Here is a 141,480-nt window from a genome sequence, read left to right as displayed (position 1 = left end):
GATATTTCGGACACAAAAGGACAAGGAAGTTCAAGGACACATGACAAAATAAAGACCCAACGTAAAAATGTGTAGTCTATAGAAATTTACTTTCCATCTAATGTTGTGCATAAGAACCAAAATCCTGAAAATCCTGAAAGTTCATCTATAAAAACCAGAGCAAGTTTAGACAAGAAACCTGGCATGCCTAGTTCAGGGGGCCCGCAATAGAAATATGTTTCTCGAGACACGAACCTAGATCGCACATGTGAAAACCTGCGAAGTTAACCACTTCACTACGGACCTGTACATTTGCTCGGTGTCAGGGGCACTGTCTTTAACCACTACACCACGGTATTACACGTTTCAGCATTGAGGATTGTGTTAAACTGACCAACGTTTCTTTTTAAGTTTACCACCATCATTGGCTTTTGCCAATGGCCGTTTTAACAACTTATTAGTGTAGATGTATTGATTGTATAAGTTAGTGAACTGTTATAAGCTGTTGTAACCAATGAAGCAGAATATTAATTGTTTGTAATATGAGCTAAAATGAAAGGTGCAAGTAGGAGAATAGGAAACCCTGTTTAAGCGGTTGCCGGGGAGAGAAAAATGGAGAAATTGCTAGCGAGACTGAAGATGCACTTTTCAATGCCAGAAATTGTCGCAACATAAACTGTTTTATTTCAGGCCTGCGAGGAGATATGAACTCGGTACCTATAGTTCACAAGTCCACTTCTCCAACCACTACGCTATTTAATAAAGGTCGGCCAGCCGGTCAGTCAGTCACATTTGCTCTTCTTGGCCGGCTCCGCTTATGCGGTCCGGCAATAATGAGAGCATGTTTTATAAAAACAAACATTCAATGTCACCTCCAGGGTTCTGTAAACCAAACCGTCGAAAATCAGTAGAAGTTACAGGCAACCGCAGCAACACTAGTGTTGAATCTGTCTAATAATCTAATAAAAAAGATGCATTGAGAATTCCGCAACATGGCTAGCACGTGAAAGTTCTTGCATTAGAGTGGAAAAGATTGGGCATTTTATACAAAAGTGCTTGTATTTTATTAGGTAAGTGAAAGCTACTCTTTATGGTGTCTGAACGCCAGTCAAAATACATAATTAACATAATACCTAATAGCAAATTCACACAAATGAAGTAAATAATGTAGGTCTCTTTCACAAATGAAGTAAATAATGTAGGTCTCTTTCACACATGATAGTAAATAATGTAGGTCTCTTTACCATCTCTGTCATGGTACTGCAGTGCATTCAGATTGTGTTTTGACCAAGCCTTATTCTAAAATCCATTTCTTATCTAATTACCACACCCCTTTTGGCCCTGTGACATAACTCTGATGGGAGAACCTTGTCCGTAGCACTTCGTCTGGCAGGTTTTTATGGCCAGATGGAAGACACTCCTCAGGAAGACTGACAACTACCGGTCACACACAGACAAATTATGATGCATTCTAATTTCCTTCCAGACCAAGTGGTGTAGTGTGTGCTGAGCTCTGTTAAACAAACGGGCCACCCACAACAAACCTAGACGAGTATTATTCTGTTTCCCGCAGATCACCTGAGCCTAATCCATCACGTCCAGGGTATTTCAGAACACGGGTTTAGTGAAAACCTTTAGTTGACTCAGAGTTGATAGAAGCTCTGGGTTCACGGTTTCAAAGAGCCAGTTCGGCCTTTCACTGAGTCAGTTGCTACGGCAACATTGCTAGTAGGTAATTCATACACCATTTGCAGTGTTTAAGGAGAAACAAAATGTGGGGGTGGGGGGGGGGCTGATGCCCGGCTTGATTGCAGGGGCTGATTTATCTGAATAATATTCTCAGCCCTCATATCGTTCATATGACACATTGTGGACATGCTCTTAGTTCGGAACAAATTCTTTGTGTTGCAGTTTTCGGTGATACTGAGCATATTTCGGTGATACTGACCCAAAAGACCCATCACAGAAGAATCCCACAGAATGGCAGGTATCAGTCTAAACAGTAGTTGATTTAGTATGAAGCTTTGAGACTTTGAGAAGCACTAATCAGTTAATATATATAAGGTTTCCAGGTGTGATTGGCTGCATATGTACTCATACTCCTACCACAGCTCCTTCAGTAAATGAAGGACATTATGTGAATGGGAAGTCTTTCTACAACATGAATGTGCAGGTAGGCCAACAAAGAAAGGAATCTTAGGAATCTTCACTTACTACTGAACGATGTTTAATGTAGCCACTGAAAGGTGTTTACTATGGTAGGGGAGTCTCAACAGTATCACAGTTGCTTGTAGTGAAATTATACTTTTCCGGTTTGAAGTATATTTTTATTTCATTTTCAGTTGCCTGTTGGGTTGCTCCTGCATAAATAGTTGACCTCACTTGGTCCAGACAAGCGAACCAGCAGTGAAAACTGCCCAAAAGTGACTAAACTTCTTGAGGAGACTCAAGAATTTTGACATGTTGGTAAAAAACTGCATTGCTGCCTGCTAGGCTGCTACTCCGCTGCTGATCACAAGGCCCTCCAGAGGGTGGTAGTGTGCAGAGCGCGTCATTGACTGCCATCTCCCCTCTGTGCAAGGCATCTACCTGCCTTAGGAAAGCACGGAACATCTTCAAAGACAACAGCCACCCTGGCGATGGTCTGTTCACACTGCTGCCATCTGGTAGACGCTACCGGAGCATCGGAGCACTTCCAGACTCACAGTTTTTTTCCCCTCAGGCCATAAGGCTCCTCAACCAGCAACACTGATCTATGATCATACTGATCACACATGAACATTCCAGATGCTCTGATGTCTTTCCATGTACATTACAATATTATTTTGTATGTACCATTCATAGGCATATTATATTTATAATAACGTCTGCCCATATTGTTCAATTCTCCCCCTCAGACTATCTTTAAATTTGCTGCTAGTTTACATTATTGTCAGGTTCTGTTTGGGTGAGCTTTTGGTTTTGAATGTAGCCTGTTATGTTTGTCTTTTGTTCTTATGCGCAGCCTGTCCTTTTGCCCCAGTGTTTCTGGTTGGTAATTTTGTGTTTAGTGTTTCCTGTTCCTGCTGTTTGTGCCTGTTGTTTCTTGGCAAAACTTATTAAACTACGTTCGCCCATGACAACCTCTGCGTGTGTGTCCTGCTTCCATGCCAAACTGACCATTATGTATATTATTGCTATATTTCTGCTTTATTTCTTTCTTAATGACTACCTAGATGTTGTGTGCCACAAGATCATTCAGAATGACGCTGTGTTATTCGGTGCCTTTGAGAAATGAACTTTGAACTTGATATCACACCAACACGCATTACAAATATTTAACGAGGGGAACAGTCGAGATAAAACCTCTCTCTTTTTTCCATTTAATACTCACACATTTACTCGGTCAGCAATTTTCTGCCACGCTAGCCTATGTTCTTTTGCTGCTGCTACTCTACTCTTACATTTTTCTATCTCCTCGTGCACATGCTTTACTCAGGGTTAAATTAACTCAGAGTTGACTGAACTAATTGTTACCACCTGTTCTGAAACCATTAACTCTAGAGTTTGACAGCTCAGTCATTCAACACAGAGTTGGGGTTTGAACTCAGTTTGTTGATCCTGCTTTCTGAAATACACCCACCATCAGAAACCCCACTGCATTGTCTGCAACAAGCACAAACATAAACCCAGATCGGCCCTTACCTTAATTAGTTATGGTTTAGTAGGAACATATTTGGTTTATCATTATATAACCTTTATGCTTTGTCATCCTCTGTTGAGGCCCAGTCCTTAATGAGAACAGGTTATTGTAGTATATTTGTCCTGTGGACTAATATTTAATTTTGTTACTATGCATACCCATAATCCTTGATCAAGTAATCCAATGGGGGTTGGCTGTAATGCATGTTTGTCATTTCTACTGGCTGAATGTGGTTCTTGAATTTGAGTGGACAGAGAGCATGGTGGGTGGAGCTACACTGAAACATACGTTACCATAACAATGACGACCAGGCAGTGCTGTTTATGGGAACACTGTCAGCGCACATGTTGGATCCAAAATGACACTGTAGCTATATAGCTTAATGAATGACTTTAAGTATACAGTGTGGACAACACTTGGGTACAAACAAAAGCAATTTGAAGTTATATTTTATTAGTATCATGTATAACAATAGTACTAAAACATGAACACAACTGCTGGCTGTACCTAACTCTGTGAATGTTACATTTTACCTTTTAGTGTGAGTAGAATGCTCCCGAGGAAGAGCTTATCCTCATCATCTGTCTGGGGCTGAAGTGAGGGTGTTGTGGAGGTTTTGGCTTATCTAGTATTGTAGGATCCTCATCTCAAATTCAGAAATGACAGAGGAGGGGCCGGGCTGGCAATGGGGGCTGGCTGACTGGCTGGCAGGCTAGCTGGAATTGCTACTCTCTGCATATTGCCAGTGGTCTCCCTGTATTAGAGGAATGGTGTAAAACAATTCATAACAGCCATGTGCTTCCGTGGTTAGCTGGAGGAGGAGCCAGGCCCAGTCCTATGGCTTTCCTTCTCCTTGTTTTTCTCTGTTTTTGGCATCCTGGAATAAGCCTGAGGCATCAGGGAACAAAAAATCCATTGATGGGATAACAGGGTCATTCAGTACATTCAGGTGTTCAGCTGATCTCATTTTATTGCCACATAATGTTGCGGAGCCTAGACCCGACCGACTGAAGCAACCCCAGATCATGACACTGCCTCCAGAGGCTTGTACAGTGGGCACCATGCATTATGGGTGCATTGCTTCATGCACTTCCCTTCTTACCCTGATGTGCCCATCGTTCTGGAACAGGGTCAATCTGGACTCATTAGACCACACAACCTTTTTCCATCACTCCAGAGACCAATCTTAACACACTGATTAATGCATTTTTTCTGATTACCTCACTAACAAGCGGTTTCCTTGTGGCCACACAGCTGTTTAGTTTAGAGTTCTCGTAGTATTGTGCATGTGAAAATGCTCTTACTTTCTCTATTAAACATGGCTGGGAGTTTGCAGTTTTATTACAATTCGACTTGTTTAAGTGATCTCTGATCACGCCCATTCAAGATTTTTCAAGGTTGACCATTCACCACTATCCTTCCAGGTTTTAATGATGCATTGGACAGTTCTTAACCCAATTACAGCAATCTCCTTTGTAGTTTTCTTAGCTTGATGCAGGGCAATAATCTCACCCTTCTGAAACACAGAAATATATTTTCCACGACCACGGAATGCATCCTCCAACGTGGTTGTTTAAGAAATGAGAAGCTACTCACTGCATCAGTTAAGTTTAAAATAATTGTGGCCAACTGAAACATTAATCACTGCAGTAATTATTCAATCATAGGCACTTCCAAGTATTTATTCATTTAAATCCATTGCCATATTTGGCCAGGCAGTGTACTTACCAGTAGTTAATATTCAACAGAATTTACTGTAAACAATTACTTGAGATGCTATTCTGTAATAGTGAATCCCTCACTAGTCCAGTGTCCGATAACCAATGTTTAGTGGCACAATGTTTCACAGCTTTGTGTTATTGTTCTTAAATAGTTTTTGTTTGAATGTTAAAAGCATATAATACATACAATCCATATAATATAATACAATCCTATGAAGAACCACAGCATATCATTTGGTGTGACATTCAACATTGTGTCCAAAAAAGGATTTGTTAGTAATATATCAAAAAAGCTCAATGGAACACATTTCAAATTATATCAGCAAGAGACACAAGCATTTTGTCAGATTTATAACAGGGTTTATCGGAATTGTGTTTCAATAAAATACATTGAAAGATTGAGAACAGATGTCTGACTTTGCAAGAGGATTATGTAATGATTTTTCATAACGAAATGCTGGACCTTAAGATATTAATGATAATTATGATATTGAGTTTCTTAAGAAAAGAATATCCCATTTCCATTTTAGATACAATAACTTTTATGTCACACCATATGACATCAACCAACCATAAATCAATATGTGACAAGAAAAAAGAAATAACTACTCTAAAATACCACAGAGTAGCTGCTATACAGCTTAAGTTACATGGTTATTAAAAATTAACTGGTATGTAATTATTAAAATATCTGACAATTACTCAGACATTGCTAGTTATAGCTAGTAATCTCCCAACATTATAACATACATGGCTAGTTTAAGTTTATAGAAGTCTCCCAACATTACTAAAAGTCATAAAGAATAATAAACTCTCAACATTATAAAAACACTGTTAGTAGTAGCTTCCCAACATTATCAAACGACCGGGCTTGTTATAGCTTATAGTAGCATCCCAACATGAGCAAAATGCACAGGAAGTAACAATAGCCTCCCATCATCATCACACATGGTTAGCAATAGTAGTCATCCAACTTCTAAAAACATACTTAAAATTATTCAACCCACCCAGACTTTTCCACATTTTGTGGAGTAAAAACATTAATTTGAAATGGATTTATTCAGGGGTTATTGCCACTGATCAACACAAAAGTCCATATCTGTCAATGAGATTAATTATATCTACAAATTGTTCTAAATTAACTACAAAAACAAATAAAAAAACTATTGATTGCCTGAGTATTCACCCCTTAAAGTCAATATTTGATAGAGGCACCTTTGGCAGCAATTACAGCAACAAGTTTTTTTGGAAAAAGTTCTACCTGCTTGACATTTTGACACAGCATTTTTTGCCCATTGGTCAAGCTTAATCAAGTTGCTGCTGGTGAACAGCAATTGTGAACTCATTCCACAAAATCTCAGTTAGATTGAGGTCTTAGCTTGGAATAGGCATCTCCAGGTCATTGACCCTGTTGTTTAAGCAACCCAAGTCCCATGTCTCTTGCAGACTTCAGGAGGTTTTCTTCCAGGATTTCTTTGTATTTGGCTACATCCATTTTGAGCTCTATTTTCACGTGTTTTCCATGCCCTGACTCAGAGAAACATCCCCATAGCATGATGCTGCCAACACTGTAGGGATGGTGTTCTCAATATGATGCATGTTAAGCCTGCCCCAAAAATAATTTTGGCACCATTAATTTTGGCACCATTTTTTAAAATGTAGTCTAGTCTTTGTCATTTTGACTAAAATATCAGAAGGTTTTTTACATTTATATCATTTTAAAAATAATAAAGTCTAGTTACTGTCAAAATGACAAAAACAACGAGCCACTTTAGTCAACTAAGTACCCTTATATTTTAGTCAAATGAAATGTATTGCCTCATTAAACTATAGGAAACATATCACTGCCTTCTTTGTACACAAACATACATAGTCTTGTTCTACTAACACACTGTTCTGCATTAACATTATTGTATGATTCTCAAATTGGTGGAAGAACACAATCTGCAGCAGATAAAGGGCAATTACTTTTTTGTACCGGGGGAGTAACCACAGTGAACCCAGTCAATCCTTTGCCGCCAGAGTAGGGAGCAGTCAGAGAGGTATCTTTGTTATGACCGGGGCTTGACACTTTTTTTCAACCAATAATAGCATTGCACCATTGAGATGAGAAAGAAAATCTGTTAATGTCCACTAATATCAGAAGAGGACTGGTCACCCCTCTGAGTCCTCTCAAGGTTTCTTCCGAAAATTCAGCCTTCTTAAGGAGTTTTTCCTAGCCACTGAAATTCAACACTACTGTTTGCTCCTTGGGGTTTAATGCCAGGTGTTTCTGTAAAAGCACTTTGTGACAACTGCTGTTGTAAAAAGGGCTTGATAAATCTATTTCATTGATTGATACCGTTGATTGGACAGAAAAACAAACACTGAAAAGCTCTCTTTCCAAAGTCTTTTTTCCAGCCAAAATGAAAAAAACTATCCTGTCTTAGCCTACAGTAGGAGGAATATGCAACTGTTTCAAGTCACTTAAAAACTATTGAAAGACCCAGTCATTAGCAGAAATGCACTAACAGCAGCCCACACCTGCCATGGACATGCTAGTTTCATGTAACTTCACTCTGAATCAGAAGACTGAAACTCTACAGGAGCGTGTGCCTTTTGGTTAAGGGTGTGCCAATTGTGGAAGCAGTTCCTGTGTGGAATGACACAGAGTGCCACCCCACACTCATTGCACTTCCAGGGAGTGTCCAAACCCCGGCCTGATGTCTTGCACAACTTGCATCGCAATCGTGCTCCTGAAACTCTCTGGCTTCTTTCTTCCACAACCTTGATGGGAACAGGCGTGTGTCCAGTATTCTTCGGTTTGGCCTTGGTGTCAAGAGACACCTCACAGAGCTGGGCAACAAGCTGCTCCATGAATTCCTTGTGGGTCATTGGCCTCATGTTGTTGGCCTTACACATCTCCTTGTGAATGATGTAGCTGTTAGTCGTAGCAATGTCCACAAAATGGTAGAAGAATGTGCGGTACCACTTTTTTGTTTTGCGGTGTGCTGAGAAGTATGTGATCAGCTGGTCTGATAAGTCAACCCCTCCCATGTACTTATTGTATTGTGAAATCGCTGTTGGAACTGGAATGGACTCAACAGACCATTTTCCATTAATCTTCTTTTTTCGTTTACTGGTCTCCCCTCCATAGACTTGATGAATGGTGGATCCCATTAACACGTCCCGGGCATCCTTCCACTTCACAAACAGTAAAGAACCCTCCCTGATCCATCGCAGAGTTCCCCTTGGGGACTTCTTGGTTAGGGCATTTTCTGTAGATTTTGGGAAACCCTGTCTGCCTTCACGCATGGTACCACACGCTCCCATTTTAATGTCAAACAAGTCCTTGAACAGTTTTGGGCTGGAGTAGTAATTGTCCAGGTACACATGGTAACCAGACCCAAGAAAGGATGGCTTAACAAGTGACATCACTGCATCATAACAAATTCCAAAACAAAAGGGGAATGTGTTCTTGCCTATATACACAGCATAATCCACTGTGTAACCATTGCTGGAATCAGCTAAAACAAACAACTTGAAGCCATATTTATTAGGCTTTGTCTTGATGTACTCAATCAACCCATTTTTTGCCTTTGAAGCCACCATGCGTTCATCTACAGCCACGTTTCTGTGTGGGTGGTATGATGCCATACAAGCAAGACGAATCTCATCCATTAATGGTTTTAGACGGAATAACTTGTCATATTCGGGGGTACCCTTCTTACGATCATTGATAACATCCTCATCAGGATCACTCATGTGAATGTTCCACGATATGATTCTGTATCTATCCCTCTTCATTACAGTTCCTGGAAACGGAATTGAGAAGATTGAATTTCTTTTCCAGTAATCGCTGATAGCTCTTGCCTTAATCTGCGCAATGAAAAGGACCAACCCAAGAAATTTGTAAAACTCCTTTGGAGTAATATCTGTCCAACTAAATTTCTTGCCCTTACAGATGTTTCTAGCTGCATGGCTGTTTGTATTTTCACAGAGGGTTCTGACAGTGGACTTGGAAAAAAAGGTTTTGAAAAGTTCTAACGGTGAGAAAACAGATGAAGGATCTACTTGTGATCCAGGGGGTCTTCTGGGGCAAAACCGCAAATATGTTGGACCCTCCTCATCAGGGTCGTCCTTGGTTTTCCAGGGCTGGGATGGCTCCTCTGACTCTGATGGGAAGGGAGGGGTTTTTCTGTGGGTTGAGAGCTGTGGTACTTTGGCCTTCTTAGAGGATGAGGCCAGCTTTCTTTTAAGTGGGGATTGGGTCTTTTTTGCCATTTTAGCTGGCAGACTACATTGTTGATTTGGATGTGAGGTTTTCTCATCTTCAGTTCCAACACTATAAAGACAAACAATAGTTATAATGATTCAGTTTCAAAGTAATTAAACTGAACAGAAATATAAATGCAACATGTGAGGTGTTCATTCCATATTTCTTGAGATTAAAGATCCCACAAAGGTTCCATACACAGATATTATTTGTCATATTTTGTGGACAAATTTGTTTCCCTCCCTGTTGGTGAGCATTTCTACATTGCCAAGGCAATCCCACCAGCTGAAAAATATAGCAGAGTTTGTTGCCTTTATATTTTTCTTTAGTGTAACACCAATTTGCTTGAACTACGGCTATGTATTGTCTATCTAACCTGCACTGATCCCATCTTGTTTAGTTTGTTTTATTCATGTTCTGAAATTTTCCTTAAAATAGTTTGTTGTATTTTTGCCCCCATCCTATGTATACTCTACACACATTAAAAAACATTGAATAGATTCTGCGTGGATTCAAATATAACCCACAAAACATTCATAATATATAAGTAGACATCTAACTAATTTCAATTAGAAATAAATGTAATCTACAAATGTATTATTCAAGTTTTCAAACCATGGTTCTTCTGGGGACTCAGATGTGTCCAAACTGTTGTCAGATTCACTGTTCTTCCTTTGATTGACTCTGGGTGGAGTGTCGCCAGCTGATTCATTCGAGTCCTCCACTTCCCAATCAAGACTATAAAGATAAATATGAACATGTCAACAATCATGTAATTCATTCAGTCAATACCAGCACACACATCCAGTGCGGTGATGTACAATCTGTTAAGTCATTATGGTCAAATTGACCCCTTATCTGCTTAGAAAATTCAGTCTCTCACTCCTGTCTTCTAACACTCCTGACGTGTTCAACAGTAAGAAACAGCCGTTCCCAGGCCAAATTGATCCGGTGCATGCTCAACCATCCAAAAGAAGTAAAAATTAATATAGAGAAAAATATATTTCTCTTTAGGTTTATTTGATCAATTTAATCAATATTTCGTGTAATCGCCCATTGGAGATCAATGTCTGTTTTTTTCTGTACATTGGCAAAAACTCAATATTCAACACATCTGTTTTATTTATTCTTATTGTATTTAGGCTTTTTCAGACTTTTTGCCTGTCATCTATTATCTCAAGTAATCATATACCATAATGCCAAATAACATTTGCGTTTAGTTCTTTCATCAAGAATCTCTTAAATCAATAAAATATTTTGTATTACAAGTGCCTCCACATTTTCAGGCCAGGCTTATTATACAGCTTTTATGTGCAGACTTTAATATACTAGATAGATCCATTCTGGCGAACAATGAAGAACAAAAATAACAGATGTGGCATTGTACGCTGATAAACATACCTTCTCAAACAAAAACTGCAATTTGAAACCTCTTTGCAAAACTGTGCATAATCCATTAATGTTTCATGCCTTTATTCAGAGGTGAATAATTACTAAATCTGTTTTGAAATCGCGTTTAATCCACATTTAACATCTCCCATATACAACGTTTATTAACGGAATGAACGCGTGTTCTTGTGAATCCCAAACAAGCCCCGCTGCCCAATACATTTTTATTTAAGTGTCCTCCTTAATCATTTGTTAATGTAGCTCTGAAGTGGCAGCGACGTGTTCACTCGGATTAAACAATCGTTTGTCTGGAAATAATGGAGGATGATTTGGGATCAACTTTGGTTGTCCAATAGAGAATGATTTCTGATCCAACTTTGGACAAGTTCCCAACAGGCGAGTTGATCCCAGCAAATACTTCAGGCCTGGCGTACGTACAGTTTTGTGATTTTTGTCCGTTGGCGAATCATAGAGGCAATAAAGTGAAGTGGCAAACATTACACTACGAACTGTTCTATCGCACCTGTCAGATATTGCTTATAATTTGTAATTGATAAATTATTTGCCATATTATTGTCACACAAGTCTTATTAAAATATTCTATTAATTATGCAATTAAGTAAGAACATATATAAAGGATGTGAAAATTGATACAACCCGTCTAGCAATGGCAGCTTTGGCTTTATTAGAAGACATTTTCAATGGACAAATCCGGAGAGAACAAGTTTTTAGGGACCACAGTGATTTTCTGGCCCACGATGATGACTGGCTTATCAGCCGTTTCAGATTTCCAAGGGCTATACTCTTGGAGCTCTGCGCTGAGTTGGGTCCGAATTTGGAAAGAGAGAGAGTGAGGAGCCACGCATTACCCGTTCCTTAACAGGTGCTTACTACACTTGGTTTCCTAGCAACCGGTTCTTTCCAAAGAGAACTGGCAGACCGCTCAGGAATAAGCCAGTCGTGTTTGAGCCGTGCAATGCCACCTGTATGGGACGGCATCATCCGCTTGTCTACCAGGTACATAACGTTCCCATACGATGCAGGTGACCAGCCAAACATCAAAGCGCAATTTGCAGCGATAGCCGGTTTTCCTAATGTAATCGGAGCGATCGACTGCACACATATTGCTATAAAGGCGCCATCTGAAGAAGAATTTGCATATGTGAATCGGAAACATTTTCATTCAATAAATGTGCAGATTATATGTGATGCACAAATGCGCCTAACAAATATTGTGGCAAGGTGGCCTGGGTCAACCCATGATTCATATATCCTTACAAACAGCATGGTTGGGATGAGACTCCAAGCTGGCAGGGTGCGCGATGGGTGGCTACTTGGTAAGTTATGCATTTAAATGTATGGTTCTATCTAAAAGTACATTTTTTGTGTCTGTAATTATTATTACTGCCCATCAGGAGACAGTGGTTATCCACTAAAGACGTGGCTGTTAACCCCCCTCACCAACCCACAAACTGACCGAGAGCGCAGATACAATGATGCCCATTCCCGCACTCGGTCAGTTGTGGAGCAGGCGATTGGGCAGCTGAAATGTCGGTGGCGCTGCCTTGACAGGACCGGGGGGATGCTGTTATACCGCCCTGACAAGGTTTTCCGCATCATACTGGCCTGTGGAGTGCTGCACAATGTCGCACACAGGCATGGCATACCCCTTGGTGAGGTGGGGGCACCGCCAGATGACCCTGACCCAGGACCAGTATATGTGCAGCACAATCAACAAGCCATTCAGGCCCGTCAACGTGTAATTGCGACAATATAAATGGTACTCAGACACAAAGTTCATTTTTTGACCAATTCTTTTAATGAATGGCTTATTTCTGTGAGTGCGTCAGGTGACTGTTCATTTCTTCAATGGTCCTAACAATTAGCTGTTGTGACTCCAGAACAGCATGCGTCAAGACACGGCCAGATGGACGGGCTTCAGCACTGGGGGGAACATTAGAGACACGGGAGACGCTGGACTGAATGGGCTCTGGCTGCTCAGGTGGTGCGGACTCTGAGTGCGTGCCAGTGGACGTTCCTGCGGTTCCTAAGTCCAAATAAATACAGGCACATCTTAACAGTCATTTGAGTCTGTTCCTTATTAATGGGTACACGCATTTGCAATAAAAGCAGTGGATACGTAAAATCTCTGGTGTACTTTTTGCTATATTGCATGCATTTTAAAATTAAATGGTGGCTGGCTATGTATATCAAAGTTAAGGAAATAAATCTGAATCACCTTGCTGGCAGTCCTGTAGTATATCTGAGTCTCCTACATCAGCGGATACGATTCCAGAGATTAACGTGTCTCCCACAATAGAGGCAACTCTCTGATCAAAGGGTGCAAGTTCATCGGTCCCTGTACCACCGCCTGTTCTGCCCACACTTTGTCGGTGCGCAGCAGTTCTCCGCTTAACTTCCACCTTTATGTCTGACCATTTCTTCTTCAGTTCATTTACGGTGCAACTCTCAGATCCCACCGCGTTGACGGCATCAGACAAACTCGCCCACTCTTTTTTCTCTCTTTTGTTATTAATTCCAGAGGACAGATTTCCAAATAAAATATTTTTTCTTGTTTCTACCTCTGATATTAGCACCTCTAAATCGTTTTCAGTGAAATTTGGTTTCTTGCTTGCTTTAGCCATGTTTTTGCAGGTTTCTTTTGACAAATTGGACTAATTACCATATTTAAATTAATTTAATTGAGGGAGGAGACAGGGTGTGGTGTGGTGCTCAAGCATGTGCGCTCAACTTCGCGTTAATTGGGATGTACAAAGAGAATGTATGTGGAATGCTGCGTACACAGAGATTCATACATCAGATTTTTTTGGTGCTTACGCACATTTATAGCTTTGTCCGTAGGCAATGTTTTAGTATGAATTCAACGCAAGACTTTGTACATGAGGCCCCTGGTGCTGCCATCTTTGCGTCCTTTGTTGCCACGTGCTACTAGAGAAAAGTAACGCAACGTAAAGCTACATAGGTTGCATTGAGGTAAATTAGGTAACTCGTTATTTATGAAAAAATTACTAGTAAGGGATTACTTAAATTAAGTAACTAAATGAGGGAACTGTAACGTTACCCCAACACTGCTGATGGGCCCCACACATCTGGTCTATATATCCTGTCTATACATCCTGTCCATACATCCTGCTAGTAAATATGTAGCCTATGTGACTGTTATGGGCCTCAGTGAATAGACCCATGGAAACTATGGAGAATTAACATATTTTTTCCCCATCACAGACAGGCCCCACTCTGCCAAGCTAGGAACTCCAAGCTGATTGGGTTAGGGTTAGTAATGGTGGCTATATGGACCAGCTCATGGGTTCTGGCATAAAATACATGTTAAACATTGTAAGATCAACATCTTTTACTCATGCAAATAGCCAAAGTTCTCGCCTGACTTTATGGTTTTATGATTTTGTTCAGTGATCAAAAGTGGACAGAATCCAACACCATCCTCTTCACTAAAGTGTGAAATAGCATATGAAATAGCGTATGCCTGCATAATTGGAAAGGGAAGACCATCCTTTCATCCTCTTAGGCCATACTGAGGTTTAGCATGTCCATTCAAAAGGTAATTTATGTTATACATATATAGTGTATATAATTGATGTACAGTTCACTTTAAAGAGGCAAGCTAAACACTAAAAGTTAAGTGTTAGCCCTCCTAGAAGCAGAGGATGGAGTCGTTGCTATCCCTTTTCATTGTATGCCTCAGAGGTAGGCTGTAGTATAAAACATTATTTATCCTGTCATTTCTAGAGGATTTTGCAGCACTGACACTATGAAATCTGCAGTAAATATATGTTGCACTTTGTAATAAGTGTGCTTTCTTTTCTTTTCAGTTCAAAAACACAAGAGAACATGCAGTATGAAAGATGGCTAGTAATTTATTATAGTAGTTCTGTATGCAATGCAGGTTCCTTATGGGACACAGGCCATATATCTATCTAAAGATGTTTGCAACCACATCATGTTCTTGTGCCACTAACTGATAGCAGCACAAGTGGCACCTTTGGAAAAGATGTAGAGTTCTCCAGGGGCTCTAAAACACCTTTTCAGTTCCCTGGAGGGCTCTACAACTTTGGTGTCACAGCACAGACTGACAGAGGCATTTTTCCTACCAGATGCATACAAGAAATTCCATATGTTTATCTACAGTAAAACAGTTTGGGTTGAAACAGATCCTATACCTTCGGTTACAATTGCAAAGAAGGGTCTAATATACACACCCAGGGTGCAGAGATAATGTTCAGAAATAGCTTACAACTCCAGTACATGCCAGGAAAATAACTGTTAGACACACTGTCCAGCGCTGTTGATACTACAGAACCAAACCATATGAGCATGACACCATACATGTAAACTTCATCAGTAGCCTCACTTGACCTGTCTCACGATTAATCGAATAACTCTAGTAACTTGATTGCAAAAAATTATGGTTTGGAATTTACTGCATTGAGGCTCCTATGAAAAAGGGGTGGTGTTTGCTATCCAGAAATACAGTGTTCCACAAATACTGATGTCACAGACACTGTGAGGTTCTGTTCTGTTCAGTTTTGCGTTTTGCTTTGGTTCTTGAATGTAGCCAGTTCTGTTTGTTCTGATTGTTTTTACCTGTTTGTAGTTAGTCTTCATTTTGCGCACCTATTTATTCAGTGGCCAGTATCAGTTCCTTTCGTGAGACATACTAAGCCTGTTACTATTGAAGAAGTTTCGCCCAGTAATTGTCTGATCATGTTGAAGCTTTGCCTTCTCTATGACTACAAGACTAAGCCTGCCTGGACTACGATTTACCTGCCTTGCCCTTTGGATTATCTATGCAGAACACATATCTAACAACGCTCTGCGTGCATTGTTTAACCATGTCACTAAACAACTGACTAAATTTAACTATGAAAATGTCCACTCTGTATAAGAAGACAGGTTATTTATAAACCGGTGTATGATATGCCGATACCTGGGGGTTCAACGCTACGTAGTGTGCAACACTAATTCAATTCATCGTAGCAAGCTGAGACCGTCAATTAAAAAAACTAAACATAATTCTGATACTAAGTTTACTTAGCCTAAAACTAAGTATATTGTATTGATTTTCAACACTATTAGCATACTGATGCATGAAAAGGGATTCCTACCTCCCTCGTATTATTTGTCCTATTTGAGGAGGAATTCGCTGCTGAAAAAATACCACTAACCAATAATTGTTAAAGGAAATGTTCGCTATTTTTGATCCTGGGGCCTTTTTTCGGATACATGTAGGCTACCGGTTACTTCTTAAGTTTGCCCCGATTGCACATCTAGAATGCCATTTAGAATTGCCATTTGTACTCGCAAACTATTATCCCACTTGTAACATACTAAATACATTTGTACATTTTCTGCCTTCCTCCATTGCCTTAATTGCACATTGCCTTAATTGCACAATTGCACATATTTAGTCATTTGTACTGCGTTTGAAGTTTCCATGCCAACCATTTGGTGGCAACACATTTTTTTGGGTTGTAGTCTGCCAATGAACCCCGAATATATAGAGGACAATGTCTCCATTCATCTGCAGTGTGAACAAAGAAACAATCACCAATTTCAAAATCAAACTCTGTTCCAAAATGGCCAAAGTATTAGGATTTATTCTGTCTTTGTCCAATAAACGTTGGTTATATCTACTTACGCGTCGTCATATGGAGACACCTTGTCCTCCTTTTCGAAGCTAAAGTCTTCGTCTGTAACGCAACTACCATCAGAGGACCCCTCCTCGTTGCTGTCGAGGTAGTCCATGATCTCTGTGTCGTTCGCTTTGGTGGAATCACTTAACTTGGAACTATTTGACTCAAGAGAGGTCCCGCGAGAATTTCAAATGCAAACGCAAGTTGGACCTCCCAAGAACCATCGGCTTACGCGGTGTGGATGTGGTCTGAACGCAGCACATTTCCTGAAGACTGTCAATATTATTTTTATTAGACTACTCAGTAGCTTTGATTAGCCCAAGGCAATCCACAAGGACATTGGTTCACATGACTTTGCTATAATCAATCGTACTCTGAATACAAATGTAGAAACTAATATCAGTACGCACTGTCCACCGTAGTGTCCAGAACACTTTTAATGTGGACAGGTTAGTCCGGTAGTCATTTTAGGGGTGGTACAATCGTTACAAGAAATACTAGTCAAATTTGTTCACCTGTTACAGAGAGCCTAAAGGCACAATGTGTCAATACATTATCTATGTCAATAAATCTAACCTAAAATAGAGTGATTGGGGTTTCAGTATAATTGGCCAAATCATGGTAGAACTAATAATTTCATGTCACCTTTTAGATGGAACATTCATTTTAAACATCTCATCTTACTCGGGATGGTGCATACCCCAATGTGTCACCAATTTCATATTCCATAAAACCCCATGTTCATCATCAGAAGTGGCTCATGGATTCAGAGACGTGGCTGATATAAAACAGGACCTGAACTGCATACCGGTCACTTACCACTCAGTTGTAACAGAGTGAGAATGTGCCCCTTTTACATGGTTAATTTCTATATTTTTGAGAGGATGAACTTGAGTGAAAGGATTATGGAGGCACCTGGTGGAATGTTTTTCTGCCACTTAGTCCACGGATGCTCTTGGTCGCATGGTTCCTGCAGAAGTGAGCCTGTGCTCAAGAAGCAGACATGGGCAAGCTGCCTTTTGAATTTCTCACACACTGATATGCTGTGTCTCTCCAGAATAAAAGCTACACAAAGAAGCAAGACAAGTTTTTCCCAGTTCCATATAGAATATATGCGTTAAAGTAGCATTACCTCCTCCTGTTACCCCATTTTAAAAATGTTCCCTTCAACTGGAGGTTGAGTACCCCTTTATTAATGGGTAATTCATGAAAAAAGTAAATCTCACATCTAAATGTAGTTAAAACACTGATGTTGATCACAATATTCCTTATGAAGATCTAATGCAGTTGATAGACATCTTTACACATTACATGTACATTTTCATGTTCTGTGGTTTTAAAGTACAAAATGTGTAACAACAGAAGCACAATGCGTCCTTTGAAATATTACCCGCAATACTGTAATCAAGGATCTAAATGCCTGTCCCAGGCATGGGAGTTAAACACAGGTGAAAATTCTGCTGCCTCCTTTGGGTTCGGTTGGTCATTCTGTCACGTTTCAAAGAGGGAGACGGAAGCATTTGCAGAGATTTGAGGCATTTCTTTTTAATAAACACAAAAGCAAAGAAAACAAACGGTGTGCCAGGCACTACGAAATACTCAGGAGTTCAGGAACACATAAAACATGACACACACAATGACCAACAAGGAGAAAATGGCTGAACTAAATACACAGACTAACGAGGAGAACAGAAACAGCTGGGGGCTAAACACATGTGAAAGGAAAATACTGATTAACTGAAACAAGAACAGGAAAGACCATACAAGGACAAGACAAGTTAAGGACAAACAGAAAACATCATTTAATAAAGGGCTATTTGGCTACTCTTGAGCACAATAGTTGCAGCACAGATTGCATAACATTGTTTCTTGAGACATGGATTCAGTGAGTAGGGGTGTGTTGCATCCTTGGACAAAACTAGTACCGTCACTGATTGGCACCTGCATTGGCTTTAACCCATAAAATGTAACCCATAAAAACTCATAAAATCTTTTGTTAACTGGAATCATTTCTTTGCCTTTTGAGCTGTTGGGATTGTTTTTATACGTTTGGAAAATTGCCCATGAGCTCCCACTGCATAATGGTGGGGATTTTACAAACCCGATTCCAAAAAGGTTGGGACACTGTACAAATTGGCCCTCATTTATCAAAAGTGCGTACACCAAATTTCCAGCGTACACCTGGCATACACCCCTTTGGCCCTCATTTATCATTCTTGCGTAGAAACAGGTGTATATGTTGGCGTAAGATTTTGCTTACACTCCTCTCACCACCTGATTTATGAAGCTGTGCGTACCTTTAAAATCCAGGTGTACGCAATACCTGCCCTTGATAAATGCCGCGGCTGAAAACGACCGTCATTAGAATAACACGCCCCTATACATAGGCGCCAATACCGTGGGTGCTCCGGGGCTCGAGCACCCACGGAAAATAGCGAGCACCCACGAAAATACCGAGCACGAGCACCCACGTGTGCCAGACCGCCAGTCCGCCAGTAGGCTACATTCATTTAAAATTAAACTTGCCGTTGGTGATATGTAAAGCGTCTGTCACACTGTGATTGGTTATGTCGATGTATCAAATCCAGGTTCTAATTTGGCCTTGGAAAACCAGTAAAATATTTTAAATGTTTAATAAAGGGGCAAAAAGTCATAAGCAAATTTTGGTGTTCAACTTTGCGTTTTAGCCTACAACAACCGTTCATTTTTCGTTTTTCAATTACGGTTAAAAAAAGAAAAACGAATGGACACAAAAGTAGCTGGATCGTTTGGACATATGCTAATACGAGTTCTTTATTAAATTCATAAAATAAACAATAATTAGCCTATAGGAATAATGGATTCTAACCTAAAAAAAAAACTATCAAACTATCAAAAACTACCACTATCAAAAACTCGTAGCAGAAATTAGGGAGAAACTCCCAGAAACTATATGTGTCGTTTTTTTTAATCGATATTTAGATAATAGCGCAAAACATTAATTTCCCACGAACTGATCGCGGTTAGGCCTACATGTCAGTTAAACTTTTCATGTCCAATCCTGTATTTGTGATAAGTGGTCAATTTTGAAAGATCTACTTTACGGCTTTATTAATAAGTAAATGAACAGGTGTGCGTAGTGCGTTTATATATGTATATATAGGTGTATATATAGGTGGGTATATATAGGTATATATAGGTGTGAGTATATATATATGGCGTGCGCCTATGAGCACCCACGGAGGAAAACATAAATCGGCGCCTATGCCCCTATATATTCAAGTCTCCACTTCCCCCACGCCCTCATTTTACGCCATGGACACACGGAAGACGGCAAAAAAGAGAAACTTCTCTGAAGTGGAGATTGAGACGATCACCAGGGAGGTAGAAAGAAATAAAATTGTTTCATTTGGCAGTTTAAAAAGCGGAATAAAAAATGATGATGTGAAGTGGAGTACAATTTATTCACATTAATAAATGCAAGACAATTTGTAATAGTCGTCTTATTATTTTATGATATTTATTATTAATGACGTTTATTGTTATTTAGAAGAAGAATGTCGTTATTATTATTATTTCTATTATTATTATTATTATTATTACATTTGGGAAAACTGGGACGACATGTCATCCGGACTAAAGAGGACAAGGACAACCCAAGTTGTTATCAGCGCTCAGTTCAGAAGCCTGCATCTCTGATGGTATGGGGTTGCATGAGTGTGTGTGGCATGGGCAGCCTACACATCTGGAAAGGCACCATCAATGCTGACAGTTATATCCAAGTTCTAGAACAACATATGCTCCCATTCAGACGTTGTCTTTTTCAGGGAAGACCTTGCATTTTCAAACATGACAATGCCAGAGCACATACTGCATCAATTACAATGTCATGGCTGCATAGAAGAAGGATGAAATGGCCAGCCTGCAGTCCAGATCTTTCACCCATAGAAAACATTTGGCGCATCATAAAGAGGAAGGTGCGACAAAGAAGACCTAAGATAGTTGAGCAACTAGAAGCCTGTATTAGATAAGAATGGAACAACATTCCTATTCATAAACATGAGCAACTTGTCTCCTCAGTCCCCAGACCTTGTTCCAACTTTTTTGGGATATGTTGATGCCATGAAATTTAAAATCAACTTATTTTCCCCTTAAAGTGATACATTTTCTCAGTTTAAACATTTGATATGTCATCTATGTTGTATTCTGTTTTTATTCACAATTGTACAGAGTCCCAACTGAGTTGCAAAAAATCTAGAGCTATTGGTAAGGATACAGTTGCTTTATTTTTAACAAAACATTAAATTTTTAACAGATATCAATCTGGTTTCATACCTGGGGATTCTTTTATTACAGTTTCTTGATGGTGAATTATATTATCTTGGATAAAAAACCCATCTGCATTGCCCTGTTTGTTGACCTGTTGAAGTCTTTTGATAAAGTTGATCTGTCTTGATTGGACCTGGATACATACACCTGCATATGGTTTCAAATTTACATTCAGGGATAAAACCCAGGCTATAGTAACTAATGGGATTGAATCTGAGTTTCCAAAAAGAAGTTGACCAGGGTTCAATTTTGAGCCCTTTATTGTTTACTCTATACATAAATGGTATCTGTAATAAAGTGAGAATTGATGATGTAGTTTAAATTCTATACTGATAACACCGTAATATATACTGGTGCCCCCACTCTTGTCCAAGCAGTTACACCCATGCAGTCTAATTTTATACTACTACAGAATGGTCTCAAGACTCAGATTGGTTCTAAATGGAAAAGCAACAAAGCATATGATATTTCCTAGGTCACAAAATCCTCTTTTAGATGATCCTATAACAATCCTAAAACAACAATACATTATTTTACTGAAAGCGTCTTCCTAAAATATCTTGGAATTCTGTGTGATGAATATCTGTCTTTTAATAAACACACAGTGAGTTGGTGAAGAAGCTGAAGCTCTGTCATCTCAACATAGAAATACATGTCCAAGTTACTGTCCTTACTAGATTATGGTGATGTGCTGTACATTCATGCCTCAGTGTCAGTTCTGAAACCTCTAGATACCATCTGTCATGCAGCCTGGGGTTTTATATCTGGTGAAATGTTTCACACATCATTGTCTTTATATACATCAGTTGGATATGATCCGTCAACTTCTAGAAGTGCCCGACATTGGTTGATATTTGTACATAAGACTGGCTGACAAAAAAGTCCTAACTGTCTTATCTAAAAAGCTCTCTCAATACTGGCTACTCCTAGAGAGCCACAAGTCCAAACCGAGTTGGCAAAACAGCTTTTAAATACTATGCCTCGCATTCTGGGAATTTCATGCAGACTAACATTAAGTTGCAGTTTTGGTACCTGTCAAATATTTTAAACATCTGATCAACTAACTTTTTATTGTATAATGAAAATGATATTGTTAAGTGTTTTTATTGCTTTGATACATGGCACGGTCGTAATAAAGACCCATGTCTCAGTTGATTTCTCTTTGAATAAGCATAAATAAATATAGTTCCACTGCAAAATCTGTGAATTCCTGAAAGTCTGTGGTCCGAGCCTTTACTAGAAAAAGTGGTCAGCATCAAAAAAACATTGTACCTTCTCCAAATTTCAGCCGTTCTATAAATACAACAGTGGTTATAACTCCCATAACTTCAGCTAGGCAGAGACAAGGCTAAGAATGTTGTGTGATACTGAATACATCTCCTGAAAAAATTAAGAGACCACTTTTTTGGAAAGGAAAAAAAAGATGCAGTGGTCTCTTAATTTTTTACGGAGATGTATGTTTTTCTGTCAGCTGTCCTCTCAAACATTGTTACTGGTAAAGTTGCCAATAGCTGCTCCTCATTCAGCTTGATGTTTAACTTCTCTACGCAGCTTCAGGCATGGATCCCTCCCTTCACCATTACATAACTGCTACTATATTTAGTATAAATTACATACTGTTGAATCAGTGTAATAAAAAATATTTACCATTAAAACCAGATGATTTAACATAGACTGGTAGATGGACCATTTAAATCAGGAAAGTTTTAATCAGGAAAGTTTAAATCAGGAACATCTCAGGCACTCTGAACAATTTTGTAGAAAAATTAATTAAAACATTAACTGCAGATGTTTTCTGGTCATTTATATTGGTGGTACAGTAAAAATCATACATGTGATGTGAATAGTGGATCTTGTCAGGGAAATTTCTTACACTGATGTGTTCTTACTGATTAAAGGACTGAGTCCCCATGTTTAGATAAGTAAAGGAATGTAGGTAGAGTGGGGTCTGGTGTTTGTCTCAGGGAGACATCCTTGAACATCATCCTTGACCGGCACTAGTGGATTAGTTACTCGTAAATTAGTTAATCTGTATAACACTTTTAGGGTCTATCCTTGGGTGTCCAGACATTGTGGCTCCTAAAAGGTTGAAAAGGTTTACCATGTGAATGTGTTTTATTGACACACATATTACCACACCCCTTTTTACTCTTCTTTAAATGATGATGCTTGTCCTGTTTTACTTTAGAGATTATTCATTGTTACTTTGTAACCTGTGTATTCTCTCCTTGCAAGAATAAACTGATTATTGTGCATTTGAGTTTTCCTCTGTCTTACCTACCATTTTCGTAAATAGTTTGGACTTTAGAAATTGCCATCACAATCTTCTACAGGAACATCCCGGATCTGCTACAGGAACATCACAGGTCTTCTACAGGAACATCCCGGATCTCCTACAGGAACATTCCGGATCTTCTACAGGAACATCACAAATCTTCTACAGGAACATCACGGATCTTCTACGTGTTACGCTGCTATATTATTGTGCTGGGGGACTAACTTTTCTCAGTTTCCTCCAGTTTTACATTTTAGGAGGAGATGAGGTCCTGGTCCACACCTGCGGATTACCTGGTTTGGGGGGCCCATTGCTGTCCCTGTCCTTGTCCACCTGGTCATACTTCTGACCTAGTCTAAAATCAAATAGACTCTGGATTTAGCCCAGAGAAATGTATTTATTATTCCAATTGGACTCTTAATATCTCACCCGGCACAACCAGAAGAGGACTGGTCACCCCTCTGAGCCTGGGTCCTCTCTAGGTTTCTTCCTAAAATTCGACCTTAGGGAGTTTTTCCTAGCCACTGAAATTCAACACTACTGTTGTTTGCTCCTTGGGGTTTAAGGCCGGGTGTCTCTGTAAAGCACTTTGTGACAACTGCTGTTGTAAAAAGGGCTTTATAAATAAATTTTATTGATTCTACAGGAACATCAAAAACAAAGAGTCCTGAGCAAAACAGAGTTCTCCAACCACAACAACATTATGGTGCTTGTCTACAAAACAGAAAGGGGAACTGTCAGGACCTACCAACCAGATGATGGACAACCCCTACGTCTCTTCTCCCTGCCTGTGTCCATTAAAAACACACGTTACAACGAGGTTTTGTTACATTGCAGGACTCTCAAACTGGAACATGGCCATGATTCAATGGACAGCATACTGCAAAGGGCTCTATTGGCATGGGAAACCTGTTTTTTACATAGCCAAAGCAAGTGGAAAATAATAAGTAACAAAAGTTAAAACAAAATGAAATTAACACGTTTCAACTGTCATTAGACAATACACTTTCAAAAAGATTTTTGAGTGTCTTATGTACAATGATGTAAAAAATGTATAAATAGTTAGAATGACAAGGTAGAAGATATAATGTAGAATAAATGGGATGGACGTAGTTTATTTATTATTGTGCTGCTGTTATGGGCCATTGCAGAATTTCGCCTAACAAATATTATTCTTTGTGGGTCTGTATGATCTGAGGCCAATATGTGTCTCTAATGTGGCCATACATTTGCAGGAGGTTCAAAAGTGAAGCTCTGTTTCCACCTGGCTTCTCTCTATAAGCTGTATGTGCACAGCCTCAAAATGATGTGGATACAGAGCTGCACTTTTTACCTCCTTAGAGACTTTTGACCACATTAGAAACACATATTTCTGTCTCTGTACGTATTACAACTGACAGGTTTGGGTTTTTTTTATTGTTATTTGCCATTATTTATAATTTATTACATAGGGCTATGATTTTGCATTCTCGAGGTGAAGTCATCTGTATGAGATGTGTAGTAAGGACACAAGCCACAAATGTACAACCCAATATATTTGAGGGAACCGTTTGGTCATTCTTAACAGTAAGTCTCCTCTGTAAAGTCCCTAAATCTTAATGGAAAAGCCATGGAGCACAGCTTGAACAGATGTAAAACATAATACAGTAAAACATCTTGAAATTCTACTTTAAAGTCTTTGGTCATAATAACTAAGGAAAAGTCAATGTTGTTATATATAAAATAAAAGTCCCTTTGTCTTTGTATTGCAGGAGTTGAGACCAGAGCTTAAATGGGTGGGATTAGTGCAAAAGCTAAGCTTCGCCCCTGGTTGAGACCGTCTGCTTTCCCAAGGAACAGAAGTGCTTGCAGACTAAGAAAAATCCAGTGACCTCGAGACGAAGATCATTAAGCAGTTTGTTGATGAGAGATACAGTGACCCCGAGACGAAGATCATTATCAGTTTGTTGATGAGAGATACAGTGACCTCGAGACAAAGATCATTTAGCAGTTTGTTGATGAGAGATACAGTGACCTCGAGACAAAGATCATTAAGCAGATTGTTGATGAGAGATACAGTGACCTCCAGACGAAGATCATTTAGCAGTTTGTTGATGAGAGATACAGTGACCTCGAGACAAAGATCATTATCAGTTTGTTGATGAGAGATACAGTGACCTCGAGACAAAGATCATTTAGCAGTTTGTTGATGAGAGATACAGTGACCTCGAGACGAAGATCATTTAGCAGTTTTTTGATGAGAGATACAGTGACCTCGAGACGAAGATCATTAAGCAGTTTGTTGATGAGAGATACAGTGACCTCGAGATTAAGATCATTAAGCAGTTTGTTGATGAGAGATACAGTGACCTCGAGACGAAGATCATTAAGCAGTTTGTTGATGAGAGATACAGTGACCTCGAGACGAAGATCATTAAGCAGTTTGTTGATGAGAGATACAGTGACCTTGAGACGAAGATCATTAAGCAGTTTGTTGATGGGAGATACAGTGACCTCCAGACAAAGATCATTAAGCAGTTTGTTGATTAGCTGGAGATTAAAGACATTGAGTGAAAGAAAAAAGATAGAAGACAGAAAAGGTGGATTTGTTACCAACCCTTCTACTCACAGTATTCAGACCCCTTCACTTCCTCCAAATTTAGTGTTATAGACATCATTTATAATTGATTAAAAAAAATTGGCTAGAACACAGCACCCCAAAAAATATTTTTTTATATGGCTTAACCCTAACCCAATACTGAAATATCTCATGTACATATGTATTCAGACCCTGTAGTCAGTATTTTGGAGAAATGCCTTTGGCAGTGAGTCTTCTTGGGTTTGCTTCTACCTGCTTTTACACAGCTAGATTTGTTTCTTCCATTTTCCTTGTAGATCATCTTATCTATCAGACTGAATGGGCAGCATCTGTGAACTGCAATATTCAAGTCTCCCTACAGATGTTCAATGGGGTTCAGGTCCGGGCTTTGGTTGGTCAAAACAAAGACATTCACAGATTTCTCCGGAAGCCACTCTAGCATTGTTTTGGCTGTGTACTTTGGGTCGTTGTTATTCTAAAAGATGATAACTGGCCCCTCTGAGCTCCTGTGTGCTCTAGATCAGGTCTCTCTTCTATAGTGTTGAAGTCTAACACTTCCCCGAGTTGGTTTGTTGGAAAGGAGAATAAAAAACCAGGAGTCAGGTCAATTATCATACCGCACACTCCGTTTATTACAAAAGCTTTTGGAGACAAGTGTCGCCGCACAATGTCTAAGGATCAACAGTCAAAACATCATTTTTATACTTCTACTACGCCCAAAAAGATAGAGGCGTTAAATTCACAAATCAAGTGTGCTATTGGTCCAGTTCCAGTTCTATTCCTTATAAGGATAAACGCAAACATCTTCTTATCTCCTCCTGGTTTCTGTCTGGCCTGTCAGACTATGTGTGTGTGTCTCTGACCTGTGACCTGTTTCTCAAAAGACAGACATACTAAATCTTTCTCTCCCCGGCAACCGCTTAAACAGGGTTTCCTATTCTCCTACTTGCTCCTTCAGTTTCAGCTCATATTACAAACATTTAATATTTTGTTTCATTGGTTACAACAGCTTATAACAATTCACTAACTTATACAATCAATACATCTACATTGGTTACAACAGCTTACAACAGTTCACTAACTCATACAATCACTACATCTACAATAGACAGGTGTGTAGCATTCTAAATGTCCAACCAATGGAATATGCCACAGGTGGACTCCAATTAAGTTCTAGAGACTGTCAAGAATGAACATGCTTTGTCATTATGGGGTGTTTTTTACTGATTTTTACTGATGGTAAAAGTATACTTATAAACGCAATTATAAATTAGGTCTATAACACAACACTATGTGGAGAAAGTGAAGGAGTCTGAATGAAGGCACAATACATATTATTTTTGAATTAAAGCACAAAATGCAGTTGTTAAGGCTAGAACTGGTGAGACTGGCAACTCAAACGAAACAGTTAAAAACCCAGATGACGTGAGCATTACACACAGTTGAGAAACTAAGAACAATATATTAGACTAATGAAGACTGGCACAATAATTTGAGCAAGCGGGAAGGACCCTCCCGACTCAGTAGGAAGACAGGTGGTTGCCATCATTAAAGTTGCATTAACAAGTTATTTCCTGCACGTCGCAATCCTACTCGAAATAAATATTTGAACGGCTCCGTTAGATCCCACCCGCGACATTATAAAACATCTATTGTGCAACACGGTCCTTTGGTCATTTAGAAGTCATTGAATCTTTGGGGTATAAACGTGACCTAATTCGCATATCACGTACATCAGCTCATCGTCGTAATAAACCTTATATGACACGTTTTAATGACTCCTGCTATACAGGGCAACTTGTTAAAATAAGTAGTCTGCTAGTTAGATATTGGATGAAATGTCTAACCCAGGTCTAGAGTATGTCGTCACTTTGACGTGAGCTGTATCCTTTCTAGCCATCACCATTTCCCTCCTGGATTCTTATTTTTTCTCCCTTTTTGAGAGATCTCATTTTATACCCCTGCACACGGGATCACGGATTCCAACATGCCTTCTACACCGGAGGTAAGTTGTTGTATTTTGTTGTTAGTAGTACAAGCGTATGCATGTCCTCAAAGATCCCTTCACAGTAGCATATGAAGGCTAGCTACTTAGTCAATCGTACACATGTTTGCAACCATACCTAGCCAACTAGTGCTAACTACTTGGCTGGCTAATAACTAGCCTAGCCTAGCAGCATACTCGTGAAGAGAAAGACCAACTGAACAAAACTAAACCTCGTTCAAACAGTATTCTTATCTGACTTAGCGAATAGTTATAATGCCGAACTCAAACGTTAGTACAATTTAGCAAGGTATTGTTTAGGCTGGCCCGCACTGTGCACCTCTTTGTCCTCGTCGAAATGTTGTTTATTGGTGGTTTTGAGTAAACAGGATGTCCATTACACTGTAAATAGCCTTTTAAATCTCTGTTGTTGAAGGTCTCTGGAGGTAATCCACTCCGAGAAACACAAGGTGAAACCTCATTTGTGTTAGTGGGTAAAATAAAAAGTAAATACGTTGGGTAACATATATTTTCAAACATCAATAAAAAAAAATCAATACCACCTTGTTTTAAAAATAAAATATAAAAAAATATGTAATTTCTAATTACCCTGTAGTTACGTAGTGCGTCGGGTCTGAAGATAGGTCCAATGATGGAGTGATGTGTTTTAAGTGACCTTTCTTTAAAACGTATTTCAGATGTGCATAGTCTACCAGATAAACAACTATTTGAGACCTTTACCAAGTAGGGCCTGGTGTGTGGTTGGAATGTGTGGTTTTGAGTGGATTAAACAAATTTCTTTTTTTTTAAAGAAGAAGAACAAAAAAAAACATATAACAAGTTAATACATTTGAAAGTAGTGAATATATTGGTTCATTAATAAATACTAGATGTTTAATTCTCTAATGGAAATGTGTTTGGTCCTACAGGACGTGTTTAAAGCCCCAGTGGATGACAGTCACACAGCGTGTCTCTGTCTCTGGAAGAACCAGCAGACTTCCAATCTGACTGCTGGGTCCAGGCCCTGCAGAAGGCACCTGCTGCCTGAGGGAGAGGAGGACCTCATAGGTGGGTGGTTCACACTGAAACCTGAATACGATGACATGAATAGCAGACAAGTATTGGTCACATGCTTTGACTATTTAAAAAAGTAGAAACATAATGTGCACTGACATGACTTTTGCACTGAAACGAAGAACAACTGTGTGATGATGAGGAAGAATAACTGGCGTAATCATTTAAGCCTGTTGTGTTGGAAAGAAAGTATTTTTAAATTGAAAGATTCAATTAATTGCAATTAGTAAAGGTAGTAATCCTGCATTCGCTAAACCTGAAAGACAAATATTTTGAATAAATATTCCTGGTGAAATGTCCAACATATATTTTTAGTGACAATATTCAAATTGCAGCACCCCCCTCCCTCTGAAAACAGTTCTTGGGGAAACACAACATCCACTGTATATCCCTCCCCCTCTGAAAACAGATCTAGGGGAAACACAACATCCACTGTATATCCCTCCCCCTCTGAAAACAGATCTAGGGGAAACACAACAACCACTGTATATCCCTCCCCCTCTGAAAACAGATCTAAGGGAAACACCATATCCACTGTATATTTACTCAATTTTGTGAGACATTAAAGTTGGTAGTTTGCAAGCAAGTATAATGGCCACAATCCAATAATTGTACTAACGGACCAACTGCTTGACCTCAGGCCCCTATAGGGATGTTGTAGGAGATTCCAGACAGCGTGGCTACTTAGATCAGAGTTTTTCTCTATTTTCAGTGGGTTTATTTTAATTCGGTGGTTTATCAATAACCTCTGCTCCTCCTCTCCAGAATCCCTGCAGTTCTCTATCTCTGAAGAGGAGGTTCCACCTGAGCAGCAGCAGGAGTGGAGCCCCAGTCTGGAGGAGGAGGACCCAGAACCCACACACATTAAAGAGGAACAGGAGGAACTCTGGACAAATCAGGAGGAAGAGCAACTTCCAGGGCCCTTTGATAGCAAGGACTCCATATTTTCTCCTCCGTGTGTGAAAAGTGAATGTGATCAGTGGGACCCACTTCACAAAGCCATACTAACTGAATTTCCTAGTCTCAGTCAGTCCAAAACATCTAAATTAAAGACATTTCATGTGTTTTTAAAAGAGCTTGTAGCACCAACTGCCGCTGTGAAGATTTTTGGGGCAGTTGAGAAAATGGTTTCGGAGTTCCAGGAGGAAAATGACCGGCTACGAAGACTCCTGCAGTTCACCCCGAAGATAGAATTATGTAGAATGGGTTTGTATTGAAATAGAATCATATCTATGTTTGTATTTTCTATGATTAACATTTAAACTTTTTAACATTTAAATAATTGAAATGTGTCATGGTTCATAAATCTCTGAGTCATTGGACAGCGGGGCTTGTGTTAGAATAAGAGCTCTTCAAAGGAATGCATTTCTCCCCTTCACTGCTGAATGGAGCTTTGTGAAATAATAACCAAAATCTCCTGGGAAAACAAATCTTATGTTCTCAGCAAAAGGATGAGGATTCTGTCATCAGCCAAATTCCTTAAAAACCAAATGTGTGAAGTCAGTCCTGTACAGTTTAGAAAAATTTAGAAATCTTTGCATGTTGGATATAAATTGGGAAGTATCCCTCTAGAGACAATAATAAACCAGCCACCATGCATCTCAGAATATTGTGCTAAAACGCTGGGGCTACGACAGGACTATAGCACGACCGCAATGAGCTCTGCTGTTACAGCAGCAGAGAAAATGTCCACTAAGTTCATCCCATTGTCCCTGAAAGTCTGCATGTCAGTTGACTTGGCTTTTCCACAACTGTATATTTTACATGTGACAGGGCATTCCTTTTGCCCATACATTTCCCGTATTTCACCAAGTCAGTGACAGATCGTGGCTGTTGGGGCTTACGCCTTCTGTGGGGGGGGATACAGTTGTGCTCAAAAGTTTGCATACCCTTGGAGAATTGGTAATATATGTACCATTTGTAAAAAAAAAACATGAGTGAGCAGGCAAAACACGTCTTATTTTTTATGGGATACACATTCAACTGTAGGTCATAACAGAATGGCACAATCATAAAACAAAACATGGCAACAAAGAAAAAAATTAACTGACCCCTGTTCAAAAGTCTGCATACCCTTAGTTCTTAATACTGTGTATTGCCCCCTTAGCATCAATTACAGTATTTTGTGATAGTTGTCTATGAGGCCCCGAATTTTTGCAGGTGGTATAGCTGCCCATTCGTCTTGGCAAAATGCCTCCAGGTCATGCAAAGTCTTTGGTCGTCTTGCATGAACCGCACGTTTAAAATCTCCCCAGAGTAGCTAAATATTAAAAACAGGAGACTGTGATGGCCACTCCAGAACCTTCAACATTTTCTGCTGTAACCTCTGGAGGGTCAACTTGGCCTTGTGTTTAGGGTCATTGTTGTGCTGGAAAGTCCCTGAGCGTCCCATGCACATCTTTCATGCAGAAGAATGCAAATTGTCTGCCAGTATTTTCTGATAACATGTTGCATTCGTCTTGCCACCAATTTTCACAAGATTCCCTGTGCTCACACACCCCAAAAACATCAGTGAGCAGCCACCATGCTTCACAGTGGGGATGGTATTCTGTTCACTATAGGCTTTGTTGACCCCTCTCCAAACATAGCACTTATGGTTGTGTCCATAAAGCTCTATTTTGGTGTCGTCACTCCAAATTAGTGTGCCAGAAGCTGTGAGGCGTGTCAAGGTGTTGTCGGGCATATTCTTTTTTGTGGCATTGGCGCAGTAAAGGCTTCTTTCTGGCAACTAAACCATGCAGCTCATTTTTGTTCAAGTATTGTGGTATTGTGCTCCTTGAAACAACCACACCGTCTTTTTCCAGAGCAGCCTGTATTTCTACTGGGGTTCCCTGTGGGGTTTTCTTTGTATCCTGAAAAATTCATCTGGCAGTTTTGGCTGAAATCTTTCTTGGTCCACCTGACCTTGGCTTGGTATCAAGAGATCCCTGAATTTTCCGCTTCTTAATAAGTGATTTAACAGTACTGACTGGCATTTGCAAGGCTTTGGATATCTTTTCATATCCTTTTCCATCTTTATTAAGTTCCATTACCTTGTTACACAGGTCTTTTGACAGTTATTTTCTGCTCCCCATGGCTCAGTATCTAGCCTGCTCAGTGCATCCACATGAGAGCTAAAAAACCCATTTACTTTTTATACACAGACACTAATTACTATTTAAAAAGCCACAGGTCAAATGTTATAACTGAGACATTTTATTGTTTCTTGAAAAGTATATGCCCACTTTGAATTTGATAACAGCAACAGGTTTCAAAAGTTGGGACGGAGACAACAAAAGACTGGAAAAGTTGTGTAATGCTAAGAACAAAACCTGATGGAACATCTCACAACTAATTAGGTTAATTGGCAACAGGTCAGTAACATGATTGGGTATAAAAAGAGCATCCCAGAGAGGATGAATCTTTCTGAAGTAAAGATGGAGAGGGATTCACCACTCTGTGAAAGACTGCACAGGCAAATAGTGCAACAATTTAAGATTAACGTTTTCCCCGTGTAAAATTTGCAAAGACTTTGGGATCTCATCCTCTACGGTACATACTATCATTAAAAAAAGGTACAAGGCCGAAAATCATTACTGGATGGCCGTGATCTTCTGGCCCTCAGGTGGCACTGCATTACAAACAGACATGATTCTGTAGTGGAAATCACTGCATTAAAAACAGACATGATTCTGTAGTGGAAATCACTGCATTAAAAACAGACATGATTCTGTAGTGGAAATCACTGCATGGGCTCAGGAACACTTTTAATCTATAACACATTTCTCTACAATCTGCTCCTCCTCTCCAGACTCCCTGCCCTTCTCTCTCTCCGAAGAGGAGGTTCCCTCTGAGCAGCAGCAGGAGAGGAGCCCCAGTCTGGGGGAGGACGATCCAGAACCCACACAGATTAAAGATGAACAGGAGGAACTCAGGACCAATCAGGAGGAAGAGCAGGATCGAGCAGTGGAGCCTGATATCATAGAATTCATAATCCCTCCTTCCTGTGTGAAAAGTGAATGTGATCAGGATGATCCACTCTGCTCTCTTCCCCAAGCCCAGACTGTGGAGAACAGAGAGAGGGAATGTAAACCAGGGGATCATAAAACGTATTATATGACCCACCTAAATTGTCTGGACTTTCCTTGTGAGCTTCCAAATAATGAAACCAATGCCTCCAGCCAGAGCGCAGTCATAAGCAGAGACCCAATGGAACTTGACCACCACCCACCATGCAGTCACAGACAGAACCTGAACAGGCATAAACTGGTTCTTACAGGAGATCAACTATTTAACTGTGGTGACTGTGGGAAGAACTTCAATCGCAGATATACCCTAAAGCGGCATAAACTGACTCACACAGGTGAGAAACAATTTAGCTGTGGTGTCTGTAGGAAAAGATTCAGTGAGAAGGGGACCTTAACAAAGCATGAACTTACTCACACAGTAGAGAAACCATTTAGCTGTGGTGACTGTGGGAAAAGCTTCAATGAGAAGGGGACCTTAACAAAGCATAAACTGACTCACACAAGAGAGAAATTATATAGTTGTGATGACTGTGGAAAAAGCTTCAGTGAGAAGGGGACATTAACAAAGCATAAACTGACTCACACAAGAGTGAAATTATATAGTTGTGGTGACTGCGGGAAAAGCTTTAGTCAAAAGGGGACCCTAACACAGTATGAACTGACTGACACAGGAGAGAAACACTTTAGCTGTGGTGACTGTGGGAAAAGCTTCAGTAAACGACGGAATCTAAAGCAGCATAAACTGACTCACACAGGAGAGAAACCATTTAGTTGTACTGACTGTGGCAAAAGCTTCAGTCAGAGGGGGACCCTAACAAAGCATAAACTGACTCACACAGGAGAGAAAACATTTAGCTGTGGTGACTGCGGCAAAAGCTTTATGTACAGACATCACCTAAAGCAGCATGAACTAACACACACAGGAGAGAAACCATTTCGCTGTGCTGACTGTGGCAAAAGCTATATGTACAGACAACACCTAAAGCAGCATAAACTGACTCACAAAGGAGAGATCCAGAGAAACAATTTTGCTGTGAATGGGAGAAATCGTCTTGAACTCGTTTGAGGAGTACCCTGAAGACTGAGTGCTGAGGAGTACCCTGGAGTCAACACTAGAGGGTGCTCATAGATTGGCTTTACAGATGGACAATCAGAGAGACAGAACAGGACCATCAGCCAATTGAATATAATACCCAGATTTTGGCCCTGATATATTGTTTTTCTCTGAAGGAGAGGAACTGGATGGACATTGGGTTGATATATTATAAAACCTACGTCCAGCTTGCTCTGTTACTGCTGCTCTCTGATTACCAGTCACAGGAAACCTGTTGTTAGGGGAAGTTTAAAGTTCACCTTTGGGGTGATGTACAATAAGATGTCTACATTACAGCACCTTCACAGCAGACATAGTTGTTTATTAAATGTACATAGGCCATTCGGCTTGATAATAGTTTGTTAATTTACCTGGGCCAAGACTGCCACAGTGGCAGAAGTGTTACACACAGACCTGCAATGTTGCTTTCATTCTTAATGAACTCCACATTATTCCCTTGTAACCATATTCCACTCTGTGGATTCATCAGTGTTACTTTCTGTATTACTTTAATTCATTCTAGTAATGGGTCATACATGTATGTTCCCCGGAAGAATATCTATGTGAATAAATGTCATCGTGCTCTATAAATCCACTTTCTGACTATTACATGAACTCTTCTCCCTAAATGTTTTACTTATGCTGACCTAAAGCTGGAATGACTCATTGTTTCCGTCAGCTAGTGGAATTACCCAGTATTAAAGAGTGGTGATGAGCTATGGAGCATAAGATTGCAACTAGGTTTGTTTATTTAATGGGGAGCAGTGAGCCAGTGGCGCCATATCAGGAGCTAGAAGTGGGCGGGACCTATTTATAAATTATATTTCCTTTTTTATCTTAATGAATGATAGTGAAATACAAACCATAAACGAAAACAAGCAAAGATTACAATTTCATCGTAATACAGACCAATACGATATTAAGCAATAAAAGAAACATATCATTATGAATTAAGAAGGATAAATAAAACTACTTATTTCAAATCAGTATTCCAATGAAAAATAGTCTCAAAGTGAGAAAATAGGAATACATTATATTCCTATTACAATTATTACAATTTGTTTTTTTTCTTCATGCCAAGATGGAAAGAATCATGATCTATTTCTTACAGTTATATCTCTGTTATTCGACAATAGAGATCTGTGGGGAGAAAAGTTGTGCAAGAAACATAATTTCCAGGATAACAAAGCTTGTTGGTGAAACCTTAAAAGCTTATTGGGCAGTCTGTAAGACAGCCAATCACATTTCAGCAGAAAATTGCGACTTCCAGCACCCTTAAAAATGCACAGGGCGCATGGCATCATCAGAGACCCTTCACATCCAGGCCACAACCTGTTGGCCCTCCTTCCATCAGGTAGGTGGGACAGGTCTCTTCGTTCCCGCACCAGCAGGCTCAGGAATAGTTTCTTTCCATCCACTGTAACCCTGCTGAACTCTGTGACCCATCACTAACCTCCCCCCCGCCTCTCAGTGACATTGTTGCACTACTTCCTTTGTACTACTGGACTCTGACACTGCCTTGCAAAGTCTGATAAGTAGTTTTCAGTTGTCACAGGTATGTATCTACCTCGGGAATCTCATTGCTGTTATCCCTGCATTTCAGTTGAACATGCCACCTTGCACCTTAAATTTGCCTTCATTGCACATTTAGAATTGCCATTGTAGTTGCATTTTTACAGTTGTTACACATACATCTACCTCAGGGACCTCGTTGCTGCTCTCTCTGCATCCCGGTTGCACATGCTACCTTACTCCTTCAATTTGCCTCGATTGCACATCTACAATGCCATTTAGAATTTGCCATTTGTACTCACGCAACTACTATCCCAGTTGTAACATACACTATACTGAATACTTGTATATTTTCTGTAATCCTCTATTTGCCTTAATTGCACATTTAGTATTGCCATTTGTATTGGATTTGCCTTCATTGCACATCTATACATTCCACTGGTAATAAACATATACTTAATACTTCTGTTTGAACTTCTGGTAAGATTTTATTTAAGCCTTGTTTAAGTCTATTAGCATAAATAAACAAAATCAATTAATAATCAATATTTAATAAAGGATGGGCCTCCAATTTTCAGTTTTCTGGCTTTGGACCATCAGGCCTTGTTTCAGTGGAAACAATTTCTAATTTTTCAGGCATTCTAGAAACATTAGAAGAATCAGTTCTTTCACTATTTCCCAAAAATATACATAAAACTCTAAGGATAATCCATCAGGAACCTGACGATTTTACCGTTATTCATCGATGTCCTGATGTCCATGAGCTTCGCTGATGTCTTGTATTGTTAATGGAGACTCACAATAAACTTTAAACTCTGTATCAATTAAAGGCATATAGCAATGCATGTTTTGTAAATATGATTTTTCAATCCACTTGATTATGGTATAACACAGACCCCTTTTCCCGGCTCTAAATAATGATGCTCCAGCTCTAAATAATGAAACTCCAGCTCTAAATAATGATTCTCCATCTCTAAATAATGATGCCCCAGCTTTAAATAAGGATGCCCCAGCTTTAAATAAGGATGCCCCACCTCTAAATAATGATGCCCCAGCTTTAAATAAGGATGCCCCACCTCTAAATAATGATGCCCCAGCTCTAAATAATGAGTCTAACAGTGGGGTTTGTAAATCAGCTTCAACGGATTCAGAGAGAGAATATTTAACACATTGGATTTTTCTCTGAGGTTCCTCAGTTGTTTAATTCCTTTCTCGTTTGATTGCTATACATCTAATATTGAATTTAAATAACTCCCATGTAATACCATGCCCAGAGCCATATGGGAGGAGAGGATGTTTTGCTAAAGAAATCTGTTTTGTTCAAATGAAAGCATGTTGAACTCTGTGACCCATCATTAAACACACCCACCCATTGTACTACTGGACTCTGTCACTGCCTTAAATCTGATAAGGTCAGTAACTGATACGTTTTCAGTTGTATGCGTGTCACTGCTGCTATTCTTGCATTTCATTTGCAAATGCCGACTTGCACCTTAAACTTGCCCTCATTGCATATTTAGAACTGCCACTGTACTTGCATTTTTATTACACACATGTCTACCTCGGGAACCTCATTGCTGCTGTATCTGCATTTCAGTTGCACTTGCTACCCTACTCCTTCAATTTGCCTCGATTGCAAATTCAGAATGCCATTGAGAATTACCACTTGTACCCTAATTAACAACTATTTATCCCACTTGTACATATATATATACTTAATACTTGCCCTCCTCTATTTGCCTCCACTGCACATTTAGAATTGCCATACGTAGTGCATTCACATTAATTGCACATCTGTACATTCCACTTGTAGATACATATACTTAATACTTGTTAATGTGATGTTATTTAACTTCCAAAACCATCTAATTGCATTAGATTTCTGGTTAGTTTGCAAGGCCTTGGAGATCAGCAACTATTCTGAAAAAGGAGCAGATGACGGGCTGTCTAGAACATGCTGTAACAGAGAAAGGAAATTAGAAAAAGGTCTATTCTAGATTTCAGAGTCATTGTCTTAATATTCCAAGTATACACTTTGAGGTGTGGAATGAAATATCTCCATTTACCAAACACACGGAGGTCATTGCAGACAGAGGATATGTTGCTGTTCTGGAGGGTATGGTCATTTCTGGGGGGGAAATCTGTCAGCAGAATCATCTGGAGTCCCCAGACATTATAGGATTACTGAATTTACATATTATCTTTTTAATCTTCTCACAGAGTGAACCATAGAAGATCTTATTATTACAGTGTGAATTAAACCGGTATATGTTTCAACCAATAAAAATAGTATTGTCTAATTATTGTAATGAGTCTCCTCTCAGCGACGCCATCTTGCCCCCCTAGGAGCAGCGTGTAACAGCATGAAATCCAACCGAGCTTCGGACGTCATTAGTCACGTGTTGTTGTCACAGGCACGCACGATCTTGGGCACAGTTATGTCGAATCAACAACAAAAAGGATTGTCGAATCTGTATCTGGTTGAAAACTGAACGGTGTATCTGAGCTTCCGTTTCAGTCGATCGACCCATCACTAGCCACATATAACTAGCTCTTTGTTCAATCTGTTTCTGTGTTAGCTCTCAGTCGACCACAATGTCAGAACTAGTGTCGTTTCGTATGTTTTTGAATGAGGTCTTGACAGCGGCTGCTTTTGAGATTTTCGGGGCAGTGGAGAATATGTTAGTGGAATGCATGAAAGAAAATATTCCGCGAAGTTACATGAAACAACAAGAACTCGGTGAGTGCTGAAGACATCTTTAAACTTAATTAAATACAAGTATGCTTTATTAATGTATACTACAGAACTGTACTGTTCAAATATTTGGGGTCAGGTATAAATGTCACTGTTCACGAAAGAAAAGCTGTTTTTGTCCATTAAAATAACAAAAAATTGCTCAGAGATACAGTGTAGACATTGTTACTGTTGGAATTTACCGTGTAATGGAAGCAGTTGATTTTGAATTGAATAGCTACATAGGTGTACAGAGGCCCATTATCAGCAACCTTCAGTCCTGTGTTCCAATGGCACATAAGATTAGATTCACTTTATTGTCAATGAACAAGTAGAACTACAGTACAACGAAATGCATATAGCATCTAACCAGAAATGCAAATAGAAGAGGGCAGAACAATGAAACAATTAAATATAATGTTTGTTAATGTGTTTCACCAGTGGGATGTATAGATGTGCAGTGAAGGCAAGTACAAGTACAAAGAGCAATTCTAAATGTGCAATGAGGGCAAATTGATGGTGCAAGGTAGCATGTGCAACCGAAATGCAGGGATAGCAGCAATGAGGTTCCCGGGTTAGACATGTACACATAACAACTGAAAACGTCCTTATCAGAATTATCAGAACATTATTAGCATTGTAAGAGTCCAGTAGTACAAAGAGAGTAGTGCAACAAGGTCCCTGAGAGATTAGATTTATTTGCCGGGCCACGTTAGCGGAGCGGGCCATGGAGAGGGGGTGACTGACTGATTTCTCCTTGTTAAATAGCGTAGTGGGCTGCCTTGTGTGCGATCGGTGTTCGATCCTCGCCACAGATAGAACAAAGTATGCATTAGGATTTGTTCAAGATAGACAAACTTTGCTTGCTAGAAGCTGCCGTAGCTACGTTTATAGTAAGCCTAAAATTAAACTGTTTACTAGTGGATTTTTGAAGTATGCATTCATGCTTTTTAGGGTAATATAGACCACAGCCCCTTGCCCTGTAAAAGAGAAGGGGTTTCCAGGATCCTATAGTCTTTTCACTTGATGAAAAAGTCTGTTATCGTCAGCTGTATTTATAGTTATTGTATCAATGTCATTCAAGAATGTTGTTGTGCCATGAAATGAAATGGCTTTGGCAGTGTAAACTTAATCTTCAGTCTTGCTAGTAATTGCTAAATTCTTATGACTATTCCAAGTAGTAAGTTAGTAGATACTAGTAGGCCTATTTCTGGCTAATAAAAGCCATATAGTTCATAGATGCTATTTGTGGTGGAAGTAAACTTCATAAGAAATGTTAGTCAGTTTAAGACAATGATTAATGATGTCAAGCTAAGTATTAAAATTTGGCTTGATTTTAATGTGTGACAAAGTAATCTAATGTCGAGATAACATTTTTGGATTAGGTAGTATGTCCCAATTGGCCCCAATATTGGCATACTAGCTTACAAAACAGTATGTACTTCACCCTCATCCATGAAGTATGTACTTGTAGTATGCGATTTGAGATTCAGCCAATGCTTTCAATTTCCTTGTAGTTCACATTGCATATTGGTTAGCTATTCAATTGTTATTGTATGGATGACCATCTACAGTAATTTAACTTTAGTTCCGTTAATAAACATTCTGTTACCCATGTTATTTCAGCAAAATTGTAATGGCTGGGTTAAAAGTTGCATTTGGAGACTATACAGATGTGGAACATTCCCCACCTACAATATTTTTACTTCGTTTCAATTCCCTTCTCGGATGTTCCAATTTCTGTCTCTCAGAAATATTTATCCACTCTGTACTTTTCAGCCATTGCACAACAATCTATATCCACTCTGTTATACCATGAATCGCATATATTTAAAATAATAATTGTATTATGTGACCCTTTTTTATATTGTTATTGTTTTCTAAAGAAATGAACCAGCCATGGAGTGATTGGAGTCATTGTTTTCATTATAGTTATTGTATAGCTATTAGGTAGCCATCTACAGTAATCTTTGTACAAAAGTACACTTTAGTTCTGTTAATAACATTCATCACTTCTAGTAGCGGGCCGGCTGAACTAGGCTTGCCTGGTTCCTTTTCTGGTTTTTAGATTAGCGCAAGGTAGCATGTGCAACTGAAATGCAGGGATCGCAGCAATGAGGTTCCTGAGGTAGACGTATGTACAACTGAACACTTCCTTATCGGATTTCGCAAAGCAGCGTCAGAGTCCAGTAGTATAAAGGGAGTAGTGCAACAAGGTCCCTGATTGGTGGCACTATGTGGTGGGTGGGTGTGGTTAGTGATGGGTCACAGAGTTCAGCAGGGTTAGAGTAGCTGGAAAGAAACTGTTCCTGAGCCTGCTGGTGTTGGAACGAAGAGACCACATTGTTTGCTAATCCAAGTTTATCATTTTTAAAGGACCATAAGAAAACCCTTTTGAAATCATGTTAGCACAGCAGAAAACATTTGTGCTAAATAAAGAAGCAATGAAAGGTTAGATTCTTTAGATCTTTTAAAAATGCTGCTAGTTTACATAGTTATCTATATTATTGCCATACTTGCTATATCCGTAATATAAAAATATTCTTCCCATATTTTCCATATTCCCCATCCTACTCTTCTTGAAATTGCTGCTAGTGTACATTGTGTATTATTGCTATATATTTGCTTTATACATTGTTTAATTCTTACTACGTAGTAGTTGTGTGCCACAACACAAGAATGTCCTTGTGCAGGACGACGCTGTGTCATTCGGTGCCTTGGATAAATAAGCTTTTGAAGTTGATTAGATTAAACTTTATTGTTATTGATAAATGACATTAAAGTCATTGTGAGCTAACCATACCCACCCACCACTTAGTTCTCAAGGTTTTTCCTGGCTGAAAATTAAAGTGGCACCCAAACCCCCGCTACCACGCCATAATATCTGGCCACTTGAAAAAGAGAACTATTTTAGTGTGAAATCTGCCCTGTTGTCCATGTCCAGCTAATGTACACTACAATGTCCAATCTAATACAATAGCAACCAAAAGACAAGCAATACATCTATTCTTCACATAACATGTTACATATTTTATCTTTGGTATTTTATTTTTTACATATGTAGGTTTTTACCCACTCATGTTTTTTTGTTCTCCTCTGCCTGTCGATGACTAGTAGCCATTGTATTGGATTTAAGTGCATCCAGCCTGTAGTTTCTGCTTAGCGGTTTTCCTAAGCCACCTGAAAAATGTTGTCATTGAGCATCAAAACCATGTTTATTAGAAGATCTAGGAATCACGTAAAAATATGAAATTACTCATCAAGCTTTATAATTAATCACAGTCAATATTATTGTTGTCTATTTTCGTTGTTATATTATGTTCATGTTAGTTTGACTTGCATTAAAAACGCATCAGAGCTGTAGGCCTGTATATATTACAGCCTTGTAGCATTGTTTTACCTCCATCCTTGCCTTGATGCCACATCATTTATCCTCCTCTCTCCACTCCCTTCAGCTGTAAGCTACTTGGCTGTGCTGCTTCCGCTAATTCAGCGTCTTCACGTTCTTATATTGTTTGTGACTTAAATATGTTAATTGTATATTTTACATTATATAATATTGTTGGGGACAGTTGCCTAAATACCCTAATCTAATCATCTGTTCACCAGTCATTTTGTCTGTCTCAGGAACTCTTTTGAAAAAATGTGATTCTACTAGATGTCATCTGAAACGTTAATACATGTGATGTGAATTGGATGTAGTTTTGGTATTAAGTTTTGTTTTGACATGCTTGGGTGTATAAGAACTAGGTTCCACTGGTTTTTCTGATGTTACTCACCTCTGCGACGTCCGGACTGGTGTCGTCCTGAATGCAGGTTTGCCAGATCATTGACAGTAAACTGTGAAATCTGCGCAAATACAACCCTATCTGTAAAACGACCTGCCCAAGCGAATTGAAAATAGCCCAATTGTGGGGGAAACCTACCCATCTGGCATCACGGTCACATTCGCTGCAGTATATCGCTGGTAGGCTATTTAGCGAATGAGAGCAAAATTCTGTTTTACAATGCCGACACACAGAGGCAGTGCGAGATTTTGGGAAGGCAGCCGCATTTGAGTTTTATATGCATAAAAATCCCTGGTACTTCCTCTCAGGGACCAAGTTGCGCTACTCTGCTTTGCAAAGTGTGATAAGGATGTTTTCATTTGTTTCATGTACATGTCTACCTCGGGAACCTCTTTGCTGCTATCCCTGCATTTCAGTTGCACATGCTACCCTGCACCTTCAGTTTGCCTTAATTGCACATTTAGTGTTGCCATTTGTACTGGCATTTGCCTCATCGAACATCTATTCATCCCACTTGTAACATCCTACGGTGCCTTTTTGGCCGGGGTTGAGGTGTAGACGGTCCAGGAGAGGTCCTTGGAGATGTGGAAATGCCAGAATTTGAAGCTGGACCTCAGTGTCATCGATGGGAACTGGGGTGTGACTGCAGCCTTTAGATTCCCTGTAATCCACAATGAGCCCCTTGGTTTTCTTTGCGTTGAGGGCCCGGTTGTTGTCAGTGCACCATGCCACCAGGCAGTTGACCTCCTCCCTGTAGGCCGACTTGTGATTGTCACTGATCAGGCCTACCACCGTGGTGTCGTCTGCAAACTCGTCGCTGATGTTGGATAGGTGTACAGGAACTCATTTGTGGGTGTACAGGAGGGAGCTCAGAACGCAGCATTCCTCTGTAGACCTGTTTGTCCGGTAGGCAATCTTGTTGGGATCCATTGTTGGGTGGTGGCTGGACTTAAGGTGGGACAGAACCAATCTTTCAAGCAGCCTCGCATGCATTCAACCTGCTCAGTGCAGACGAAACATCCACAGGGGATAGTCTTCTGGGGGGAGGTCTTCTGGGGGGAGGTCTTCTGGGGGGAGGTCTTCTGGGGGGAGGTCTCCAACAGACCCTTGGTGATGTTAATCAGTGTCCTGGGTAACATTTGCTTCTCCAAAGATCTGGAACACCAGGTGTGAGCCATCAGCCCCACCCTCCTGAGCTCACCTGGAGAGATGTGAAACACTGAGCAATCTGGAATGTAACTAAATGCATTATATTGTGGACATCTGTAGTGTTTGGATTTTCCCTGTTCCCCATGAAGGGCAGAATAGGCTGATATTCTTTATTGTACTGGACGGGTTTTGGGTCAAACTTCACAAGAACATTATAGAAATGAGTATCCTTGTTACATGTCAGACGGCAACATTCGATAATTTTGCATTGATTAAATGGGACAGTTCCTGTCCTTTGTGTTCATTGTGTTCACCAAGGTAAATTAATGCTAATGACTATTTGGGGGAGTGTTTAAGATATGTCTGATTTTAGGATAAATAGCCATGTCTCCAAAAAGTTATTTGAGTTTGTCATCGTTAAAGAGACCTCCCGACACGTTGTGTTGTTGTCATATTCAGGAGTCTATCTTTAACAGAAGCTCCTAGCATACCTTTGTGCTATAGTGTCTTGAATACTTATGGTATAATTAGACTGTTAGACTAGTTGGGAGGACGTTAAACCGTGTTGGTATGTAACCATATTATGTATTGTAACTATTACTTGATTGGAATACATTTTTACTTTGGAATATAGATTACTACAGCATTCCTCGTTCATCTCCATGCTCAAGCTCGTCGGGCTACTGGTAATTACACACACATGAGAAAGACTAAGCGACCAGACTTGGAGTCCCTGAGTCCTGGAATTTTCTAAGCAGTTTGGTTAAGCCCAGGAACACATGACCTTAAAGTCATCTCTGAGCGGTTGGGCATATTTAACTTTCTGTTAGACTTCGGAACACATGCCATTTTACTGTATGGTTCGTGTTAAACGACCTACACCTTATGGGCACTTAAATTGAAGTGACCAGACTGATGGTCTCTAAGTTCTGGGTTGCTACACCGTCCCTTGTCTTCTGGACTTGACTGATGAGGAGCATTAGGATAACGTATGCCGTGAAACATATGATCTTTTAAATGTTTGGTTTGTGACAAAAGATTAGCTACCTTTTCTAAGAACTTCCAGCATATCATGGTCATTGAGGTTTGCGTAAGTTTACAAACAATATGGAGTCAGATTATTTGAACATTAATATTTGTATTCATCACTGAGGTTACGTTCCCTTGCACTCATTTCCCTAGCCGACCCCCGGTGACCTTGTGGTAACCCCTACAACCACTCTCCCTTTTACCCTGACTACAACGGCACATGCTGACAGTGAATTGTGAGTGTGGTGTGCCGGTGGAGCGTCAAGGATTTCTCCGCTCACTAAAGACAAATCTGGTTTCCTAAAATGAAAAGAGAGAGCGACAGTATGTTACCCAATTTATCGAAACGGAAGGTGGGTGTTGTCCGTGAGTGGTGGAAATTAACCTGCTAGTTTAGACCTTAGTGAAATATCCCTTAACATTAATTACTTAATATCTTCACAAAAAATTCGGAGAGTTTACATTTTGTTCCTCTCTTTGCCGACGTTTAATCAATGCAGGCAAACTTTTAGCAAATTAATATTAATACTAAATCAGTTGTCCCTGTCTGCCAGTCCCCGTACCCCTGAACCAGCCCTACTCCCTGTCTGCCAGTCCCCGTACCCCTGAACCAGCCCTACTCCCTGTCTGCCAGTCCCCGTACCCCTGAACCAGCCCTACTCCCTGTCTGCCAGTCCCCGTACCCCTGAACCAGCCCTACTCCCTGTCTGTCCGTCCCCGTACCCCTGAACCAGCCCTACTCCCTGTCTGTCCGTCCCCGTACCCCTGAAACAGCCCTACTCCCTGTCTGTCCGTCCCCGTACCCCCTACCGGCCCCTGTGGTGGTCTTTATTATAGAAACAAACATCTGTGTGGTGAAAAGTTTTCTAGAACAATTGTGACATACAGTCCTCAAAAAATTGACACCTTGGGTAAAAATGAAACAACAGATTTTTTTTTCACAGGCTTTATCAGCTTGATCTTATGCTCAAAATATTACAATGAAATTTCATGCTCAAAATATTACAAGTGAAAAAAAAAAATCTGTTCAAAATGTAAAAATATAAATGTTAATTACTTGCACCCTTAGATAATGATATAACAAAACAATAACTGATGTTTGTTCCAGTTCCAGTTGTACTTGTTGAAGTTAACCAGTATTTGGGAATTCTTAAGTGGTCATCCATGTCACTGGGGTATAAATATAAGGTGACACAGGCTGAACTCCCTTAGTTATCCATCAACATGAAAGTCCACACAGAAAACACAAAGGTCACTCTATAGACATTCAATCTCTATAAAAAAAATCTTTATTTTTTCAGTGGGTCTTAAAGCTGTGCTTTATAGATTTTCTCCTTTGTGTTCCTCCAGACTCGCTGCAGTTCCCCATCTCTGAAGAGGAGGTTCCCCCTGAGCAGCAGGACTGGACCCCAAGTCTGGGACAGTTCTCTGTCTCTGAAGGAGAGGACCCACTTCACAAAGCCCAACTAACTGAATACCCTGCTCTCAGTCCGCTGAATGCATCTAAATTACAGATGTTTAGTGGGTTATTAAATAATCTTTTAACCACGTCTGCTGCTCAGGAGATTTCTGGCTCAGTTGAGAAAATGTTAGTGAAGTACCGGGAGGAGAACGACCGGCTTGGGAGAATGCTGCGACTCACACCAGAGATAAAATTATGTAGAATAGGTTTGTATTTAAATACACTAATTACGGTCCTATTTAATAAGCTATTTAGCTTTTTTGGTGATCAATATTGTAAGATTCATGATTTTAATGGATACATTTAGCCCTGACTTTTCTACCTCCCCAATTAAAAATACTTTAGGAATTAAGATACACGTTTGGATTGCGTTCTTGCAGAGCAAGAAACCAATTGTAGATGTACCTTTTGACGGGTGTGTAATTGTCAATGTAACACGTCATTGCCCAAGGTATTTGGACTCATTGAACAGCCTTGCCAGTCTTCTGGCAAGGCTTTCCACTAGATGTTGGAACATTGCAGGGATTTGCTTCTATTCAGCCCCAAGCACATTCGGGAGGTCAGGTACTGATAGTTGAGTGATTTGGCCTGGCTTGTCATTGCTTCCAGAGGCAGTTTGGAACCCAGTAGTGGATGTTGCTGCTGAAAACTGGAGTGTTTTTCGCACTTTAGCACTCAGTGGTCTGGGCCTGTGAGCTAGGTTTATATACATTTAAGGAAGAGGTAGTAAATCCACAAAAAACTGCATCTGTGTGTTTCCTGTCAGTCACAGACTTGAGGAGCTGAGACAGGATGCTTTGGACAGGCATCATAATCTGGGTGAACATGCAATACAAATGTGACCACGATGCCCAAGAAGTTTTGTAACTTAAATTATAAATTATTGATGCGTTTTCAGATACACTGGAATTGATGTGTTGTCAGACATACTGGACCTCTGCTTGCAATGTGTTCAAAAGTGAATACCTGAATGACAGCAGATGTACAGGTGCTGGTCATAAAATTTGAATATCATCAAAAAGTTTATTTATTTCAGTAATTCCATTCAAAAAGTGAAACTTTTATATTATATTAATTCATTACACACAGACTGATATATTTCAAAGGTTTATTTATTTTAATTGTGATGATTATAACTGACAACTAATGAAAATCCCAAATTCAGTATCTCAGAAAATGTGAATATTACTTAAGACCAATACAAAAAAACTGGCCAACTGGAAAGTATGAACATGAAAAGTATGAAGAGTATGTACAGCACTCAATACTTAGTTGGGGCTCCTTTTGCCTGAATTACTGCAGCAATGCGGCGTGGTATGGAGTTGATCAGTCTGTGGCACTGCTCAGGTGTTATGAGAGCCCAGGTTGCTCTGATAGTGGCCTTAAGCTCTTCTGCATTGTTGGGTCGGGCATATCGCATCTTCCTCTTCACAATACCCCATAGATTTTCTATAGGGTTAAGGTCAGGCGGGTTTGCTGGCCAATTAAGAACAGGGATACCATGGTCCTAAAACCAGGTACTGGTAGCTTTGGCTCTGTGTGCAGGTGCCAAGTCCTGTTGGAAAATGAAATCTGCATCTCCATAAAGTTGGTCAGCAGCAGGAAGCATGAAGTGCTCTAAAACTTCCTGGTAGATGGCTGCGTTGACCTTGGACCTCAGAAAACACAGTGGACCAACACCAGCAGATGACATGGCACCCCAAACCATCACTGACTGTGGAAACTTTACACTGGACTTCAAGCAACGTGGATTCTGTGCCTCTCCACTCTTCCTCCAGACTCTGGGACCTTGATTTCCAAAGGAAATGCAAAATTTACTTTCATCAGCCAACATAACTTTGGACCATTCAGCAGCAGTCCAGTCCTTTTTGTCTTTAGCCCAGGCGAGATGCTTCTGACGCTGTGTCTTGTTCAAGAGTGGCTTGACACAAGGAATGCGACAGCTGAAACCCATGTCTTGCATACGTCTGTGCGTGGTGGTTCTTGAAGCACTGACTCCAGCTGCAGTCCACTCTTTGTGAATCTCCCCCAGATTTTTTAATGGGTTTTGTTTCACAATCCTCTCCAGGGTGCAGTTATCCCTATTGCTTGTACACTTTTCTACCACATCTCTTCCTTCCCTTCGCCTCTCTATTAATGTGCTTGGACACAGAGCTCTGTGAACAGCCAGCCTCTTTAGCAATGACCTTTTGTGTCAATGGTCATCTTTTGGACAGCTGTCAAGTCAGCAGTCTTCCCCATGATTGTGTTGCCTACAGAACTAGACTGAGAGACCTTTAAAGGCCTTTGCAGTTGTTTTGGGTTAAATAGCTGATTAGAGTGTGGCACCAGGTGTCTTCAATATTGAACCTTTTCACAATATTCAAATTTTCTGAGATACTGAATATTTGGGGTTTTCATTAGTTGTCAGTTATAATCATCAAAATTAAAAGAAATAAACACGTGAAATATATCAGTCTGTGTGGAATGAATGTATACATTATACAAGTTTCACTTTTTTTATTGGAATTACTGAAATCAACTTTTTGATGATATTTTATGACGAGCACATGTACATATGCACTCAGACGTTCATACATATAGATTTATTTAGTCTTTAACACATTTCTCTACACTCTGCTCTTTCTCTTCAGACTCCCTGCAGTTCTCTCTTTCCGTTTCTGAAGAGATGTCCCCTGAGCCAAAGGACTGTAGCCCCACTCTGAGGAAGGAGAACCCAGAGCCCACACAGATTAAAGGGGAACAGGAGGAACTTCGAATCAGTAAGGGAGAAGAGCATGATCAAGTCGTGGAGCCTAATATCATAGAATTCATATTCTCTCCCTCTGTGAAAAGGGAATGTGACCCTGTGACCAACCTGAAGAACCTAAACCAGCTTAAACCGTTTCACACAGGAGAGAAATCATTTAGCTGTGGCAACTGTGGGAAAACCTTCAGTCAGAAGGAGACCCTAACAAAGCAGAAACTGACTCACACAGGAGAGAAATCATTTAGCTGTGGCAACTGTGGGAAAACCTTCAGTCAGAAGGAGACCCTAACAAAGCAGAAACTGACTGACACAGGAGAGAAATCACATAGTTCTGGTGACTGCGGGAAAAGCTTTTTGCAGAAGGGGTCCATGACACAGTATAAACTGACTCATAAAGGAGAAAAACCATTTAGCTGTGGTGACTGTGGGAAAAGCTTCAGTCTAAAGTGGACACTAACACAGCATGAACTCACACACACAGGAGAGAAACCATTTAGCTGTACTGACTGTGGCAAACGCTTCAGGCAGAGGGGGACCCTAACAAAGCATAAACTGACTCACACAGGAGAAAAACCATTTTGCTGTGGTGACTGTGGCAAAAGCTTTATGTACAGACATCACCTGAAGCAGCATGAACTAACACACACAGGAGAGAAACCATTTAGCTGTGCTGACTGTGGCAAACGCTTCAGGCAGAGGGGGACCCTAACAAAGCATAAACTGTCTCACACAGGAGAAAAACAATTTTGTCCTGGTGACTGTGGCAAAAGCTTTATGTACAGACATCACCTAAAGCAGCATGAACTAACACACACAGGAGAGAAACCATTTAGCTGTGCTGACTGTGGCAAACGCTTCAGGCAGAGGGGGACCCTAACAAAGCATAAACTGATTCACACAGGAGAAAAAACTTTTTTTTGTGGTGACTGTGGCAAAAGCTTTATGTACAGACATCACCTGAAGCAGCATGAACTAACACACACAGGAGAGAAACCATTTAGCTGTGCTGACTGTGGCAAACGCTTCAGGCAGAGGGGGACCCTAACAAAGCATAAACTGTCTCACACAGGAGAAAAAACATTTTGCTGTGGTGACTGTGGCAAAGGCTTTATGTACAGACATCACCTAAAGCAGCATGAACTAACACACACAGGAGAAAAACCATTTAGCTGTACTGACTGTGGCAAAAGCTTCAGGCAGAGGGGGACCCTAACAAAGCATAAACTGACTCACACAGGAGAAAAAAACATTTTGCTGTGGTGACTGTGGCAAAAGCTTTATGTACAGACATCACCTAAAGAAGCATAAACTGACTGACACAAGACAGAAACCGAGAAACCATTTTGCTGTGAGTGGGAGAAATCGTCTTGAAGTCATTTGAGTACCCTGAAGACTGAGTAGTGAGAAGTATCCAGAAGTCATTGTAGAAGTTATTCATAAAATCATGTTGTAATTTCACATTAAAATATACATACAGTGGGGAGAACAAGTATTTGATACACTGCCGATTTTGCAGGTTTTCCTACTTACAAAGCATGTAGAAGTCTGGCCCACTCCTCCATACAGACCTTTTCCAGATCCTTCAGGTTTCGGGGCTGTCGCTGGGCAAAACGGGCTTTCAGCTCCCTCCACTGATTTTTCTATTGGGTTCAGGTCTGGAGACTGGCTAGGCCACTCTAGGACCTTGAGATGCTTCTTACGGAGCCACTCCTTGCTCTGGCTGTGTGTTTCAGGTCGTTGTCATGCTGGATGACCCAGCCACGACCCATCTTCAATGCTCTTACTGAGGGAAGGAGGTTGTTGGCCAAGATCTCGCGATACATGGCCCCATCCATCCTCCCCTCAATACGGTGCAGTTGTCCGGTCCCCTTTGCAGAAAAGCGTCCCCAAATAATGTTTCCACCACCATGCTTCACAGTTGGGATGGTGTTCTTGGGGTTGTACTCATCCTTCTTCTTCCTCCAAACACGGCGAGTGGAGTTTAGACCAGTTCCTGCCTTGTAGTTCTGGGCTGATCCCTCACCTTCCTCATGATCATTGATGCCCCACGAGGGGAGATCTTGCATGGAGCCCCAGACCGAGGGAGATTGACCGTCATCTTGAACGTCTTCCGTTGTCTAATAATTGGTGGTTATGAAGGTCAGTGCTACAGGGAGTTAGTAATAACAGTAAGGAGTGATCATTAGCACAGGGCATCAGTGAGCTCCAGGTCAGTCTGTGGTGCTGCTTGGCAGCGTCAGTTTCACCAATACGTAGCCTATTGTCCTGTAGCCCATCCCAGCCTTGTGCAGGTCTACAATTTTATCCCTGATGTCCTTACATAGCTCTCTGGTCTTGGCCATTGTGGAGCGGTTGGAGTCTGTTTGATTGAGTGTATAGACAGGTGTCTTTTTTACAGGTAACGAGTTCAAACAGGTGCAGTTAATACAGGTAATGAGTGGAGAACAGGAGGGCTTCTTAAAGAAAAACTAACAGGTCTGTGAGAGCCGGAATTCTTACTGGTTGGTAGGTGATCAAATACTTATGTCATGCAATAAAATGCAAATTAATAATAACAAAATCATACAATGTGATTTTCTGGATTTTTGTTTTTGATTCCGTCTCACAGTTGAAGTGTACCTATGATAAAAATTAAATTAAATTACAGACCTCTACATGCTTTGTAAGGAGGAAAACCTGAAAAATCGGAAGTGTATCAAATACTTGTTCTCCCCACTGTATGTGTATGTAATATATTTATCATGTAATCACATGTAAATCAATTGGGTTTAAATTGGTAAAACATTTAAGCAGCTCACTTGGGACTCATATTACTATTTTTGATGAACAACAAGGTACGCAGTTTGGGTTTCTGTGTGTGTAAAGATCAACAGATGTGCTCTGTCTTTCTCTTTACTGTACTCTTGAGTGAGCAACTATATATATATATATATATATATGTGTGTGTGTGTGGATGACAGAAGGATCTGTGGCTTGTCTTTGAAGCACTTGGGAGGATGAGAATCTCCGCAAGATTAATTATTTCACTGAGCTCAGAAAACAGTGAGTCGTTGATTCCAAGGTTTCCTTGATCTCGGAAATCACAGAATCTTTGACCTCAAAGAAAATTCTGTAATGAATTGAATAAATTACTTTGACACAAAATGTTAAATAAGAACGCTTCCATGGCTCAGTTATTTTCATGAAGCTTCTAGAACTTGCGCCACCAATGTTCAATGAAAGTAGCTTGTAGGGCGGATCCCAGAGGGTTGTGATGGTGGAAGACTGGGGAAGGATCCGCCCTGGAATTAGCATAATGGGAAGGCCTTATATCATTGGATAACCGTACTGTTTAAAAATGTGTGTTTAAGGTCTGGAAGTCGGTTGTTCTGCAGACCAACACATGGGTGGTTGCTCTTCAGATCAGAACTGCTTTATGATGTCAATAAAGTATACTACTGAATTCAAAAACTCTTGAGTTGTAGGGAATATTTCAACACTAGAGGGTGCTCATGTATTGGCTTTATAGGGGGACTATCAGAAAGACTGATAGAACAGGACCATTAGCCAATTGAATATAATAGCCAAATTTGGCCCTGATATATTGGATGGTCATTGGTTTAATTGCACCTCCAGTTTGCTCTGTCACTGCTGCTCTGTTTCTCTGGGCCAAGACTGATACAACTGATAAAGGCCACTGAGGCAGAAGAACTGTTATAAACAGATTGTAATGTTACTTTCATGCTTTAAGAACTCCCTTATTATACATTATGGTTCATAAATGTTGTGTTCTGTATTGTGGTCAGTAGTTGTCATAATGTGTTTGTTATATATGCACATGTAATGTTCCACTGGAAGAACATCTCTCTGTCTCGAGCCTGGTGACTGTGTCAGGCACTAACTGGGAAATGTGGGACATCTAAAATCCCAAACTCTGTACCTGCTGGGTTTTTATTGATACTAATGATAGATCAATCAGTATTTCCATTGTAGAATACTGTTCATCGCTTTCATGAGGGTACATGCATTTGTGAATAAACCGTTATTCTGAAAATTAACTTTCAGTCTCTTTCTACATCAGCTGATGGAAGATGGTGTGGGAGGAGTCAATAGTAAGGAGTGATCATTACCACAATGTTAACGGCACGAATTGACCAGATAGTGTGCACATTGGGGAGTGATCATTACCACAATGTTAACGGCACGAATTGACCAGATAGTGTGCACATTAGGGAGTGATCATTACCGCATATTAATAACAGTGAGGAGGGATCATTAACACAGTGATAACAGTGAGGCATTATCATTACTTCATAGTGAAAACAGTAATGACTGATCATTACCACATAGTGATAGTCAAAGTCAAAATATTTGTATTTATCTAATGCCCAGAATAACACAACAAAATGCTTATGACATGACATCTATGCAGTAAGAATTAAGAGATATATAAAGCAATTTTACTGTGTAACGGGGACTATGAACAATATAGGTAGGAGTATTGAATATTATCAATATAAAATAAGTGAATATGCCTATGAATGGTACATTAAAATATTATAATATACTTTGAATGTACATGGAAAGACATCAGAGCATCTGGAATGTTCATGTGTAATCAGAATGATCATAGATCAGTGTTACTGGTTGAGGAGCCTCATGGCCTGAGGAGAAAACAGTTTGTGAGTCTGGAAGTGTGTGCCCTGATGCTCTGGTAGCACTTACCAGAAGGCAGCAGTGTGAAGAGACCATCGCCAGGGTGGCTGTTGTCTTTGAAGATGTTCTGCGCTGTCCTAAGGCAGGTAGATGCCTTGCACAGAGATGGCAACCCATGATGCGCTCCGCAGACTTCACCACCCTCTGGAGGGCCTTGTGATCAGCAGCGGAGTAGCTGCCGTACCAGGCAGTAATGCAGCCTGAGAGGATGCTCTCCATGGTGCACCTGTAGAAGTTGGTGAGAGGTTTTACAGACATGCTAAATTTATTGAGTCTCCTCAGGAAGTAAAGTTGCTTTTGGGCAGTTTTCTCTGCTGAGTTTGCTTGCCTGACCAGGTGAGGTCATCTTTGATGAACACACCAAGGAACTTGAAGTTGGAGACTCTAATTCAGCTCCATCAATATGTATGGGGGCATGACCCCCCCCCCCCCCCGCCTCTTCCTGTAGTCCACGATCATCTTCTTAGTCTTGCAGATGTTGAGAGAGATGTTGTCCTGACACCATGTAGCCAGGTTCTTTACCTCTTCTCTGTGAGCGGTCTCATCTACCTGGGGGGCTCCGGTGTTCAGGGTCAGTGCTGAGGAGGTGATGTTGCCCATTCTCACCACCTGGGGCCTGCCCGTCAGGATGTCCAGGATCCAGTTGCAGAGGGAGGTGTTAAGTCCAAGGGTCCTGAACTTGGGAAGGAGCTTAGCAAGCACAATAGCGCTGTAGTCCACGAATAGCATCCACACGTATGTGTTGCCTTTTTCCAGGTGGGAGAGGGCGGTGTGTGTCGTCAGGGCGATGGCATCGTCCGTAGATTTATGAAGGTCAGTGCTACAGGGAGTTAGTAATAACAGTAAGGAGTGATCATTAGCACAGGGCATCAGTGAGCTCCAGGTCAGTCTGTGGTGCTGCTTGGCAGCGTCGGGTGCACCAATACGTAGCGTCCCAGAGGTTCTCAGTTGGGTTCAGGTCTAAGGGCCAGTGAGGGCCAGTCAATGGCTTAAGTGCCATCGTCATCCAGGAACTGCCTATACACTCTGGCCACATGAGGCAGATGCTATTTTCACAATAGCAGGGACCCAAAGCACATCACCGAGTATATTCTGTGCTCTGTGGAAATAAAGGACAAGGTTGTTGACGATGTGGCAGTTGTCTAAGCAGTTTAAATGGGGGGAGGAGTGGGACATGAGCATGAGCTCTGCTCTCTTTGGTTAGAACTAGCTGCCTGATTGGTGAATGTGGTGGAGGGGGAGAAGGGGAGTGTGGTAGAGGGGGAGAGGGGGAGTGTGGTAGAGGGGAGAGGGGGAGTGTGGTAGAGGGGAGAGTGGGAGTGTGATAGAGGGAGGCTGGGAGTTGTTTGGGACAAGAACAGCTTCTGGAAGCATTGGGTGATTTTAGTTAGAGGGTCAGGAGAGGGGGGTGTGGATACTCTGCCTATGAGTACTGTCCTTCATGCTTATCTTTAATGGTTGGCTCTTTGTTGTAACTTAATAAAGTGATGGTTCTCCAATTTTTGTCGTTGTCAGGCTTTGGATTCAATAAAATCAGGCCTTGTTTCATAGTGGAAACGATTTCTCTGTTTTTCAGGCATTCTAGAAACATTAGAATAGTCTGGAGGGCGGGTTGTCTCGGGGGAGTTCAGCTTTAATGGCTGGCTCTTGGTTTTCCCAGTCGAAGTGGGTGAGAACCTGTTTAACTTGTCGGTGATGGAGACGCTGGTGGCTGTGGGGGTAGGGGTCTTTGGCTGGTAGTCTGTGATGGCTTGGATGCCCTGACACATGCGTTGGGGTTCGGAGATGTTGAAGTGCTCCTCAATCTGCCGTTTATGCTGATTTTTAGCCATCTGGATGCCCCTTTTCAGGCTGGTTCTGAATGAACTGTAGCCGCATTGCTGGATCTGAATGCAGCATGTTCCTTCAGCAGCTGAACGCAGCGTCATGTTCCTTCAGCAGCTGAACGCAGCGTCATGTTCCTTCAGCAGCTGAACGCAGCGTCATGTTCCTTCAGCAGCTGAACGCAGCGTCATGTTCCTTCAGCAGCTGAACGCAGCGTCATGTTCCTTCAGCAGCTGAACGCAGCGTCATGTTCCTTCAGCAGCTGAACGCAGCGTCATGTTCCTTCAGCAGCTGAACGCAGCGTCATGTTCCTTCAGCAGCTGAACGCAGCGTCATGTTCCTTCAGCAGCTGAACGCAGCGTCATGTTCCTTCAGCAGCTGAACGCAGCGTCATGTTCCTTCAGCAGCTGAACGCAGCACCATGTTCCTTCAGCAGCTGAACGCAGCGTCATGTTCCTTCAGCAGCTGAACGCAGCACCATGTTCCTTCAGCAGCTGAACGCAGCGTCATGTTCCTTTAGCAGCTGAACGCAGCGTTATGTTCCTTTAGCAGCTGAACGCAGCGTCATGTTCCTTCAGCAGCTGAACGCAGCACCATGTTCCTTCAGCATCTGAACGCAGCGTCATGTTCCTTTAGCAGCTGAACGCAGCGTCATGTTCCTTCAGCAGCTGAACGCAGCACCATGTTCCTTCAGCATCTGAACGCAGCGTCATGTTCCTTTAGCATCTGAACGCAGCGTCATGTTCCTTTAGCATCTGAACGCAGCGTCATGTTCCTTTAGCAGCTGAACGCAGCGTCATGTTCCTTTAGCAGTTGTCTGACCTCTCTGTTCATCCACGGCTTCTGGTTGGGGAATGTCTTTATTAGTTTATGAGTGGTGACATTGTTGATGCAGTTGTTGATGTAATCCAGAACGGAGGAAGCATATCTTTCAATGTCCATATGGGAGTCAAGGGTGGATTGAGTGGCAAACAAACTCCAGTCTGTGTGTTGAATCTGACCCCTCTGGCCCCACTTTGACTGTCCTCATTGATATATGATGGGCTTTCATAAATCCTGTCTGTGTTTCATTAATAATTTTGTTAGGCCTTGTTTAAGTCATTTAGAATATATGAACACAATAAATTAATAATCTATATTTAATAATGTGATGGGTCTCCAATCTTCTGTTGATAAACTGTCTATGTCAGGCTTTGGATTCAATAAAATCAGGCCTTGTGGAAACGATTTCTCTGTTTTTCAGGCATTCTAGAAACATTAGAAGAATCAGTTCTTTCAATATTTCCCAAAATAATTTCCCCAAAAAACTCTAAGGATAATCCATCAGGAACCCAATGATTTACCTTTTTACATCGATGTCCTGATGTCCATGAGCTTCGTCGATGAACTTTATTGTTAATGGAGACTCACAATAAACGTAAAACTCTGCATCAATTTAAGGCATATAGCGATGCATGTTTTGTTAATATGATTTTTCAGGATCTTTACAGATCTCCTGGCAGACCGGGGTGGTGGTCCCTCTTTTTAAGAAGGGGGACCGGAGGGTGTGTTCCAACTATAGGGGGATCACACTTCTCAGCCTCCCCGGGAAAGTCTATGCCAGGGTTCTGGAGAGGAGAATACGGCCGATAGTAGAACCTCGGATTCAGGAGGAACAGTGTGGTTTTCGTCCAGGCCGTGGAACACTGGACCAGCTCTATACCCTCTACAGGGTGTTGGAGGGTTCATGGGAGTTTGCCCAACCAATCCACATGTGTTTTGTGGATTTGGAGAAGGCATTCGACTGTGTCCCTCGCGGCATCTTGTGGAGGGTGCTTGGGGAATATGGGGTCCTGGGTCCTTTGCTAAGGGCTGTCAGGTCCCTGTACAACCGAAGCAGGAGCTTGGTCCGCATTGCCTGCAGTAAGTCAGACTTGTTCCCAGTGCATGTTGGACTCCGGCAGGGCTGCCCTTTGTCACCGGTTCTGTTCGTAATTTTTATGGACAGAATTTCTAGGCGCAGCCAGGGGCCGGAGGGTGTCAGGTTTGGGGACCACACAATTTCGTCTCTGCTCTTTGCAGATGATGTTGTCGTGTTGGCCCCTTCTAAACAGGACCTTCAGCATGCACTGGGACAGTTTGCAGCCGAGTGTGAAGCGGTGGGGATGAAAATCAGTACCTCCAAATCCGAGGCCATGGTCCTCAGTCGGAAAAGGGTGGCTTGCCCACTTCAGGTTGGTGGAGAGTGCCTGCCTCAAGTGGAGGAGTTTAAGTATCAAGGGGTCTTGTTCACGAGTGAGGGAAGGATGGAACGGGAGATTGACAGACGGATCGGTGCAGCTTCTGCAGTAATGCAGTCGATGTATCGGTCTGTCGTGGTGAAGAAAGAGCTGAGCCGCAAGGCGAAGCTCTCGATTTACCAGTCACTCTACGTTCCTACTCTCACCTATGGTCATGAGCTTTGGGTCATGACCGAAAGGACAAGATCCCGGATACAGGCGGCCGAAATGAGCTTTCTCCGCAGGGTGGCCGGGCGATCCCTTAGAGATAGGGTGAGAAGCTTGGTCACCCGGGAGGAGCTCAGAGTAGAGCCGCTGCTCCTCCACATCGAGAGGGGTCAGCTGAGGTGGCTTGGGCATCTTTTTCGGAACGCCTCCTGTCCCACCGGGAGGAGACCCCGGGGAAGACCTAGGACACGCTGGAAGGACTATGTCTCCCGGCTGGCCTGGGAACGCCTCGGTGTTCCCCCAGTAGAGCTAGAGGAAGTGTCTGGGGAGAGGGAAGTCTGGGCATCCCTGCTTAGACTGCTGCCCCCGCGACCCGGCCCCGGATAAGCGGAAGAAGATGGTATGGTATGGTATAGGATCTTTACAAATGTTGTTATTAATTAATTAATTAATTAAGTGCAGACAGGAATTTTCTTTTATAGTTTATTTATCCAATTCAAAAAATAGCTGGAGTTACGGAGTTATGTATATTGTTGCTTAATTTTATTATAATTTTTTGTCTGGCTTATATATTCTTCTTACTGTAACTCTCACTACGTAGTTGTTGAGTGCGTTTCACAAGAATTTCATTGTGCGAATGATGCTGTGTTGTTTGGTGCATTTGACAAATACACCTTGAAACTGAAACTTGAAACTGAAACTAAATAATTATGTTCCAACTCTAAATGATGATGCCCCGGCTCTAAATAATGATACTCCAGCTTTAAATAATGATGTTCCAGCTCTAAATAATGATGCCCCTGCTCTAAATAATGATGCTCCAGCTCTAAATAATGATACTCCAGCTCTAAATAATGATGCTCCAGCTCTAAATAATGATACTCCAGCTCTAAATAATGATGCTCCAGCTCTAAATAATGATACTCCAGCTCTAAATAATGATGCTCCAGCTCTAAATAAAGCTCTGCCCTTGATGTCCAAAATATTAGAGAAAGTTGTAGTAAAGCAGTGGTGAAACACAATCTTATTTTTGAGAAATTCCAGTCAGGCTAGGATATGCCTACCTCCTGGGGAGTGTTCTTCACTTGGCTGGATGTTGTGAAAGTGTTTTTCTTTACCATGGAAAGGATCCTATGATCATCCACCACTGTTGTCTTCCATGGACGTCCAGGCCTTTATGTGTTGCCGAGCTCACCAGTGTGTTATTTTATTCTCAGAATGTACCAAACTGTTGATTTGGCCACTCCTAATGTTCCTGCTGATGGATTTTTTTTTTACAGTGTAAGGATGGCCTGTTTCACTTGCACTGAGAGCTCCTTTGACCGCATGATGTGGGTTCACAGCAACAGCTTCCAAATGTGGATGCCAGATCTGGACTCATCTCCAACCTTTGACCTGTTTAATTTATGAAAAATAACGAAGGAATAGCCCACACCTGTCCATGAAACAGCTTTTGAGTCAACAATTACTTTTGGTCCCTTGAAAAAGAGGACAGATTAAGCTACATATTAGCTACATATTAAAGAGCTGTAATTCCTAAACCCTTCCTCCAATTTGGATTTGAATACCCTCAATTTAAGGCTGAGAGACTGCACTTTTGGCCCATATTAAGCCCATGATTTAACTGTAACTTGAAATTACCACTCCTAATTTCTCTTAAATCAGCATCTGTATGGCAGCCATTCCATTCCAGTGTCTGTTAAATTCCTACACAGGCACACCTCATTTCACTAGATGAGGTACTGACTAGGTGATTACCTGAACCAAATCTAATTTAACAAGGAAAAGTATAGAAACCACTGCCGTGGTCATCACTACCCTCTTACAATAGTACCAGCTGGATGGCAAAAACAGTGCAAGTAGTACCTCAAAGGTAATTTTTATTTAAAAATAACTATTCAGCAAGACAAAAGAGTTGAAAATAAAAGCTTGAAGGGTTAAATTCTGGCTTTATTGACAGAGGGATACAGTGAGCATCTGTCCATTGACCGAGATGACGTCAACTCATTCAAATGTCACTCAACAACCGTAGGATGACATCAAGTGACCTACAAAAAGAATGGCAAACAGAAGCTAGGGTGAAGGATGGTTCGAAACAGGCTCCTAGGGGCAGGGCTGAAGTCATCAATGAGAAGCAAAGAAGAGCCAGGCTGAAGTTTGAAAAAGACGATAAGGATTGGACTGTAGAATGGACAAAGGTCATCATCTCTGATGAGTCAAATTTACAGCTTTGCCCAACACCTGGTTGTCTAATGGTTAGACCGAGACCTGGAGAGGCCTACAAGCCACAGTGTGAGGTGAAGGACGCATGAATCAAGCCAAGAGCAAGGTTATCCTGGAAGAACACCTGCTTCCTTCTGTTCTGACAATGTTCCCCCACTCTGAGAATTGGGTTTTCCAGCAGAACAATGCTCCATGCCACACAGCCGGGTCAATCAAGGTGTGGATGGAGGACCACCAGATCAAGACCCTGTCATGGCCAGCCCAATCTCCAGACCTGAACCCCATTGAAAACCTCTGGAATTTGATCAAGAGGAACATGGATGGTCACAAGCCATCAAACAAATCTGAGCTACTTGAATTTTTGTGCCAGGTGTGGCATAAAGTCACCCAACAGCAATGTGACAGACTGGTGGAGAGCATGCCAAGACGCATGAAAGCTGTGATACGAAATCTGGGTGATTCCACCAAATATTCATTTCTGAACTCTTCCTAAGTTAAGACATTAGTATTTAGTTGTTGAAAAATGAATATGAATTAGTTTTCTTTGCATTATTTCAAGTCTGAAAACAATGCATCTTTTTTAGGGTATTTTGACCAGTTGTTATTTTCTACAAATAAATACTCTAAATGATAATATTTTTATTTGGAATTTGGGAGCAATGTTGTCAGTAGTTTATAGAATAAAGCAAAACTGTTCATTTTACTCAAACATGTACCTATGAATAGTAAAACCAGAGAAACTGATTATTTTGCAGTGGTCTCTTAATTTTTTCCAGAGCTGTATTTTGGTAAATAGACAAAATAACAAAACTTGTCAGCGTTCAATTATTTCCGGACCTAACTGCATGCTTTGAGGTCTGGAATGAAATATCTCCATTTAACTATCACATTAATGCAAATTCATTACTTAAAAATCATACAATGTGATTTTCTGGATTTTTGTTTTAGTTTCCGTCACTCACTGTTGAAGAGCACCTATCATAGAAATGACAGACTTCTACATGTTTTGTAAGTGGGAAAACCCGCAAAATCGGCAGTGTATCAAATACTTGTTCTCCCCACTGTATGTTGCAAACAATATAAATAGTATATATATATATATATATATATATAATTGATATATATATGGCTTAAGAGGTGGGGATGAGTTATAAAATATATATTATAACTCATCCGTTTAAAATATATTAAGTCTTATAATTAGGGGGCGTGGCATATTGAGTGACAGGTGTGTGTCATTCGTGTTACTCCTAGCCGTTTCTCTCCTTTCTGCTAGTCCAGTCACTAACAAATAACGCCATAATTCAAGTTACATCCAAATAAACGACTCGTAACCATACAGTCTATGCTCATAACTGAACTTAGTGAAGATCTAATATCCAATCTGCAAGTCTCAAACTATTTTTTTATCGTCTCGACAAAATCTAGAGTTGCAAAATTGCCACATTTATATATTTCAAAAACGCTGAAGTATTTTAAGCATTTAAGTTTTGTTGTATAGTTTCAGGTTAACTTGTTTATAAAGTCTAAGCTGGTAACGTTATGGTGACTGGATACCAACCGACGGCTAGAAACCACTTGCAACCCGGTAGCATTCATTCTAGCTTCTTAGCGTTTGCTAACTTGGTAATGTCGCGCTAGGTGGGCCTTGTTTCAGCAACCAGGCACCTCAGCGGCACCCACCCCCACCTCTTAAGCCATTTTTCTGAGTTAGACCGAATGACGCGCTGCCAAGATGGCCAAGGCCATCTCCGCCAAAAATGAGCTTCAAAACGGGTCTTCAGACGTCACGGTTACTACGTCCATTTTTTTTTGGTCAGTTTGCAGAATTCAACTTTTGTTCTTTGGTAGCAGAAAGTATAGATCACTTATTTTATGGATGTACATGATACACAGATCCTCCTTTTGGAAAGATCTGCAACTCTTATTAAATGGACATTTTGGTTCGAATTTAGATCAATCAATCAACTGTATTTATAAAGCCATTTTTACACCGGGGACGCCATCAGGACCAACAGCCTTGCGGGCTTTCACTCTGCTCAGTGCAGATGATACTTCTGTGGTGGATAGTCTACATGGATAAAAATATAAACATTTAGAAAACATGGATAAAATGGATTCAAATATAAACTGCTTAAACTTTCATTAAGTTTACTAAATACTTTAATAAAGAAACTGATAAAACTCACAGGTGCAAAATGAAGGTATAACATCAGCAGTTTACAAAACATGCAGCCGGAAACTCCAAAGATTGTTGAAGGACAGTGGCTAGGAAAAACTCCCTAAGAGGGGCCGAAATTAGATTGGAACCAGGCTCTGAAGGGTGACCAGTCCTCTTCCATCGGTGCCAGGTGAACATTTTAAGAGTTCAAGTTGTAATAATTTGTAAATGCATTTGGGTTGTGTCCAGAGTCTATAAAACCTAATCCAGGTCAGAAGCATGTTGGACAAGGACAGGGACAATCGGGTGGAGGGGTGGGTGGCATCAGACTGGCAGCTGGAATGTTCAGGTATCGTCTGGCTTTTCTTTTTGGTGATTTTTCATTATACATTTTCATTATTTTTATTTGGCTTTATGTATGACATGCATATTGTGTTTATATCTTGTATATGGTTTATGTTAAATGGAAGCATTAAAAAATATCCAACGAAGCTTCGGACGTCATTAGTCACGTTTTGTTGTCACAGGCACGCACGATCTTGGGCACAGTTATGTCGAATCAACAACAAAAAGGATTGTCGAATCTGTATCTGGTGGAAAACTGAACGGTGCGTCTGAGCTTCCGTTTCAATCGATCGACCCATCACTAGCCACATATAACTAGCTCTTTGTTCAATCTGTTTCTGTGTTAGCTCTCAGTCGACCACAATGTCAGAACTAGTGTCGTTTCGTATGTTTTTGAATGAGGTCTTGACAGCGGCTGCTTTTGAGATTTTCGGGGCAGTGGAGAAAATGTTAGTGGAATGCATGAAAGAAAATATTCCGCGAAGTTACATGAAACAACATGAACTCGGTGAGTGCTGAAGACATCTTTACACTTAAAAAAAACAATGGATTAATATAATTAATCCCTAGTATACTTTATTAATATTCACTACCGGCCAAAAGTTTGGGGTCAGCTAGAAATTAGATTCAACTATGTCAACAAGTACAGTACAACGAAATACAGTTAGCATCGAACCAGAAGTGCAAATAGAAACAGCCTTTGATTTCAATTTATTTACTCCAGCCCTCAAACCTTGGTGATTTTGGTTTCCATTGACCGTTGTTATGTCATTTTGTTCTCCACGAATTACACAATGAACAGTTAAGATTTTAATTTTAATTCGTCGAGACCCGATGTTTGATTTAACTGTTCCAAGTGAGATGTATAGATATGCAATGAAGGCAAATGCAGTACAAATGGCAATTCCAAATGTGCAATGAATCAAATAGAGGAGGGCAGAATATTTACAAGTGATACAATTACATACAATGTATGTTACAAGTGGGCTGAATAGATGTGCAGTGAAGGCAAATGCCAGTACGAATGGCAATACTAAATGTGCAGTTAAGGCAAATTGAAGGTGCAAGGTAGCACGTGCAACTGAAAGTACAGCAATGAGGTTACATACACCAACTGAAAACGTCCTTATCAGACTTATCAGCACTTTATCAGCAATGTCAGAGTCCAGTAGTACACAGAGAGTAGTGCAACAATGTCCCTGAGAGGCAGTACTGAGAGGCGGGGGAGGGGGTGTATGGTTATTGTTGGGTCACAGAGTTCAGCAGGGTTACAGTAGATTGAAAGAAACTGTTCCTGAGCCTGCTGATGCGAGAACGGAGAGACGTGTACTGTCTGCCTGATGGTAGGAGGTCAAACAGTTTGTGGCCTGGATGTGAAGGGTCTCTGATGATACTGCACGCCCTGCACAGACACCGCTTGTGCTGGAGGTCTGCGATGGCTGGAAGCTGGGCATCAGTGATGTGCTGGAGGTCTGCGATGGCTGGAAGCTGGGCACCAGTGATGCACTGGAGGTCTGCGATGGCTGGAAGCTGGGCACCAGTGATGCACTGGAGGTCTGCGATGGCTGGAAGCTGGTCACCAGTGATGTGCTGGATGGTTTTCACCACCCATTGCAGGGCCTTCCAGTCGGCCATGCAGCATCTGCCAAACCACACTGTAGCAAAGTTAGTCAGAATGCTCTTGTTTGTGGAGCGGTAGAAGTTCACAAGGATCTGGGTGAACAGATGGACCTTCTCCAGCCTCCTCAGAAAGTAGAGGCGCCACTGTGCCTTTTTGACCGGGGTTGATGTGTTGAGGTCCTCGGAGATGTGAACACCCAGGAATTTGAAACTGGGCACACTTCATCTCAGTGCCATAAATGAGAACTGGGGCTTGACCATTCTACCTCTTTCATATAAACATAATAGACCTTTTCTTAATAGATTGGGTGCTGAATCTACAAGGTGTATATGTTCAGCTGACTAGGTAGATAAGTGTTTCCCAATCCTGGTCCTGGGAACCCCAAGGGTTGCATGTTTTAGTTTTTGCCCTACCACTTACTAATTTTGTTCTGATTAATCAAAATGTGCAATTATTTTGGTGAATTATGCACGCCGTGTCTGTGATAGTATGGGAGTGCATTGTTTGAGTCAACTGTCGAAGAGACCGCACAAAAATAGTGTACATGGGAGGAAGAAGCCCATGCTGAGGCTTTTTGACTGGAACAGAAGGTCAGAGGTGGAGTTATTGGGCACCAATGTCAAACACCATGTTTTGCATAAACAAAACACAGAATTACCTCCTACCAACCGTGAAGCATTGAGGCGGTGGCATTATGGTTATGTGCCCACCTCTGGGCCTGTCCATCAGGAAGTCAACCATGAATTCCATGTTGCGCCTGAGAATTCTAGAGAATGTGAGGCCATCTGTCAAAAAGCTGAACCTAACATAGATCTTGGAATAGGGCAATGAAAGAAAACTCACACGCAAAGATACAAAAGAATGTCTCAAAAAGAAGAAATGGAGGATTATGGAATGGCCCTGTCTAAGATCTCAAGCATATCGCAATTATCTGGGGGTATGTGAATTGGTCAAGAAAGCCTAGTCCACAGGATAAAGAATAAATCCTATACTAACACAGATGTCCAGGTAGCAGTCACCTCGCTTTGATCAAATAGCAGTGAAAGCTGAAATTCACTTTAACTTTGCAGCCTGTTCTACAGCCATGCTAAGCTCATGCATGACCAATACGGTAATATGCAAACTAGGGATCCAGAAAAAAAATTCATTAATTTGTTTCTTTCAAAAAAGATACATTTTACGTATCAGTAGGAGAACGTTATGTAGTTTGGGTGGGATACTTTTTGTTCTTTTGCTGTTGATAGATTTCTTGTCCAACTCACAAAAAAAAACATCTGTGTGGTTATAAAGTGGATTCACAACTGGACAAATTGACATCCCTGAAGTTTAATTGACTTGGTGTTATGCTGTTATGGTTCCGTGTTCCCTTATTTATTTTTTTGCTGTATATTCTGATTTATGATTTTACTTGTTAAAGTTCACAAGAGTCTTTGGGAACTCTTAGGTAGTCATCCATGACATTTTGTCTCACTGGGGTATAAATATGAGGTGACACAGGCTGAACTCCCTTAGTTATCCATCAACATGAAGGTCCAGAAATCACACAGAAAACACAAAGGTCACTGCATAGACATTCAATCTCTATAAATCATGTCTTCATTTTCAGTGGGTCTTAAAGCTGTGCTTTATAGATTTTCTCCTTTGTGTTCCTCCAGACTCGCTGCAGTTCCCCATCTCTGAAGAGGAGGTTCCCCCTGAGCAGCAGGACTGGACCCCAAGTCTGGGACAGTTCTCTGTCTCTGAAGGAGACGACCCACTTCACAAAGCCCAACTAACTGAATACCCTGCTCTCAGTCCGCTGAATGCATCTAAATTACAGATGTTTAGTAGGTTTTTAGATCATCTTTTAACCACGTCTGCTGCTCAGGAGATTTCTGGCTCAGTTGAGAAAATGTTAGTGAAGTACCGGGAGGAGAACGACCGGCTTGGGAGAATGCTGCGACTCACACCGGAGATAAAATTATGTAGAATAGGTTTGTATTTAAATACACTAATTACGGTCCTATTTAATAAGCTATTTAGCTTTTTTGGTGATCAATATTGTAAGATTCATGATTTTAATGGATACATTTAGCCCTGACTTTTCTACCTCCCCAATTAAAAATACTTTAGGAATTAAGATACACGTTTGGATTGCGTTCTTGCAGAGCAAGAAACCAATTGTAGATGTACCTTTTGACGGGTGTGTAATGGTCAATGTAACACGTCATTGCCCAAGGTATTTGGACTCATTGAACAGCCTTGCCAGTCTTCTGGCAAGGCTTTCCACTAGATGTTGGAACATTGCAGGGATTTGCTTCTATTCAGCCCCAAGCACATTCGGGAGGTGAGGTACTGATAGTTGAGTGATTTGGCCTGGCTTGGCATTGCTTCCAGAGGCAGTTTGGAACCCAGTAGTGGATGTTGCTGCTGAAAACTGGAGTGTTTTACGCACTTTAGCACTCAGTGGTCTGGGCCTGTGAGCTAGGTTTATATACATTCAAAAGCGAATACCTGAATGACAGCAGATGTACATCTGCACTCAGATGTTCATACATATAGTTTTATTTGGTCTTTAACACATTTCTCTACACTCTGCTCTTCCTCTTCAGACTCCCTGCAGTTCTCTCTTTCCGTTTCTGAAGAGGATGTTTCCCCTGAGCTGCAGGACTGTAGCCCCACTCTGAGGAAGGAGAACCCAGAGACCACACAGATTAAAGAGGAACAGGAGGAACACCGAATCAGTAAAGGAGAAGAGCATGATCAAGGCGTGGAGCCTAATATCATAGAATTCATATTCCCTCCCTCTGTGAAAAGGGAATGTGACCCTGTGACCAACCTGAAGAACCTAAACCAGCTTAAACCGTTTCACACAGGAGATAAATCATTTGGCTGTGGTGACTGTGAGAAAAGCTTCAGTCAGAAGGGGATCCTAACAAAGTATAAACCGACTCACACAGAAGAGAAATCACATAGTTCTGGTGATTGCGGGAAAAGCTTTTGTAATAAGGGAACCGTGAAACAGTATAAACTGACTCATAAAAGAGAAAAACCATTTAGCTGTGATGACTGTGGGAAAAGCTTCAGTCTAAAGTGGACACTAACACAACATAAAATGACTCACACAGGAGAGAAACCATTTATCTGTGCTGACTGTGGCAAACAATTCAGACAAAGGGGGACCCTAACAAAGCATAAACTGACTCACACGGGAGAAAAACCATTTTGCTGTGGTGACTGTGGTAAAAGCTTTATGTACAGACATCACCTAAAGCAGCATGAACAAACACACACAGGAGAGAAACCATTTTGCTGTGGTGACTGTGGCAAAAGCTTCATGTACAAACATCATCTAAAGAAGCATAAACTGACTCACACAGGTGAGAAATAGAAAAACCATTTTGTGAATGGGAGAAATTGTTTTGAACTCATTTGAGGAGTACCCTGAAGACTGAGTGCTGAGGAGTACCCTGAAATCAACACTAGAGGGTGCTCATGTATTGGCTCTATAGAGGGACTATCAGAAAGACTGATAGAACAGGACCATTAGCCAATTGAATATAATAGCCACATTTGGCCCTGATATATTGGTGGAACTGGATGGTCATTGGTTTAATTATGCACCTCCAGTTTGCTCTGTCACTGCTGCTCTGTTTCTCTGGGCCAAGACTGATACAACTGATAAAGGCCACTGAGGCAGAAGAACTGTTATAAACAGATTGTAATGTTGCTTTCATGCTTTAGGAACTCGCATATTGTACCTCTGTACATGTTATGGTTTATAAATGTTATGTTCTGTATTGTGGTCAACATATACAGAAGAACATCTCTCTGTCTCGAGCCTGGTGACTGTGTCAGGCACTAACTGGGAAATGTGGGACATCTAAAATCCCAAACTCTGTACCTGATGGGTTTTTATTGATACTAATGATAGATCAATCAGTATTTCCATTGTAGAATACTGTTCATCGCTGTCATGAGGGTACATGCATTTGTGAATAAACCGTTATTCTGAAAATTAACTTTCAGTCTCTTTCTACATCAACTGATGGAAGATGGTGTGGGAGGAGTCAATAGTAAGGAGCGATCATTACCACAATGTTAACGGCACGAATTGACCAGATAGTGTGCACATTAGGGAGTGATCATTACCGCATATTAATAACAGTGAGGAGGGATCATTTACACAGTGATAACAGTCAGGAGTGATTGTTACCACATACAGTTGTGCAAAAAAAATTCTTAGGGGATTCGCATTAACCTGTAGGTCATAACAGAATGGCACAATCATAAAACAAAACATGGCATCAAGTAAAAAATAAACTGACCCCTGTTCAAAAGTCTGCATACCCTTAGTTCTTAATACAGGTGCTGGTCAGAAAATTTTAATTATCATCAAAAAGTTGATTTATTTCAGTAATTCCATTCAAAAAGTGAAACTTGTATAATGTATACATTCATTCCACACAGACTGATATATTTCAAGTGTTTATTTCTTTTATTTTTGATGATTATAACTGACAACTAATGAAAACCCCAAATTCAGTATCTCAGAAAATCTGAGTATTGTGAAAAGGTTCAATATTGAAGACACCTGGTGCCACACTCTAATCAGCTAATTAACTCAAAACACCTGCAAAGGCCTTTAAAGGTCTCTCAGTCTAGTTCTGTAGGCTACAAAATCATGAGGAAGACTGCTGACTTGACAGCTGTCCAAAAGAAGACCATTGACACCTTGCACAAGGAGGGCAAGACACAAAAGGTAATAGCTAAAGAGGCTGGCTGTTCACAGAGCTCTGTGTCCAAGCACATTAATAGAGTGGCGAAGGGAAGGAAGAGATGTGGTAGAAAAGTGTAAAAACAATAGGGATAACCGCAACCTGGAGAGGATTCCATCCATCTTCTACCGCTTATCCGGGGCCGGGTCGCGGGGGCAGCAGTCTAAGCAGGGATGCCCAGACTTCCCTCTCCCCAGACACTTCCTCTAGCTCTTCCGGGGGGACACCGAGGCGTTCCCAGGCCAGCCGGGAGACATAGTCCCTCCAGCGTGTCCTAGGTCTTCCCCGGGGTCTCCTCCCGGTGGGATGGGACCGGAACACCTTCCCAGGAAGGCGTTCCGGAGGCATCCGAAAAAGATGCCCAAGCCACCTCAGCTGACCCCTCTCGATGTGGAGGAGCAACGGCTCTACTCTGAGCTCCTCCCGGGTGACCGAGCTTCTCACCCTATCTCTAAGGGATCGCCCAGCCACCCTGCGGAGAAAACTCATTTCGGCCGCCTGTATCCGGGATCTTGTCCTTTCGGTCATGACCCAAAGCTCATGACCATAGGTGAGAGTAGGAACGTAGATTGACTGGTAAATCGAGAGCTTCGCCTTGCGGCTCAGCTCTTTCTTCACCACGACAGACCGATACATCGACTGCATTACTGCAGAAGCTGCACCGATCCGTCTGTCAATCTCCCGTTCCATCCTTCCCTCACTCGTGAACAAGACCCCTAGATACTTAAACTCCTCCACTTGAGGCAGGCACTCTCCACCAACCTGAAGTGGGCAAGCCACCCTTTTCCGACTGAGGACCATGGCCTCGGATTTGGAGGTACTGATTTTCATCCCCACCGCTTCACACTCGGCTGCAAACCGTCCCAGTGCATGCTGAAGGTCCTGGTTAGAAGGGGCCAACACGACAACATCATCTGCAAAGAGCAGAGACGAAATCGTGTGGTCCCCAAACCTGACACCCTCCGGCCCCTGGCTGCGCCTAGAAATTCTGTCCATAAAAATTACAAACAGAACCGGTGACAAAGGGCAGCCCTGCCGGAGTCCAACATGCACTGGGAACAAGTCTGACTTACTGCCGGCAATGCGGACCAAGCTCCTGCTTCGGTTGTATAGGGACCTGACAGCCCTTAGCAAAGGACCCAGGACCCCATATTCCCCAAGCACCCTCCACAAGATGCCACGAGGGACACAGTCGAATGCCTTCTCCAAATCCACAAAACACATGTGGATTGGTTGGGCAAACTCCCATGAACCCTCCAACACCCCGTAGAGGGTATAGAGCTGGTCCAGTGTTCCACGGCCCGGACGAAAACCACACTGTTCCTCCTGAATCCGAGGTTCTACTATCGGCCGTATTCTTCTCTCCAGAACCCTGGCATAGACTTTCCCGGGGAGGCTGAGAAGTGTGATCCCCCTACAGTTGGAACACACCCTCCGGTCCCCCTTCTTAAAAAGAGGGACCACCACCCGGTCTGCCATCCCAGAGGCACTGTCCCCGACCGCCACGCAATGTTGCACAGGCGTGTCAACCAAGACAGCCCTACAACATCCAGAGACTTGAGGTACTCAGGGCGGATCTCATCCACCCCCGATGCCTTACCACTGAGGAGTTTCTTGACTACCTCAGTGACTTCAGCCCGGGTGATGGACGAGTCCACCTCTGAGCCCTCAGCCTCTGCTTCCTCAATGGAAGATGTGATGGCGGGATTGAGGAGATCCTTGAAGTACTCCTTCCACCGCCCGACGACTGTAAACAGCGTAGGTAGGGCACTGTTCCCTCTCATGAGGCGCCGGACGGTTTGCCAGAATCTCTTCGAGGCCAGCCAATAGTCCTTCTCCATGGCCTCACCGAACTCCTCCCAGGCCCGAGTTTTTGCCTCCACAACCACCCGGGCTGCAGTCGGCTTGGCCTGCCGGTACCCGTCAACTGCCTCAGGAGTCCCACAAGCCAACCAGGCCTGATAGGACTCCTTCTTCAGCTTGACGGCATCCCTTACTTCCGGTGTCCACCACCGGGTTCGGGGATTGCCGCCTCGACAGGCACCGGAGACCATACGGCCACAGCTCCGAGCGGCCGCTTCGACAATGGAGGTGGAGAACATGGTCCACTTGGACTCAATATCTCCAGCCTCCCTCGGGATCCAGTCGAAGCTCTGCCGGAGGTGGGAGTTAAAGATCTCTCTGACAGGAGACTCGGCCAGACGTTCCCAGCAGACCCTTACAGTACGCTTGGGTCTGCCGAGTCTGTCCAGCTTCCTCCCCCGCCATCGGATCCAACTCACCACCAGGTGGTGATCAGATGAAACGACAACAAAGTCGATCATCGACCTACGGCCTAGGGTGTCCTGGTGCCACGTGCACTGATGGACACCCTTATGCTTGAACATGGTGTTCGTTATGGACAAACTGCGACTAGCACAGAAGTCCAATAACTGAACACCGCTTGGGTTCAGATCAGGGGGGCCGTTCCTCCCAATCACGCCCCTCCAGGTGTCACGTGGGTGTTGAAGTCAACTCGTGGGTGTTGAAGTCACTCCAAGAAGGTCGGGTACTCTGCACTGCCGTTCGGCCCGTAGGCACAAACAACAGTGAAACGACCCTCTCGTTCACCGGGGTAAACTCCAACACATGGCGGCAAAGCTGGGGGGCTATAAAGCAAACACACATCAGCCCGCCGCCTCTCACCATGGGCAACTCCAGAGTGGTGAAGACTCCATCCTCTCTCAAGGAGTGTTGTTCCAGAGCCCAAGCCATGCGTAGAGGTGATCCCGACTATCTCTAGTTGGAACCTCTCACGCACAATGTCAGGCTCCTTCCCCGCCAACGAGGTGACGTTCCACGTCCCTAGAACTAGTTTCCGTGTCCAGAGATCGGGTTGTCGAGGCCCCCGCCTTCAACTGCCGCCCAATCCTCTACGCACCGACCCCTTATGGTCCCTCCTGCAGGTGGTGAGCCCACAGGAAGGCGGCCCCACGTCGCTCCTTCGGGCTGAGCCCAGCCAGACCCCGTGGGGAAAGGCCCGGCCACCAGGCGCTCGCATACAAGCCCCAACCCCGGACCTGGCTCCAGGGTGGGGCCCCGGCTGCGCCATACCGGGCGACATCACAGTCCTCAAAATGGTTTCCATCATTAAAGGGTTTTTGAACCGCTCTTAGTCTGACCCGTCGCCCAGGACATGTTTGCCTTGGGAGACCCTACCAGGGGCATATAGCCCCAGACAACATAGCTCCTAGGGTCACTCGGGTACTCAAACCCCTCCACCACGTTAAGGTGGCAGTTCATGGAGGAGATAAAATAAATGTATTTAGCTAAATCAATGCCAAAATGTCAGTTTTTGCCAGGGTATGCAAACTTATGAGCACAACTGTATAGATGTGCAATGAAGGCAAATGCAGTACAAATGACAATATTAAATGTGCAATTAAGGCAAATAGAGGAGGGCAGAACATGTAAGTATTAAGTATAGTGTATGGTATTCTAAATGGCATTCTAGATATCCAAATAAGGCAAATTGAAGAAGAAAGGTAGCATCTGCAACCGGGATGCAGAGATAGCAGCAATGAGGCCCCCGAGGTAGACTTGAGTATGAAACAACTGTAAAAATGACACGTACCTGTAGCAACAGAAAACAACTATTATCAGACTTTTGCAAGGCAGTGTCAGAGTCCAGTAGTACAAAGAAAACCCTCCCCACATACACACACAACCCTCAACAGGACAATATCTTGCAACTAACATATTTTCTTGAGTAAATTATTAATGCTCCATCGACTATATGTATGTTCTGTCCACTGTTCTTATTTGTTTTTACTTTCCTTATTGTTTTTGTATTAATTGTTGCACCAATGGCCAGAACAAATTCCTTGTTTGTTGTGAAACTTACTTGGCAATAAAACTCTGATTCTGATTCTAGTGGGACCTGTGCACACAGCCCAGCACCGTGCAGCTCGATTGGCATTCAACAGAGAACACCAGAATTGACAGGTCCGCCATTGGTGCCCCGTTCTCTTCACAGATGAGAGCAGGTTCACACTGAGCACATGCGACAAACATGAGAGTCTGGAGATGCTGTGATGAAAGTTGTGCTGCCTGCCACATCATCCAGCATGACCGGTTTGGCGGTGGGTCAGTGATGGTCTGGGGAGGCATATCCTTTGAGGTTTGCACAGACCTCCACGTGTGAGCCAAAGGTACCCTGACTGCTGTTAGGTCCCGGGATGAAATCCTCAGACCCATCGTCAAACCTTACGTTGATGCAATGGGCCCTGGGTTCCTCCTGATGCCGGAGAATGTGAATCCAGCCCTCGATTGGTTGGTGATTTTGTCTTCTATCGACTGTTGTTGTCATTTTGTGTTTGCAGGTTTTCGTACTTACAAAGCATGTAGAAGCATGTCATTTTTGTCATAGGTACTCTTCAACTGTGAGTGACGGAATCAAAAACTAAAATCCAGAAAATCACATTGTATGATTTTTAAGTAATACATTTTATTGCATGACATATGTATTTGATACATCAGAAAAGCAGAACTTAATATTTGGTACAGAAACCTTCATTTGCAATTACAGAGATCATACGTTTCCTGTAGTTCTTGACCAGGTTTGCACACACTGCAGCAGGGATTTTGGCCCACTCCTCCATACAGACTGCAGGGGGCTGTTGCTGGGCAAAACAGACTTTCAGCTCCCTCCAAAGAGTTTCTATTGGGTTCAGGTCTGGGGACTGGCTAGGCCACTCCAGGAACTTGAGATGCTTCTTACGGAGCCACTCCTTAGTTGCCCTGGCTGTGTGTTTCAGGTCGTTGTCATGCTGGAAGACCCAGCCACGACCCATCTTCAATGCTCTTACTGAGGGAAGGAGGTTGTTGGCCAAGATCTCGCGATACATGGCCCCATCCATCCTCCCCTCAATATGGTGCAGTCGTCCTGTCCCCTTTGCAGAAAAGCATCCCCAAAGAATGATGTTTCCACCTCCATGCTTCACAGTTGGGATCGTGTTCTTGGGGTTGTACTCATCCTTCTTCTTCCTCCAAACACGGCGAGTGGAGTTTAGACCAAAAAGCTACATTTTTGTCTCATCAGACCACATGACCTTCTCCCATTCCTCCCCTGGATCATCCAGATGGTCATTGGCAAACTTCAGACAAGCCTGGACATGCGCTGGCTTGAGCAGGGGGACCTTGCGTGCGCTGCAGGATTTTAATCCATGACAGCGTAGTGTGTTCCTAATGGTTTTCTTTGAGACTGCTTGCCTATTGTCCTGTAGCCCATCCCAGCCTTGTGCAGGTCTACAATTTTATCCCTGATGTCCTTACACAGCTCTCTGATCTTGGCCATTGTGGAGCGGTTGGAGTCTGTTTGATTGAGTGTATAGACAGGTGTCTTTTTTACAGGTAATGAGTTCAAACAGGTGCAGTTAATACAGGTAATGAATGGAGAACAGGCTTCTTAAAGAAAAACTAACAGGTCTGTGAGAGCCGGAATTCTTACTAGTTGGTAGGTGATCAAATACTTTTGTCATGCAATAAAATGCAAATTAATTATTTATTATTTATTCATACAATGTGATTTTCTGGATTTTTGTTTTACATTCCGTCTCTCACAGTTGAAGTGTACCTATGATAACAATTACAGACCTCTACATACTTTGTAAGTAGGAAAACCTGAAAAATCAGCAGTGTATCAAATACTTGTTCTCCCCATTGTATTTACTATATACAATGTATTTGTCAACCGCCATGTCAGTTGCTAGTATGACAGGTCTGTTCTTACTGCCATGTCAATAACACTGTCTCTGTTGTTTTTGAACCACCACTCATGAACAAACCCAAACAGCCTGAATTTATCTAAATCGTACAAATTCTGATGTGAACTTCATGTTGTTGTCTGCTGTTGGGTCCTGGCCGACACCCCGGGACCAACCACGGACCCATCAGCTACGAAAAGTGAAGATTAATGTTTCCTCGTCAGGGAAATGTCTTTCATCTGTGTAAAATGGGGGCTTGGTATTTCTAGTTTTTTATTTTTCTTACAAATGTATCCAAACAAAACCAATGTCAACCTGCAAAAATTCAGTTTGAAAAATTTAATATAAAAAAAAAAGACATTTTAATGTGCTATTTGTATTTCAGTAACATGAGAGCATTGGTCAGGGGTCTGAATACTTTTACAAGGCAATGTATCTAACAGTACATCTTCAAATACTGCCGAGGTATTATGTGTTCTTAAAAATTAATTACAAAGGTTTTGACAATGTAACTCAGTAATTGGAGAGCAGAGATTTAAAAATTAATATGCAACACTGAAAAATAAAAGAATACTTTCACCACAGCCAAATTATTTATCTCCTATCAGGGTGAGTTTATGTTGCTTCAGGGTCGTTTTTTTTATGAAGACTTTCAGACACCACAGGTAAATGGTGTGCTTTAGTGTGAGTCAGTTTATGCTTTGTTAGGGTCCCCTTTTGACTGAAGCTTTTCCCACAGTCACCACAGCTAAATGGTTTCTCCCCTGTGTGAGTCATTTTATGCTGCGTTAGTGTCCTCTTTAGACTGAAGCTTTTCCCACAGTCACCACAGCTAAATGGTTTCTCTCCTGTGTGAGTCAGTTTATGTCGTTCAAGATCCTGTCTGTGAATGAAGCATTTCCCACACTCTCCACAGCTAAACGGTTTCTCTCCAGTGTGAGTAATTTTATGTCGGTTTAGGTTCTGTTTGTGACCAAAACTTCTCCCACAGTCACCACAGCTAAATAATTTATCCCCAGTGTGAGTCAGTGTATGTCGCTTTCGTTGTGATCTGCGACGGAAGCTTTTCCCACATTCACCACAAACAAATGGCTTCTCTCCTGTGTGGATCTTCATGTGCCTGGACAGTCCTCCTCTATTGATTGTCTTTCCACAAACCGGGCAGGTGCAGAGTTTCTCCATGTGACACAGTCTGACATGGGACTTCAATTTACAGGTGGAGCTGTAGTGTGTTTTGCAGAAGCTACATTCAACTGGCCTGTTTTTAGGGAGACCCCCATGCCTCCGCAGGTCCACTTTCATAGGAACTGATTCACCACAGTCACGGCAGCAGTGAGCTTTCATAGGAACTGATTCACCACAGTCACGGCAGCAGTGAGCTTTCATAGGAACTGATTCACCACAGTCACGGCAGCAGTGAGCTTTCCTGCATGTGAAGCTGGGTTTGGAACAGTGTCTCTCTGAGCTGTGACTTGAGGCATTGGTTTGATTAGCTGGTGGGTCACGGGGAGAGTCAAGTACCTCTTGTTGGGTTACAGTGTTAAAAGGTGTAGATTCACTCTCTCTGTTTTCCACAGTCTGGGCTGGGGGAGGAGTCAAAGACCACAGTGGGTCTTCCTGATCACAGTCCCCTTTCACACCGGGTGGAGTGAATATGGAGTCCTTGGTATCAAAAGGCCATGGACGTTGCTCTTCCTCCTGATCACAGTCCCCTTTCACACCGGGGAGAGTGAATATGGAGTCCTTGGTATCAAAGGGCCCTGGAAGTTGCTCTTCTTCCTGATTTGTCCAGAGTTCTTCCTGTTCCTCTTTAATGTGTGTGGGTTCTGGGTCCTCCTCCCCCAGACTGGGGCTCCAATCCTGCTGCCGCTCAGGTGGAACCTTCTCTTCGGAGACAGAGAAGGGCAGGGAGTCTGATGAGGAGGAGCAGAGTGTAGAGAAATGTGTTAGATTCATTGGGTCTTTGTGGCGAATTCAGTCTGACATCAGATAGCTATGTATTTCCTGTCATTCACTCATGCCCTCATGGTACAATGGAAAACAGGTTAACATAACTAACTATAACATGCTGAAATATGTCACTTCCTGTCCATTACACACTGAACTATGACACTTTCTGTCTATAACATGCTTAACTATGTCACTTCCTGTCTATAAAATGCTTAACTTTGACACTTCCTGTCCATTACACACTGAACTATGACACTTCCTGTCTATAACACACTGAACTATGACACTTCCTGTTCAGAACACACTGAACTATGACACTTCCTGTCTATAACACTTCCTGTTCAGAACACACTGAACTATGACACTTCCAGTCCAGAACACACTGAACTATGACACTTCCTGTCCAGAACACACTGTACCCGTGCCTCAAGGCAGCACAGCTTCGACTGCCAAGACAATATGCACACATACTAGACCTGAACAACATACACACATGGACACACAGGAAACAAACAGATACAAACCCATTCTAGATAATTCTATCTCCGGGGTGAACTGCAGTAGAGTCCGCAGGCGCTCATTTTCCTCCTGGTACTCCGCTACCATTTTCTCAACTGCCCCAAAAATCTTCACAGTGGCCGACGTGGTTAAAAGCTTATTTAAAAACACATTAAATGTCTGTAATTTAGATGTTTTCAATCGAGTGGGACATTCAGTTAGTATGGCTTTGTGAAGTGGGTCCCACTGATCACATTCATTTTTCACACACGGAGGAGTAAATATGGAGTCCTTGCTATCAAAAGGCCCTGGAAGTTGCTCTTCCTCCTGATTTATCCAGAGTTCCTCCTGTTCCTCTTTAATGTGTGTGGGTTCTGGGTCCTCCTCCTCCAGACTGGGGCTCCAATCCAGCCGCCGCTCAGGTGGAACCTCCTCTTCAGAGACAGAGAACTGCAGGGAGTCTGGAGAGGAGGAGCAGAGTTTATTGATAAACCACAGACTTCAAACAGACCCACCTGAAATAAAGACATGGGTTGCAGGTTTCTAATTAGGCGAGAGCTAGAAGTGGGAGGGCCAAAAGGAGCTTCCGTGGTCACTGCTGTTGGTCCATTTCCTCTGAAGAAACAGCAGCAGAGAACTACTCACTGCCAAACCAACATGCCCACTCTCTCACACATTGTGACTTAAGAGGTGAATTATGTTCACTGAGCAGCTGTGTGGTCATTTTAACCCTTCTGTTCCTCGCTTAAAACCTTCCATTTCAACTTTTTTGGAAAGGAAAGAAAAAGGTGGTGGTCTGATGAACTGGCTCTAGCTGACACACGACGATGCATTCTAGTAGTCGGTCCTGATCTGGCGCGCCTGCCAAACAGGCTGTATCACAACTGCAGCAGGACGGCTGCAGAAAGCCTACAATTTAGCTGCCCTTGAAAACAAGCCTCCGGCACCCCGCGAGGATGGCAACGCTGTGACTGCTGCTGTCTGCTCTGCGGTCAGACAACTGGCCTAGTAAACCAGGACTCAGCCAACTGGCCCAGTGTACCAGGACTCAGCCAAATGTCCCAGTGAACCAGGACTCAGCCAACTGGTCCAGTGTACCAGGACTCAGCCAACTGACCCAGTTAAAACAGAACTCAGCCAACTGACCCAGTTAAAACAGAACTCAGCTAAATGGTCCAGTGTACAAGGACTCAGCCAACTGGTCCAGTGTACCAGGACTCAGCCAACTGGTCCAGTTAAAACAGAACTCAGCTAACTGGCCCAGTGAACCAGGACTCAGCCAAATGGCCCAGTGAACCAGGGCTCAGCCAACTGGTCCAGTGTACCAGGACTCAGCCAACTGGTCCAGTGTACCAGGACTCAGCCAACTGGTCCAGTTAAAACAGAAATCAGCCAAATGGCCCAGTGAACCAGGACTCAGCCAAATGGCCCAGTGAACCAAGACTCAGTCAACTGACCCAGTTAAAACAGAACTCAGCCAACTGGCCCAGTGAACCAGGACTCAGCCAAATGGCCCAGTGAACCAGGACTCAGCCAACTGGTCCAGTTAAAACAGAACTCCGCTAAATGGCCCAGTGTACCAGGAATCAGCCAACTGGCCCAGTTAAAACAGAATTCAGCCAACTGGCCCAGTGTACCAGGACTCAGTCAACTGACCCAGTTAAAACTGAACTCAGCCAACTGGCCCAGTGAACCAGGACTCAGCCAAATGGCCCAGTGTATCAGGACTCAGCCAACTGGTCCAGTGAACTAGGACTCAGCCAAATGGTCCAGTCAGGCATCTGACGGACTCTACTGGCGGAAGAGGCCAAAACCATGAACCATGCAGAGGAGGGCCCGCAGAGTGGCGAAAAGGAGAGGAGAAGATGTCCATGGAAGCCAATTCACCCTTACACAACCCGAGAGTGAACAAACGGTAGCCATTTCACTGGATAGGTTCTGCGATGGATCGTAGCCAGCGAACTAGAGTGAGTAAACCCACAGAGACGATCGCTAGCAAACAACACTGATAACACTCATGCCCGGCAGTTTCTAGCTGAGAGAATATCTCAGACAAAGTATTGAAATATCTGACAGGAGATGGGTTCTCATCCCACATGCTATAGACTGCGCATTTGTCTGACCAGTTGCGGAGCAAGATTGCATGAATAGGGAGTACATTGTAACGTGAACCCGGTTCAATGCACAGACAAGAGAAGCTGGGCGCAGCCTGCCATAGGAATCCAAGAAAATGAAACACCCAAGAACAGCAGAAAGATATTACCTGAAAACACGAAACAAAAAAGTGGCTCTTCAGGTTATTCCATCATTCACTTTTTACATAGGGGATTCTCAGAACCACTGCAAATAAGGTCTGTGTTTTGTTTGGTCTACCCTGGCTTGGTGTTTGATACTTGTGTAAGTTGACAGAATATGGTCTAAGTTGTCAAGATATTTGCATTAATTCACTCAACAAAAACATTGTACAGCATCTCCCAATCACCCGCGCAACTTCCTAGTAGGAAGAGCTGTGTGGAGAAATGCAGAATGGCTGGACGCAGATGCCTATGAGGAAAGCTTGTTGCAATCATCAACTTGAGATGAGGAAGGGCTGTAGATGCAATTGGCTATAACTGAATTGGGGAAAGGATAAAGATTGGGTTAAAAATTCTGGAAACGTGGATGGAAAAATGGCTACTTAAAAAAAAAAGGTAATTTTGGTTTTGTAGTCACGTGATGTGTTGTATAAAAGTCAAATCTTATGAGAACGTACATAGTGAACTAGTGTCTGCAGATGTCATGGTCACTGCTGAAGGTCCCCATCCACCTGTAATAATAACTTGTATTGCATATCCTAGACAAACATACATGTGCATCTCAAAACATTTGAATATTGTGAAAAGATTTCCATAATTCAAATCAAAAAGTGACACCTTCACATATTCTAGATTCATTACACATAAAGTGAAATAATTCAATCTTGATGATTGTGGCTTACAGCTCATGGAAATAAAAAATCCAGTACCCCAAAATATTAGAATAAAAATGTACAATACAAAATTGTTGACCTGAGAAGAGCTCTAATCAGCTAATTTTCTCCCTGAGCCTTCAGTACACACAACCAGAGTCATGGGGAAGACTGCTGACTTGACAGTTGTCCAGAAGACACTCATAAACACCCCCCACGAGGAGGGTGAGCCACAGAAGGTGAAAGGGCTGGCTGTTCACAGAGTGCTGTATCAAAGCATATTCATGGAAAGTTGACTGGAAGGGAAAAGTGTGGTAGGAAAAGGTGCACAAGCAACAGGGATGACCGCAGCCTTGAGAGGATTGTCAAGCAAAGCCAATTCAAGAACTTGGGGGAGCTTCACAAGGACTGGACTGATGCTAAAGTCAGTGCATCAAGAGCCACCACACACAGACATGTCCAGGAAATGGGCTACAAATGTTGCATTCCTAGAGTCAAACCTCTCCTGAACCAGACACAACATCAGAAACGTCTTAACTGGGCAAAGGTGAAAAAGAACTGGACCGCTGCTTAGTGGTCCAAAGTCCTCTCTTTAGATTAAAGTAAATGTTGCATTTCATTTGGAAATCAAGGTACCAGAGTCTGTCGGAAGAGTGAAGAGGCACATAATCCATGTTGCTTGAAGTCCCCTGTCAGTGGTCATAATGTTATCGCTGATCGCTGTATATCTGTATGAACATTGATTTGATTTTAATTTCTAACTGGCAGATGTAATTGTCGAGTTAATATTTTGAGAGTTCCATAAAGCCTTGGCACAAATGTTTCGATTTTCTCAGTGTTTCAGAAAGCATCATTCTGCCCATCACTACCTGATCCCCATAGAGAATCAGACAAGCTGAAGGCCCCTATCAAAGCAACCTGGGCTTCCATAACACCTCAGCAGGGCCACAAGCTGATTGCCTCCATGCCACGCAGCACTGACGGAGTAATTCGTGCAAAAGAAGCCCCAACCAAGTATTGAGCGCATAAATTAACATACTTAAGAAACCTTTGCAAGTGATTTTGAGTTAGCTGATGAGATTCCTTCTCAGGTCCACATTTCTGTATTAAGCCTATAATTGTTTTATTCTAATATTTTGAGAAACAGAATTTTTGATTTCCAAGAGTTGTAAGCCATAATCATCAAGATTGAAACAAAAGGCTTGAAATGTTTCACTTCATGTGTAATGAATCTAGATCATAGGTCTTCAACCCCCTCCTGGGGACCCCCCCTGCCATCTCACAATTTACTTTTAGTCCTGAATTAGCTCCTGATTCAGCAGGTAAGGGCTTGTTAATTAGTTGATTCAGGTGTGCTAGCTCTGGGTTACATCTGATAGATGGAATGGCACCCCCCCCCCCAAAAAAATTGATATGGTGTCAATTTTGGAATTGAATTACGGAAGGAAAATTTTGATGCACCTGTATACTTGGTACGTATTAAATGAATGACTTTTCAAGCGTTTCGGCCGAAGATCAAAACGAGCACAAAGGACGTGCTTTTTACAACCGTCCATATACAGAATCCCTAAAATGATTTAGATTTCATCAATAGGTGCTTTTTGAACTCATGTATCATTTGAAGAATTTAATATATAACTGAATATAACCACATTATGATAAAACAGATGGGTACCCAGTCAACAGTTTGTATGTCAATTGCTCTATAAGTAGCAATCAGTAGATCTCCATACGCACCGTTCCTACATTGATGCATCTGCGGGGTGACCCGCAGCTTTCTTTGTAGCTGATCATTGTCTTTAATGTACTCCGCTACCGTTTTCTCAACTGCCCCGAAAATCTCAAAAGCAACCGCGGATAAGCGCTTATTTAAAAACACACGAAACGATAGGAGTTCAGCCATTTCAGTTAATTATGAGTTGGATATGCAGCTAATATGTCCACAGATAGATCATGGTTCTAGTTATAAAGGGTTTGATTGATGATGTATTTGGGTTGGCTTCGTCAACTAGGAAAAAATGGTGATCACAAATAAAACAACGGATCCCTCTAAAAACACAACATTTCACGCGAGGGCGGAACCTAACTAAGTGCGCATGTTCCATTCTCGTCAGCGTAACGGTATTTTATATGGCAGCAACAGAGATACACCAATAACACATAGTTAAAGATGTAGATTTAATTTAGAAATCATACAAAACATTTTCATGTGAGTGATGTGGTATATCAAATGTATATCATTTTGCTACATATTTTTGGTAGCATATTACTTTTATATTCTATCAAAGCTGGCTAAATCTGGCTATAGCTATACATTTAACAACTTAACACCATCGCTACTTTTTTTATCCTCTGGTAAAAAAAAAAAACTCGTACATTAATAAATCACATTTATTTATAAAGCCCTTTTTACATCAGCAGTTGTCACAAAGTGCTTTTACAAAACACCTGGCCTTAAAAACCAAAGAATAAACAACAGTAGTAAACGAGGAGCAATGAGCTCGCCTCAGCGTGCACTATACCTAGGTATAAGCCATGCCCAACGAGATGCAAAACGGACGACATGCCGTGATTGCAGAAACCACAAAAGAACCGGAAAGAACCACACTTTCACTTCCGTATTGTCTTCTTTTCGTAACCGCAGAATAACCACTTAATCAAAACACAGCGACCCCCGGTGAATTTAGCATCACTAAACATACATGCTAGTCATTTATTAGACGCTTATTTCCTGGAAATCAACTAGTATTTATTCTTTACCTACTATTACTAGTCCAGTTGTTATGTAACCTCTTCAGGTTTAGTGGATAGGCTGTGGTTAGAAATGAACGAATTGCACGGTTGAAAGGATCCATTAATTTCCTTTTTTTCTCCAGAAACAACCATAATTTTGTAGCTGAAATTAAAATAATTCCCTAAAGATAATGGTGGAACAGGATCTTAAGTGTTTAAAGATTATTTCAATGAGTTAACTAATTAAAGTAAAAATGTATATACACTGAACAAAATTATAAATGCAACACACAACTCTCAGCCTTCCCATTCCTATTAGTGAACAAGTTAAGATTGATAACATCTCTAACCAGAATCTCAATTAACATACATATAGCTGCCAAACCTTTAGTTTCATTCTTACTGCATAGATGTCGTGTGCAATGTCACAAGAATTTCATTTTTCAGAATGACGCTGTGTTGTTTGGTGCATTTGATCAATAAACTCTCAACTTGAACCATCCTTCTTTCCCTGAGGGATGGGACGATGTTAGAATGCTCGCTTGTTTTTTCTTCCACTTCTCTACTGCTGCTTCTTGTCTATTGTATGTCTCCTTGCTGTTACAAACCTTAAATCTCAGGAGTAAAGCTATTTCTAATACCTGTAATGCAATTGTATCCAATATTTACATACTACACTGAACAAAACAGTAGTAAAACAAAACAGGTGTGGCATATCAAGATGCTGATTAGACAGCATGATTATTGCACAGGTGTGCCTTAGGCTGGCCACAATAAAAGGCCACTCTAAAATGTGCAGTTTCACTGTATTGGGGTGGTCGGAAAACCAGTCAGTATCTGGTGTGATCACCAGATACTAAGGCACACCTGTGCAATAATTATGGTGGCTAATCAGCATCTTGATATGCCACACCTGTGAGGTGGATGGATTATCTCTGCAAAGGAGAAGTTCTCACTAACACAGATTTAGACAGATTTGTGAACAATATTTAAGAGAAATAGGCCTTTTGTGTACATAGAGAAAGTCTTAGATCTTTGAGTTCAGCTCATGATAAATGGGGGCAAAAACAAAAGTGTTTATAATTTTGTTCAGTGTAGTATGTAAATATTGGATACAATTGCATTACAGGTATTAGAAATAGCTTTACTCCTGAGATTTATGGTTTGTAACAGCAAGGAGACATACAATAGACAAGGAGCAGCAGTAGAGAAGTGGAAGAAAAAACAAGCGAGCATTCTAACATCGTCCCATCCCTCAGGGAAAGAAGGATGGTTCAAGTTGAGAGTTTATTGATCAAATGCACCAAACAACACAGCGTCATTCTGAAAAATGAAATTCTTGTGACATGGCACACGACATCTATGCAGTAAGAATGAAACTAAAGGTTTGGCAGCTATATGTATGTTAATTGAGATTCTGGTTAGAGATATTATCAATCTTAACTTGTTCACTACTTAGGAATGGGAAGGCTGAGAGAACTTTTGCAACCTGTTGATGAAGCAGTTATTGGGTTGTGTCCCGGCAGAAAGCTGGTCTCTTCAACACTGGTAGATGTTTCAGCCTAATCTCTGCAAAGCCTGAAAACCAGCTTAGTCTCCTGTCTTCCTACATACATTTCTCATTGAACTATTCTAGGGAATGTAAAAACATTAAAGATGGAGAAGTCCAAGGGGTGAATACCTTTTATAGACAATGTATTAAGAACATAGTGGCAGATTTACTGCATATGATATTTCTGGCATTTTGTCCCTGACTTCACAATAGACAGTTATTTCAACACATGAGAACATTACATTTGAATAACAAGAAAGCGGATCTTACATATAAAACTTAAATTCTGTTCTCCCTGTCTCAAGCTGAATTAAGTCCCACATATCTAATGTATAACATGCATTTTATAAAGCCCTCTTTCATATCAGCAGATGTCTCAAACTGGTAATAGAGACCCGGCCCAATATCACAAGGAATAAACAATGACTCCTACTCTCACCTATGGTCATGAGCTTTGGGTCATGACCGAAAGGACAAGATCCCGGATACAGGCGGCCGAAATGAGTTTTCTCCGCAGGGTGGCTGGGCGATCCCTTAGAGATAGGGTGAGAAGCTCGGTCACCCGGGAGGAGCTCAGAGTAGAGCCGTTGCTCCTCCACATCGAGAGGGGTCAGCTGAGGTGGCTTGGGCATCTTTTTCGGATGCCTCCGGAACGCCTTCCTGGGAAGGTGTTCCGGTCCCATCCCACCGGGAGGAGACCCCGGGGAAGACCTAGGACACGCTGGAGGGACTATGTCTCCCGGCTGGCCTGGGAACGCCTCGGTGTCCCCCCGGAAGAGCTAGAGGAAGTGTCTGGGGAGAGGGAAGTCTGGGCATCCCTGCTTAGACTGCTGCCCCCGCGACCCGGCCCCGGATAAGCGGTAGAAGATGGATGGATGGAAAACCTTAGAGCACAGTGGCTAAGAAAAGCTCCCTGGTCGGGCTAGAAACCTAGAAAGAAGCTGGCCAGTCCTCTTCTGGCTGTGCCGACTGAAGACTACAAGAGTACATGACCTCTTAACCCCACGCTGCTCATAAATATATTCACAGACCACCAATAGGTAAATAAATAAATGTTAGAACATAAAAATCAAGCTTTGATTATAAGAATACAAATGGATAAACAACACACAAATGTAAATCCATCACAGCTCCTGAACATGAAACACCTTTTGTCTCTGACATTCCCTTTATACTCCAACTTGTGATGGCCAAACGCTTCATTAGCGTTATTTTAGCAGCAGGATATTATGCTTGCAGCACTCATATTTTTTATATCCCAATAAAAGCCATCACTGAAATGTATACAGCAATATAGTTAACAATATAGCCTGTAAAATATTAATAAACTGACAATATTGGAACAGACATGAAACAAAATGTACAGACTAGTTTGCTAACTATATTGCCTTATATATTTCAATGACGGCTTTTATTTTGAAAAAGAAAACCTGAGTTAGCGCTGCTAGCATAATATCCTGCTGCTAGAAGAATGGAAATGAAGCCTTGTATTGCCATCACTAACTCCAACATCACCTCATCTTCCTAAATGTTAGTTTCCACATTCATTATACCTCTTCTGACCAACTCCCCTCATCCTTGTGTGTGACTGTATTTTACTCCAGTAGCCCCTTACAGGTTCATACCCAGCTTTATATCTGACCCAATCCTTAACTCACAAAATTGGAACTTGCCCCAAAATCATGATGGTTGATCTTCTTCTTGGAATCTGGTGTGGGTTCTTGCATCAACTCTCCCCAGGTTGTCCCTAGTCATTACATGTCCCCAGATTGTCCACGAGACCCCTAATCATTACATGTCCCCAGATTGTCCATGAGACCCCTAATCATTACATTTCATCAGGTTGTCCATGAGCCCCTTAAGCTTATCAATTTGTTTATTGTTCTTATTCTCTCTCTCCTCTAAGAAGTTTTCCCATAGTCACCATAGCTGAAGGATTTCTCTCCTGTGTGGGTGCGCATATGCAATACTAGGTGCTCCTTGCGACTGAAGCATTTCTTACAGTCACCACAGCTAAATGCTTTCTCTCCTGTGTGAGTTAGCATATGTCGCTCCAAGTGATGCTTCTGACTGAAGCTTTTCCCACAGTTTTCACAAATAAATGGTTTCTCTCCTGTGTGAGTGAGTGTGTGTGACTTCAGGGTCCCCTTCTGACTAAAACATTTCCCACAGTCATCACAACTAAACGATTTCTCTCCTGTGTGAGTAAGTTTATGCTGATTTAGTGTCTGTCTGTTATTGAAGCTTTTCCCACAGTCAACACAGCTGAAAGACTTCTTTCCTGTGTGAGTCAGTTCATGCTGCTTCAGGGTCTGTCTGTGATAGAAGTTTTTCCCACAGTCACCACAACTAAATGGTTTCTCTCCTGTGTGTGTACGTATGTGCAAGGTTAGGTGCTCCTTGCGACTGAAGCATTTCCCACAGTCGCTACAGGTAAACGGTTTATCTCCTGTGTGAGTCAGTATGTGCTTTCCCAAAGAGCCTTTCCGACTGAAGCATTTCCCACAGTCACCACAACTAAATGGTTTCTCTCCTGTGTGAATCACAATGTGCCTATTTAGGGCCCCCTTCTGACTGAAGTGTTTCCCACAGTCATCGCAGCTAAAAGACTTCTCTTTGTGAGTCTCTTTATTCTGCTTTAAGATCTTTTTGTTTAGATTATCTGGGGGGTCGCAGGAAAGGTCCAGTAATTCTAGGTGGGTTACAGTGTGAAAAGTTTTGAGATCCCCTGGTTTAAATTCCCTCTCTCTGTTCTCCACAGTCTGGGCTTGGGGAAGAGAGTAGAGTGGATCATCCTGATCACATTCATTTTTCACATAGGAAGGAGGGATTATGAATTCTATGATATCAGGCTCCACCCCTCGATCCTGCTCTTCCTCCTGATTGGTCCTGAGTTCCTCCTGTTCATCTTTAATCTGTGTGGGTTCTGGGTTCTCCTGCCCTGGAATGGGACCCCACTCCTTTTCACAGGGCTGCTGCTCAGGGGGAACCTCCTCTTCAGAGTTGGGAGAAAGAAAATAGGAGCAGAGGTGAGAGCAATTTCCAATCAGATATATTGGCATGGATCTCTGTGACCTTCTTTTTCTTTCAGTTTCATCTACCATTTTAAACAACAGTAAAAAACAAAAATGTTAAAGCTGAGGTAGTTCCTAAATCCTGTATAGCTGAATCCTCTACTGCTTCATTTAAAGTGGGCAATATACCATATGCAAGACAACAGTTGAAGAGGTAAAAATTTTAAAGATGTTAAATTGTTTAAAATTGTGAAGCCTGAAAGTCAAAACAGTTGAGCTGAACTGTAGATATTATTAGATGTAGATACAAACCCATTCTAGATAATAGAGTCCGCAGGCGCTCATTTTCCTCCTGGTACTCCGCTACTGTTTTCTCAACTGCCCCAAAAATCTTCACAGCAGCAGACACTGTGAAAAAATCTTTTAAAAACACATGAAATGTCTGTAATTTAGACGTTTTGGACTGACTGAGAGTGGGATACTCAGTTAGTATGGCTTTGTGAAGTGGGTCCCACTGATCACATTCACTTTTCACACACGGAGGAGTAAATATGGAGTCCTTGCTGTCAAAGGGCCCTTGATCCTGCTCTTCCTCTTGACTGATCATGAGTTCCTCTGGTTCCTCTTTAATTTGTGTGGTTTCTGAGTCCTCCTGCTGCCGCTCAGGTGGAACCTCCTCTTCAGAGACGGAGAACGACACAGAGTCTGAAGAGAAGGAGCAGCGGTTACCTTATACACATATAGAACATAAAGAAATACATTTAAATAATTCCTGAAAAAATAGAGTTCAGAGTTAATTATTCAGTAGATAACATTAGAATAGAAATAAACATGAATTCAATAAAAAATAACAAGAATGTACAGTTTTCAAAAAGGACTGACACCTTAAAACTACGCAAATTGAATACGGCAAACACAGTGTAATACCCAAAAATATATCTGCATCTGATGAAAAGTAGTTAAAGGTCACCTCATGGAGGGACAGAAGGAAATCCGGTTAAGTGTTTGGTCAGCATCTGGTAGTCATCTAGCACCAAATTACACACACTGACAGAGAGCAGAACTGTATATCAGTAATATATATCTACACTATTTAAAGATTCTATAGAACATATCTGTGGATTCCAGAGAGTATGTACAGTAGAGTTATATAATTTCAATGACTTTTCATAATTTGTAATGACAGCATCAATCTTCTATTTGTGGACAGTGTTATTTTTAATCTGACTGACTTTTTTAAGCATTTTGAAAAGGCTACTTCTGCTTTTCCATATTGTTTGAATCGGACCATCTCTCTCTCTCTCTCTCTCTCTCTCTCATTCATCTTGTTCAGATCTACAGTGCCCTCCCAAATTATTGGCACTCTAGGTAAATATGATTTTGGTTATTGTTGCTAATTAGCTTGATCTTATACAAAAACATTACCTTTAATTGAGTGAATTTAAAAACAAAAATGTTCATAAGAAATAATAGTTTTATCAAAAAAATGCATGGCACAATTATTGTCAGCCCAAGAAAATCTTATGAACAAAATCAAATTGATGTTCAGTCCAGTTAAGAAATTATATTTCAAAGTTCACCTGAGTCTGAGGTGACACACAAGGTAAACTCCCTTAATCATCCATCAAAACGGGAAAGCCCAGAGAAACCACAAATGAAATGAGACAAAAGGTTCTTGATCTTGACAAATCAGTAATTGGCTATGAAAATATCGCTACATGCCTTAAAATATCCATCTCCATTATTAGTTAAATTATTAAAACCTTGTTAAGATCAATGGCAACATGGATTCCATTAAGTACCAGGACATTTTAGTCAAAAACCTGTCTACCGCTGCCAAGAGGCTAAACCTGGGTCGAGGTCGGATTTTTCAGCAGAACAGTGATCCAAAACATAGGCTACCTCCACATCCACACGAAAATGATTCACGGACCACAGAAACAAACTTTTGCAATGGCCATCGCAGCCACCTGACCAAAATCCCAATTAAAGCCTTACATTAACGGTCCTTTACTATTTACATTGACCATGCATTAGTCTGCCCACAGTGTTGGGTCATTTTAAAATTGGAAACGGTAAAGTAACTTTTCTTGCGTGAGGTCTGTAGCTTAATCGTTTGCAAGCTTTTTCGTTTTGATAGTCTGAATACTTTTTAATACACTCACGGTCTACATTACAGACTGTCCTTAAAAATGGCAATCATTGTAATCCTGAAAAGTAAATCCATTGCTACATCTAGCTATCAGCAGATCGTCATACGAACCAATTTTACACAACCGTATCTCCGGTGTTTTTTGCAGTATACTTCGCATCCGATCATTCTCTTCCTGGTACTCCAATACCGTTCTCTCGACTGTTACGAAGATATCAAGAGCAGCCTCTGTTAAGCGTTTATTTAAAAACACAAAAAACGATTGTAGTTTAGCCATTTTTTTTATACAGTAGCGTATTCAGCTAATTTTACTTTATTAACGAGGAAAAATAGCGATCAAAACAAGCTTTTCCAACGTCTACTTCCGCATTTTCTTACGTCCCCTTTCTTCTTCTGAGGCGAAAGACCTCCAAATAAAAGTCGAATGCTGCCACCTACTGAGCAGGATGTTAATAGTATTATTATTTTTTGCCTGAGCCGGCCAAGAGGAGCGAATGTCTCTAGATTGAGAGAGTGAGAGCCTCAGTAAACCTTAAATAGCGTAGTGGTTAGAGAAGCGGAGCTACGAACGGTTTTAGCCTCAAGAGGATATACTGACACCGGGCAAATATACAGCTCTGTGGTCGTGACACAGCCTTTCATGTGGGTGACCTGGGTTTGAATTTCAAGGTGGCAACATTTTCTATTGCGGGCCGGCTGAACTAGGCTTGCCTGGTATTTTACTCTTGTAGGGTACTCCATCTCCAGCAGAAGTGCGACAGTGACTTTCTTCGCTGATTGTGGTGAACAAAAAAAAGGTTTACTAACATGTGTCCATATAATGTTCCACTCCATGGCTTTGATACGATGTGAATCATACAGTTACACTAATACTACAAGTGTCCTTCTTACAGGATGTTTATTTTCCATTCAAGCATTCTACAGTACATTACTGCAATTGCCTGTTGAACAATCATGCTTGTCACTATAGTGGTTACATTAATGTACTGTAAGTCACCAACACAAATTTGCCAAAATGGAATTTGCGGAAAACTATGAAGCCTAAGAAAACCAGGAAAGAAACAAAGCATATTCACCTGGGTAAGAGAGTTAGAATACGCTACAGTAATGTAACAGCAATAACAGCATATTTTGCGTCTGCATCCCGTCTCCGACCAGGGACAGGCCAGAGATTTTCATCAACGTCTCAGGCTGTTTTCTTTAGCCAAACAGCGGGGGGAAATGTCCTGGAATGCCTGAGCCATCCCTAGCAGGACAGCAATGTCCCCACAAGCTTCCTCCATGGTTGAGAGGGTTGTTCTGTACGGAGGGATTTCTGTCCTAGACCTTCCACCGCCATGCTGAGAAGAACTCCTCTATCGGATTGAGGAACACATTCATGAACCAGTTCCAGACCAGAACAGCATGGAGGAACACATTCATGAACCAGTTCCAGACCAGAACAGCATGGAGGAACACATTCATGAACCAGTTCCAGACCAGAACCGCATGGAGGAACACATTCATGAACCAGTTCCAGACCAGAACAGCATGGAGGAACACATTCATGAACCAGTTCCAGACCAGAACCGCATGATAAAAGCGTACGTTGTCCCAAACAACAACATAACAAGGCTGAACTTCTCTTTGGGCATGTTGGAAAAGAGCTTCCCGTAGGCCATCCAGAAAAGTCAGAAGACGTTGAGTGTTAAAGGGGCCAACAGTAGCATGGTGGGGAAGGAGTCCATGGTTGCAGATGGCTGCACAAAGTGTAACATTTCCCCCATTTTGGCCGGGGACGTCCACGAAAACACGTTGGCCGGGGACGTCCACGAAAACACGTTGGCCAGGGACGTCCACGAACGCATGTTTGCCAGGGACGTCCACGAACGCACGTTAGCCAGGGACGTCCACGAACGCACGTTGGCCAGGGATGTCCACGAATGCATGTTGGCCAATAATGTTACTATTCACTTTGTGAAGTTGAATCTTGCCTCATCCACAAACTCATGCAAGGTGTCACTGGCATCAAGCTGGTGTATTGTACTGCCCCTCTTCCCTCAGGATTGCGAGCCCAAGTTTGGTTGTGGGAAATTGTGGGGTTGACATTTTTTGATAAAGTAATAAAGTGTTTTATTTTGCAGACATTTTAAATAATCTTTATTACACATGTGATTATAAGCATCTTGTTCTTGGCATAACACTTCCTTCAGGCAGGAATGAAATTAGATTAAAAGGCTGCTGCACTTCAGAAATGGTCCAGTAGTAAAACACATGCCTGAAAATACCATCTCCACTAAAAGGCCAATCATTTACATGTTTTAATCAGCAGAAGCTATGATGAGTAAGCTTGAGACAGGACCCAAACATATTTTGACCCCATGCACATTGAGGGGGATGGGGAGAGAGGGACAGGAGAGGTCTACACATTGACTTCAACCTTGACAGTACTTAACTCAATGCCTTGGATAAATACAACTGTCTGACCAAGTCACATTATACAACACTGCTGCCTAGGGGAGCAAATTGAATTATTGTCAAAGACACAAAGTCAGGTTGGAAATTGTGATTTGCAACCCTGTAAGACAGTCCAACACAGGACATTTACTGCCACTTGTTCTGCTCAGTAGATTCTATCAGTGCTATGGATCCTCACTGATGCATCAATGTTTAAGATGATGTCTTGTCAGGTTCCACGCTTCTCCAGGATGGACCGATGGGGTCATCATGGGGTCAAACCTCATATCCTTTAGCTGACGATTTGTTACAAACACACACACACACACACACACAACCACCCTGAACACATATACACACACACACACACACACACACACACACACACACACACACACACACACACACACACAACCTAAACACAGTCCTTTCAGTGAACTGTTGAGGGCAAGGCTTTAGCAATGCAGCCCTCCAGAGCAAGAGGCTGCTCATGTTTCCCCTTGACCCAGATACAGGGCTTGTTCTCTGGGTGTAGAGTTCCCCCTGCTGCCCACCCCTACCCTCCTCCACCCCTGGAGGATGTGTCTGGCTGTTGTGAAGGTGGAGGGTGTATCTGGCAGTTGGCTGGGTTGAGGGTGTGTCTGGCTGTTGTGAGGGTTGAAGGTGTGTCTGGCTGTTGTGAGGGTTGAAGGTGTGTCTGGCTGTTGGCTGGGTTGAGGGTGTGTCTGGCAGTTGTGAAGGTGGAGGGTGTGTCTGGCTGTTGGCTGGGTTGAGGGTGTGTCTGGCAGTTGTGAAGGTGGAGGGTGTGTCTGGCTGTTGTGAGGGTGGAGGGTGTGTCTGGCTGTTGGCTGGGTTGAGGGTGTGTCTGGCAGTTGTGAAGGTGGAGGGTGTGTCTGGCTGTTGTGAGGGTGGAGGGTGTGTCTGGCTGTTGGCTGGGTTGAGGGTGTGTCTGGCAGTTGTGAGGGTTGAGGGTGTGTCTGGCTGTTGTGAGGGTGGAGGGTGTGTCTGGCTGTTGTGAGGGTGTGTCTTCCTGTTGGCTGGGTGGAAGGTGTGTCTGCCTGTTGGCTGGGTGGAAGGTGTGTCTGGCTGTTGGCTGGGTGGAAGGTGTGTCTGCCTGTTGGCTGGGTGGAAGGTGTGTCTGCCTGTTGGCTGGGTGGAAGGTGTGTCTGCCTGTTGGCTGGGTGGAGGGTGTGTCTGGCTGTTGGCTGGGTGGAGGGTGTGTCTGGCTGTTGGCTGGGTGGAAGGTGTGTCTGCCTGTTGGCTAGGTGGAGGGTGTGTCTGGCTGTTGGCTGGGTGGAGGGTGTATCTGGCTTTTGGCTGGGTGGAGGGTGTATCTGGCTTTTGGCTGGGTGGAGGGTGTGTCTGGCTGTTGGCTGGGTGGAAGGTGTGTCTGGCTGTTGGCTGGGTGGAAGGTGTGTCTGCCTGTTGGCTGGGTGGAAGGTGTGTCTGCCTGTTGGCTGGGTGGAAGGTGTGTCTGCCTGTTGGCTGGGTGGAAGGTGTGTCTGCCTGTTGGCTGGGTGGAAGGTGTGTCTGCCTGTTGGCTGGGTGGAGGGTGTGTCTGGCTGTTGGCTGGGTGGAGGGTGTGTCTGGCTGTTGGCTGGGTGGAGGGTGTATCTGGCTTTTGGCTGGGTGGAGGGTGTGTCTGGCTGTTGGCTGGGTGGAGGGTGTGTCTGGCTGTTAGCTGGGTGAGCATGGCTCAGAGGTCACATGGCAGCTTGAGAGATAAGGGGAATCCTGGGAGATTTAAAGGATTAGGCACTGAGCATACCCACCATTTCCCGTGGAGATGGGAAAGGAACATGTGAGACTTTAACTTCACAGAAAGACAGGTCCATACTCTACCCTGCTGGCTGACTTTAACCATACAGACAGACAGGTCCATATTCTACCCTGCTGGCTGACTTTAACCATACAGACAGACAGGTCCATACTCTACACTGCTGGCTGACTTTAACCATACAGACAGACAGGTCCATACTCTACCCTGCTGGCTGACTTTAACCATACAGACAGACAGGTCCATACTCTACCCTGCTGGCTGACTTTAACCATACAGACAGAGAGACAGACAGGTCCATGCTCTTCCCTGCTGGCTTGTTAACCCAAACCAGACGGTGCCTGGAGAAGAATAGATTGTGATGTTATACTGAACCATCAACTGAACCCTCCATATGAAAGGGGAAAGAACAACCAATTCCAGGTGATTTTGAGTCCCTAAGGCCCCCAGATGGCAACGTGGACTGATCAGTGCCTGAGAGGACTCAGATCAGATATATCTCATAGATATTTTATGGGTAGTGGACAAACATATTTACCTGTCCACTCCCCTTCTCATAGATATTTTATGGGTAGTGGACAAACATATTTACCTGTCCACTCCCCTTCTCATAGATATTTTATGGGTAGTGGACAAACATATTTACCTGTCCACTCCCCTTCTCATAGATATTTTATGGGTAGTGGACAAACATATTTACCTGTCCACTCCCCTTCTCATAGATATTTTATGAGTGGACAAAACCATTTTCAATTAAACCAGTACTCACTTTCATACAAACACATACGCACAGACAGTTCATGTCCTTTGTAATACACGTTTCATCATGAAGACCCAGATCATGTCAAGCTAAGCCCAGGAAGTAGATGTTGATGTTTATAGGCAGTGACCTGGGTAAACAACAAACTGTAGTTTAGGCCGTCCATTGCATAAGGCAGGTTGTATAACTAACGTGTATTTTATAATTGTACTTGAAATCCAATTCCTCCGAGAGTTTTAAGGCAATATAGTCTTTATCAGCGTGATGGTCAGACAGACAGGAAAGCAACCTCAACGCCACATCCTTCTTATCTAACAACAATGTGACCACAGACTCACCTTGTAAACCACACACACACACATACACACACACACTAACACAAACACATACACCAACACAAGCACACATACACCTACACACACATACACCAACACACACACTAACACAAACACACATGCACCAACACAAACACACACACAATCACCAACACACACGCACACACACATATACCAACACAAACACATACACTAACACACACACACACACACATACACCAACACAAACACACATACACCAACACACACACATACTCCAACACACACACACATACACTAACACAAACATATACATACACCAACACAAACACACTCTCACACACACACATACAGCCCCTGCCCGTTCCTCGCTGAGCACGTTGTCTGTGCGCCAGGCCGGTGAATGAATCCTGGCGTCCGCTGTCTGCTGCAGCTGATAACAACCAGGGGATCCAGGGGGATTAGGAGCTTCTATAAAGGAGTGTGGTTACGGACCGACCCCCACCAGAGCCTGTAGCCTATCAGAACTACCAGTCACTACCAGATGCTACCAGAGTATATCAGAAACTACCAGATACTACCTGAGCCTACAAAACCATATCAAACCCTGACAGACTCCTCTGGATACCTCTGTTTGACATCAACAGAGTCTACAAGGACTAAACTGCACCAGATGCTACAAGAGCCTTCCACCATTACCCAGAGAGCCTTCTGAACTGAGATCTAGAGATGAAAGAGGAATGAAGCACTGACACAGAGAGGAGAGAAGAGCGTTTCCCATCGAGATGTTCGAGTTCATTTATATGGGAGAGTCACAGGACAACTAAATACCACCTTTTATTCTGTTTGTGTGTCTCTCTGTGTGTCTCTCTGTGTGTCTCTTTGTGTGTGTCTGTGTGTGTGTGTGTGTTGCATCCCAAAATGTGTGTGTTGATGTGGCTGCTGCTGTGTGTTTTGATGGGTGGAGGTATGTGTGGGTGTATGACTGAGAACTACACCCTGCACATAGAGAAGAGCGGCTGTAACCAGTGTGTCACTATCAACACCACCATCTGCAGCGGCTTCTGTCACACACAGGTTAGACACACACCTTCTGTCACACACAGGCTAGACACACACCTTCTGTCACACACAGGTTAGACACACACCTTCTGTCACACACAGGTTAGACACACACCTTCTGTCACACACAGGTTAGACATACACCTTCTGTCACACACAGGTTAGACACACACCTTCACACACCTTCTGTCACACACAAGTTAGACACACACCTTCACACACCTTCTGTCACACACAGGTTAGACACACACCTTCACACTCCTGAAACGTGGGTGAGATTTAAGCAACAGAAGCTAATCCATCTCCTCTCTCCCTTCACCCATTTTCCCTGAACTCTGACCTCCAACCCCAACCCTCTCTGTCAGGACACCAATGTGAAAGGGCGTGTGGGTCGGAGTTACCTGATCCAACGAGGCTGCATGCCCCACACCCTGGTGCATCGCGCCGCGCGGGTGCCGGGATGCCCGCTACACATCAGCCCGCTCCTCTACTTCCCCGAGGTCCACCGGTGCCACTGTACACGTTGTGATGGACACGCCCACCGCTGTGTCCACAAGGCCCAGGACACCCCTGCCCCCTGCCCCAGGACAAGCCCCTCCCCACCCAGGACCAGACCCCTCCCCACGCCCCTCCCCCTGTCTGGCCCAGGCCACACCAGCTCCCTGCCCCAGTATAAGCCCCACCCCACGCAGGACAGGACCACGCTGCCTGCCCCAGGACCAGCCCCTCCCACCCCTGTACTGGCCCACGTCCACAGGGCGGAAAACAAAGTGACTGGGAAACGTGACCACCTGAAGACCACTGACCACACAACTGATCACCTGTCTAACTGACTGTTAAAGTCAGTAGATGTAATATCACTGTGAATAATTGTAGGTGTACTATCATTGTGAATACTTGTAGATGTAAAATCATTATGAATAGTTGTAGATGTAATATCCTTGTGAATACTTGTAGGTGTACTATCATTGTGAATACTTGTAGATGAACAATTATTGTGAATACTTGTAGGTGTACTATCATTGTGAATAGTTGTAGGTGTACTATCACTGTGAATACTTGTAGGTGTACTATCATTGTGTATAGTTGTAGATAAACAGTCATTGTGAATACTTGTAGGTGTACTGTCGTTGTGAATACTTGTGAGTGTCCTATAATTGTGAATAGTTGTAGGTGTACTATCATTGTGAACAGTAGGTGTACTATCATTGTAAATACTTGTAGCTGTACTATCATTGTGAATACTTGTAGCTGTACTATCATTGTGAATACTTGTAGGTGTACTATCCTTGTGAATCCTTGTAGGTCTACTGTCATTGTGAATAGTTGTGAGTGTACTATCATTGTGAATAGTTATAGGTGTACTATCATTGTGAATACTTGTAGGTGTACTATCCTTGTGAATAGTTGTGAGTGTACTATCATTGTGAATACTTGTAGGTGTACTATCCTTGTGAATAGTTGTGAGTGTACTATCATTGTGAATACTTGTAGGTGTACTATCCTTGTGAATAGTTGTGAGTGTACTATCATTGTGAATACTTGTAGGTGTACTATTATCAAATGGATTTTCAGACACAGCCAACCTATATTCTCCTCCACCTGGGCCTTGGACCAAACAAACCATGAGTATTACTTCTGAGAAGCAGGAAACACAGATTAACAGGCTGTATAGGAATAATGTATAGGTCCATAGGAATAATCCAGCCTATGGGTCTCTGCATTCTCTTATTTTCTCTGTGATGCACATTAAACAATAAAAGAACAATAAAAGTCAGTGTTCTCCATCCTATAAAGTATTTAATTAAATTTTTAGGGAGGGGTCAGAGGTGTCAGAGTGGATTGGAGGTCCTGTGGTTTTCCTGATCTTGTAAACTCTATCTACAGGGTATGACATGATTAATTAGTTTAACATACTTTATAGTATTTGATGCAAAACTAATTCTAATCCAGTCGCATCATTTGAAAATCCCACCTCTGGAAAACTCCTGGTTTTGTCATACTGCAGCCACCTTTAACATGACCGATATATTTAAAAGATCGTCATTCAGACTTAGAAAACAACATAGAAAAAGAAACATAATTAAACATGACTGACAGTCTAGCATTCGCCTGCATGTTTGAATACAAAACACATTTTACCACGTTTCGCCGAAACAGTTAAATTTAGCATGAATAGTATGCTTGACTGTAGAGGCTGATTTTGATAGAAGCCCACAGTTCACACAGCCACTCCTATCTGCTCTATTTCTTAACTCAGCCATGAGGAAAAGTGTTTGTCCCCAAACAATGAAGGAGGTGAAGGTCACTCCAATGCCTAACAGGGCAAGGCAGCCTTTACTGGTTCCAACAGCCTATCAGTCAGCCTTCAAATGGCTCTCAGCTAGATGTAAAAAGGAAACGTTTGACCAGATACAATGTGATTTCTCCATGCCTGGATAGAAGAGCATTAAACACAAATAGGTACAATATTATAATGATAATAATGAGATAGTAGGAATTTTTCTATTAGATTTTCGTGGTCTTTTCATATTATTCACTTCACACCCTCTGTTATATCATGGATTTATTCATCTAACAGAAGGTTTTAGTTAATGACGGCTTCTCCAACATAAAACAAGTTCCACAAGTGAGCCAACTAGGGTAGTTTGAAAATAACGAACTACCAGCAGCATTAATCAAAACCAGCATGTACACATGCTGAAGTCTCAAAAAGATGAACCTCAGCGACCCCAGCTAGTGACTAAAACCTTAATCTGGGAACTATAGTCAGTAGTGGTTAAAAATAAACTAGTCCTGAACACCAAGGGCATGGTACTTAGAACAATTCGCTCCATAAATGTTATGCCTTAAACCTTGAAATTACTGGATTAAACATACAACAAATGTCTTATCTTATCTTGATTACTGCCCAGTCATATGACTGGGAGCCACAACAGCAGAGCCTGGAATAGTTCAGCTCGTCCAGAACAAGGCAGTGAGTCTGTAATCAAACCACCAATATCATGAACACACACACATCCAACCCATGGGTATTTACAGAAGAGAGATTAAACCAATTACTATTTGCTTTTGTGAGATAAATTAATGTGATAAAAATGTATAATCAGCTACTTAACAAAATAACATAAAGCTCAGACACGTTAACAATAAGACTTGGCTTATAACTGAAAAACAGAATATATAATAAATAGACTCTAATAAAGAGACTACAATAACCAGACTATAATAAACATACTACCGTAACCAGACTACAGTAAACAGACTATAGTAACCAGACTACAGTAACCAGGCAATAATAAACAGAGGATGCCATCTCCACAGCTTTACACTCTGCCCTGACCCACCTGGATAAAACCAACACCTATGTGAGAATGCGATTCATAGATTTTAGCTCAGCATTCAACAAGGTCATCCCCTCTAGGCTGGTCAACAAACTCCATGACCTGGGGATCAGCGCCCCTCTCTGCAACTGGGCTTTGGACTTCCTAACCAACAGACCCCAGTCTGTCAGGTTAGACAACTCCACCCTGATCCTGAACACTGGCGTTCCACAAAGCTGTGTGCTGAACCCTATCCTGAACTCCCTCTTCACCCACGACTGCGTTCCTGTACACAGTTCCAACACCATTGTCAAGTTTGCCAAAGACACCAGCAATTACAATAAGGTTGAATCTAATCTAATCAAAAGCAAACAGACTACTGAAATGTGACTAATAAACAGACTACAGTAACCAGACTACAGTAACCAGACTGCTTTAACCAGATCACAGGAACCAAACTATGGTAAACTGATTACAGTAACCAGTCTATAACTAACAGACTACGGTAACCAGACTACAGTAAACAGATTACAGTAACCAGACTATAATAAACAGACTTAGAAGAGGATTGGTTACACCAGAGCTGATGTAGGATTGCTTTTATGGTGGAGACTTATCAAGATATAATAATTCCGTTTTGTATTTTTATAAATAATAAATTTTAGGAATAGTAAAAAATGCAACTCAAAGTATGGCATGTGAATGTGGAAGTAAAATGTGGGGTGTAGATTTTCAACTGATTTTCAACAGACACATATAAATGTCTCCCTCAGTCATTCTCAGTAATCACTAGAACAAGTTGAAAACAAGATAGATATAACAAACAACAAAAGGAAACAAATCTGAAATACTAGGCACATAATTCATACAAGTTTTAAATGGATAAAGGCATTTAGAATATTACAAGTTACTGTATGTATGGTGTTGTCATTATGTGCTTTTCTCTTTTTGTGGTGCAGGAGTTGATGGGTGGGTGGAGGCTGGCTTCATATGGGGATGTGTAGTTCTGCGTGCCTGCCTCCAGCAGGTTCTGTGAGACAGTATATAAACCCGTCTGCGCCTGTCTCCCTCTGCTTTCCTCAGTCACCCTGTCCCAGCCACCCGGTCAGCACCCAGCTTCCCAACGCTCCAAGCCACACGCCATATCTTCAGGCTTCAAGACCAGCCATTCACCCTCCGCCCAGCAACAGACCTCTCCTTCAGGCTTCAGGACCAGCCAGCCAACCTTAATTTAGCCAGCCACCCTTACTCCAGGACCCGCCTCCACCAACTGTCTGTAGCCAACCAGCCTCTCCTCTTATCCAGCCAGACTAGCAGACCCATGGCACAACAGCAACAGATAAAGTATGTTGTCTCTTTCTGTTTCTCTCTCTGTCTCTCTCTTCTTTCTCACTCTTTCTGTATCTTCTCCCTCTTTTGCCTTTCTCCTTTTGCTCTGTATCACTCATGTCAACCTGAAATGTTCCATTGAGCAATATCAGTAGTTCAATTCTGTACAAGAATGGATCCTGAACATTGACTTAAGAATAGTGATGTTAATCACTCCGATTTCACCATTTTCTTGTACTGCAGCAGTGACTCTGCTTAAGGGATTAGGGCCTGGTTTCAATGGCGGACATTTCTGACAACTTCTGAAAAGGAAAACCAGTATTCCTGAGTGGGTCTGATGAAAGACAATTCCACTTTTTTTTACTTGATGGTTTGTCACTCTGAAAGTAGCATACAAACCAAGAGAAACTCATCAGGGTGTGTGAGCAATCCTTATTTCCTTTCAGTCTAATGGCCAAATTGCTTTATATTAACATCGATCCATAAGTGGAATTGAATTAACATGAGTTCTTTTTAAACATGCTCCAAATCTCTTCATTCTTTCATACATTTTAAGGTAGCAGTGGCAAGTTAGCTGACGATTGTAATTGTTTAAAGAAAATAAAACTATGGGTTAGTTTCTCTTGGTCCATTGACTGACATGCCAGAATGTCCAGGTTCAAGCAGATATGTAAGGTATGAAGTCACGGGTGGGGGATGGGGTTTATGAAGACTTACCCAGCAACGCAGGGTGTTTTGTGTCCAAAATATTTCTGGCTTCTCTCCATAGCAAAGACAAACCTTGTAACTACTCCAAAGCTGTGTTGTGTGTCATTTGTGGTGTTACAAAGCAATAGATACTAATCAAAATTGTTTTTTTAAGATACTGATAATTATAAGAAACAAGATTATACCAACTTCCTGCTTGTCGGTCCAATTGATCCAAAGAGAAGCATTGTATCGGCTTCATCAAGGTGAACTGACAGCCACAGACCATTCCATTCTCAATGAAACAACACGCAATATGGCTTTTATTTAATTATTTATTGATGTTCTTGTCAGTTTTTTTAATGTAACGACAAATTTGGGCAATTTCTATGCTTTACTGACAAATGAGAGAAAGTGGGAGAGATTGAGGAAGGAGTGTGCTGAAACAGGATCCGGCTTGAAACAAATCCGTGTTCTCTGGGGACATTGGATCACTGTAACAGCCTTGGCCTCTACAGAACAGTGTTTTGAGAAAGATAGTTCATGATAGTTCAACACTTGATAGCCGAACATGCCATTTATAGTTTAAATCAGAGAGCTCTCTCTAAATCCAAAGTATGCTAAATGCCCTGTGCATGGTTTATTGGCATCATAGCAGACAATACAAAAAAATATGCAGTGGATGAATTTGCTTTTGATAAAGACATCTCTCCCTGAATGAGACACGTGTGTCATGAGGAAGGAGAAACCTGTCAATGTTCTTTAGTGAAGTTAGTGAGCAACTCGTTATACATTTTTTTATATCTGCAGTCTGCTCTCCATCCTCACAGCTGTTACACAAATCACTTCTGTCAAAGCTGCAACTAAACCTACTATATGTGTGTCTGTGTGTGTGTGTGTGTGTGTGTCTGTGTGTGTGTGTCTGTGTGTGTGTGTGTGTCTGTGTGTGCATGTGTCTGCGTGTGTCTGTGTGTGTGTGTGTGTGTCTGTGTGTGTGTGTGTCTGGGTGTATGTGTGTGTCTGTGTGTGTGTGTCTGTGTGTGTGTGTGTGTGTGTGTCTGTGTGTGTGTGTGTGTCTGTGTGTGTGTGTGTCTGTGTGTGTGTGTGCAGCCTCCCAGCCAAGCTGATCAACGGGGGGGTAGCAGGTATTGTGGGTGTGACCTGTGTGTTCCCCATCGACCTCGCTAAGACACGCCTCCAGAACCAACGCAGTGGACAGCAGATCTACCGGAACATGTGAGTGATCATGGCTCAGGTTGCCAATAACAACAGAACCTCCAGGAACTCGACAGTGGACTGAGAAGCGGTCCAGGTTGAATGTGGGGGATAGCGGGGCCTATGTGTCTCTTGCACATTTAGAATTGCCATCATGCTTGCATTTCTACAGTTGTACACACACATCTACCTCACTGCTGCTATCTCTGCATTTCAGTGGCACCTGACTCCTTCAATTTCCCTGGACTGCACATCTAGAATGCCATTTAGAATTGCCATTTGTACCCCAACAACTATTACACACATTATACTTAATACTTCTTAATACTTCTGCTCTCCTCTATTTGCCTTCATTGCACATCTATACATTCCACTTGTAACATACATACAGCTCCAAAAACATTGGACAGGAAAGTTTTGAGTGAGGAACAGAATCGTTCAATTTGCAGTGGTCTCTTAATTTTAACCCTTCTGTTCCTCACTCAAAACCTTCCTTTTTGACTTTTCTGGAAAGGAAAAAAAAAGGTGCAGTGGTCTCTTACTTTTTTCTGGAGCTGTATATTTGCATTTTCTGCCCTCTTCTATTTGAACTTCTGGTTATATGCAGACTGCATTTCGTTGTACTGTACTTGTACTATTCAATGACAATAAAGTTGAATCTAATCTAATATGATTTGGGAGTGACAAAGGCATGGCTTAGCTTTCTATTTGTTTATTTGTAGGATGGACTGCCTCATTAAGACTGTCAGATCTGAAGGCTACTTCGGAATGTACAGAGGTAAGACTGAGATATAGCTGCATGTGTGTAGGGCCAGTATTGTGTGTTTGTGTAGGGCCAGTATTGTGTGTGTGTGTAAGGCCAGTTTTGTGTGTTTGTGTAGGGCCAGTATTGTGTGTGTGTGTAAGGCCAGTATTGTGTGTGTGTGTGTAAGGCCAGTATTGTGTGTTTGTGTAGGGCCAGTATTGGTGTGTGTGTGTGTGTAAGGCCAGTATTGTGTGTTTGTGTAGAGCCAGTATTGTGTGTGTGTGTGTGTGTAAGGCCAGTATTGTGTGTGTGTGTGTGTGTAAGGCCAGTATTCTGTGTTTGTGTAGAGCCAGTATTGTGTGTTTGTGTAGGGCCAGTATTGTGTGTGTGTGTGTGTGTGTAAGGCCAGTATTGTGTGTTTGTGTGTAGGGCCAGCATTGTGTGTGTGTGTGTAAGGCCAGTATTGTGTGTATGTGTGTGTGTTATCTAATACTGTGTTATTGTAGGAGCTGCAGTGAACCTTACTCTGGTGACTCCTGAGAAGGCCATCAAACTAGCAGCAAACGACTTCCTTCGACACCGACTTAGCAACGATGGGTTAGTGCATACACACACACACACGCACACACACACACACACACACACACACACGCACACACACACACACACACACACACGCACACACATGCACACACACACACACACACATACACACAGTCTTATTCAATTAATATATTTGTTTGTTAGAGCTGTTTGACTCCCCACTGTGTTGATGTTTTTCAGGGGCAAACTGACAGTGCTGAAGGAGATGATGGCCGGATGTGGAGCAGGGATGTGTCAGGTCGTCATCACCACTCCTATGGAGATGCTAAAGATCCAGTTGCAAGATGCAGGCAGGCTGGGTAAGGAAACTGGGTGCCATGTTGGCTCCAAACACACTGGATTCAAAGAAATCACAATTATTGGAAACAAATGTCTCTGCCTGGAGAAATGCATCAGGATGAAGTTGTCAATTGGCTAGAGCTTTTAATGGATCAAGGAAGGATCACATTTCCATACAGATCACCAGAAGATCTTAGTCAATCATCATAGAAAAAAAATAAAAAATAAATACTTAAAAATCAGGATAGTTTTAGTCTATGAATGACTGGTATAGATCAAATATCACCTGGTCTCTCACTGGTACAGGTCAAATATCACCTAGTCTATGACTGGTATAGGTAAAATGTCACCTAGTCTATGACTGGTAAGGTCATATGTCACCTAGTCTATGACTGGTAAGGTCATATGTCACCTAGTCTATAACTGGTAAGGTCATATGTCACCTAGTCTATGAATGGTAAGGGTCATATGTCACTTAGTCTATGGGTGGTATAGGTCAAATGTCACATAGTCTATGACTGGTACAGTTCATATGTCACCTAGTCTATAACTGGTAAGGTCATATGTCACCTAGTCTATGAATGGTAAGGGTCATATGTCACTTAGTCTATGGGTGGTATAGGTCAAATGTCACATAGTCTATGACTGGTACAGTTCATATGTCACCTAGTCTATGAATGGTACAGGTCATATGTCACTTAGTCTATTACTGTATAAGTCATGTTATCTTTGACTGATACAGGTCATATGTCACCTAGTCAATGTCTGGTATAGGTGAAATATCACCCAGTCTATGAGTGGTACAGATCCTATGTCACCTAGACAGTGTCATGTCAACTAGACAGTGACTGGTACAGACAGGTCAAATAGCAACATGTCTATGACTGGTACAAGTCAAATATCACCTTGTCTATAATTGGTACAGGTCAAATATCACCTTGTCTATAACTGGTACAGGTCAAATATCACCTTGTCTATAATTGGTACAGGTCAAATATCACCTTGTCTATGACTGGTACAAGTCACATATCACCTTGTCTATGACTGGTACAAGTCAAATATCACCTTGTCTATGACTGGTATAGGTCAAATATCACCGATGTCTTCCCTGGTTCCCTGTCATAACCCTCCTCTGTCTCTCCCAGTGGCCCAGCAGAGAGTGATGCCCTCCCTGGTTCCATGTCTACAGATGGGCAATACCATCGCTGTCCAGAGTAGATCCTACAATGCCCCTTCGCTGGTCCGGCCCTCGGCCATGCAGATCGCACGGGAGCTCCTGGCCACCAAGGGTGTGACGGGGCTGTACCGAGGTCTGGGAGCCACGCTCATGAGGTGAAGGAGCAGGGGTTGACGCGGTCAGGAGGAGAAGGAGCAGGGGGTTGACTCGGTCAGGAGGAGAGGGAGCAGGGGGTTGACACGGTCAGGAGGAGAGGGAGCAGGGGGTTGACACGGTCAGGAGGAGAAGGAGGAGGGGGTTGATACGGTCAGGAGGAGAAGGAGCAGGGGGTTGACACGGTCAGGAGGAGAAGGAGGAGGGGGTTGACACAGTCAGGAGGAGAAGGAGGAGGGGGTTGACACGGTCAGGAGGAGAAGGAGCAGGGGGTTGACACGGTCAGGAGGAGAAGGAGCAGGGGTTGACACGGTCAGGAGGAGAGGGAGCAGGGGTTGACACGGTCAGGAGGAGAGGGAGCAGGGGGTTGACACGGTCAGGAGGAGAAGGAGCAGGGGGTTGACACGGTCAGGTGGAGAAGGAGCAGGGGGTTGACACAGTCAGGAAAAGGGCTGGTGACAGTCTGGCTATTCAGGGAGAACAACTGGTTGTATGTGTCATTATTATGACTTTAGCTCCCCACTGAGAAGGGCTGAGGCTGCCTCCTCCCTCTGAGAACAGTGAAACATCAATGCAGGAGTTGGCCTTTAATGTCAGATGAGTGGAAGTTACACCAATGAAACCACAGTGAGAGGACACTGTGTTCACTTCCTGTTTCCTCTCAGGGACATCCCCTTCTCCGTAGTCTACTTCCCTCTCTTCGCACACCTCAACCAGCTGGGCCAGCGGTCGCTAGGAGACACCACCGTGCCTTTTTATTGGTCATTCCTGGCGGGCTGTGCCGCCGGCTCTACTGCTGCAGTGGCTGTCAACCCCTGCGACGGTGAGTTGGTCAACCTGTACATTAAGAGTCAAATGTGTCTCCCTCCCCTGTGATAATGAAATGGCTACATTATGTCTCTCACTCTCGTCATATTGTCTTTCTCACCAATTATAATGATATTGCACTATTCTGTCTTTCTCTCCAGTTATAATGATAATGCTCTGTCCTGTCTCTCTCTCCAGTTATAATGATAATGCTCTGTCTCTCTCTCCAGTCATAATGGTAATGCTGTCCTGTCTCTCACCAGTTATAATGATAATGCTCTGTCCCGTCTCTCTCAAGTCATAATAATAATGCTCTGTCCTGTCTCTCACCAGTTATAATGATAATGCTCTGTCCCGTCTCTCTCCAGTCATAATAATACTGCTTTGTCCTGTCTCTCTCCATTCATAATGATAATGCTTTGTCCTGTCTCTCTCCATTCATAATGATGATGCTTTGTCCTGTCTCTCTCCATTCATAATGATGATGATTTGTCCTGTCTCTCTCCATTCATAATGATGATGCTTTGTCCTGTCTCTCTCCATTCATAATGATGATGCTTTGTCCTGTCTCTCTCCATTCATAATGATGATGCTTTGTCCTGTCTCTCTTTAGTCATAATGATAATGCTCTGTCCTGTCTATCTCCAGTCATAATGATAATGCTCTGTCCTGTCTCTCTCTCCAGTGATCAAGACCAGACTCCAGTCTTTGAGTAAAGGAGCTAATGAGGAGACATACAGTGGAGTGGTGGACTGTATCAGGTAATAAGATGACGCTGCTATTTTGTGTATCAGTAATGAGGAATTATAGGTGTGATATTGTTTCTAGGACACAACATTTACTCATGGTATATTGGCCATGTACTAAAAAAAAGCAATTTTGCCAAAGTATTAACAATAGTAAGTAGTATTTTTTACCCATTTAACAGTTTTTATTCGAATAGCATTCGAGACTCCTACCCTTCAGTTTGTCCTGTATTACTTTATTCTGTACAATTTCTTACTGTAGTATACTGTACTATGCTACAGTATATTGTACTATTCTATACGGTAATATATTTCACTACAGTGTATTACATTTTACTATACTGCCCTATACTATACTATTCTGCACTGTACTATATTGTACCATACTACATTCTATTATACTGTACTATTCTGTATTATACTATGCTGTGCATTATACTATTATGTCCTATAGTATAGTATTTTATGTACTATAGTAGATTAACTTCTAATCTTGCCTCTCTCTCTCTCTCTCTCCATTCTCTCCTCCTCTCTCCTTCTTTCTCCTTCACTCTGACTCTCCCTCTCTCTCCCTGACAGTAAGATTCTGCGTAAGGAGGGTCCGGGGGCCTTCCTGAAGGGTGCTGGCTGTAGAGCCTTGGTCATTGCTCCACTGTTTGGTATAGCTCAAGTTATGTATCTGATTGGAGTGGGAGAGTTCGTACTGGGAAACACGACCTTCGACCTGTACTCTGCATAAAGGACAGCACCTGTTGCAGCTAGGATCAGAGCTCAACCACATGCTCACTGGTTTATTCATCGCAGGTGAACTGTTTGAGAGCACAGAGATGCTATGTTAATCATGGTGGTCAATGAGGCCATTTTGTTGTTTTTCTACCTGTTGCTCTTAGAGAGTTCATGGAGATCCAAGATGGATGCCGGCATGTGGTAGCATATGTAACTGGCTAACTTGAAAGGCTGTGAATGAAACTGCAGGGAGCAGTTGTCAGTGCGCCAGCATTCTGTCACATACAGTACTGTGCCGAAGTCCTAGACACCTGAAAGTCAAACTAATTCAGATAGTGTGTATGTGTAAAAAGGAATAATATTCATTATATTCATGTATTGGTATATGTTATATAGATATGTATTTTAATGAAAACACTTACTACCCAAACGAATGGCCTTAGAATGACTTTCATGTGACTAAGGCTTTTGCACAGTGCTGTAGGTATTCCCTCAATGAGGGTTTCTAATGTCCAGCAGTTCCCCCGAACTTTGCCTAATATAAAACCCTGGTCATTCCCTCAATCCAAACTTTAGCTCTAACCTCAACCAGGATCCTGTCTCCTCACCTTATTCCTTTCAACATCCTTCGGCCAAATTGCCACGACTCTGTGTCCCTTTGCCCCTGTCCACTTCGAGGTCAAACTCCCCCATATCTCATATCGCCAGCCCTACCATATCATTCCCTGTAAGTTGATAACACTAATCTAACTGTCTTGTTACACTGTGACACAAGCCAAGGATTTATGTATGTTACTAAACCGTGGAGGAGTGAATAAATTAGAACACGGTAATGGTAGACACACTGACCCTCACAGATATTGCCCAACACCCTTTGGACAATTTCAAATTAGTTTTGTCAGTGCCGGATCTCAATTACAATTCACCTTAGTTAAGCCAAAATATTTCCTGTGGTGTCTGAGGGTTCACGTTGGTTAGCGAGGGTCAGAAAACCTGAGCATGTGCGCCAAATGTAATTTTAGTTTAGTTTTACTGAACAAGGGATATACAAACATATCAGTCATAGTGCCACTGTGTGGTCAATATGAATGTTCTTGCATATGTTGTCTTGACAGTTTTGAAATCTGTTACAATATTGGTTTGACTGATTCCTATTCATGTATTTTTCCAGAACATGACCACATCAATGTTTATTGGTCAATTATGTTGTTATTACTAATCTAAAAATGTTTTTGCATTCAGGGAAATTTATCAATAGATGCCCCATATAGTTTTATTTTGCAGATCATCATCGGGTGCCAGAGGAGTAATGTAGTAAGCTTTTGTCACAATATAAAAAATACAGAAAATCTACTAGGGTGGCCATTTCTCTATGGCAAGACGCATTATTTACCAAGTATAGTGAAAATGGTGCCAGTGGGGTTCTCTGTATGCAGGAAACAATTCTCACCCACCCTCAGACTAGACTTTTAGCAACATGTGCATATCTAGCGATGTTAGCATTGTGTAGAATGTGTTACAGCGTAATCAATATTGGCATTTTAGCCATCAGACAATGTTTATCTAGGCAGAGTTAAAGAAATTTAAGTTGCTCTACTTGAACATTATATATGTTTTTTATTATGGTTTAAAATAATGTGTTTGTAAATACTGTGTTTACAAATATACATTATAATATATCCAAATTATAATGTATGTTTGTTTGTCTCTCAAAGTGATAGTAATTTTCAGTTCTCCGAACAGCAGCCCGTTAGGGCAACTGAATATTCATAGGTGTAATGAGGCGTTAGTTACTGTTTAAAAACAGCCACTATGTTGTAACAGAGACCCTCACTCACACAACCTGGGTTACATGGTCAATTATTACATGTAATCTGCTTATGAAAACTGTAACTGAAATCAGTTACACAAACAGCAAACCATTTTGTAATCAGATTAGAGATAGAGTTATTTTGAAAAAGTTGATGATTACTTAAAGGGGGAGGATTTGAATGGATCCTTCTTGTCTTTTCATAAGGCCTCTTAAAATGGATAGTTACTCAATTACTGAGTTTAGGTAATCCCAAAATTAAGTAACCGATTAAAGTACCTATGTAACAAGCTAGTAACTGTATATGGACATGTTAGCAGTGACTGGACTGGATGACATTTTAACAGTACCATACACAACCCTGCCTGTTCATACTTTTGGATAAAACAGGAGTCCAGCAGACTGCTAGCATAGATTAATAAAACCTGTATGGGATGAACACTCAACATTTCAAATGTATGCAGGTGTAAAAATAACAATATTTAGGCCTACAAAATCTAAAATCAATCAGAAGCATGCCTGTAGGTAGCCTAAATTCATTAGGGCAATATTATATTTTCAAAGCAAAGGTAGGCTGTATCGAATTAACTTAAATTAATTACAAAGCCTTTGCAGCAACAACGCCTAACTCATTTACCCTAGAGGCTATACACTGCATGTTTAATGAAATAAAAAAAGACTATAAAAGACTATAATCTACTGCCCTAATCATAGAAATGTATTGAAATATAATTGCCCACATTAACAATATAATGTATTGAAATATTACAGCCTATTTTAATAAATATAATGTGCCTATATTAATTAATATCAAAGCCTATGAGTACCCTCCAGTTCCACTATGCCTGCATGCTCCAGGACCAGGTGGGAGTCGATTCAGAAAGTAAACCACATTTGAATTTCACTGCATGCGACACTGTAAATGGATTTTAAAAAGTCGCTCAGGAAAATATGAATTTGTCCTTTTAAAACTACTTGTAACACAAATTATGTCTGTGATATAAAGTTTCTAATGACATGTGGATTACATTGATTAGTTTAGGAAAATTGGAGGGGACCTGAACAATAAAAAAAAAAACTCAGATTTGAAATGAAGTTTCAGTCACATTGAGTATCTTGGCCTATTTTGGCAGGGTCATTCTAATTATAATTTTAGCGTACTTCATGAAAAGACTGGAATTCAACTGAATGCTTTCCATTTTTAGAATGGGTTCCATGGGAATGACATGTCCTCTAGATTTAACAGGGAGGTCGATTTAACAGGGAGGTCGATTTAACAGGGAGGTCGATTTAACAGGGAGGTCGATTTAACAGGGAGGGTGATTTAACAGGGAGGGTTGATTTAACAGAGAGGTCGATTTAACAGGGAGGTCGATTTAACAGGGAGGATGATTTAACAGGGAGGGTGATTTAACAGGGAGGATGATTTAACAGGGAGGATGATTTAACAGGGAGGTCGATTTAACAGGGAGGATGATTTAACAGGGAGGATGATTTAACAGGGAGGTCGATTTAACAGGGAGGTCGATTTAACAGGGAGGTCGATTTAACAGGGAGGGTGATTTCACAGGGAGGATGATTTAACAGGGAGGTCGATTTAATAGGGAGGTCGATTTAACAGGGAGGTCGATTTAACAGGGAGGTTGATTTTACAGGGAGGTCGATTTAACAGGGAGGTCGATTTAACAGGGAGGTCGATTTAACAGGGAGGGTGATTTCACAGGGAGGATGATTTAACAGGGAGGTCGATTTAATAGGGAGGTCGATTTAACAGGGAGGTCGATTTAACAGGGAGGTTGATTTTACAGGGAGGTCGATTTTTACGTTTTATATATTCACAAACGTCTCTGTATGCAAGTCTTTATGTGCACAAGAAATGTAAAAACAAACCAAACATACACCTCAGCACAAAATAAAGACTAATGAAACAGAATCCTTGTTGGTGTTTGATGGATTTATGCATCAGTTCTGTATCGAACATTTTTGTTGTTCTGAATATCCATTCAGTTTAATTCTATGGATGTATGGAACATTTCTGTTGTTCTAAAGATCTTTTCAGTTTAGTTCTATGGATGTATGGAACATTTCTGTTGTTCTAAAGATCAGTTCAGTTTAGTTCTATGGATGTATGGAAAATTTCTGTTGTTCTAAAGATCAGTTCAGTTTAGTTCTATGGATGTATGGAACATTTTGGTTTATTTTTAAGGACCCGTCCTGTTTAGTTTCACAAATGTGCAGAACACTTCTGTTTAATTTTAAGGATCAGTTCTGCTTAGCTCTATGGATGTATGGACCAGGTTTCTGGTGTTTCAGACAGTTTAGGAAATGTGGCTGTCCTGTAGCCCAGTTGAATGTGCATCTGAGGCAGAGTTAAGCCAGAGCCCATGCATGCCACCCGTGTGCTGAGTGTCTTGGGTTGCCTGAGAAAGTGTGTGCACTGCAGACAGTGTGTAACCAGATCCCAGGCTGATCAGCCCCCCTGCCCTCCTGGGCAACATGCTGCATATCTACTGATCAGCCCCCCTGCCCTCCTGGGCAACATGCTGCATTTCTACTGGGGACAATCCTTGTATCAGCTGTTGGCCGGCCAGCACCTGTCTGCTGCTGTCAGGAAAGGAAGAGGACTTCCTGACATGAGAGCAATGAGAGGCACAATCAGAGAGCAGACTTGATCAGAGGCCTCATGTTGGAACTGGGTATAAAAACAGGATGACATTATGATCAGGGCGCTTCCTCTACATTCATAATCAGAAAACCAACATCACTATCACAGCTTCCTCTACATTCATAATCAGAAAACCAACCTCACTAGCTCAGCTTTGTCTGCTATAATAATCAGAAAACCAACCTCACTCTCAGTCACACCTACCTTCCTAATCAGGTATTTTAGGCCTTTGGTACTCCAGAACAATGTGTGATTTAATCATTTTAATTAGAGGATTTTTAGGAATCATAATTCAATCTATGATAATCAGGTAATCAGATTGGTAGAAAATGTACCTGTTTCATCCAGAATTAGAAAAGACTGCCTCAAAATGTAAATCTGCTAGACATTAAATAGCCAATCACAGCCTAAATCCTGAATCAGGACAACTGAATGGTGAGTGTGATAAAACACTTATGAAAGAAGGCAGACAGAATCAAACAGACAGAGAGTGGGGAAAAAAAATTAAATTACTTTATTAATCAAACAGAACAACAATCTTCCTGAGTGGCTTGGAATGCCATCTAAACTAAAATGACATCAGACGTTAAAATACAAAATAAATTAACACAATCACAGACCACTCCACTGTAACAGGTTTGTAAATGTAGAACAGGGATAGGGACTCCAGCTCCTGCTAACACAACTGATTACCAAAACAAGTGGGTCATTGTCCTCAGTTTGGAATATAATCAGCTGAACCAGTTGTTAGCAGTAGGGCTGGGGAAAACACCAAACCAAATCAGGCCACAAGGGCTGGAGCTACCAGTCGCTGGTTTAATGAAGATACCGTACAACATTGTCCTCCTTTACTGAGTTCAGTTACTGGTTGGGACGTCAGACCTACACAGCTGGCTGTCATAACAGTTGTATTCCAGAGCAACTACATCACAGATGCGTCCTAAATCTGGCAACCCATGGATATCGTGTTCAGTGTGTCATCCAGCCATAATATGATGGGACTCAACCACTGGGTGATTAAATGCATCACAGGCTGCTGGGATCCCAATGCGGGGATCAATTTCTGGCACCAAACACAGGTATTTAATAACAACGTCTGGATATAGTAATTTACCCAACAGCTGATCAAACATGTTACAGAAACCTGTCCATCCATGACATGGCACTCGAGCACAGGAACGTGTCCAACATCAATAGCCATGTCAATAGTGGTAGTTGATACGTGCAGGACCTCAAAACAACAGAATGTCTTCTGGAACTTTCAGTATGACTTCTGGAACTTTCAGTATGACTTCTGGAACTTTCAGTATGACTTCTGGAACTTTCAGTATGACTTCTGGAACTTTCAATATGACTTCTGGAACTTTCAGTATGACTTCTGGAACTTTCAATATGACTTCTGGAACTTTCCATTTTCAGAACCTTTCGGTATTATGTACAGGAAAGTAGATGCCAGAAGAGTAGGCATTCCTAAGAGCAGAAACTCTGCTTCTGGCCACTGATTGGTCGATAATGTTTTTTTTTGGATCAAAAAGATAAAAGGCACAGAACAAGCTTTAGGACAGCATTGTCATGACGACTACAGATCATTCACTGACTACATCCCAAACGACACCCTATTCAGTCTACAATGCATTACTTTCCACCACATATAGGGACTAGGGCTGTCATTTGGGATGATCCCGTGGTCTTTACTAACACACTCCCTGTACCCACTCTGGGCAGGGGTAGTGTACACTCTAGGGGATAGGGCACGATTAAAGAACTAACCCTGATGCCAACCTGCTGTTATATACCAAATACATACCACATTTACAATAAGGACACCGTCTAACTTTGGGAATAAATCAGAACCAATGGAAGCCAGAACCAATTTCAATCAGAAAAAAAAACTAAAAAATTAAATAAACATATGCATCTAGAACCAGTGGAACAAAAATAAATGAACCCACAACCAGTGGAACCAAAATAAATGAACCCACAACCAGTGGAACAAAAATAAATGAACCCACAACCAGTGGAAACAAAAAAAATGAACCCAGAACCAGTGGGCCAGTGGTGTATCTGGGATTGAACTCACAAGGCACAGGAGGGTATAAGTATGTGAAACTATTTATGTATGTATGTATGTATGTATGTATGTATGTATGCATGCATGCATGCATGTATGTATATATCTGTATCTGTCTGTCTGTGTGTTAGAATCAGCCAGTAGTCTTAGAATACGCCTAGCCCCTCTATGGGTAGACTATTGGTGTAAAACCTGTAATTATACAACATTTATTATTTTACACAATTGCTGATGTATCACACACATTCGTTGCATTTTCAACAGGCTGTTTGGCCTGTCTGTGGTCTCTGTGGTCCACCTGGTTGGGTGCGTGGAGGTGACATGAAAAGGAGGTGGAGGTTGGTGGAGCAGGATGTGAGCCTGCAAGTGGAGGTGGTGCAGAGATGGGGGAAGTCTCCCGGGCCAGGAGATGTGTTGGATTAGATTACTTCCCTGCTGTTTCGAATGGCACAACACAACACCATGCTGAAGACCATCCCTATGATCTACAGAGAGAGAAAGAATATGAGGTCTTTTTGTTCCTTCTGATGCATTGTCAGGGACAGTTACACCTCTATCACCTGTCTAAATTTTAACATTACCCTCTCTAGTGTCTGTCTGTTTTAACATTATCCTCTCTGGTGTCTGTTGACATTTTAATATTAGCCCCTTTGGTGTGGGTCTAACATCACCCCCTCTAGTGTGACTACATTCTATACTATACTGTAGTGTCTGTCTCCACATTTTAAATGTTATTTAAAGCAGACATCTCATTCAGAGTAGTTATACTAGGTGATCTACGCAACTTAAAATCCTAACATGACTAACCTCACATTAGACAACCGTCCTGTAGTTATCGGTCTTAAACAATGTAGCGCACACAAACCATATGACCCTGGACTAGAGATTCATTTACAGTACAGCTGTCTGTCTGGTCATCCGGTTGTCTGTGCGTCTGGTGGTCTGTCCTGTGGTCTGTCCGTCTGGTGGTCTGTCCGTCTGGTGGTCTGTCCGTCCGGTGGTCTGTGCGTCCGGTGGTCTGTGCGTCCGGTGGTCTGTCCGTCTGGTGGTCTGTGCTGTGGTCTGTCCGTCTGGTGGTCTATGCGTCTGGTGGTCTGTGCTGTGGTCTGTCCGTCTAGGGGTCTGTGCGTCTGGTGGTCTGTTCTGTGGTCTGTCCGTCTGGTGGTCTATGTGTCTGGTGGTCTGTCCGTCTGGTGGTCTGTGCGTCTGGTGGTCTGTTGTGTGGTCTGTCTGTCTGGTGGTCTATGTGTCTGGTGGTCTGTCCGTCCGGTGGTCTGTGCTCACCATGACTCCAGCGATACCGATCCCCACATAGCCTATGACGTAGAGCTTATTGTTGAAGAACTCCTCGATGCCGGTCTCACAGTTCTGCACACAGGAAGAGGAAAGTTGAAAAAGCCCAATCACAAGTTAGATGATGATGGCTACCTGGTAACTATCAGCAACCCCACCTTGGTATCAGCAGGGGACTCACTACAGGGTTTAGCAGAGGTTCCACAACAGTTCAGCTAGAGAGAGGAGCGGGGGGGCAGAGAGAGGGGCGGGGGGGGCAGAGAGAGACGCATTAAGGACACAACAAAGGTACAATTGTCTCCCTTTTGCATTTTTCATCTTTAATCGTCTTGTTTGTACGAATATTTATTTTCTCCACCATATTTCAATATTAGTGTACTTACAACGTTGTGGTAGGAGTTGTGTATCATGGTGCTGTTACTGTCGTCATTGTATGATTTGATGTAGTAGTTCTGAACATCTTTCACAATCTATGAGAAAACAAGCAGACAAGATGAAGACGGAAGTGATGGGTTATCATCTGCCAACAGAGGGCGCCACACACCTACAAGTCGATCTGCATTTAGAAGACTGGCAGATAGAGACAGGTGTGGATGTAACAGGCGCGATGCAGTGGAGCATTCTGGGTACCTTGTCTTTGTTGATGAAGCCAAACACACCAGCAGCAACCTCTGCTCCAAAGATGACCAGCAGGCAGGCAAAGAACTGGAACAAAAAGCAGCCTACAGTTGACTGTTCTCTGACTGAAATTACGTGGTTTGGGGGAAATGCGATAGACCAAGAATGGGGATAATAAAATTGTATTTTGTTTTAAAATGGTAAAGGTTTTCAAATAATTTTTCAGCTCCAAGGTTTGGTTTGGAATAAAGGTTATACACATGGATAGAATTACAATTAACCAACATCAGCTGGTGCTTTTAAACAGGAACAGAGTGACCTCGAGGTCAGCCCACTCACCGAGCCCAGAAGACATTGAGACTCCCTGACGGCCCCACAACAGCCGAAGAATCCCACCAGCATCACCAGACCGCCCGCCATAATCAGGATGTACACCCCTGGAGGACAGAGAGAGGATCACCATGTAAATATCACCAAAGACTGACTGGTAGCCCACAGTTTATCAAATAGACCTGGTTGTACTTGGCAGGACTGCCAGCAGGGGGCACTACTGTACCAAGTTACAGCAAATGAACGGAACGTAAGGACATACTATTTCCATGCATGGGTCTATAATGTTTCCTGTTACCATGGCCCTTAATATGTCAATAGGACAGTAATGCCCAACATGCTGCTAACTTACCCTCCCCTCTGATCTTCTGAATGGTCTAAACCCGTCCCCCTCGTTAAGCCCCTCGTTAAGAATGGTCTACAAGGGACTGAACACTAGTCTCCACTGTCTGCCTGTTACTGAGTAAAACCCTCACCACAGAACCAGATCACACGAGGTAACATTGCATAGTTAATTCCATGGTAACAGTGGGTATGACATACCATTAACCCACATGACTTTCTGGCTGGAAGAGATACAAGTTACCATATACGATCAGAGCAGTACGAGTTACCATGGATGATCAGAGCAGTACGAGTTACCATGGATGATCAGAGCAGTACGAGTTACCATGGATGATCAGAGCAGTACGAGTTACCATGGATGATCAGAGCAGTACGAGTTACCATATATGATCACAGAGATGGCTAAGAAATTCCATTGGTTGTTGCAGACAAACAGCTTTTTGTTTCTTTGAAACCCAGAGTTCAGTACAACAGCCCTGAACTAGAACACCTGATTAAAATATTCAAATAATGCCTGTATGATTGGTTGACCATTTGAATGAGGAACACCTGGACTAGGTTGAAGAATAGAAGTAAAAGACAAAGCACAAGACAGTTACACTCATTTTTTCTTTGTAATGTGACAGTGCATAATCGTTTCTTTCTTCTATTTATACCCACAGACCTGTTTCCTGCCATTCACACCCATCCACGAAGAATGAAGGCATCACTACATCCTCCACTGCCACTCACTGATTGTTAGGATCTTTATGCTGTAATTCACTCAGAGACATAAGTGCAAAGCCCAGCTAAAGCAGACACACAGAGCAACACTGCTATCAAAGTGAGGACTGGACATGTTGTATGCTTAAAATATAATAATCCTTACATCCTAGTCCTTAATCATAAACATAACAAAATGTCAATGTGATTTCTGTTTTTGGTTTTATTTAGAGTACTTTATTTTTATGTTATGTTTTATGATGTCTGTTTGTAATTCTGTTATAATGACTTGCTGCTGCCCATCTTGACCAGGACGCTCTTGAAAAAGCATTTCAGGGAGAAGGATCACATTTGCATGATGAGGTGCTGTCCACTGAGTTTAAAGGTGTTGTCTAGACTAGGGGTGTGGCAAAACCGGTATTGACCATAACCGTGCTCAAATTTTTTTTTTTATATTAATATCATGTTAAAAATACACATACAGTGGGGAGAACAAGAATTTGATAACCTGCCGATTTTGCAAGTTTTCACACTTACAAAGCATATAGAAGTCTGTAATTTTTATCATAGGTACTCTTCAAATGTGAGTGTTGGAATCTAAAACAAAAATCCAAAAACTCACATTGTAAGATTTTTAAGTAATTAATTGGCATTTTATTGCATGACATAAGTATTTGATACATCAGAAAAGCAGAACTTAATATTTGGTACAGAAACTTTGTTTGCAATTACAGAGATCATGCGTTTCCTGTAGTTCTTGACCAGGTTTGCATACACTGCAGCAGAGATTTTGGCCCACTCCTCCATACAAACCTTCTCCAGATCCTTCAGGTTTCGGGGCTGTCGCTGGGCAAAATGGACTTTCAGCTCCTTCCAAAGATTTTCTATTGGGTTCAGGTCTGGAGAATGGCTACGCCACTCCAGGACCTTGAGATACTTCTTACGGAGCCACTCCTAAGATGCCCTGGCTGTGTGTTTCGGGTCGTTGTCATGCTGGAAGACCCAGCAACGACCCATCTTCAATGCTCTTACTGAGGGAAGGAGGTTGTTAGCCAAGATCTCACGATACATGGCCCCATCCATCCTCCCCTCAATACGGGGCAGAAAAGCATCCCCAAAGAATGATGTTTCCACCTCCATGCTTCACGGTTGGGATGGTGTTCTTGGGGTTGTACTCATCCTTCTTCTTCCTCCAAACACAGTGAGTGGAGTTTAGACCAAAAAGCTAAATTTTTGTCTCATCAGACCACATGACCTTCTCCCATTCCTCCTCTGGATCATCCAGATGGTCATTGGCAAACTTCAGACGGGCCTGGACATGGGCTGGCTTGAGTAGGGGGACTTTGCGTGCGCTGCAGGATTTTAATCCATGACGGCGTAGTGTGTTACAAATGGTTTTCTTTGAGACTGTGGTCCCAGCTCTCTTGCGCCAACAGTTGTTGCCTTCTCACCAAGCTGCTTGCCTATTGTCTTGTAGCCCATCCCAGCCTTGTGCAGGTCTACAATTTTATCCCTGATGTCCTTACACAGCTCTATGGTCTTGGCCATTGTGGAGAGGTTGGAGTCTGTTTGATTGAGTGTGTGGACAGGCGTCTTTTATACAGGTAACAAGTTCAAACAGGGGCAGTTAATACAGGTAATGAGTGGAGAACAGGAGGGCTTCTTAAAGAAAAACTAACAGGTCTGTGAGAGCCGGAATTCTTACTGGTTGGTAGGTGATCAAATACTTATGTTATGCAATAAAATGCATATTCATTATTTAAAAATCGTACAATGTGATTTTCAGATTATTATTTTTTGATTCCGTCTCTCACAGTTGAAGTGTACCTATGATAAAAATTACAGACCTCTACATGCTTTGTAAGTAGGAAAACCTGCAAAATCGGCAGTGTATCAAATACTTGTTCTCCCCACTGTATGATAATATCACATTCCCTAGGCAAAACTGAAGTTCTATTTTTCCAAAAACTCCTCTTGATTGTTCGATACCTTATTCATGTCACATATAGACAAATGGTGTATGTGCTTAAAGGGGACTGGACCTATGCACTGGCATTTAAATCAACTTGTTAGCCCCACTAGAACCCCCAGGAGAGATCCGCAATGACACACCCTTTTAGTAGCCCATTCACATGGGAAAAAGGACGTTGTAATCTTCTAAAATCTCTTCTCGGTTTTTCCATGGCTTATTCGTGGCCAAACGATACATTTGCTTAAACTACGAGTCTGGACCTATACACCAGACATAAAAACTAGTGTTTGGAGTAAGGCCTTTTCGTAGCCTATTCACTAGGTGAAAATGTTTTATATTTTTCCAAAAACTCCTCTGGGTGTTTTTGGAATTCCAGTTTTGACACCTTACAGTCCCGCCTCTGTAGTTTGGCTGGTGAAGTCTTCTGCAGATGATAGTGTCTGACACATCCACGCCCACCTCCTGGAGAGTTTACCTCATCCAACAGACAGTTATAGTTTTTGTCTTCCTGCTGGTGACATTTTTTGGTCATCCACAGTAGAGGTCATCCTTGTTCTACCAGTTAATATTGCACTGCTGCGCCACCAGATCTTCCAAATGCCAAACTTTCAATTTCTTGCTGAAACGCACGAAAATCAACCAAATGAAAGAGCACGTTGAGTTACAATCTGAGGAATGGGAGAGAACGCAGGCAAATTCACCTTTTATGTACACAAACACTTCAAGGTATTGGAATCAGGGTTCTAGTTTTGGTATTACTTGGAACTGGATAGAAAAGAAATCAGTGGTATCATATGGCCCAACCCAACAGCCCAATCTGTCTCGGTTCTCCTCGACACCACTGTCTGAATGGGTATTTTAGGATTCCTGTTTGGGTTTAGGCTCAGCAGCTGGATAAATAGAATTTAAAAAAAAAAGAAAACCAATTGTTACTTCTCAAAAGGTCTTCACAAAAATGGCACTGTGTGTGTGTGTTATATATATATATATATATGTGTGTGTGTGTGTGTGTGTGTGTGTAGGCCGTGGTAGGAATATTCCTTCCCCCCCAGGACAGAGGAGGTGATTCACAGGCTGCTGTGATGGAAACATGTCAACAACCCCCGTCACTGAAACCTCACCAGACCGCAGGGTAGATGGGGGTTCATGGCTGGAAAGCCCATGTCTATTGGCCATGTCTGGAGCACTTTCAGCTTGATCTTAGATGGCTACTACTTGCTGATTTTTTTTAAACAGAGTATAGCCCAACATTAATGTTAGATAACAAGACCAACATTCAGTAGAGCTGAGGTTCGACAATGTTTTAGGAATGTGAAACATACTGGTCTTTCACTGGCTTTTTTAGGTTGTTTGGAAAAGAAACGCTTGCGATTGTCCTCGCTGCTCCTCCTAAACACTCCAGTAACTGGGATTATATATCCTTGGACCTCAGCCCACACCGTATCACAGGTTATCTGGCAGTCGCTGCCAAAGTAAACTGAAAAGTCATGCATATTATTACGTACAATAAGGAAACTATTCTCTGTTTTGTTTGCTCTCTGGCAGTTTTAAGCGGCCCTAAATGTGAGGCGTTCTGAAGAACAGCATCTGCTGAATGACCAACATCTCCAATGTAAATGACACCTCCTACCGCTTATTAAGGTTTGACATCACCACTGGCTGACGACATGTCTCTCCTTCATGCTCATTGGTCGACGTGGCACATGCCTTTTAGTCCCGTTGGCTAACTCCTACGTTTGGATTGGCCCGAGGCCTCTCTGTGAACTCACCGTAGAAGAAGGTCCCTGGCGCTCCATCTCCGTTCAGCATGGCAACAGTCACAGGGTCCAGCCGCAACCACAAACCAACAGCGAGCACCAACGAGCCAATTAACTAGAATCAGCCAACACAGACAGAGAGAGATTTTTAAAATATAAACTCAAGTTCATCAGAAATACCGCCCCCCCCCCCCCCCCCCCCCCCCCCCCCCACAAAAAAAAGAGATGACAAAGACTGACTGAGATGCCGGCCCTCAGATTCCATTGTCACAGGACTTCCTCTTTTACTAGCAGTAGTAGTGAGAGAGGAGATAAGACACTATCTAGCTAGTAGGGCGTTCCGACACTCTGTCTTAGCAACTAGATAGTTCTCTCATTAACAGCCCATCAACACACACAGAGACACAGTGCAGCCAGCTGAACACACTCATAACAATTACTGACTTCAGGCAGCTACAGTTGTGTGTGTGTGTGTGTACATATTACTATTCTACTGACAACCACAAGCCCTCACTAGTAACCTATGGCAAAGGGGCCCTAGATACTTCATTCAGTCGGTTATGGTTTAGTCTGGTATTCATCAGCACCAGTGTTAATATTTTGAGGAACAAAGGAACTAACTGGTCTGTTTAAAGACTTGAACCCTCTATAGAACTAATAGGTCTGACTGTCTAAAGACTTGAACCCTCTATAGAACAAATAGGTCTGACTGTCTAAAGACTTGAACCCTCTATAGAACAAATAGGTCTGACTGTCTAAAGACTTGAACCCTCTATAGAACTAATAGGTCTGACTGTCTAAAGACTTGAACCCTCTATAGAACTAATAGGTCTGACTGTCTAAAGACTTGAACCCTCTATAGAACTAATAGGTCTGACTGTCTAAAGACTTGAACCCTCTATAGAACTAATAGGTCTGACTGTCTAAAGACTTGAACCCTCTATAGAACTAATAGGTCTGACTGTCTAAAGACTTGAACCCTCTATAGAACTAATAGGTCTGACTGTCTAAAGACTTGAACCCTCTATAGAACTAATAGGTCTGACTGTCTAAAGACTTGAACCCTCTATAGAACTAATAGGTCTGACTGTCTAAAGACTTGAACCCTCTATAGAACTAATAGGTCTGACTGTCTAAAGACTTGAACCCTCTATAGAACTAACTGGTCTGACTGTCTAAAGACTTGAACCCTCTATAGAACTAATAGGTCTAACTGTCTAAAGACTTGAACCCTCTATAGAACTAACTGATTTGATTGTCTAAAAAGTTGAGCACACTGTGGTTGAAAGTTTAAAATGCAGAATATAGTTTCTACTTTCTTAAATCGCTAGGAATGAAAAATGTACCGAAGAGATTGGGTACAGACCAAAGTGCTGGTGTAGGCTTAAATCAGAGGGGAAGATGCTAAAAAATGCTAGAAATCACAAAATACACTACGGGCCGGTTTCACAGACACGGATTAAGCCTAGTCTAGGACTAAAACACGGATTAAGCCTAGTCTAGGACTAAAACACGGATTAAGCCTAGTCTAGGACTAAAACACGGATTAAGCCTAGTCTAGGACTAAAACACGGATTAAGCCTAGTCTAGGACTAAAACACGGATTAAGCCTAGTCTAGGACTAAAACACGAATTAAGCCTAGTCTAGGACTAAAACACGAATTAAGCCTAGTCTAGGACTAAAACACGGATTAAGCCTAGTCTAGGACTAAAACACTGATAAAGCCTAGTCTAGGACTAAAACACTGATAAAGCCTAGTCTAGGACTAAAACACTGATAAAGCCTAGTCTAGGACTAAAACACTGATAAAGCCTAGTCTAGGACTAAAACACTGATAAAGCCTAGTCTAGGACTAAAACACTGATTAAGCCTAGTCTAGGACTAAAAAATGAACTCCACTGAGCTTGTTTTTTAGTCCTACACTAGGTTTAATCTGTCTTTGAAACAGGCCCTTAGAGATGCATAACATTCTGCCCAGGTGATTACGCAGAGCTCACAGATCTGGTAAGACAAAAAATACTCTCTTCTGGGGGGAGTGACCCCTACAACTATATTTTAGTGACTTTAAAGAGCATCAGCAATTTAATTTTAGAATCTTCATCCATTTAATTTTAGCGTATTACTTAGCAAGAGCCAATGAACCTATTTATTCCGCTAGCACAGCTTCGGGTTGTTTACCCACAACTCAATAACAACCAGAATCATCCTCCTGCCTCCTATGTGACTTCATGTGTCACCAAAGCAAATGGACCAAGGTATTGTATCACACCACCGTTAACAACAGCCGGTGTCTGTGAGGAAGGTGCTCCACGTTACAGAGGAAGCTGATGCTTGAGAATTTACATGTTCACCTGTTCACATGATAAAACCAGTGCTAATCTCATTGCTACAGCTAATCTCAAAAAGTCTGGCATATTTATGTAAAACTATAGTAGGGTAAATATGCCTTAAACAGATTAAGACTATTCCACTTCAGGAGTCTAACACCGGTCTTATTGTTTTATGTAAATGTATAATTTGTACTTAAGTGAACCTCTCCTTTGCGGAGCACGACCGCTGTGGGATTTTTGTACCTGATACCCACTACGATTTTTGAGTGAAACTATTTACTGATACCAATTATATCTGCAGATTTTTTTATTATTATAGCTGAAATGAAAAATATTCATTTTTTTTGCATGGAATGTGCTTTAAACCCCCCTACAAATATACCAAGAATTTAATTTCTTAAATTAAAACAATTTATTAAATTAAATTCTTGTCATTCTTTATTCATTCTTTGTTACTCTGTAACAACTTCTTCCATGCAATGGAATGTACTGAATTATAAAAAGAACATTAAAGTAAAAAAAATAAAAAATGACACCAGCAAGGCAACAATATACGAAGTCTGTATTTTCCTTTATTGGTCTCAAATCTCAGTTTAGCTTTACAGTCATTAGTACAGCCACTTGAGTGTTGGCAGGATATTGTATAGGAAGCACAGCTTCTCAGGCTTGGAACCTGACAGCTCAAAAGGTTCTCTAGAATTACATCAGATCATGATTTGCTCAAACAAATCTAAGATAAGTATTAGAAGTAGAGTAACATGGGGCAAGACACCCACCCAATGTAACTCAAAATGTCACCATTCTTTTTTTCAACACTTCCTCTGCCACGAGTCCTAATCAACTACACATTTCCAATGTTTCATCACACATTTTGAAGTAATTTCATCAAAGCAATTCTGAAGTAAGTTGATCAAATTTTTTATCATTTAGAAGTTGTAGATGTAATCTGATTGTTTCAAATCATTTAAAAAATATATAAAGCTCCGGAAAAAAAATAAGAGACCACTGCACCTTTTTCTTTCCTTTCCAATAAAGTTGAAATGGAAAGTTTTGAGTGAGGAACAGAAGCGTTCAATTTGCAGTGGTCTCTTCATTTTAACCCTTCTATTCCTCACTCAAAACCTTCCTTTTCGACTTTTTTGGAAAGGAAAGAAAAAGCTGCAGTGGTCTATTACTATTTTCCAGAGCTGTATTTACATTTTTGTGGTTGATCATTTGTTTGTAGATGTAATTTAGATTGGCTAGCCTATTTAGCCAAGTAGCCACTTCACAAGCAGAAAGTATGAGGTAAAATAGCCTACCTATTCTCACATAACTAGATAGCCAACCCCCAGTCACCTACAGTGGATATAAAAAGTCTACAGACCCCTGTTGAAATGCCAGGTACTTGTGATGTAAAAGAATGAGACAAAGATAAATCATGTCAGAACTTCTTACACCTTTAATGTGACCTATAACGTGAACAATTCAATTGAAAAACAAATTGAGGGGGAAAAAGAAAAAAAGGTTGTGCACACCCTTAAACTAATACTTTGTTGAAGGACCTTTTGATTTTATTACAGCACTCAGTCTTTTTGGGTAGGAGTCTATTAGCATGGCACATCTTGACGTGGCAATATTTTCCCACTCTTCTTTGCAAAAGCGCTCCAAATCTGTCAGATTGTGAGGACATCTGTGCACAGCCCTCTTCAGATCACCCCACAGATGTTCAATTGGATCCAGGTGTGGGGTCTGGCTGAGCCATTCTAAAACGTTAATCTTCTTCCGGTGAAGCCATGCTTCTGTGGATTTGGATGTGTGCTTTGGGTCGTTGTCTTGCTGAAAGGTGAACTTCCTCATCATATTCAGCTTTCTAATGGACGCCTGAAGGTTTTGTGCCAAAATGGTATTTGGAACTGTTCATAATTCCCTCCACCCTGACGAAGGCCCGGTTCCAGCTGAAGAAAAACAGCCCCAAAGCATGATGCTGCCCTGCCTCACTGTGGGGATGGTGTTCTTTGGGTCATCTGCAGTGTTGTTTTTGCGCCAAACTTACCTTCTGGAATTATGGCCAAAAATTTCAACTTCGGTCTCATCAGCCCATAACACATTTTCCCACGTGCTTTTGGGAGACTTGATGTTTGTTTTTGCAAACTTCAGCCGGGCTTGGATGTCTTTCCACCCTACCCCATAGCCCATTCATATGAAGAATACGTGAGATTGTCATCACATGTAGCACACAGCCAGTACTTGCCAGAAATTCCTGCATTTCCTTTAATGTTGCTGTAGGCCTCTTGGAAGCCTCCCTGACCAGTTTTCTTCTCGCCTTTTGGAGGGATGTCCAGTTCTTGGTAATGTCTCTGTTGTGCCATATTTTCTCCACTTGATGATGACTCTCTTCACTGTGTTCCATGGTATATCTAATTCTTGGGAAATTATTTTGTACCCTTCTCTTGACTGATATATTTTAACAATGAGATCCCTCTGATGCTTTGGAAGCTATATGCTGACCATGGCTTTGGCTCGGAGATGCAACTAAAGAAATGTCAGGAAAATCCTACTGGAACAGCTGAACTTTATTTGTGATTAATCAGAGTCACTTTAAATGATGGCAGGTGTGTAATGACTTCTATTTCACATGAGTTTGAATGTGATTGGTTAATTCTGAACACAGCCACATCCCCAGTTATAAGAGGGTGTACACTTATGCAACCAGGTTATTGTAAGGTTTTTATTTTTCATTTATCCCCCCTTGTTCACATTATAGGTCACATTTAAAGTGGAAAACGTTCTGACATTATTTATCTTTGTTTCATTCTTTTACATCACAAAAACCTGGCATTTTAACAGGGGTGTGTAGTGTACTTTTTATATCCACTGTAGCTAGCAACCTCACTGGTAGAATGTCTGAAGTGAAATAAATGAAGGATTCAAGTGCCAAGGCCTAGGAAAAGAAAAGGTGAGTCAGCTAAAATCCTGACAGCTTCACCTCACAAGAGGTTCCTGGAGAAAAGGGCAGAAAAACTAAGAGAAAAGAAAAAAAAAAAGATAAGAGAAAGAAACCTATGAGACTGAAGAAAGTTGTGGCACCTTGGGGAAAAAAAGTGGTTCCAGATTCCAAAACACTAAACACGTTAAAAGAAGGGGATGTAGAATGCTTGTTTTGTAATGAGCTCTACTCTGTTAGCGGTACAGACTGGATACGATGCCAGCAGTGTCAGAGGTGTACTCACAAGCTAGGATCTGACCTGAGCACTTTTTTTCAATATATCATTGGAGAGTTGGCATTCATGTCGTCAATCGTGTTTACTTGGTACTAGTTTAACAACAGCTTAAAAACGCATTAGTAGGCTACACATCTGTTAGTACAATGGATGTGAGGAAATGAGAATATCTGTCCTTGTGTCCCGCGCCCCAGTCTCACTCCAAAAACCCATCAAATGTGAATGCTAGCCATGGCTCCCCTAACCCTGTTGTGTGAATCCACCTGCTAACACTTTTGCTTGTAGCCTGGTATGTTGTCATTATTTAAAGTTTTTGCAAATTTAAGCAAAGCATTAATGTTTCCACCAAAGCATATTCTCATAGTGAAATTAACAAACAACTGTACTCTGCATGAATTACCGATTATTTAATATTTGTATATAACATATCTAGCCATGACTACCTTATGCCACTGCCTATTCAAGTAGCCTTCCTCATGCATTTGGCTGAATTTGGGAATAATTTAGCTAACGTTAGCGCTGTGATGAAATTATAGTAGTATAGTCCAAGTGAACGCTGTGAAACACACTTCCCCAGTTTCACAGAGCTAACATCTGTTATATAGCTAACCATCATGCAAATAAGGAAACGCAAGTTTTACTGTACATCACAACATTAATTCAAAGGGGATGTTACAGTATACGTCTCCAAAAATATTTTTATGCCAGAGCTTGCAGGTTCTTTACTAAAAGGAAGTAGGTTACTTATCGTTGCAATTTCAGGAAAGATTTAACTACAGTACCTAGAGTATCATAGTTACCACTGTTTGGCCATAGCATCAGACGTGTAGCATCCATTCTTTGTCCAAACAACTAGGTAGCTAAACCATAAACACCTTTTAATGCCACTTTAAATTCATGTAAATGTCATATTGGGGGACTGTTTTACACTGTAAAGCTTCTATTTAAACTCATCTTAGAAGCAGTTTGTTTTCTTCCCTCCCACAGTTTTAAGGTTGTGGGTAATGTCCTTTTGTAGAGTGCAAGCTTACATCAACTGAAACACCGCCCCCGTCAGAACAAATAAAGAATAACTGAAACACCACAAACTACATCTGAATTGCAAACAAATATCTCAGTCAATATCAGTGAATAAATAGGCGATAGAGATATATCGGTAACTGTTGATGTCGGACGATAATTTTTTTTTTTTAAACTGTCAACCGATATCGTTTGGGCTCTATTCCTTTGTTTTATTTTGTAATCATTAGAATTACAATATGTGTTTAGAAACTGAAGCATTTTACCCCATGGGGTACGGAATCAATACAACTTTACAATGCAGCTTTGTTCCAGATGCCCTGTTAACCACTCCACACCTCCTCCCACTCCACATCCTCCTCCCACTCCACACCTCCATTGAAACAGAACCCTCTATAAAACAGCCAAACGTAGGCACCCTATCCACAAATGGTGACCAAGAGGAAGGATGAATGAACCTTTACATCTCCCTCAAAGCACACTGTATAGTTATTATTATTGATGTGTTTTTGTATAGCGTTATTACTGATTGTGTTCTGATTTTTTTTTTAAATTAAAATTACTGTTACTTTTTAACCTTTAACTGCACTGTCGGGAGTAGGAAAACCAAGCATTTCATTGCTGTAACTTGTTTTTGCAAATGACCAACTTTGAACTACCACATGTCTGTCCTAGTCTCTGTGCTGGGGTTCATTAGGCAGGATATCTCTGGACACAGTGGAAATACATGTCTGGGGCTTTGCTTTAGTGGGTGCTTTATTGACAGACTTTAATAGTGTAGTTAAATGGTATTCCATGAGAGGAATTTCCACGAGCAGTAAAACTGTTCTGTTGTCCATTTAGAGAAGAAGTGGGAGAGGGGGGTTCTAAGAGGGAGGAGTTTATGGGGGAGGGGCTTCCCCTCAGATGACTCTATAAGGTCATTAGAACAGTCTTTAGGTGCCCTGGGTTCTGAGTGCACAGTAGAAATACCCATGCCTTGTACACAGATGATGGCTGTGCGCAGACGAAGCTATGCTCAAACACGCACCATGTATACAGAGTTTGGCTGTTGGCTACACGAGGCCAGCGACCTCAGTCCAGAGGGTCTCTGTGTAGGGGTCAGGGATTCAGCCCACAGAGAACTCTCCATTTCCGACAGACTAAGTTAAGGACCCGTGTTTGTGTGTGGGACAGAGAGAGAGAAATGAGTGAGTCTGTGTGAGTGTTTTTTTTTTTATCTCCTAAAATGGCTTTTGCATTCTCTGCTGGTGAGAGACATGCAAGAACACGAGCGCATGTATTCAACAGCTTATGTTTGAGAGAGAGAGAGAGCTGTAGCCATTTGTTTGTGTTAGTAGAGTTATGGAGCTGCATAGAAATACAATGGATGGAAAGGCCAGTGCAACAGGACCAAACTGGCAGAGTTAGAGGGTTCAGGTCCACTCTAGTTACTCTATTTCTACGCAGGCATGCCCTTGATGTAGTGTTGTAGTAAAACGTTAATAATCTGCTTGTCTGCATGATATGGTCTACCACAGTCACCATGACAACACAGCAACATGTCTACTGTCAAAACTAGCTGGCTGACATCCTGTCCGGCTATTATAATGTTATTTTAATCCAGTGTCTCTGTACATTATAGACCGTTTTAGATTACCAGTTGCTTCGCCGTCTGGTCTTTCAATGCTCTCATCTAGTCAGTTCCACCAGACCCCTCCCCCACTCATTTTCATCTTTCTGTGTCATGGATGAGAGGAGAGCGCAGCCCTGTGATGAGGAGTGGAATGAGAGAAGACTGGTGTGCTTCATACAAAATGAGTAGTGATTAAATTGTGGGTGTGGGTGTTTGTTTGTTACTGGGGCCATATTCTAGTAAATGAAAACCTGCTGTGTGCTTGCGTGTTGCACTATCCTCTTTGTTTATCTAGGTCAGAATCAAAAAGGGAGACAGTGAGGTCACATACACTCTTTATTCCCTCCTCCCGTTGGTTCTTAGGGATGTGACGATTGAACTATTTTCCTGTAAGCTATTAGACTGCTGAACGCCTGCGCTGTCTGCTGATCTATTCATAGATCTTACGTGTTGTCACAGCACAGTTTTGAACGTTCCTTTTGGGGCTGATTATCAATGGAGAACTCTACTCAGTGCATCCTCAATGGGAGCTGATTTGGTCTAAAGTGCATTGCTATGGCTTGAAAACACAATACCACCTCTAAAGAAGGCAAATAATAAGTAGCTAAACCTTATTATCAATTTGAAATGCAATATAACGTAACCAAATAGTTAATTTTGAGGGCAGTCCATCAAATCTTTGCTATCTTAAGTTAGCATAGCAAGCTATTCTTGAAGGAATGTGCTAACTAATGACAACATTGCCATCTGTCAAATTACATCTGATAAATGATGATGATGATGATGGGATTGTTGTTTAGCCATGCAGTCATATTTCAACACCCCAATAGTGTAATTTAGACTTAACGGTAATTAGCCCCAGTTTAAAGTCATTAATCTGGTTTAACTTACAGTCATCAATATGACTGCGGCATCTATGGAATATTAGTGACCGTGGGAACAACTTGATCTTGCGCTTACACATACAAGCACTCAGAAATAAACACTGTAAATAAATATGTCAATCCTCTACGATCACAAGTGAAAATGTGTTGTTGTTATTATTCGTCTTTTTCACTCCACTAAGCCATGGCTAGGCTTCAACTAAGCTTTTGCTAATCCCTACTCCAAGATATGGCAAGAAAAAGCTATGCCTACACCCCACTCCATAAAGCTAACATAAGGCAAGGCTATGGCTAAAACCTACTCAACTAATCTACAACCAGGCTACGCTGAGGGTAAAATTCACTCCACTGAGCTAGTGTACAACAAGGCTAACACTGAGCAATGGCTAAAACCCAGTTCTAAGCAACAGCTAGTCAACACGAACAATAAGAAATGTACACTGAAGTAATTGTACATCACTTATCCGAAGTGACATACAGCAGTAAATGCATAATTTTCCTTATTCTATTTTTACTGGCAACATCTAAACCCACTGCACTTTTGGCTTTGTTGTGGCTAGGCTACAGCTTAAACCCATTCCACTATGCGAACCCCAAGCTAGAGTTAAACCCCACTCCATTATTTCCTGGATTCAATGTGAAAGCAGATTATAGACAATGCATCTTTTTAAAGGCATTTTCCGATTAAGGTTTCAATGCACGGATCACATGCAAATTTAATCTCTGCGAACATATATCCCTATACCCTGCTTTGGATATAATCAAGGCCTAAGCTAAGGCTAGGCTAAAGTTTAGTAAAAACCCACTAAATAAACTATACTTGGTTAAGCTAGTACGAAAACGCACTTTATTAAGCTATGCTAAGCTAAGGCTAACACCCACTCCAAACCACAATGCTAAACTAGGATAGGCTACAGATTACACCTACGGCACAAAATTTTGTTTAGGTTAAAGCTAACATATGACAGTCGCTATGCTATGCCATAACACACCTGTTTTAGTCCTCTATGACAGGCTACGTAGAAGCAGGGCCAGACAGATCTAGCTTATGCCATTGTCCTTCTGTCACAATGGCTCCATTCTCTTTGCTCACTGTCTGATCTACCAGACAGATGCTGGTTTGGAAAATTTCACACACACAAAGGAACTTCCCTACACACTAACACTGTGTTCGTTTTCTTGCAGACAAAGAGAGAGAAAAGGTTGTTCTGGAGAGGCTGAATCCAGAGCAGGAAAGAGAGACAGAGAGAGACTGAGAAGGAAAGAGAGGAGGCTGATTCCAGAGACAGGGTTTTCTTTAATCTCAATCTCAGGGTCATCCAGGATCAAGAGGGATTGAGATTATCATTATTAGGCTGCTATATGTCCTACTAAACATTTACGTTAACTCTCAGACTAGCATAGATCAGTCCACTAGAGTTTTCATTAAGGCCTTCTCACAATGTACATTGGATCGACTGAGGCAGATGAGCAAAAGTTTGGTAGACACAACCAGGTAAATCCCTAAAATATTTAAGTGGGGGAAAATCATTTCTAAAAATCAGTGGGGGAAAATAATACCAGAAACCCATGTTCCCTATCCCCTAATCCTATCCTTTATCATAAGCTTAACCTAACCCTAACTGTTGCCTAAACATAGCCAAGCCCTAAAGCTTGACTCAAAAGAAAACCTGAAGTGTTAGTTATACCATAAACAAAACCCCTAAGACAGAAATAGCATTTTTCTGGTTGGGACTGGCTGAAAACATTCTGGGGACCAAACTGTCAGGTTTAACTATTTTTGTGGGAACATCTGGTTAGACCTTGATTTTACACACACACACACACACACACACACACACACACACACACACACACACACACACACACACACACACACACACACACACACACACACACACACACACACACACACACACACACACACGTCTGGGTTCTGAACAAAATTACCCACTGTCTGTGAAGTGTCACTGGCACATGTTTTACGGGCCCAATGGTAATGGAGGCGTTGTTTAAACTGAAGCAGTTAAGGTGCTGAGCAGTGGTGCAGACTACAGCTGGGCTAGGCAAAGGAAAAAACATGTTTTCAACTAGGCTACTAAATAATTTATAACATTGTAAAAAAGAAAATACCACTGCATTTTAAACAAATAGCAGTGATCAATCTTTTTACATTTTTTATTATTTTCCACTGAAATAGTAAAACCTGAATTTTTTTTTTTGTCATTTTCCTAGGCGCGGTTTGACCTCACATTTATTGCGGCTCGTGGCTCATTCAGTAACCCGCGCGCCTTGGTTACAGCTTGTAACGTCCAAGGGACCCCATAAGTAGCCTACTTGTTATATGCAGCTGCATTGAGTTGTAAGAATATACAAACCCAGTAAAAAATAAACAGACTTTACACGAGTAGTTGTCATTTGAATGTCCGCTGTTCAGTACCTGATGTGTTTGTCAATGATTAACCCGTCTGACTTATATCACTGAGGCAGAGACAGCGAACTACAGCACCCCACCCCTCCCCACTTAAGTACCTCCTCTCCTTCCGAACAAAAACACACTTTGCCAATGAAACCAGGGGAAAGGGGCAGACTTTCCTTCAGTGGAAAATGTGATTTGAGTCCGGAGTGCCAAAACTCAATCTACTAACCTTTCCATGCCGACGCCACTGCAAATTAGGCTATTGACCACACAAGATGTATAAAAGGTAAAAACAGCTAAGGACGGGGGAGGTAAAGACTAAAATCAACCGTCAAAAACAACCGCTGTAATGCTATTCTGTGAGAAATGTTGCAAAAATTAACACCAGTCGAGAATTCCGCTGCTAAGGAAATCAGCATGGCGATGCAACATGCACTTGCTGTAGGCGGCATGAAGATAACAGCATTGCAGCCTCATAACAGACGGCTTAATTTAATCACTAAATCTCCATCTTCAAAACCTATAATGAAATTAACTGTATTGTGACTTACCCAGAAAATGAAGTTAAAGATGAAAAGGAGATATTTGACACATTTCATCCCTCCTTCTACTTTCCCCATTCTGGCTCCTAAATTCAACGATAAGTTACAAAACGAAAATCGGTATTTGTTGATCTACTTTCTCCTTGGAAATAGTACACCACGACGCTTGCTTTCAGGAACACCAAGCGATGTCATTAACGGCAGCCGACCAGAGCAAAACACCGGAGGATTCTGCTCACTATGTTTCCAGACCGCCCCTTTTCGCAGAGTCTAGGGGAGGGGGGTGGTTGGGCGAGAGATTTAAACTCGATCCAGAGACAGGGGGCAGCAGTCGGGGTGGTGGGCAGGCGGGGAGGGTGGTCCAGTTCTGCTCCCTGGTTTGATCAGAGGATGGTTTTTCTTGATCCCCCCCAGACGGTGCTGACACTTAAACCATTAAATAGTGCGGGGTCTTCAACAGATCGCCGGCGCATGCGGACCATAAGCTCGCCAACAATCCTCGCAAACGACTCTCTTTCAGCATTTTAGACATCGCTGTCTGCTAGTTATTGGAAATGAGCCCACCCCTGTTCAGAAAATATTTCCTTTAAAAAGCAAAACCTACTCGGCAAATTAATTTGCAGCTTGTAGGAGATCACTACAAATTAATCAAATACGTATTTTGATGAAAGCTAAATTAATCGGCAACATTTGCCATTTGGCTAAAAACATATTTACCGGCACTGCATTTCGTTTTATTCTGATGTGATTGAATCATTGAAATGGGCTTATAGTGCCTTTCTTCACTATAAATATATTGATAATTGTGAAATATCCTGAAACTGAGTTTGGGAGTAAAAAGGTTTGGTGGCAGAAACAGATTTCAAGTTTTAAGTTGGATGGAGAACTTTGCTGCACAGCCATGTTCAGGACTCTCCAGCTATCTGTTTGATTGGTTCAAGTCTCTAACACCACCATTTCCTTGTCCAGAAGCCAGTTTACCTTCTCTTGGCTTTTTGCTTAGAGTTGAGAACCTTCACCCAAGTCCTGAGTGGAGTTGGTTTTCATCAAGCATCTGCCTTCATCTTTCCCTTGATCTTGACTCTCCCAGAACCTGCTGCTGAGAAAACTCCCCACAGTGACCAACAATCTCAAATTTGGAAAAAGGTCAGATTGCCACTCTACTAATGTCAATTTCTCATGTTTCTTGGTCCAGTCAAGTCTCTTCTTATGCTACCATGAAGGCTTGATTCACACAGTCTCCTCTGAACAATTGATCTTGAAATGTGTCTGTTACTTGAACTCTGTGAAGCATTTATATGGGTTGCCATCAGAGGTGAACTTAATTGCAGATTTCTGACGATGGTAACTCTAATGAATCTCTAGTCTGCAGCAGACTCATCTGTTCAACATCGCCTACCCTTGGCCATGCCAAATCCCACAAACTCAATCTTCATTGTTTTCTCATAGTATTTATTTTGTTTCTGTTTGTTTTCTGTTCCATGTTACTATTGTAGAGCGTCTTTGGGTCCCTGAAAAGCGTATTATTATTATTATTATAGCAGGGGAAACTCTAATGAACCTCTGCAGCAGGGGGAACTCTAACCACTACTCGGCAGCAGGGGGAACTCTAATGAACCTCTACTCTGCAGCAGGGGAACTCTAATGAACCTCTACTCTGCAGCAGGGGAACTCTAATGAACCTCTACTCTGCAGCAGGGGAACTCTAATGAACCTCTACTCTGCAGCAGGGGAACTCTAATTAACCTCTACTCTGCAGCAGGGGAACTCTAATGAACCTCTACTCTGCAGCAGGGGAAACTCTAATGAACCTCTACTCTACAGCAGGGGGAACTCTAATGAACCTCTACTCTACAGCAGGTGAACTCTAATGAACCTCTACTCTGCAGCAGGGGGAACTCTAATGAACCTCTACTCTGCAGCAGGGGAACTCTAATGAACCTCTACTCTGCAGCAGGGGAACTCTAATGAACCTCTACTCTGCAGCAGGGGAACTCTAATGAACCTCTACTCTGCAGCAGGGGGAACTCTAATGAACCTCTACTCTTCAGAAGGGGAACTCTAATGAACCTCTAGTCTGCAGCAGGGGAACTCTAATGAACCTCTAGTCTGCAGCAGGGGAACTCTAATGAACCTCTAGTCTGCAGCAGGGGAACTCTGGGTCTTCCTTTCTTGTGGTGGTCCTCATGAGAGCTTGTTTCATGATAATACTTGATTGTTTTTGAGGCTGCACTCCATATTGACTGACTTTCATGTCTTAAGATAATGACGGACTGTCATTTTGTATTTCTTTTGCATTTCTCTTTGCATAAGTGTTATTTCATGGCTTTGATGTCTTCACTATTATTCTACAATGTGGAAAATATTTAAAATAGACACCCTTGAATGAAATGGTGTGTCCAAACCTTTGACTGTAAAGTACAGCTCTAGTGACCCATCCAGCTCTGTTGAACCCTCCAGCTCTAATGAACCCTCGGCCATTTTGGAGACTCTGTCTGTCACTTTCTCTGTCAATCAATTAAATTCAAATGATAATTTACATCTCTGTCTATTCATTTGTTCATCTGTGTTTCTGTCTGTAATTTTATTTGGGTCTACTGAGAGTAGAAGAACAGGAGTGGGGAGCTTAAGAGAGCAGAGGATGAGAGGAGAAAAGAGAGGTTAGAGGATGAGAGAAGAAAAGAGAGCTTAGGGGATGAGAGGAGAAAAGAGAAAAGAGAGGTTAGAGGATGAGAGGAGAAAAGAGAGGTTAGAGGATGAGAGAAGAAAAGGTAGCTTAGAGGATGAGAAGAGAAAAGAGAGGTTAGAGGAGAAAACAGAGGTTAGAGGATGAGAGAAGAAAAGAGAGCTTAGAGGATGAGAGGAGAAAAGAGAGGTTAGAGGATGAGAGGAGAAAAGAGAGGTTAGAGGATAAGAGAAGAAAAGAGAAAAGAGAGGTTAGAGGATGAGAGGAGAAAAGAGAAAAGAGAGGTTAGAGGATGAGAGGAGAAAAGAGAAAAGAGAGGTTAGAGGATAAGAGAAGAAAAGATAGGTTAGAGGATGAGAGGAGGAAAGAGGTTAGAGGATGAGAGGAGAAAAGGGGTTAGAGGATGAGAGGAGAGGTTAGAGGATGAGAGGAGAGAAGAGAGGTCAGAGGATGAGAGGAGAGAAGAATTTCACATAGACCTTCAAAGGGCCCATTGTGTGATAACAGAAATTGCAACTGATAATATTGCAACAAGCATGTTGTGCAATCAACATTATTGACTCTAATCATCGCATAATCATGTTTCCTGTGACCCTGTTCAACTGCATCATATCCAACAAACCTTCTGACTCATCTCCATCTGAAAAGTCCCACCTTGCAAACCAAACTGGTTTGGGAGACAAAGTAAGAGTGAAAACATATCGTTATCTATTAAAAGAGCAAGAAAAGTTTACCCCCACTCTCTAAATGACCTGATGCACACCTGAACTTCATTTTGATTGTGATTGGTGGTGATCTGACTGAGAGAGGGCGTGGTCACTTTAAGACAAGGTGAGATCACCTTTTTAAAAAGTGTTTTTAGAGGAGCATGAACATTTAAATAGGGGGAACATTTGACTTGAAGATGAAGATTGAGCTGGGAACGGCTGTGGTTATGGGTCAACAGCTCCATCCAGTGGCTGAATTAATTTAACACTTGTAGTAAAGGCTAAAGGCCACTAGAGGGGAGAGGTGGCTAGGGTTAGGGTTAGGCGTGGATTGAAGGCTGAACAGAGACATTGTTGAAACGGTTTTAGGTAAATCTACACCTAACACTTAGATCAGATGTGTGTGTTTGATGTAGATAACAGCGTAAGTGTCAGAGAATGTGCAGGCTGTACATTACTGGATGATTACAGCTCAGAACAGGTCATAAGTTGTGTCCTAATTACATTAATTGCATAGCCTATGATATTGTGCCAATACCTTTTTTCCATTTTATGGAGGAAAATGGTTTAACCCATGTTGTTTAACCCATATAGTTAAGATATGAAGATACAGTGTCTGCCAGAACTATTTGCAAAGATAACACGTTTTAGCAGTTTAGCAGATGTTCTTCTGCTAAATCCTGAGCGACTTACAATAAGTGGATACATTTTTACTGCTAGTTGAACAACCACAAAGCTTAGCAGTGAGAGTATTTTAATTTGCGAATTCGTTATTGGCAAAAGTCAGTTCAGGAAAGAACTGCACTTTGTCCACTCCTGTAATGTTTTTTTTGAGGTGGAAGAATACAGTAGTCCACTCAAGAAAACCTTGTTTCAGTGGTCAGAGAGATGTGTTCGTGTGGGTCTGGAGTCTTTGGATCTCTGTCCACTGTCAGTGTCTTTAAAAGGAGCTCCTACACACTACAAAGCTGTTAGCATTTGCCTTTGCATCTCTCCTGAAAACATTCTGCGATCATCAATCCCCCATTACAAATGGTTACACTGCACCTGCGATCATCAATCCCCCATTACAAATGGTTACACTGCACCTGCGATCATCAATCCCCCATTACAAATGGTTACACTGCACCTGCGATCATCAATCCCCCTTTACAAATGGTTACACTGCACCTGCGATCCTCAATCCCCCATTACAAATGGTTACACTGCACCTGCGATCATCAATCCCCCATTACAAATGGTTACACTGCACCTGCGGTCAGCAAGGGTTAATCTTAACAATGTAATTGTCTCTAGTTTTCTTGGCATTAATGTCGCAGGTAGCCGCCGCATATCCAGAGGCTCACCTGTTCCCCTGTTCCTTTTTTAACTCTCCCTATAGAAGTACCCTTTGAAGATCTCCCCTGGGGTCTTATTAATACCATTTGTCCCTCCATACAAGACACTTTCCACAGAAGATTCTACATGGACCAAAAATGATGCTTCCAGGAACCATAAAGGGTCCACTTATAGGAACAGCTGAAGAACCCTTTTAGAATGCTTTTTTCTAAGAGAGTATCATTTACCCAATGACCTCTGGAGTGTTCCCTCTGTCAACAGCCTTTCCTTTGTATATATGACATCAGAACATGATCACGTATTTGCTGGCTGTTCAGTCTGACACAGCGGACCTTAATATCGGATGATGGATGTCTTAACCAAAGGTAAACGACTTGCCTTGCTGTGTGTGCGGTCTCCGTCTATATTAAACTTTCCTCATCCTAAATTGTTCATCAGCCTCTCTCTCTCTCCATGTTCTACTCATCCTCCCTTTCCCTCATTTTCAACTACTCCTCCCCTCTCTCCATGCTCTAGTCCTCCTCCCTTTCTCTAATTTTCAACTACTCCTCCTTCTATCTCCATCATTTACGCATCATCTCCTCCTGCTCCTTCTATCTATTCACTGCTTCTCTGTCTCTATCCTCTCCTACTCTTACCATCCTTTCCTCCTGCTCCTTCTATCCATTCTCCTCTCTTCCATCTCCATGTTATCTCTCTCCTTTTTCCTGCCTGTTTTAGAGAACAGATGCAGTATGAGATATGTCAATCTGGGGCCCTGAAATAATTTTGCACGACCACTAAGGGCGATGGCCAGCCCCCTTGTGTTTAAACAGAATTTGCCAGATCCTTGCAAATGGCCTGAATCTCATTCTGATTCCATGGAAAGACAAAAGTATAATTTTTTAACACTTTCCAATACTTTGCCCCTTAACCTAACCATTTGTAATGAATGCCTAACCTGAACCTTAGTACCTAACCCTAATGTTAACCCTAAGGATAATACATAACCCCCAAACCTAGTCTTAAACTTAAGCTTGGAATTCACAACATATGGTTTCCAAATTTGTAACATGTAACCTGTTTAGCGAATTCCTGGCATAGTATATGTTTTGCAAATTTTTAACATTTCCTGTGTTTTGTAAAATTAATAATCCATTAAGAAAATTCCTAACAGAATGTGAAAGTGCTATTCCACTATTATTCACCCTGCTAGCTTAATGTAACCCCATGTAATATAAAACATATCATATAAAAAAAATTCTGAATTGCTAAAATACTAAACCCCATTCTCTGAACCAAATTCTCCGTGGCCCAAACCCATTTCTTGAATCAGTCTTTTGGCAAAACCTAAAACAATTTCAGGTAGTTAGACACCATTTGAAAATTGCATTCACTCTGTTTGCAGAACTCTGAACACATTCTTACTTACTAAATCAGATTTCGTACTGATGCACTTGTGTTGCAAAATGGTATACAGGGGGGCAAAAGTTAAACACAACTACAACGCAGTTGTCATCGTTTACACACAGTGACACAAACTAGTGCACACTTGTTTCTAATTATGTGATCAAACCAGTTGTTCAGAATATTACTCAGTTCAGTGGACACAGGTGGCGGACGAGGAGGAAGAGTACGTGTCAGAGGTAGTGGATGAGGAGGAAGAATATGTGTATAAAGTGGTGGACGAGGAGGAAGAGTATGTGTAAGAGGTGGTGGACAAGGACTCAGCAAACTCATCTGGCCGGACTCAGCATAAAGACATGATGCTGAGGCAGAATTAATCACTCACTGACTTTGATTTTTCAGTTTATTGTAATGTGCTTTTCATTTAGAGTTTTCTTTGGTCATTGGGCTTTTGTAGTGTACTACTGTATGTTTATGCCACCGGTGAATATACAAACATTCAGTACTGTATTACTTGCAGTGCTTACAGTGTTCAATATATTCACTGAACTAAAGTAGTGATTATTATATTTTTTTATTGCAAAATGTGTTTACTATTTATAATTTTTTTTAAATCTAGAACTACATGCCCTGGGTGTTGTGTTAAAAAAAATGTATGTTGTGTCTAATTAATGCTCTGTAGTGTTTTTATATTGACTAGCTGTGTGTTTCATTGTTTGATTTTGAGAGCAGATTAAATGGTTTTGAATGTTTGATTTTGACAGAAGAGTCCGGGATTTTGTGAATGTAGTTTGAAGATTTTGATCTGTGTTTAATTCTTGAGAAAATGGGTGAAAGTTTCAAAAAATGTATCTTTGCAAATGTGAAAAACTGTAAAGTAATGTAAACTCACATAATAAATGAAACGTACACAATGTTACTAAATACTGTGAGGCCATATTGCCTTTTCTCATCCCTCTTGCCCTCCCTCCCCCTGAATTCTTTTATCTCTCTCTCATTATTCCTCCACCTTACCACCCCACCCCCAAACCCACTGCTCCCCACTGCTCCCCCTTCACCAGTGACAGCGCTGAGATCACAACTTTCCCAACGCCATTCCTTACAGCTCTGTTTACATCATCACCTCGAGGTCTTGGAGGTGACAGGAATGCCAGCATTCCCAGGAGCAATGTGGTGATCCATCTCTTATCCAGGACAGTGTGTGTATGTTGCTGGGTCAGCGCTGGCCAGCACAGCCGAGCCGTGATTCCACCTTTATTTTACACAAATGTGCGCACACACTCAAGCATACACACACACCCAAACAAGTATCCTCTGCATGGTACAGAAAGACCCATGCATATTCAGAAGTGTTTAATAAATAAATAACATCATCATCAACAACAACAACACAACAATATCTTGATGTCATGATGTACAGTGGATATAGAAAGTCTACACACCCCTGTTAAAATGCCAGTGTTTTGTGTTGTAAAAGAATGAGACAAAGATAAATCATGTCAGAACCTTTTCCACTTTTAATGTGAACTATAATGTAAACAATTCAATTGAAAAACAAACTGAAATCTTCGAGGGGGAAAAATGAAAAATAAAAACCTCACAATAACCTGGTTGCACCAGTGTGCACACATTCTTATAACTGGGGATGTGGATGTGTTCGGAATTAACCAATCACATTCAAACTCATGTGAAATATAAGTCATTACACACCTGCCATCATTTAAAGTGACTCTGATTAATCACAAATAAAGTTCAGCTGTTCCAGTAGGATTTTGCTGACATTTTCTTAGTTGCATCTCAGAGCAAAAGCTACGGTCCGCAGATAGCTTTCAAAGCATCAGAGGGATCTCATTGTTGAAAGATATCAGTCAGGAGAAGGGTACAGAATAAATTCCAAAGGATTAGATATACCTTGGAACACAGTGAAGACAGTCATCATTAAGTGGAGAAAATATGGCACAACAGTGACATTACCAAGAACTGGACGTCCCTCCAAAATTTATGAAAAGACGAGAAGAAAACTGGTCAGGGAGGCTTCCAAGAGGCCTACAGCAACATTAAAGGAAATGCAGGAATTTCTGGCAAGTACTGGCTGTGTGCTATATGTGAAGACAATCTCATGTATTCTTCATATGAATGGGCAATGAGGTAGGGTGGCAAGACGGAAGCCTTTTCTTACAAAAACATCCAAGGCTGGCTGAAGTTTGCAAAAACAAACATCAAGTCTCCCAAAAGCACGTGGGAAAATGTGTTATGGGCTGATGAAACCAAGGTTGAACTTTTTGGCCATAATTCCAAAAGGTATGTTTGGCGCAAAAACAACACTGCACATCACTGCACATCACCCAAAGAATACCATATCCCCAGTGAAGCATGGTGGTGGCAGCATCATGCTTTGGGGCTGTTTTTCTTCAGCTGGAACCAGGGCCTTAGTCAGGGTGGACCCAGACCTGGATCCAATTGAACATCTGTGGGGTGATCTGAAGAGGGCTGTGCACAGATGTCCTCACAATCTGACAGATTTGGAGCGCTTTTGCAAAGAAAACTGGGCAAATATTGCCACAT

The 141,480-nt window shown here is 41.9% G+C and overlaps 8 protein-coding genes across 18 annotated transcripts; 4 read left to right on the top strand and 4 right to left on the bottom strand.

Annotated features, from left to right (window-relative positions):
• Positions 1 to 7,636: 7,636 nt before the first annotated feature.
• LOC114840471 (piggyBac transposable element-derived protein 4-like) lies at positions 7,637 to 16,812 on the bottom strand. The gene is made up of 3 exons (XM_029124002.2): positions 16,704 to 16,812; positions 10,253 to 10,375; positions 7,637 to 9,706 (listed from the first exon to the last, which is right to left on the bottom strand). The coding sequence occupies exons 1-3, from the start codon at positions 16,808 to 16,810 to the stop codon at positions 7,936 to 7,938; spliced, it is 2,001 nt and encodes a 666-aa protein (XP_028979835.1). The 5' UTR covers positions 16,811 to 16,812; the 3' UTR covers positions 7,637 to 7,935.
• A 10,672-nt stretch (positions 16,813 to 27,484) lies between these two features.
• On the top strand, positions 27,485 to 34,602 carry LOC105028945 (zinc finger protein 184-like). Its single transcript, XM_010902014.3, has 4 exons — positions 27,485 to 27,864; positions 28,773 to 28,911; positions 29,683 to 30,123; positions 32,708 to 34,602. The coding sequence occupies exons 1-4, from the start codon at positions 27,847 to 27,849 to the stop codon at positions 33,988 to 33,990; spliced, it is 1,881 nt and encodes a 626-aa protein (XP_010900316.1). The 5' UTR covers positions 27,485 to 27,846; the 3' UTR covers positions 33,991 to 34,602.
• A 3,423-nt stretch (positions 34,603 to 38,025) lies between these two features.
• Positions 38,026 to 67,758, top strand: LOC105028953 (gastrula zinc finger protein XlCGF57.1-like). 9 transcript variants are annotated; one of them, XM_020051357.3, is made up of 4 exons: positions 38,026 to 38,269; positions 45,580 to 45,897; positions 48,325 to 48,585; positions 48,670 to 49,965. In XM_020051357.3, exons 1-4 carry the CDS (start codon positions 38,125 to 38,127, stop codon positions 49,701 to 49,703), a joined length of 1,758 nt encoding a protein of 585 aa, XP_019906916.2. In that variant the 5' UTR covers positions 38,026 to 38,124; the 3' UTR covers positions 49,704 to 49,965. The 9 variants fall into 9 exon arrangements, with proteins under 9 accessions (XP_019906916.2, XP_028980018.1, XP_034151898.1 ...); XM_029124185.2 differs by having other exon boundaries at positions 48,325 to 48,970; positions 49,139 to 49,965; XM_034296007.1 differs by lacking the exons at positions 48,325 to 48,585; positions 48,670 to 49,965 and adding an exon at positions 66,327 to 67,739.
• A 6,837-nt stretch (positions 67,759 to 74,595) lies between these two features.
• Positions 74,596 to 81,666, bottom strand: LOC105028942 (zinc finger protein 2-like). Of its 3 annotated transcripts, XM_034296056.1 has the most exons (4): positions 81,369 to 81,666; positions 76,711 to 77,145; positions 75,637 to 76,149; positions 74,596 to 75,594 (listed from the first exon to the last, which is right to left on the bottom strand). In XM_034296056.1, exons 1-4 carry the CDS (start codon positions 81,532 to 81,534, stop codon positions 74,852 to 74,854), a joined length of 1,857 nt encoding a protein of 618 aa, XP_034151947.1. In that variant the 5' UTR covers positions 81,535 to 81,666; the 3' UTR covers positions 74,596 to 74,851. The 3 variants fall into 3 exon arrangements, with proteins under 3 accessions (XP_034151947.1, XP_028979830.2, XP_028979832.2); XM_029123997.2 differs by having other exon boundaries at positions 74,596 to 76,149; XM_029123999.2 differs by lacking the exon at positions 81,369 to 81,666 and adding an exon at positions 79,437 to 79,555 and having other exon boundaries at positions 74,596 to 76,149.
• On the top strand, positions 80,969 to 96,264 carry LOC114840475 (thyrotropin subunit beta). The gene is made up of 3 exons (XM_029124051.2): positions 80,969 to 81,103; positions 95,337 to 95,446; positions 95,797 to 96,264. Exons 2-3 carry the CDS (start codon positions 95,339 to 95,341, stop codon positions 96,262 to 96,264), a joined length of 576 nt encoding a protein of 191 aa, XP_028979884.2. The 5' UTR covers positions 80,969 to 81,103; positions 95,337 to 95,338.
• Positions 85,319 to 89,470, bottom strand: LOC114840470 (oocyte zinc finger protein XlCOF6-like). The gene is made up of 3 exons (XM_029124000.2): positions 89,194 to 89,470; positions 87,243 to 87,635; positions 85,319 to 86,911 (listed from the first exon to the last, which is right to left on the bottom strand). Exons 1-3 carry the CDS (start codon positions 89,357 to 89,359, stop codon positions 85,818 to 85,820), a joined length of 1,653 nt encoding a protein of 550 aa, XP_028979833.2. The 5' UTR covers positions 89,360 to 89,470; the 3' UTR covers positions 85,319 to 85,817.
• Positions 96,265 to 99,834: 3,570 nt separating the features above from the next.
• LOC105028941 (mitochondrial glutamate carrier 1) lies at positions 99,835 to 110,964 on the top strand. The gene is made up of 9 exons (XM_029124001.2): positions 99,835 to 100,098; positions 101,881 to 102,006; positions 102,708 to 102,763; positions 103,237 to 103,327; positions 103,514 to 103,632; positions 104,758 to 104,944; positions 105,608 to 105,765; positions 106,435 to 106,510; positions 107,075 to 110,964. Exons 1-9 carry the CDS (start codon positions 100,076 to 100,078, stop codon positions 107,232 to 107,234), a joined length of 996 nt encoding a protein of 331 aa, XP_028979834.2. The 5' UTR covers positions 99,835 to 100,075; the 3' UTR covers positions 107,235 to 110,964.
• A 2,046-nt stretch (positions 110,965 to 113,010) lies between these two features.
• LOC105028940 (CD9 antigen) lies at positions 113,011 to 133,204 on the bottom strand. Its single transcript, XM_010902006.4, has 8 exons — positions 132,808 to 133,204; positions 120,797 to 120,899; positions 116,018 to 116,115; positions 115,691 to 115,765; positions 115,444 to 115,530; positions 115,219 to 115,275; positions 115,052 to 115,135; positions 113,011 to 114,252 (listed from the first exon to the last, which is right to left on the bottom strand). The coding sequence occupies exons 1-8, from the start codon at positions 132,874 to 132,876 to the stop codon at positions 114,187 to 114,189; spliced, it is 639 nt and encodes a 212-aa protein (XP_010900308.1). The 5' UTR covers positions 132,877 to 133,204; the 3' UTR covers positions 113,011 to 114,186.
• Between the last annotated feature and the right edge of the window lie 8,276 nt (positions 133,205 to 141,480).

Source organism: Esox lucius, chromosome 12, assembly GCF_011004845.1.
Source record: "Esox lucius isolate fEsoLuc1 chromosome 12, fEsoLuc1.pri, whole genome shotgun sequence".
NCBI classification, from domain to species: domain Eukaryota; kingdom Metazoa; phylum Chordata; class Actinopteri; order Esociformes; family Esocidae; genus Esox; species Esox lucius.
Note: the sequence above shows the minus strand (reverse complement) of the source record. Positions and strands in the feature narration are given on the sequence as shown.

Coding starts and splice junctions, on each gene's coding strand:
- LOC114840471 (XM_029124002.2), bottom strand. CDS start 16,810: ATGGACTACCTCGACAGCAACGAGGAGGGGTCCTCTGATGGTAGTTGC. Junction 10,376..16,703: donor GTGTCTCCATATGACGACGC/GTAAGTAGATAT, acceptor TTATCTTTATAG/TCTTGATTGGGAAGTGGAGG. Junction 9,707..10,252: donor GAGTCCCCAGAAGAACCATG/GTTTGAAAACTT, acceptor TTGTCTTTATAG/TGTTGGAACTGAAGATGAGA.
- LOC105028945 (XM_010902014.3), top strand. Junction 28,912..29,682: donor GGGAGAGGAGGACCTCATAG/GTGGGTGGTTCA, acceptor CCTCCTCTCCAG/AATCCCTGCAGTTCTCTATC. Junction 30,124..32,707: donor GATAGAATTATGTAGAATGG/GTTTGTATTGAA, acceptor CCTCCTCTCCAG/ACTCCCTGCCCTTCTCTCTC.
- LOC105028953 (XM_010902021.5), top strand. CDS start 38,125: ATGTCAGAACTAGTGTCGTTTCGTATGTTTTTGAATGAGGTCTTGACA. Junction 38,270..45,579: donor CATGAAACAACAAGAACTCG/GTGAGTGCTGAA, acceptor GTGTTCCTCCAG/ACTCGCTGCAGTTCCCCATC. Junction 45,898..48,324: donor GATAAAATTATGTAGAATAG/GTTTGTATTTAA, acceptor CTTTCTCTTCAG/ACTCCCTGCAGTTCTCTCTT.
- LOC105028942 (XM_029123997.2), bottom strand. CDS start 81,534: ATGGCTGAACTCCTATCGTTTCGTGTGTTTTTAAATAAGCGCTTATCC. Junction 77,146..81,368: donor GATGCATCAATGTAGGAACG/GTGCGTATGGAG, acceptor CCTCCTCTCCAG/ACTCCCTGCAGTTCTCTGTC. Junction 76,150..76,710: donor GATAGAATTATCTAGAATGG/GTTTGTATCTGT, acceptor CCTCCTCATCAG/ACTCCCTGCCCTTCTCTGTC.
- LOC114840470 (XM_029124000.2), bottom strand. CDS start 89,359: ATGGCTAAACTACAATCGTTTTTTGTGTTTTTAAATAAACGCTTAACA. Junction 87,636..89,193: donor GATACGGTTGTGTAAAATTG/GTTCGTATGACG, acceptor CCTTCTCTTCAG/ACTCTGTGTCGTTCTCCGTC. Junction 86,912..87,242: donor GACTCTATTATCTAGAATGG/GTTTGTATCTAC, acceptor CCAACTCTGAAG/AGGAGGTTCCCCCTGAGCAG.
- LOC114840475 (XM_029124051.2), top strand. CDS start 95,339: ATGTGTGGGTGTATGACTGAGAACTACACCCTGCACATAGAGAAGAGC. Junction 95,447..95,796: donor GCGGCTTCTGTCACACACAG/GTTAGACACACA, acceptor CCTCTCTGTCAG/GACACCAATGTGAAAGGGCG.
- LOC105028941 (XM_029124001.2), top strand. CDS start 100,076: ATGGCACAACAGCAACAGATAAA. Junction 100,099..101,880: donor GCACAACAGCAACAGATAAA/GTATGTTGTCTC, acceptor GTGTGTGTGCAG/CCTCCCAGCCAAGCTGATCA. Junction 105,766..106,434: donor GGCTGTCAACCCCTGCGACG/GTGAGTTGGTCA, acceptor CTCTCTCTCCAG/TGATCAAGACCAGACTCCAG.
- LOC105028940 (XM_010902006.4), bottom strand. CDS start 132,876: ATGGGGAAAGTAGAAGGAGGGATGAAATGTGTCAAATATCTCCTTTTC. Junction 116,116..120,796: donor GCCAGGGACCTTCTTCTACG/GTGAGTTCACAG, acceptor TCTGTCCTCCAG/GGGTGTACATCCTGATTATG. Junction 115,531..115,690: donor GCTTCATCAACAAAGACAAG/GTACCCAGAATG, acceptor GTTTTCTCATAG/ATTGTGAAAGATGTTCAGAA.